Genomic DNA, 128196 nt, shown 5'->3' on the forward strand with positions numbered 1-128196 from the left:
TCAGTGTGTTAAACATGGGGTATATTACAGAGAAATGAGCGACTGCACAGGCCTTTGCGTTATCATGTCATGCTCAAGTGTGATTCTTAGATGAGCTCTTACTGTGTGAGGACTGTTGGTTATGTAATGCTGGAACTCAAATGTAAAGAATCCCGTATCTGTTTATATTGCATCCATATGTGGGGGATGGAGAGTTGATGTTGTAGCGGTGGGACTGGTGTGTTTTGTTTAATTCATCTGTTTTCTATTAGTACAGTGCAGAGTGAGGAATGGGAACAGAGCGTGGAACAAGTCCTCCTCGGGTCTGAACCACAGCACAGGCTCTTAGTCCCTACAAAACCCTTAAGCAGCTTGTCAGCAAGATCTCGACTGAAACAGACTCCAGGTAATAATGTACTACTAATGGAGGTCACAAATGTGCCATAGTTCTCTGAATATGTGAAAAAGCCAAATCAAGGGATGTAGAATTTATTACACAATCAGTGGATTTATTTCTATACATTTGCTTTGGGAATTCGAGTAAATCAGTTTGGATATGTTGGGTTTTGAAGGAAGTAAAATATATGAAATTGTTAAAATGAATTCATATTTTTCTTTGTTTCTAATGTATGGTGACATTTAAGTTATAGAAGTGAAATGTTATTTATTCCACTGATGCCGAGCTAGTTGACTAATCAGCTGCTGAAGAAAAATGTATTATCAATGTTCACAACGTTATTTGATACATTCAAAACAATAGCACATATTGTTTTAATAAAAAAGTATAAAATCATTGAAAAAATTGATAGTGTACATTAATAAGGTCTATTAGTTAACATGAACTAAGCATGAACAATAATTCTACAGCAGTCAATAATCTTAGCTAATTCAGCATTTACTAACATGTTATTAAAATCACAAGTTTGTTGACATTAGTTAATGCACTGTGAGCTAACATGAATAAACAATGACCAACTGTATTTTTAACTAATATTAATAAAGACTGTTCATTTTTGGTTCATGTTAATTAATACATTAACTATTAACAAACAACACCTTTTTAAAATGTGTATTGCTCTGTTTTCTTCTTACTGTTAACACCTTTATTGTAAAGCAGTGACTGGCATCTATTCTTGACACATAAAGGTGCTTGTGAGAGCTATAAATACTCAGACACCACTTTTAGCACATTCTCATTCATATAAGCACCTCTCTCTCTCTCTCTCTCTCTCTCTCTCTCTCTCTCTCTCTCTCTCTCTCTCTCTCTCTCTCTCTCTCTCTCTCTCTCTCTCTCTCTCTCTCTCTCTCTCTCTCTCTCTCTCTCTCTCTCTCTCTCTCTCTCTCTCTCTCTCTCTCTCTCTCTCTCTCTCTCTCTCTCTCTCTCTCTCTCTCTCTCTCTCTCTCTCTCTCTCTCTCTCTCTCTCTCTCTCTCTCTCTCTCTCTCTCTCTCTCTCTCTCTCTCTCTCTCTCTCTCTCTCTCTCTCTCTCTCTCTCTCTCTCTTTCTCTCTCTCTCTCTCTCTCTCTCTCTCTCTCTCTCTCTCTCTGTTCTCTCTCTCTCTCTCTCTCTCTCTCTCTCTCTCTCTCTCTCTCTCTCTCTCTCTCTCTGTCTCTCTCTCTCTCTCTCTCTCTCTCTCTCTCTCTCTCTCTCTCTCTCTCTCTCTCTCTCTCTCTCTCTCTCTCTCTCTCTCTCAGATCCTAGAGTTCTTTTAATCCAGAAAAAAGCAGCATCGATGAGCTAAAGCAGTGTAAGCCCGGCTTGTGCTGGTGATACTTTGGCCTGATAAAACACTTAACACAAGCTCAGTTTAGCAGCTAGGACTTCAGTGGCATATAATCACAGGACATCTAGCAGTGTAAGAGTTTTTGTAGTTAGAAATTTAAATAACATCAAAGTTAGTTTTACGAAAGGTCATTAGTCGAGAGAGAGAGTGTGTGTGTGTTTGATCAGTGTGTCTTTGGTGGGTATCATAAATGTACACAGTGTATTGTTCTGTAAAAGGGAAGCAGGATGAAGTTTTTCCGTGACTGGTTATTAATAGAAAGTGTGCAGGTGTGTAAAGGCCTCAGGCTAGCATTCACTCTGCTGATTTCATTGGAGTGCAGTAACATGCTCGCAGTTCATATCTTTCTTTAATAAAAAATGTAATGCTAGAAAATAATGAAACGAACGGAGCATGAACCTTTTTTTTTCTGTGTGATGAGATACTGTTTAATAATAAACTCATAAGTACATAAGCCAGGCTGTGTCTCCAGGTTAGAAATGCTGATCTTAAATCCGTGAGGAGCTTATTGTTCAGCTTGTTTCTCTGGTTTTAAAGGCCTTGAGCCAGTTCAGGTATTTGATCGTTAAGAAAAATGTGGATGTTGGGGTCTGATTCAAAGGTTTCCATGGAAAGCACAGGTCTAAAGTTTAGCTTGTTTTAGTTCTCTGGGATTAAGATTCTTCTCACAAAATAATTTATTTAGTTTCTTGTCTTACTCTCTTAATTTATTCTAGTCTTTTACCTTAGTGCCCATCCTAACCTATATTTTATGTTTGTATGTATTCCCTCCCCTTTTACGAGGCTAGAAGTCTTTTGATTTGATGTTATTGTTAGTTCAAAGTTCAGTTCCGTTTTTACATTTCCAATATTTTATACCATTTTTTTTATTAAAAAAAAAAAAAAAAAAAAAAAAGGACAAGGCCACCACGATACACGCAGAGATCAGAGGTCAGACAATTCAGATTTCTTATCTGTGTCTCTGATGCTTCTCCAGTACTCGTTGTAGCTCATAATAATCGACAAATCTTTTACATTTCTCCATCTTCTGATTCAGAGATCATTGAGAAATCCCTCCGACTTCCAGCATTTGATGTGCTTCTCTCAGAGGGAGGATGAACGTTCATTATGTGAATGAAAGGTCAGTCAGTTTGTCTCCTCACTCCCACAGACTCACAGTTTGCTCACCGAGTGTCTGAACATATTCCCTGCAGAAATGGCAAGAGCTGATGAAGTTAGAATCAGATATGTTTGGTTTTGTGCAGTTGCTGGGAGCACATATAGGATTCTTGGTTTGGTACAACAGCTGATGCAAGGTAAAGGGGGTGTAAAAAAAAATGAAACGAGGGTGAGATTAAATATTTGATAATTTTTTTTTATTGAAAACTAGAAATGTGCGACTAACCAAAGATAAGGATAAGCTGAAGGTCTAAAATTGCGGACTGGAAATTGACATAAAAATGAAAACAAATAAAAATAAACCCAAATAATCTTTCAAAAGAAAACATTTACGGTAACATGCATTTAAAATATACACATTTTATTCCGTTTATTCTATTTTGAAGTTTATTCTTCAACTTTTAACAGTATACTAGCGCTGGTAACACAGGCTTGCACATCATTTGACTCCAGAATCAGACCATAAAAGACCATCAAATCATGAAGGTTTCTTCCTGTCTGTGCGAGTACACTTGAGAACAGTGGAACAGTTTTAGTTCCCAGTTTAGCGTTTCAGTTTTAGTCTGAAATTATAGTCACGCTCATGAGACAATGAGCCGTATGCACTTAAAATAATACAAGTACATTCATACAACGTCAAACCCCTCGGCGTCTGCTTCTTTTCAGGCCGCAGCATGTGACTACACTGCTTCAGTCAGAAGTGACAGCCGGCACAGATAGATGTTCAGTGCGCATGCATTCGCGCAGATGCGATAAGATACATAAATGTGTGCAAATAAGAAGTTTAGTGACATAATCAGTGTGACCTTCGACCGTTTATTGGTATGATCTCATAGTCAAAAGTCTAACAGAGTTGCATTTTGAGCTGACAAAGTCGTCCAAAGTGTCTGCCGTGTAAAGCATGTGTGCATTTAAAAGCCTGCTGCGTCGTAAAAAGCACAAGCAGAGATACAGTAAACATATGCTTTAATTTTAACGGAGCAGAGTATGATGGGAAGCGTGTGCGGAGGAGCACGTACACTCCACCTGGACAAAGTACACGAGAGCAGAAAACCTGCTGTTCCTGTTTCAGAGCCACAAACATCACGTTACTTTCACTATTTATACAGTACAGTGAATCATGTACGTATCCAACAAACCGTTTAAGGGATTTGTTGTTATGAGATCAAGAGCATATTGAAATATGCGTCTTCTACATGTGCAGCACATGGTTATATCTAATAAGATGACTATTCTGCACATGTTGTTTATAATACAGATATATTTTTGTAGCCATTTTAGTTCTCTATTGGTCAGTGCATCAAATGCATGTATGCGTTTTGAACATGAGCAAAATCTGTGCTCAGATTAAAAGAAAAGTAGCAGAACGTTATTAAAAATGCTAGGTTTTGCCCATAATCGTGCTGCGTAACATTAGATGTATGACTGAAATACCTAGTGTGACTTTCTAGCACAAAGTTGTTAAAATGTCCTGTATTCAGTAGTCTATTTCACTTTATATAGGCTTTACTGTTTGTGGCTTTATTATGCTAAAAACAGTAGTAATACTGTTTTATGGCAGCTTTCCGAAGCGTATGGTGACTTGTAGTATCGGATGAATGTCGCAGTGTCCACAGGCTTGAAGAGGGAGGTGGCTGTAGGCCTGGGCTTTGAATCATGGGTCATTTCACAGTGAGTCATGGGTTAGCGGTAAATAAACTGCTGTGCTTTTCACAACACATTTTTTCCTGTCGGCAGAAATGACTGACTCCCTGTCTGCTTTTATTAGTTTTGTATGAAATATCCAATTTTCATGCTTAAGTAAAAATATTGTTAAATTTAGCTATTTAGAAAAATGAAAGTAAATATAAAAACAGCTCGTAGGTGCAAAAGCTTATAACTAAAGTGCATAAATGATTTGACATAAATAGTTAAATTTTGATTCTTAATGCATAGTTTACATGAACTATAACATCAGTACTTATTTCATTAGGACCATCAACTATGACAAATATCACTTCATGACCGTATGTCTACTTTATGATAATATGGCACTATATATAGTGCTACACAAATATATTATAATCCAGATATAAATTCAGATCATCTCCCCCCCATTCATTTCAGTTAACCTGAATCCATATAAATCCAGTTTAATTTTTGTAATTTTATCACACAAAAAAGACATATTTCAGTAATGGTATGGACAGTAAGACCGTGGAACATGATACTATTATTTATGCCATCATATATACATACTAGATATTAAGTATTTTATTATTCTGTGCTGACATTGAACAGACAATTATAATAAAGCAGAGGGAGTCGTGCACACAGAACATTCTTCAGTGTATATATGTGATGGCTGGACATCGGCCCTTAACCCTGGTCATTATCTGAACTTCTTGTGGTTTGTTGTTCTCTGCTCTTTAGCTGATGATGACTAATAAGCAGCAGTGCGAGACCGACTTCCTTCTGTAGAGCCTGTTTGTCTCGGATTGTCTTGACCTGTGCATGTTCTCTATGCCGCGTGCACTGTGTTGATGTGTATTATAATCGTATTTTCAGTGCAGATCTGAATTAAGCTGGAGGGCGTGCCACAGGGTGTGCCACATTCCTCTCAGCGTTCATCTCACACGTACACACTGGAAAAAGTCCTTGCGCTTTCAAGATGTGTGCTAGACGAGGCTGCTCTCTAATGGATGAACCGGGGAAATAAACCCATGGAAACAAACGCTTGAGAAACTGAAACTGACTATGCTGTTAGATATAGAATTAGAATTAGTTTGGCACTGAAATTGATTTTTCACATTGTTTAAAAGTCAGTTTAGATGTACAGATGTACACTAGCTACCATTCAAAAGTTGGGGTTGGCAGGAGTTTTTATTTATTTCATTATTTATTATATAATAGATGTTTCTGCTAACCAAGGCAAATTATTTGATCAAAATTACTAAGTACTGAGCAGTGATATTGTGAAATGACAACGTTTAATTAAAATATAAATATTTTTGGAAGATTCAAAATGTTAATGCTGAAATTTAGCCGAATAAAAATATATATATTTTTAAAAAAAAACAATGTACTTTTAAACAATGTACACCACGCTCAATTTTTAATGAACATTTTTCCATATATATATATAATAAACAGCCCTGAGTCATTCCAGCAGCAGTGTTATCATCTTTTGAACGTTGCAGGCTTTGTGTTGAATGTGTGAATGCACTCAAAGACCTGTGGGTAATATCCAGCTGTCATGGGGCTGCTGGCCAGATACAGTCCCATTCAATGGCTGACTGAGATAACACAAAACAGATGTGCAGATAAATGTTTGATTGGGCTTTCTTTAATGTCCTTTCAATAGCTGTGTTTTGAAATCATAAGATACGGAACAAAACCGCCTTGCTTTTGGAATTTTTGCGACAAGCTCGTTCTGTGGTTGCGCAATGAACTTGGGCTTGGCAGGATTTCTCACAGAAAGCGTGATAAACGGCAATGGCTTTTGCAGCTGTATGTGACTGTCAGGCTGAAGCTGACGTTTAGGCTGTCATAACCTGCATTTGCTGCGTTCCCGAGGCATTTTTAGCCTCCAGAGGCAAACTTCACTCATGCAAGTCATATCATAATTAGAGTAAGAAACCTTTCAAAGCATGTATTGAAACTGTAATAAAATCCCAATTCCACTAAGAGCTAAGACTGGGATTTTGATGTGGGTAGAAACAACTTTAATCTACGTCTTCCATTTTGCCTATGCCCTGTAGAGTCTGTAGCAGGTTTTGCATTTTAAAACAATGAGAGAGATCATTAAAGTAAGCCCAGAAGCTATAACAAACACACACACACACTATATATATGTGTGTGTGTGAATTGCACTTTTCCTGTTGAAAATCTCCCGTTTAAGATTTTACTGTCAATGTTACACTATTTCACTTACCATTAAACCTTAAAAGACCCTTATGAAGACCACCCTAGACCTTAGCAGGCCAGTAAGCAACCATTTCAGATATACTACAGTGATCTTTATAAAAGAGGACATTGTTGCAAACATGTATGCATGTGTAAGTGTGATCCGAATCAAACAGGAATAGAGTTACGTAACATGTTCACAATGGCTCCCGGTGCTGTTGTTGTACCGTCACCTTTCACTGAACGCTGTGAACTAACTACACTGTTTAACCCTTGCATATTTGACTCCAGAAACTGACATGGAGACTGTGTTTGAGACACAATTACCATTCACGTTAATCACATGCTGCCATCTGGTGGTGGCTGTGATGGCTAACAAGACTCAATTGTCCCAGGTGTAATATGATGCAGTAATAGGAGGCAGCAGTATGTGCCTTGTGCATTATTGCAACATTTTTACGAGCCCCCTGCTTTATAAAAAAACTAAATTATATATTGAAATTAATGTGAAAATGCATTGCTTTGCATCACGAGAATAAATAGCATTTTAAAAGTATTTTAAAAAATTGTGATATTGAGCAGTTTTGCAGATTTGAGCAGGTTTATTGTATTTTTTAATCAAATCAGTGCAGATAAGAAATTGCACCTATTACGTATTTTAGAAAACTGAAATAATATGAAAACCGAAAGTGAGATAGCAAAAATGAATCGTTGAGAACGGTTGAGCCAGGAAGGTCAAAATAAGTGCATGTTATAAGACAATGAAAGTGTTTTTTGGCCTTGCATGAATGTCCGCCTGTTTTTGGAAACTCCCAAAAGCTTGAACCTCGAATAGGGGCACTTTATGAAGGCTTACCCAACCAGAACCTTTGAACTTCATATACATGAAATGAATTTCAGAATGTTTTAGTATTAGGTTTGGATATATTTTTTAATGACCGCAACATTTAGGCATCTTATTGCTCAGCTTCCAGTCTTTGGGCCCACAGCGGTTGTGTTTGTGTGAGTTTCTCCATCTGTCACTCTTCCCTCAGGGCCCGGGATGTCCTTGCTGTCATGGGGTCATGGGCACGCGTCGACTGTCCTCTTCCGTCCCTCATACGCCGCCATGATGTTGGTGGAATCAGAAGTGTACAGATGCATTTTCTGCCAGATCAATACCCTGCTGCAAGGTGAGCGTGCCCCGGGGATGACGGACTGTGAGTCTGTACGAGTGCTAAGGCAGAGGTGGGTTTTTGTCACAGCTGTACAGTGTTTTTAGGTTAGTTTGTTATGTATATATTTACTTCAAAACAAGGGAATATTCGGAACAATGATATGCAATCCAAAATATGAAAAACATTTGCATTAAAGTTACATGAAATCAGATACATTGATTAGTGTGTGGGATAGATAGATAGATAGATAGATGTTTATTAATTTTAAATTTAGGGTCAGTATATACATTTATTAAGTTGCTAGGGTATATTTATAGCAATAGGCAAAAATTCATTGTATGGGTCAGAATGATAGATTTTTCTTTTTCTTTGCCAAAAATCTTTATGATCTCAGATTCCAGATTTCCAAATACCTGTATCTCGGCCAAATATTGTCCTCATCCTTACAAACCACACATCAGTGGAAAGCTTATTTATTCAGCCTGTTGTATAAGCGCTGTCAAGCGGTTATCAACGTGACTAATAGCATCCAAAATGGGTTTTTTTCTTTACATAATATATTTTTGTATACTGTATATTTATTATGTATGCATAAACTCAAACACATGCATGTATAGATTTTAATAAATATATATATTTAAAATATATATAATGTATCAAATATATGAAAATAAATATTAATATAAATATTGTAAATTAATTTAATATTTTCAAAATATATATTGTAATTGTGCATTAATATATACATAAAAATACAGTACAGTACAGTTACATATATTATGTATATATTATTTTGAAAGATTAATAATCTGAGAAACTATATTTACTATAAACTATATTACGTATATATTTATATATATCGTAAAACCCAACACCAAGCCCCCCAAAAAAACAACGTATAACACTCATGTTATTTATACGCTGAGAATTATTTGTATGTTATTATTATTTATTTACCTTTTTGCCGTCAAACCATAGGACACAGTTCAGTTTTTGTCAACTACCAATATAAAAATATTGATATTTCTCAGAATTTGCATTAGAGGCATTATATGGCTACTGCATTAACATCATGTTGTGATATTTGTATTAGGTTAGCAATTACATCAGAAAATGTATATTAATTTGTGCAGTGATGCATTTTTAAATAAGCCAATTATACAGATCAATATATGCAGTCAAAGACTTACAGACTTCTGATGCTGAAATCTGTTGACAGATATGACATTGTTGAATGATAGCTCCATCAGCTTAGGCAGATATATTTAGCCAACGAAGTGTGCCGGGTTATTTTCTGCACTCCGTATTTCAGGCAAAACCAATTCTTTTTTTGAGTACCTATTTTGTGAGCGCAACCAGGGGTTGCCATGGAAACAGGTCGAAAGATCCCAGGCCATAATTGATACCTTGCCACAAACAAAACTTATTTTCAGATCACCATCTTTTATTTAGCAATCTAGACATGTAAAAATCAAACAACCCCGCTGACCAAAGCATTCACACAGCAGTTCGACTTAATGTACTTTTTTCTTTTCTTTTTTTTTTTAAACAAGCATAAAACAGACAATATACACAATGCGTCGGACATCATAAATAGCATGACACATTTAGACAATCTCACAGATCACCACAAAAACACATTCTTCCAGACGGATCGGATCAGATTAGAAAAAAACAAACAAAACAAAAAAAGCAAGAATGGGACGCTTTCGCTTTTCTGGTTACTGAATTTCAGTGATTTAAAAAGATAATGAAAAGTTAAAAACAACTTTGGTATAAAAAAGATGAACATTCTTCACTACATTCTCAATCTTGCGAGCAGAGTAATGGGTTTTATGTCGTTTGCAGCTTGTGTAATGAACTTTAGTATGGTGGCATCCATAAAAATGAGGAGAAGTCCTCTAATGCATCACACTGCAACATCGATTCTGCCGCCTCTCATCTCACACCAGTCACGTCACCACTAATAAAAACTAATTGCCATAAACAAAGTATAAAAAGACAGGCGCAATGCTCGCTCATTACATTAAAGCAGGAATAGAGCCTGAACTTGGTCTCGGTGTCAAATATCTGTTTTTAAAGCTCGTCCTGTAATACAATCAAGGTAACATTAATTCAGCACGTACAAAAGAATCTCTAATATTCCTAGAGGACTCGTTGACCTGTAAAGTGCCGTAATCTGCTATCGAGTGTCGTTCAACTATCAGAACGGATTTGATTTGCGATCGTAACCATGGCGACGGTTCTGCAGAGATCGGTGTGAGTCAGATCTGACAGACTGTGAGGATCTGTGGAGAGACGGGGGCTAATGCAATATGGATGTAGATTTACACTGCATGTCCCAGCATTTTAAGAAAGAGGACTGTGCCTCGTCTGATACCCCAACTCCATCTCACGGCAATTTGTACATATTCGCACGACCGTTGCTACATCTTGCGTATTTTGCAGCTTCCCCAGTTCGTATGAATGCCCTAGGCCTGTTCCTCAACCTACTTGGGTCACTGGGGTCCAGACAAATCGTACAATACCGTACGAGCGAGGTTGTACAAATCTGTACGTATTGACTACCTTGTAAAATATGTACGAATCGGTCATGAAATAGCATTGGATACCCATATCCATAACTTATGAACTGATCTGAAGCTCAGGATTTTCTGTCAGGATCCGCTGATCTTTTTAACAGTGTGATATGTAATTCAAAATACAGGTGGAAACCCTGTAAAAGACTTCCTTCATAATAACATGGTCTTTCTGTGCAAACGTTCTGAGCGTGGCCGTGAAGACATCGACGTTTTGGGAGTGAAAACTACATTCAAATGTGGAAGCGACTCGACTGAGTGTAAAAAAAAAAAAAAAGAAGAAGGGTTGGATACAGTTCGCAGCAAGTATAAATAGCAACAAATAGCATCTTATTTACACTAAGTTCAAAATAGCGATGTTACTGTATTCACAAGAAGGTTAATTAGATGTAAATACACAAACTACACAGAAAAGATCTGAGCAGTTCTGGCCGTTGTATAGTTTGTAATAACCTTTGCAAACGCTCAGTGCAAACAGACGCCACCTTTAAAATGATAAGTGAAATCTGTTAAATGATTTTGGATGCGAACAGAATTTGAGCTGAGATGGTGGACAGCATTTTGTGGATGTGAAGATGAAATACATTGGTTTGTTGTGATCGGCTATTGTTAGGAGAGCGATTGGAAATGTTAAGATCTGGAGGAATGCAGTTTTGTGCCAAATTTTTGGAAGAGGTTTACAGATTTTTTTTTATGCTCTGTTACCCAACCACCTAACCAAAATGAATACATTCACCATTTCTGTCTTAACAAATTTTCTTGCGTCTTAATCATTTTGAAATATTTTACTGTGCTTAAACCAGACTCCTTTCCATTCAGCACATCTGAATCAACTGAAATGCCCCCATCCTACTCTACTCGTCTTTCAATAATCTGTTTCACTGGGATGTACGTCGCTGCTACTCTTTTTGAGAAAAGCAATACATTTTACGTCGTTTTTTTCTTCCGCATTTTTGAAGATGCTGTATCGCGTTCACAGTTCAGCTTTGAAAACCCCGGCATTTTGCCCCATTTTGTTTTCCATCTAGCCGCTTTTGAAAACAAGGATGCATCTCGTGCGAACGGCCCCTCGTTGCTCAAAATCTCTGGTGACCTCAAGGCAGAAAACTGCAGTGGAGAGACAGGTATCAACATTTGCAAACGAGATGCATTCCTGCCATTTTCTAGCACAGTCTGCGTGCATCATTATCAGTTCCACTGCGTTAACAAATAGTTAAATCCCAGAGATTTAATGAGGAGCGTCAAACGTATTTACCCGCAGTGTTGTGCTTAAAAAAAACTAAATAAAATAAAGCATAATCCTTGCAAACAGTAAAAGTCTGGTTGCGCAGAACTGACGTTGCTAATATTAGCTCACATCTTTGCCATCTTTATGTGGGTTTAGAAGAGGTGCACAAAACGACGCCAACGCCTAGTGCAAAGAGCTGCTGGAGCCAGGATTTCACCTTGACTGATGTGGGATCCTCCCCACCGCAGGGACTTCTCCAGACAATGTCTGGATTAATCTGTTCTGACCACAACCTATTGCTTTTCCTTCTTCCTGCAGCTCTTTTCTTTCCCACTTTTGATTTGTAGGCCCTGCGCCTTTGTCAATTTTTTATTTTTTTTTTAACAAGAATGGCCTTTGACAATCCAAGCGCAGCCTGATTTCTTTGATGATAACTGTGGTGTTGCTTCATGGCTGCTGACAGTCGGTTTATCTGGACGTGCCCTTATCTGGAGCAGGACAGAGGGTAGTGACCACACAGTAAGTGGGACACGACCGAAATAAACAGCCAACGGAGGACTGTTAGCGTTCTAGTTCAAAACAAGCCATTGTAACCTACAGACAGCTCAAATGAACAGAGAGAGAAGAACGGCGATTTTTCTTTTTCCAAAATTCGACTTTTCATTAGTGCTGGCAAAGGTTTAAGGCGATCACCTGGCCTCTGTGATTAATTTTTAAACAGTGGTACTGGATACTCCTGCGGTTTTAACCACAGACATGTTACTCCTACATCTTTTTACAGCAGTCACTGAGAGGTTTTAACAGACCATTTCACACGGCAGGCCAAAGGGCCCAATCAATTTTTCTATTTTTTTGGCCATGTTGTTTCCACAAATCAACAAACAATATCGTCAATGTATAATGCATATATTCTTTTTTTTTGTGAACCAAACAAACAAAAAAAAGTAGTGCGTAAATAAATGTTTGTTTAATTTCAGTGTGCTCTTAATCAAGTGCAAAAAATTTCACAGCAGCCTTGGTTCCCGAAATATAAACCTATACAGATTTTTATACATTTTTTAGAAAGTTTGTATCAGTTTTTAATGAGTTTTAATGAGTCCCACGCAGCAATGTGAATGACAGGATCAAATCACTGGTGACGAAAAATTAATTTAAATTTAGTTTCCAAGTGTTGTTCGATATCGTACGGAAATTGAATCATTTGCCGCTGTCCTTCGTGAAAGAAACTCTCTAGCTGGTGGAGATTTCTTTGTAGAATCACGCGTAGTGTAGTTTTCATCAGCATGATTATCTCTTTTTGTGCTGATTAACTGCATCCAAATAAATGTTTTTGCATAATATACGCGTGTGTTCTGTGTATAATTATTATGCATGTATAAATACACACACACAGTATATACTTAGAAAATATTTACTTCTGTATTTATATTTATACAAGTTATATCAAATATGAAAATAATTGTTTTCTGAAATATATACATGCATGTGTGTGTAATAAATATACACGTTATGTAAACAACATTTTATTCTGGATGCAATTAATCGCTTAAAAAAAATAATAATTGTAAGCAATAAAAAAAAAATAATGAAATATGCTTCAAGAAGAGCACATACCATTGATATACACCATGTAGTTCACAGTAGCAAGTTATCTTTAAAATCAATTTCTCTATGGAGAAAATGTATCATGTTTTTACATCTGGAACACCACTGTTGCAGTCTATAGCCTTATTGTATTATCATACATTTCCCATGGGCTATTAGTTATCTGCTCTCTAGGTAACTATTCATGTTGGCCAATAAAAAAAATCCACAGTGGTGCCAAATAATTAGAGTTCAAAGCCAAACTAAGCTCCACAATATTTTGAGAGAAAACAGTAAAAAAGAATAAGAAAATATACCTTTGCACCTTTATGTGTAGTACTTTTATAGATGGTTATAATTCACATTTGTTTGAGACAAACCAACATTAAATCCAATGTGCAAACATGATGAAAACGCTCTAAATTCACACCTAAGCCACGTGGGGACTCAAACTTTTATACCCACATATGAAAGTGAACCAAATCTATATCGGTTTATAGTACCGTCATCCCAAAAACCTATCATCTATCATAGGAAAAAAAAAAAAATCTGATTTGGGTCACAATGATCTGTGTGAATGTAGCCACAGTTTCTGAGTTTGTTTGATAGCTTGCTGTCTTTCCCTGCCGCTCCGATGAAAATGTCCTAGAACGCCCCTGTCCACTTTGATCAGTCTCACCACCAAAATAGCATGCACCACTTTTTTTCTTTTCTTTTTCCTTTTTTTTTTTTAAACAATCACAGACACACACACACTTTTAGTCTCTGCTCGATTCCCTAGTCGCTTGCACAGGCACTTTTTGCCTAATAGCAAAAAAAAACCAATGGAGAAGACAAGAAACCCTGTGAACTAGTTTCTATTCTTTCTCCTCCATAATAAAAAGAAACGTCTCCAAAGACAATACCTCATTGCAATTGGCCACAGTCCTCTATGAAATCAGACAAAACTGCAGGGTGGTTTAGAAATCTGATTGTTTTTTTTTCTTCTTTAAAAGGTGAAGCATGTCATTTCATGTTAAATACCCTAAAAAAAAAAAGTGTAAACACTGTCCATTTGGTGACACAAATGGCACACTTCACCTTTAAACTGATGTTGATTCACGCTCGTCTATTGTAAAATCCAATTTTCTTAACTGTGACATATGTAGAAGATGCAAGGAAATGCTAAAATATTGCCCACTTTGGGTCGGGTGTTGTTTATACGAGGCTAATAACTGTATTAAGAGGACCATGAAAGTGCAATTTAGAGATTAAACCTATGAACACTAAGCTAAGGCCCGCCTTTTCCATTACGCGTGATAAACAGGAAAACGGCACGTTGCACGACCTGTTGTGGTCATAATGTGTTCCTACAGGGCTCTGAATAGGAAGGAAGAGCTGATGTACTCACACTGCGATAAAGACTGAAATGTGCTCCACCAGGGCATGTGGGGGAAAAGCAGGAAGCAGATTTTGGCAGCAGAACAGGGTTTAGCACCACACCACACCAGTCAACAGCACAGATTCAACTAAAAAGATCATGGGTTATTGTCATGAAAACATACTCTTCATGTGCAGTAGAAACAGCATTTCCTTCTGCCAGGAGAAAGGCAGCTTTCAAGGACCAGTAATGGACCAATAAAAGCAGCAGGTGCGGTGCATCATGGGTAACAGTCTCACTGCCCACGGCGATACACACAGTCTTTTATATACAAATTAAAAATTCCGCCCATGGCCTGTATCCTCAGCACGACCGTGTCCTCGTATGTTGTACAAGAGGCAAAAAAAAACCTTTGCCTTTTTCTTTGCAGCATCTTATTCCGTCGGCCTCTCAGTACTCCCACTCATCTGTCTTCATATCCAGGTAACTGAGGATGTTCTGGGCATGTTTAACGGCTTGCTTCCGGGCGGTTTTGGTTCCCTGGTCGCCCTGAGGGTCCACGGCATCGAGAGCCAGAAGCTGTTTGGTCAGTAGTTCTTCCAATACCATGTAGCTCTTGTCAGCTCTCTTGCCGTCAAAGCCCAAAACCTGAGCCTGCAGGTCGCACAGGCTGGCTAAGACGCGCCACACGGCCGCATGGGGCGGAGGCTCGTCCGGTCCGGGGTTACGCCGCCCCAGGGCCTCCCAGAGGTCTAGGAACGTGATGAGCGCCTGAACTTCCAGCACGGCCCTGCGCCGTGCCTCCCGGATGCAGGGATTTCGGCCCGTGTCCACCTGATCCAGGTGAGTGAGGAGACCCTGCAGCTCCGTACCCTGTCCTGCAGCACCGTGCCGGAGCACCTCCTCCCGCAGCACTGAGACACGGCCCCTGATCGCCTCGATTTCACGGATAGAGTCATTCTGCGCTAGATCATACCTGGAGATACAATTGACTTCATTATTATAGGTAAAGCAACTAATAATCCATAACTGAAATTATTCAAACATTAAACATTTATTCAAATTTTATATATATATATATATATATATATATATATATATATATATATATATATATATATATATATATATATATATATATATATGTAAATGTTTGGTGTTACCTGCGTGTGTCCTCTCCTTCTCCCTCCAGGTCGAGATGTTTTAGCAGACCATTGATCTCCTCGACCACTTGTTTCCTGTAGTTCCTCACCGCAGCATTACTAGACACATCCAGGGCGTCCAGTTCAACCAGCAGCTCTGTAAGGATCCTCGCCAGGTGGGCACAGCTATCCCGCCCACTCAGACCCATCAGCAGAGCCACTTCCTGGCACCGGGCACCACTCACCTACACAAGAGGACTTCATGTCAGGTTTTCTTCATTTTACTCTCAACATTAACTTGTTTCATGGCTAAAATCAGATCATAATTTTTCAAAAATTATTAAGTCTCTTATGCTCATTAAGACTGCGTTTATTTGATCATAAAAACAGTCAAATTGTAAAATATTAAAACTTTTTAAAAACTACTATATTTAAGTTTTAAAATGTAATTTATTCCTGTAATGCAAAGCTAAATTTTCGGCATCATTACTCCAGTCTTTAGTGTCACATGATCTTTTAAATCTTACTCCTTACAAACTTTTGAATGGTAGTTAAAATTTTTCTGGTATTTTCTCCTTATGTTTTTGTTAGTCCTGCCAAAATTATATTTGTTTACAATATATGATTCTATGCTGACCATATATATATATATATATATATATATATATATATATATATATATATATATATATATATATATATATATATATATACACACACACACACATACGCATATATAAATAAAAATATCTAAATGTTTATACATGTAAATATTTTCAATATTTATGCATACGTAATAAATATATACAGTACATATATATTATGTGAATTTTTTTGGATGCAATTAATCGTTTGTCAGCACTAGTTATACAAAAACACACTATTAACATTTTAATGGCTATTTTCTACTCTCTCTGACCTTTAATATAAAAAGGTCTGTTTTGTAACTGCTGTAAATATATAATATATAATAAATAATAGTGATATGCTGGATAAGGATTGCTGTATTTTTTCATTTTTTTTTTTAGCAATACCACTCACCTGCGCCATAACTTGATTAATACGCTGCACAGCCTCATGCGTGTCGTCGGACAACGGCAGCGCCAGCATATGAGTGCGCACACGGCCCTCCAGTATTTCCTGTACGGCACAGACCCGCGTCAGGGCCTTGTAACGGGCCTTCCTGAGCGGGACGCTTCCACCCGTCTTAACCTGAGCCATCCGCATGGCCACGTCCTGCACAGCCTCCACCAGCTCCTCGCTGATCTCAAAGGCATCTTGAGCCTGGCCCTGCCGGAACGGCTCCACAACACCTTCATTCAGCAAGTTCTGCACCTCCTGGGTCAGCTCCTCTATGGCCAGCCGAGACGGATGCGTGGCGTTGCCCTCCAGGTAGCGAAGCAGACCCTCGACCTCTCCGGCTGCGCGCTTCCGAGCCTGCTGGAGCTCCGGCCGGCCCTCCGTCTCCACCTGCGTCGGGAAACCAAACATGGTTAAGGACAACGAACTAGCCTGACTTCATACCAGAGGTGTAAAGTACTTTTTCCTTTTTCCGATGTTTTGTAGTTTTACTGAGTATCATTTTACTCCTTTTACTCCTTACTCCACTACTTTTTAAGTCAGTGTTGCAGTTACACGTTACGTTTAGCATGGCATTTAGCTAGTGTAATATTAAAAGTACATTTAATTACAACTTGTTCGAGTGAACCAAGCATCTGTATCCAACTCATCTTGTCATAAGTAGTACATTTCTTAATTTCTTAAATTTAAGCTTTCATTCTTCAGGTCAACCATGTATTTATCAGTTTGAATAAGGAAAGCAATAACTTAGTAATAACTGCCATAGTGTCCTTTTAAATGTTAAAGTTACCACAGTCATTGCATGCTTGGTATGCACCTCTTTGTGAGTTGTTGAATGTAATGGATGTTTGTTTGCCCATCATTCTTTTCTTTGTTGCCTGTGGTTTTTGGCTTGTTTTTCTAGTTTTTTCTAGCCATGAAATATCTGCCCATAGATCCTCTGCCTGTTTTCCCCCAGCATCCCCAAACAAAGACAGTTTTTCATTGGCAAAACGCTTACGTACTGTTAAAATCTCTAGCACTTTTGCTCCAGTAATTTTGAAATTAGTGACTTGCAACTTGCAGTTGAGCAATCACCGTTAGGAATCTGTAGGTTTTCAAGTGCGCTTTACACCTCTGCTTCATACCGAACTATAAAGTTGGGAAGTCCTGACCTTATCGACCTCCAGCAGCAATCGGGTCAGCTCTCGCTCCAGTCGTTTGTACTCTCTGTCGTTCTGCAGGCCGCTGTAAGAGCACACCTGTGGGCCCAGGGAGGCGATCTCCCTTTGCACCTCGTCCAGTCGTGACAGAGATGGGTGCTGCCCAGGGTATGGGCCCTGGGGTCCCGCGTAACTTGCGAAGGGTCCTGGCATCTGCTGCGTCTGTGGCTGCTGACTGCCATGATCCATCGTCCTCTTCCCACCATCAAAGGGTTTCCTAAACAGGCTGAAGGAGAAGAGAAGCTGGTCAGGATACGGAAATAGTCCCATTGCGATGTTGGGAAAACACGGTGGATGAAATGGAATACAAGCGAAAGAGAAGAGTTCACTTTTATAAGTAGCTGGCATGAAATACTTGAGAGAAAAACTACTTCAAACAGTATTTTGTTATTTGCTTCACTGTGCAGGAAGATTTTGGGAATTCATAATAATAGACAATAACAGACTACGTGAGAAATGAGCCATTGAAAGCGATTAGATGCCCAAAAACAGCACCCAAAATACAAGCATTTCTTTAAACAAACGCTAGCATTCAAAAACTAAAATTTTAGGTTTTGAAACAAATCATTTATGCTTAAGGTTACATTTATTTGATCAAAAAGACAGTAAAATAAATATGTCTTTAATGCCAGTTTTAAGCAATTTAAAAAAAAAAATTAAACCAATAAATAAAATGTTTGTTAGTTAGTTTGCCAACATACTGTGCTTCAACTACCCTTATACAGTGCCTTATATAAAGAATTTGGGGACCGAGGTACTTTGAAGAATGTAGGTAAACAAGCTTCTGGTCCCCATTGACTGTAGTATGGTTAAAACCAAATACTATGGATGTAAACTGGACCAGAAACTGTTAGGCTGCCCACATTCTTTGAAGAATTCTTTCATGTTCCACCGAAGAATTATTTCACACAGGTTTGGGATGACATGAGGTTAAAAAATGGTGTCAGAATTTTTATTTTTGGTTAAACTATCCCTTTAAATCACAATAGCAAAACCCCAGGCGTGTGGTGACAAGCAAATGTTTCTTCTTTCTAAATGACTTCACCCAGCAGGCAATATTTTTTGTGGATGTCTATAATGAGAAGTTTAAAAGAAAAAGATATGATCCACAATATGAGACCAAAATGTCAAGTGTATTATTGCGTGGCGAGACAAAATAGGTTTATTCCTTACCCAGGTAAACTATGAAAAACAGAGGAGAGAGGATTTGTGCTCAGGTTGTATGTGTTTCACAGCTGTAGTGACTAAGGCTGACTAAGCCAAATGTTTCCAACTACACCCATCATAAACAAAACACTAACCAAATAGGCTTTGCCGACGCAGGAAACGGGAGCTGCGTGAATGCGTGACACCACAGCCCTCCGTTTGTTAGGTGGAAACAAACAGTTTCCCGAACCCAAATAACTCGCTTAACCTATCCATCTGAACGGGTCCGACTTTCTGCAATAAATCCATTCGTCTGATTTCGACAACAACAGGAAGGTCTTAAAAAGTGCACTCCTTACCTGCCCGTGTCAGGAAATCATGTGGTCCTGTTCATTTCCACAAAAAGATGGCAAGATCTGGCAACTTGCGTGTGTTTTATTATATAAGCGTATTAACCCAATCTCAAGCTGAACAAGACGTTTAGAGAAATAAAATGCAAAGAGCAGATGCCATCCAGGGCTATCTTACCTCTGCAGATTCAAAGTCCTAGAGATTATTATATTGGCAGCAGGCTGCCTCTGCTTTTGCCTAGGGAAGTGTCTGTGATGTCACGGACAGATCATATTCACGGTCCTTAAAGAGACAGTGTCCATTAGCACCCAGACCACAATGCTCATGAAATACATTTGATAAAAAACATGGAAGAGATTTCAGAAGGCTTTAAATATAATATAGAGCTACTGAGCAATTACATTTAAGGTCTTGGTAGATGTTTCCTACTTAAATGTATAATTACACTGTAAGTTATATTAATTAACTACATGTTGGATACTATACGGTTAGAGTTAGGTTTAGGGTTACTGGCATGTAATTATGCATAATTAATTGTTATTATAGTAGTACGTATATGTAATGGGTAACAAGGATACCTTCAAATAAAGTGTTACTGTATTTTCTATGTGGCCGTTTCCAGAGCAAGGATACAATCATGTGGGTAATTTACTGTTATTGTATTGGTTAAAAATGTAGTTCTTTTGATCATCTTCAGATTAGCATTTGCTTGTTAGGAAACGGAGCCGCTTGCAAGACAGCAAAAGAACAGGGTCAAGGTTTTGGGTGAATGTAAATGTTTGAATGTGCACCAGAGCTGCTTCGCTGTAGTCATTCTCCTCAACACTGCTGTGTTTGCATGCAGTGAAGACGAGATGGCATTCGCCATGTAAATAAATGCAGTAATGAGGACCAATTGCAACTCAGATGCAAATATTGCAACGCTACCATCTGTTACATTTAACATTTTATCAATGTAGATAAATGTGTGCTGGGCGATAAATCATTAGCGATAATTATCGATCGATATAAATATCCTCGATAAACGATAACGATAGTGACTGCTCTGTGGCACAAAACCCATTCAATATATTGATGGAGGAGTAATGGAATATAATTACAGTATATCTGTGATTAACCTATAGTGATTAATGCATTATTACTACATGTATTGAGGTGGTATATTGGGGGTTTTAACCCAATGATCTAAGTAAAGAGTAAACTGATTTCCATCTGTATCCCAACTAAAGCTACTATCAAATGTTTATGTATGTCTAAGAGACTAAAAGATGTTATATTATTGATATTTTCAGGCAACACAAACCTGTTTGTGATTTTAAACAATAGTACTCATTAGAACATGCAGAACTAGAATTAAAAAATGAAGAGCTTGCCATGTTCTGACCGTGCTTTAAAACCACAGTAAACTGTCTTGTTGTTCCTTTTCCACAATGAAACAATAATCGGCCTTTAAACTTGAAAGAAAAAACTAAATTTATAAAAATGTCATTTAAAGTTATAATTATCAAAATTAACATATATAAAATTTAAATAAATAAAAATTATATAAATAAATAAATAAATATATATATATATATATATATATATATATATATATAAATAAATATATATAAATAAAATGATCGGTTTTGCCTAGCCCTATGTGGGATTTACTTTTTTCTCGAAAAACTATAACATTTACAAAAATAAAAAAAGACTAAAAAAACGCAAATTAATTGTTTGCCACTAGGTGGCACTTTTGGAGCAGTAAAAATAGGGGTCTCCCTGATAAAGCTGTACACAAAACAGCACTGTGCTCACAACTTTATCTTTTAACTTTATACATCTATAATTATAAGCATGACGAAATGGAAATAAAATTGATCAATCACCGCAGATTAGAATCACGTAGATGAGGGGTTTGGAAAAATTAATCTTTTGGAAGTGCATAATAAATGCATATTGCAAAACAACAGAAGGGTTTTTTTGGCCTTGCATGCATATCAACCCGTTGTTGGTGTCTCCCAAAAACATCAACCTACAGTAGGGACACTTTAACATGAGTTAATATGACTTTGCAATGAGCTCAGCTAGTATGTTGTTCGAGAAAGAAAACTCACGGCAGTGTCCAATAAAAAGATTACAGCAGCCATAAAGAAGTTAAAAAAGGCTCCAAACACAACTAAACCTGTTGCATTCAAAAACCAAATAAATATTCCTTGAACGCTCCCAAGAATCACCAAGGCTCACATGCGATTAGTTACGAACAGCTCCTAGCCCGTTGAAAGGCGTCCTGCTGTGATCGTACGAGGGGAGGGTCAGACGAGGATGAGTCAGAACATCATCTGTCCAGATGCTCCACCTGCTACCCAGCTTCCTGTCTCCCCTCCTTTAGCTTTCTCCGCTATCCGGTAATTTAAGCAACAGAAGACCTCTTATTATGGGTTGCAGAACTTCTCGCAAGTAAATATGGGCACAAACACTTTGGACTATGAAATCTGGGTGGAGCCAAAGAGCCAACATGCCATCCATGCCAGAGCTTATCAGAGGGCGCTGCTAAATACATCACTGCCCTCTCACCATCCATGGCATCCTGACACATCAGAGTCAAGCCATTAATTTCTAATGCTCAAATCTACACGGCCTGGCCGGGAGGATGTTTTTATGGACGGTCCCCAGTGAATAAGCCACAGGTATTTCCTACACGTTCCCTCATCGTTAATGCTCAAGAACTACCTCGCTGACTCACCTCGGGTCACTTTTACACAACAGACAACCAATAACACGACATGCTTGATTCCATAGCACACACACGTTATCTTACCAGCGCACCTCGTTGAATTTATCACGGATTACAACAGGGCTGCAAGGGATGCACACGCGCACAATAGCACAATATACTGTGTTCAGATCATATCATTTTCACCACTCGTAATTATTTTATGAAGCTTTTGTCAGCTGAAGGTTTGTTTCTGAAACATAACATCATCTGAACAGTAAAGTAACAGTACAACCACAATATATATATATATACACACACACACTATATTATTCACAATCACCCTCAACCTGATGTCTAAACTAACTGGTCTCTGTTCACGGAGGCTGAAAACAATGTCTCATCATCGCAATGAATGTGATGCATTTATTATTTTTTTAAATGTACTGCAAAAAAAAAAGAAGAAAATAAAGGACTTGGGCTATAAACTGTCACCTTGTGCGTGCCAGAAATTCACAGTAAAAAACACTGACAACCAACAGGGCAACAGACATGGCACTAAAACATTAACAAGACAAGTAATCCACAAACTACAGCGCGGAAATCGCATTAAAATATGATCTGTACTGTGTAGGCTACCATTTGCACCTTCATAATGTTTTAAGAAGGAACTGATTCTGCATTGAGGTGGTTTTTCCCACGTTTTGAATGAACGCTGTGTTGTTTTAAAGTCTGTCTGTTAACTTAATGGATAATATCCAGGCAGAAAAAGACCATGGTCTTTGACGATGAAATGAAAAAGGAGCAGACTTCTGTTAGGGTCACTGAGACTAATAACAGGGGTCCTCAAACTTCACCACTGAAGGGAGGGAGTCAAGGTTCTGGAACTGTCCACAGCAGCTCCGATGCTCATGTTAAAACTGCTTTCCGTCCATGGAGGCTGGACCTCTTCATCCTCCTCCTCCTCACCCGCGCACCGTGAAGAGTGTCTTACAGCGGTACCCCGACACACGAACCGGGAGCGTAGCGCGTCCCCCAAGACACGGGTTTTGCAATGGCTGGTTCTTGAATTACTCCGGCAGCCGGCTGAACGTACAGCTACATCACTGGCATGAACTACGAAACCAGTAGGAGCAGAGTTGGTATAAAACACCAACCTGAACATACCTCGCCACGGCGCTGCTTTCTGTAATCCGACAGCGCTGCGCCCGGATTAGCATGAATGAAAGCATCGCGGAAGGACATTTTTATCGCTTGTGAACACCAGCCAACCCCATCCGACACCATCCGAGCGCAGCTCACCCCCTCCTCTCAAGATGCGCAGCGTATTTCTCACCTTTTCAACGCGCCGAAAACGTTCGCGCACATGTCTGGCGGACGCCGTTTCCATCAGCCGCGCCGCCGAAACGTTTTGCGCGGTGCGACCCTCCGGTGATGTCTGGATCGCGGGACTTGCGGTGACACTGGCGGAGACGGGCATTCAGAGCAGCATCGCATCGGTATGGACCGCATTCCCGCCCCTCCCCTTCCCTCCCACTGTAAGCGCTGGCGATTCGGCTCAGCGACTCTTTTGAATCAGTTCGCTAAATGAGTCGTTCAGTGACTCGTCGCGCGGTTGCATCATTTCGCCGGTAGGTGGAGCCATTTAAATGTGCGTTCTTTCACATTTAGTCACAACATTCATCTTTTTTTAATTTTTTTGATTGACTAGAAATCTTAAAAAGGTGCTTACTAGTCTATTAGTAGTGCTGTCAAACGATTAATCGCTTTCCAAAATAAGTTTACTGTGTATTACATAATACATACATAATATATATATATATTACAAAAACAGATATAGTGTATCTGTTTACATATGCATCATAAATACACACCTATGTTATATAAATAAGTTAAAAATACCTTTCTCCGTCGTAAGTATAACGAGTGGACTTCCCTAATCTCACAGAGTGAGAAAACTTCACTATATATATTCATTGACCGAGTACAACGGTTGAATGTGAAAATATAGGCATCTAAAAATACTAAACAGATAAAAAAAAAAGAAAAAAAAAAAAAGACTGCATTTATAAGATATAGACCACAAAGACACTGGCACTAAAGTGTCCTTCGCACTACACTAAACATCTAAAGACAGGCGTGCAGTGCGAAGGGAGAAAGTCCAGCAAACGAAAGGCACCGATGGGCGGAGTATAGAAGTTAACGAGAATGATTCACTTAGAAGAGTCGTTCAAAAACAGCGATTCGTTCACAAGCGAAGCACCACACTGGGGAGACCATTCCTCGCACCAGGAGGGATCCCTCTCACTGTAAGGTCTTCAACACGAACACATGTCCCTGATCACTACACAAACCCCCCTCTCCGTGGCCCGAGGCGGGTCATATCGACACGGCACGGGATCTAACGACTCGCCTGCCTCCATCGCGTTTGACTGGCGATGAAGTCCGGAGTGAACTCCCTTCCGCGGCACAGAGTGGTTTCATCTTTTATGCACAACGTCAACGAATCTGCTGTAAACGTAGCAGCCGAGCTGCGCGAAACGATGTAAAACGACACAAACGGCTTGAAATAATCCGCGTGATTAGCATGCGCGTCCCTTTATAGCACACAAAGACACCGATGAGCTCTCATCAGGAGCTCGCAGCAGCGCAAGGTTAGGTGTGGTATGAAATAAACACACAATCATATGAATACATGTCTTATTAAACATGGTTTTTGACGGGCTGTCCATCCTACCTGCATATCCAGCGGACAGCCATTGGCGCGCCTGTGTTTACAGATTAAACACGACGCAATTTTCGTTTACAACCACCGGGCATACATGTCTAATGACATAAACCGCTGGCCGAGCGAAAACGAACGATTTGTGAAGGGTTGAATTCATCAAACGTCGATAACGCGTGTCACCTGTTATCACTCACACACACACTCACACACAACATATATGCATAAATGGGTTATTAAAAAAAGTACCATGCAGAGTAAACTGCCATGTAAACATAAAGTTTTACATTCAAACTTTCGTCACTCATGGAATGTTTTGGTCGTCCACTTTGATTAAATCAGAAGCACGGGAAGCGGAAAGCGCCAGAGAGTTACACAAATCTTTATGCTTGTTGTAAATATAATTCACAAAAAAAACGCAATTCATTTTTTACAGGGCGCGATACATTGCGCTTATTTTCTTCTTTTAAACAACTATATATCCTCTCTTGGATGCAGTACTGACGCACGGGCGAGGGAGGGGACTTTTATTTTAAAATCACCCACCATGTCAAAGATGTGCTAAAGGTCCGTGCTGTCGCTGAGGACAGCGGAGAAACTGTACTCGTCAATACCTCGACGATGAATGTAAAAACAGCTCGTCGCTTAATACTGAGGTCTCTGCGTCCGTGTTATACGCCCGCTCGTCGGGGTCATCGACAAAGCGCGAGCCAACCTCCAAAACATGCCACGCGAGCAGAGGTTCGTCTCTTCAAATAAACCGCAGTGTAACTGTTCTCCACAGCTTGCACTTACATGCACGTATGATATATTACATGCAACTATTATTACTACTTTACTGAATTGCATATATCTCTCTACTTTTTCTTTTAGTTTTTAAAATGATTATTGATGTTTATATATATATATATATATATATATATATATATATATATATATATATATATATATATATATATATATGGCAACACTTCACAATAAGGTTCATTAGTTAAAGTGAACTAAACATGAACAATACTTCTACAGCATGTACTAATCTTAGTCCATGATCATTTCAGCATTTACTAATGCGTTGTTAAAATCACAAGTTAACATGCACTGTGAACTAACACGAATATACAATAAACAACTGTATTTTCATTAATAAGGATTATTAAATGTATTTAAAAGAGTTGATTCTGTAGGTCCAGTTGCCTAATTTAACTAGATGAATAGTTTCAGTCCTGTTTTAACTGTTTTATTATAGAGGACTGGATTCAGTCCAGCATCAACATCAAAATATGACTGGATCGGTCCAGCAGACAGACTGTCAAACCTGAGGCCCATCATCTATCACATCCCCGAGAACGAGACGGCCCTGGAGAGGAGGCTGAGGCGCCTGAGACAGGAGACTGAAGACTGGAACCACGAGTTCTGGGCCGAGCAGAACCTCACATTCAGCCAGGTGTGAACCACACTGACATATGCAGGAAACGCATTCAGCATCATTTACCATGAAGTTCTGTCTTTACCATTATATCACCACTAGGGGGCGGTTTGGCGCCGTGACTTTTTACTAGCTCTTAGCAAACGTTTTCGGTTTTCTCAGGCAAACGCCACTCACCCCATCAAGCCCATGTCGACCCATTCATTTTTTTTTTGTTCTGTTCTAACAGGAAAAGGAGGAATATGTGAGATCGCGACTGTCGTCAAATGGGCTGTCAGAGAGAGATGATGATGGTGAGCTGTCTAAACGTGCAGCGTGTTTATCACACATAACTAAATGTGCATGTGTAAGAGTCAGTGATCACTGAGGAACTTACGTTTTTAAGTTGTTTGGGAAATGCTTCTTTTTTTTTTGTAAACGTGCCATTCGTTATGGTTGCAGGAAGGAAAAGGACTTTAAGCAGTGAGGAGATGGCAGTATTTTACAAACACTTTTTAGACAAAAACGTTACAAGGCATGCCACTTATAACAGGTGAGATAAACACTCAAATACTTACTATAACATAATAAATATTAAATATAATGTTTATTTGTTCATCTGTCAATCATCACTGTATTACACTGTATTATTTGTTTTATCCCCACAATAAAAAAACGCTGAACTTTTGATTTAAATGTCATCTTACTAAAACATTATTTTGAGATATAGAGCGACGATATTATATTAATGTGCATGTTATGTAAATAGTCTGCTATACTGTTAAGATCTCATTGAAGTATATTAATCACACTTTTTTATCAGCAGCTATAAAAAGTCAATATAAAAGCTAACAAAAAACCTTGCAAACTTAATGGCTTAATGTACTCTTCCATCAAAAAACAACAACTTTTTAAATATGCCAGGCTTTGCGGGGTTAATACCGTGTTATTTCTTCTTGTTAATCAGGGAATGGTACAGAAGGAACTTCACCATTACTCTTCTGATGGCAAAAGTAGCTCTCCACAACACATGGAGCACACTGACCGGACAGACCAGAGGACCCGGCCGGGAGAAAGGCAACACTACATGACACGCAAATAAAGACTGTAAAACAGTTAATGATGATTTGGTGTTGTCTCAAGTTCACAGAAAAATCTGGAACTATATGAAATATGAAAGTGTAATTCAGCTCAGCAGGCTCAGACAGTCCGTTTTCATAATCAGTCTCCATCGGAAACACGAAAGTTACTGCAGGAAATGTGTGGAAATGTGTGCGGTTCTGTAGAAGACTGTGATCTTAATAAAAGTTTTTTTTTTTTTATTTACCATCATACCTAAAAGATATTTGAAAGCTAAAACAGTGATAGGGTAAAAGACTGTCTCTGCGAATCAAAAATGTTTGACAAAAAAAAAAAAAAAAGATATTAAAACAAATATTTAATTAAAAAAAAAAAATCTACTTTGTGTAATTAAGAATATATTTTTTTGGATATAAATTAAAATAATACAGAACAAGCACCATATAATTCATGAGTTGCCATATCAAGGTACGTAAAAATACAGTTATGATAGGCTAATAATTAAAATTAGGCTAATCATTTATAATTGTGAATAAAAGCAAAAGGTTTTTTTCTTTTTAGGTTTTTTTTTAGGATGTATCTGGAGTATGGAAACGTAAAACACACTTATGGCTAGCTATTCCTCTCAGCTCCAGACCAGCTTTGGTTTTATATTTGTTTGTGTATTGCTTGTTGACACATAAAGCTTGTCGCGTGGGCTTTTTTTTTTTTTTTTTTTTTTTTTTTTTTTTTGGCAGAAAGTAGACTACGGGTCGACTTTCCCGAGAAGAGTACGACGCTTAACACCATCATAAACAAACGGCTATTGTGGCAAATGCTTGGTTTATGAAATGAGCTAAATAAAACGACAAGGTTCAAATAAAAATGAACAAAAACGACAATTTCGGAAGGCTTGGGTTAACTGGTAATCACCAATAGCGCATACATAAACGAAAAGAGCTTAAGAGACAGAGACAGCACATGGAGTCGATCTGGAGATATTAATAAATGTACCAAAGAAAAAGTGAACAGAAACAATTCATGCATCTAATACATAGAGAGAGAGAGAGAGAGAGAGAGAGAGAGAGAGAGCAAGCAATGTCAAACAATATATCGCTCTCCTTTAATCCTGGGATGACGACATAACGAGGAGGAGGGAACTCGTCTGGAGAAACACAACGCCATTTTCACCGAGAGAAGCCCCAGACAGATGCGTCTGAGCTCGGACCCCGGTGTTCTGGCGAGCCCCGCCGTCGCATGCTACGACCGCGCGATTATGAGACGATCGTGTCTGCGCCACTCTGTGATCTGAGCTCGCGCTGGAGGAACCGGACTGTCACGCGCAGGAACTTCCCCCGTCGAGCGCCGGAAGACCGAAGACGAGCGCGCGCGCGCGGACGGACGACTGCCGCAGACCCTCGCGATCAGCCTGCTGTGCGTTTTACTGAGCGGAGGCACGAGGAGGACACGGACCCCGTTACGGTTGTGCGTGTGACCTGGATGCTCCGCAGAACGGTAAGATGTTGGCCATGCTAACGAGCTAACGGTTAACTCACGCGCTCGGCTCGCGGGGAGTGTCGGAATACCTGTCAGAGGAGTGTTTACGTCGCTTTTAAACGACTCTCGCGTCGCTTTCTCTCTGTTAGACCCGGCGAATCGTTGGGATGCGTGCTTAGGGTGTGATACTGGGAGGCAGACGTGTGATATTAAGTCCGAGAGGGAGTAAGGGGAGGCAAAAGCCCAGTCAGGCCGTGACACACAGTAGATGAGCGTTAGTCACTGCACCAGAGAGCTGTCTGTGATACAGCCCTAAACCGTCCAGGGGATCAGTGTTAAACCAGTAATAGAGCCGTGCTCATTCGTTGTTAGTCACTGCACCAGGGATGTGTTCATGATACAGCCCTAAAACACTGGTGCTCCATCCTGGTTCTCTTATGAGGCTTTATTTATGTCACTTGCACGATTTGTCATAAGTTGCAGATTCCTGGGTCTTGAGGATTACTGCCCTAAACACGAATATCAGCAATAATACCGACGGCCTTATTGTTATATGCATGCTATATGATGGACCGGTCCCCTCAAAGTCCGCACCTCAACCCCATCGAGCAAATTCAGGGCCAGTTGGAAAATATACTGAACAAACCTATTGTACATTCAGAAGAAAGTTGCAGAAGTCATGGCATAACGTTAGTGATTATATAGTTTTTTTTTTATGAAGACTGCTCACAAACGCTGTATTTATCTTATGAAGATAAAATAAACTGAATACTTTTATTCAGCAAGCACACTTTAAATTGACCAAAAGTCACAGTTAAAGGAAAACTCCACAAAAAAATAGGCTCATTCTCCAACTCCCTCCGAGTTAAGTTGAGTTTTACTGTTTTTGAATCCATTCAGCCGTTCTCCGGGTCTGTTGATTTAAAACTGAACTGGAAAATGAAAAGTTGCGGTTTTCTAGACTGATGTGACTCTCATTTCACGTAATAATGAAGCAGCGGACGCAGAGATATCTCCCAGCATACTACACGGTGTAACTACAGAAGAGTCCAGTTTTAAACAGGAAAAATATCGAAACTCTCTGGTCGTTTTTAAACGAGATGCTTGGTCTAATCAGGTTCAACGATCTGTGCTAAGCTGCGCTAAAAGTGCTATCTCCAGACTCAGAGATCGGCTGAATGGATTCAAAAAATGGTGCAACTCAACTTTTTAACTCTGGCGGAGTTGGAGAGTGAGCCTGTTTTCGAAAAAAGTGAAATGTTGCTTTAAGACATCTGTTAAAAAAGATTTCGGATAAAAGGCTGTTCTTTTCGAAATTATATTCACCAAAGAATCCTGATTAATGTATCATGTATCCACGCAAATGTGAAGCATCGTGATGTTTTCAACACTGATCATAGCAAGAACCGATATTAAAATCAGCCAAATCAGCATTTTTAAATAATATCTGAAGGATCATGCGGCAGTGAAAAGTGGTTAATGGCTGCTGAAAAGTCTGCTCTGCTTCACAGGAATATATTTTATTATATTTTAAAATATTACAATTAAAATGATATTGCTAGAACGCATCATAATATTCATGTCTTATTTATGATGAAATAAACGCAGTAGTGAACACGGCAGACTTGTTTCAAAAATTTGTGAACCCCAAACAATCTCAACTATATCCGAAATGCATTTGTTCTTATTCGCAACTGTTTGAAATAATTGCCTATCATGACTCAGCTCTCTATTTAAGTTTTTCTCAGTTAAGAGCTGCCTAAATCTCCAATAAATGTCTTAATGAACTGGTTCTGCTGGTCTCGCATGACGCCTTTTAAATAGGATCTTGTTAGACCAGTTGACAGAGCGATGAATGGTATCAAATGAAAACGTGTGCTCCGAGGAATTAGCTTCAGTTGTTTTTTTCGTAATCTTTGTCTCACTAATACCGGTAAACCCACTGCATCCCAAATATGCGATAAAAAAATGTAACGTATGTTTCACCAAGGGCTCGGACTCATCTGAGCACAAGGTGCTCGATCTTGCTGCATGCTGTGGATGTTTTGTAGTTAGTATGCAGATGGCAGGCTCCGCTCAGTTGACATACAGTCTGTCTTTGCTCACTGAAAAAGCATTTGTGTTTCGGTGAAGGAGATGCAGTCTCTGAGCGGTGTGAATGCGTGGCCAGCTGCGAGCTGCAGTGGCTTCTCGATGAGAAGGTGGCCGGTTCTCCTCTGGGCGATCAATGGGACTGTTATCAATTTGGCTTCACGCAGGAACACAAGTGCAATTTATAGCCACTCATACTCCCGTGTTGCCGCAAAGAGCCCATTCATACTGAACGTGTTCATCTGTGGGATGTGACGTCTGTGTGATGGAAAGGTGACGCTTTTTTGTTTTATTGGCCGTGTGGGTTGTTTTGCTGTTGTGGTGCTGGTGGTTTTATAGCTGATATTCATATCAAGGCTGCAGTTTTCCAATAAAAAGCCAAGGTGTTGTCCTGCAAAGTGCCTTTTGTTTCTGGCAACAGGTAAGATTTACACATTTATTAAAATGAGAATTATTTTACACAACATTCACTCAAAATGTACAGGTGTACACACACACACACACACACAATAAAAATATTTATTATCCGTTGACTCTGCTGTCTGTAGATTTCAAAATTGACATAAGACTGGCGTTCATGAGAGAACCGAAAAAGCTAATAGTTAGTAATTGTATTTACTTATGAATTCAGTTATGTAAATCAATAATTATTAATTAAAATATTTAATAAATAATTACATTTAATGACAAAAAGCATAAAAATGTGCAATTGAAAAGAAATAGTATTAAAACAAAGGATCAGAATAAAATGCTTAATGGTAAATATTTAATATTTTATTATTATTATATTTAATTCACTTGCCTGCGTTAATCAGCATCGGAGAACCATGCAAATGTTTTGTTCAATCACTGAGACATTAACAAAAAATAGAGGTTTATATCCCTCATATATAGATATATAGTTTCCATATTCATATACCATGGTATTTGCATGCAAGTCAAAGAATAAATTCTAAATGTACAAAAACAAACTCAAACCGCTATTTTGTTTTGTGCGTGTGTGTGTTTAATTAGTCTTCACACTAGAAAGGTTTTGGACACCTTTGGACCTAATTTTGTAGGTTCCCCAGTTTTCCATTTTTTTGATTTATTGTTTCCACTGTTTCTCTTCCTCTTTGTTCATGCACTGCTGATACTTAAAAATACAGACATCAAGATGCTTCCTGAAAAAATAAGAGAAAGGAGGTGAAGTTTGAGTGTGACTTTGCTCTAACATGCACCGCAGTGTTGGAGAAGTCCGAGGTGCTGGCGTCTGTGAAGCTGAGTGGGTTGGACTGAAGTGTCAGGGCAATCACACTCTGACGCTGAGTTCATTTAAATGAAGCACCACACTGCAGTTTCTCATGGTGGTCTCTAGCTCTCGGCAAAACGAGGCCATAGAGGACACAGACACCGGCCTTAGATACTCTGTGTTAAAGCTACCTCTTCTTGCCAACAGCATTGTTCTTTAGGTTTCACTTTCACAGTATATACACTACCGATCAAAAGTGTGAAATTAATGCTTTTTTAATTCAGCAAGGGTGCAATAAATGAAGCAAACGTGACAGAATAGACATCTAGAAAGTTATTTCAAATAAAGGCTGCTCTTTTGAACTTTAATCATCAAAGAATGCTCAAATGTATCACGGTTTTCCACAGAAGTATTAAGCAGCACGACTCTTTTCAACGTTGATAATAAGAAACGTTTCTTCAGCATCAAATCAGCACATTAGAATGATTTCTGAAAGATGATTGGAGTAATAATGCTGGTAATAAAAACATTTTTGGTCAGTCTGAAGTGTTATTCAGGTCAAGACGCAGGGAGGAGGGCCGATATTAGAACGCTTACAATATGGATAGAGATAGAGTTTTGACGGTCCTCATTTAGTTTATAGCTTACTGAAATAGTCTTTAGAAATTAATTTTCACAGAAAAGGATACTTGAAATTTCTTTAATATCTCCTGTTTTTCTCCCTCGGTGTGTGACTTTCCTGAATTGTCAGCAGTATCTTTTCGTGTGACTCGACGGCGTGGATGTTGTTATAGTTACGGCATTAGGTTCTCCCTTCCTGCTGAGGTCACAGGAGAGTATTTCCCGATGGACAGGGTTGTGAGGCACGCTAGAGTACTTCTATCGGCTTAACAGCTCTGAGTAATGAGCCTTTCACCCAACCTGCTCAATCTCTTCAGCTCGCCGCTCTCAAACCGTGACTTCCTCTATTTGTTATTGCCTCTCAAGCTCAGTTCTCCAAGCGTTCTCTGTCTCAACCTCTCCAGATTGAGTAATAAAGCACAGATCGTTATCGTTTAGAATCGAGTAGCAGGTGTTCAGGCCTGTTTTTCATTTATCTGATTTCATACTGTTAGGATTTGTTCACATCGCGCTTTTTGTCTTTGGAAAAGTGTGGGTTTTCCCTCTAGTCGTGTGTGATGAAATCTCGCCATGTTGCTGCACAACTGATTCACACAAAACAACATAACCACAAGTGGCATTGCTCAATACGATATGTTTATGCATGTGTTCAAAATGGCTTTCTGGTTCACTATTCAATTAATAGGGAACACTGCATAACTCACAGCTGTGAATTTTGCGTGATGTTACTTAACCATTGGTGGAAAAGCTTTACTTGAAGTCCCTTTTGACTTCCCTTTGATTGTGAAATACCACACGCAGATGGATTTAATATTTTTTTTTGCTGAACACTCAGATTACAAACTACTAAATGGATTTGAGTCAGATTTTCACGCTCTTGCTGCCGGATTTCTGCTGCTTGTCTGAAGAAAACTTTGATTTCTCTGTCCTTTTAAGTCTGTCCAGCTTAAAACGTTCTCATTTTTAATATATTTTTTATTTAATAAACCAAAAACGATGACTTACCAGGGCTACGTTACACAGCCCTTTTTCTTTAGAGAAAGGAAAGAATATGTAAGTTTAAAATGTCTATTTTTGCATATAAATGAAGATACAGGACAGATGTTGATTTCCGCCGCATCTTGACTCATTTATTCGCAACAATGCAACCAATGACAGCTGTTGAGCTCTGAATTGTTCAGACTTGTGAAACACAAACCACTGTTTTTTTTTTTTTTTTTTTTTTGGCCAAAAAATCTGAGGTTTAATTTAAAAATGAATCATTGTAAAACTGATGACGGGCATCCAGTGTAACGTGACTTTAAAAGACGCATTTCTCTTGTGTTGTTTTAAAAAGTGTGTGTTTTTATTTCCTCGGAATTGGGAACTTCTAAAATCTCTACCTCCTTTTTCTGTTATGAACTTTGCCTGTCCTCTGTGTGCCCTTAGTATGTTTAATGCTGATGAGATGATCTTTTACCTTATGATATGTAGTTATATTTAGTGTATTCTGCGCTCTTTGAAGAACAGGAATTGCATAACCCCAGCACAAAGCACTGAAATCACATTTCCACTTCAAACAGCAGCATGAAATCTGCATCTCCATCCCTGCCGTGCTTTTGCTCATCTTTCCTCTGCCCTTCCTCTGTCCTCCTCCTGCCTTTGTTCTTTAATTCATCTGAAAATACAAATCGTTATGCAGAATCAAGACAAGGAGATTGTTAGGGGTTTTTTTGTACATTTTTCATTCTAATATAATGAGTCAGCTTTCATGTAAGGTTACATAACCCCCCCCCATAGCGATGTTAATAAATGGGCTAAAAGTTGGCTAGATATAATATCAGTTATATCTGCCAGTATTAGTTTTTATCCACATCGGCTGATTGCAATTAGATTACATTTGCTACCGTCTTAAACTAACAGTCACAATTAGGGACGTAAAATAGATTAATCAGCAATTTATTGCATACAAAATAAAAGTTCATAATAAATAATACATTTATAAAAATACATTTTATATAATTTTTAAAAATACATTTTAAATCATATCAATATTGATTTTACAACCCTCACCACAGTCTTAATAATTTATATTATATACTAATTTATATATATATTAGTGTTATAAACAGTAATAATTTAATGTAATCATTTAAACATATTATTTAGCTTATCTCAAATTGTATATCCATTTTCATACTCTACATGTAAATTTTCATTTTGTGTTTTATTTTTAATTTACTGTATATTCTTAAAATATTTAAGTGTTTTAATATCCATTGGTTATTGGTTAAATAATTGATTGGTATCCGCTGGAATATTCTGTTGGCAATAACGAAATGTAATCTGTTTGTTATTATTAGAGAAAAATATATTGTTACCAAGAAAATCTAACATTGTTATATATTCAGTGTGTCCGAGTGGGTGGTCCTTGTTGGAAAAGAGCAATGAAAATGTATTTGCTCTGAACAATCTGTGCAGCAGATTCATCAGTACTTTATTTCCCATCATGCACTGGTGTTTCCTGCCCAGTGGTTGTCACATGCCAGACGACGAGTTGCTTTATAGGTCACATGAATCTCTGCCGTCTCACTTCCTCTTTTCCCTCCCACAGGAATACAGCTCAGGAGCAGCACATAGGCCCACCTCTTCTTTACATCAGCATTGCAGGGAGGAGATTGTACGCTTGTTTTCAAAAGAGAAAAGAAAGCTATAGAGACGTGTTTATTTCCAATGAATGGGTTCCCAGCATCTTCACTGTAGTCTGGAGGTATTGCGTTTGAAAGGGCAACGATCTCAGGTTCTCTTTTCTAGCTCTTTGAGTTTTTGCAACTCCCAGTGCGTCACCCACTGCCTAAGCAACTCTGATCTGCCTTACCAGGTGAGTAGTGTCTCGGCAACAACAAAGACAGCTGCTTTGTGTCCTTGAGCGAGGAGCCTTTTAAATTCTTGCATTGTTTTTGCACCTCTAAGTGAAGTTACTTTTTGCCTTTTTAGTTTAGAACTCAATGTTCGTTGTGTTTGCGAAAGCAAGCATTACTTATGACAGAACGATTGAAACATATTTGTACTGGGTTTGTTGTGCGATTCTTGAATGATCCATCAAGTGGTGTAGTCCTGTAGAGATGGGCCTTATGATTTAAACTTGTGGATGATATTAAAACCACACTGATTTGAAAGAACTATGAATGCCTACTCTGGTGCTGCCTTAAATCAAAGCAAATGTGGCCCTGTCCCAAATGGCACCCAAAACCCCCAGGGTCTTTCTCAGAGTCCGCACTTTTTGACGTAGTGCTGCTTTGGGGTAGAAGTCTTTTGCGGGTGTAAGTAAATCGCATTCAAAAATGACCAATGAGTTTCGATTAAATTCATTTTTTCTATTTAAAATTTGACCAACTAGATCAGCTGAATGGATTCAAAAACAGTAAAACTCAACGTTTTAACTCTGAGGGGGGGTTGGAGAATGAGCCTATTTCCAAAAATCTAGTGCCATGTGTGACTCTAGCTGTAGGTATATACAAAGCGTTCACTAAAGTATGCTTTTGGCTCAAGTGATGTGTACTTAAAAACAAACAAAAAAAATCCCTTAGACAAATGAAGATGTGATCTGTGCCTAGGTAACCTAAAATTTAGTCCCTAGCAGGGATGTGCTTCCAGTTTAACACGCTTATTCAGTCAGAAACTATTGACAGGGGTCCGTCTAATGCCAACAGCGCGGAACACACTTACTTTCCACATTACACTCTACTGGCTGCAGGCATACTGAAGTATACTTTGGGCTTAATGTGTTTAGGTGAAGTTTACTTGATGCTTTTAAAACATGTGGAAGATCTGAGTCCAGCTTCAGAGCAGAATATTACAGAGACCACCTAAACCACCTGAATTGCCACATAGCACACATTAATAATGTCTTAGCAACTGCATAGTAATACCTTGGCAGCCACCTACTGCACAATAACGTTTCATCGGGGTGTTTTGCCAATGCAAGCACTTCTCTGTGGATTCTAATTTGATTATCTATGTAGTCCGTCAACTAATTTGGTTAAATCTGACCTAACATTATGCTCTCACTGATGTCCATTTCCTCCTCGTGAAATTTGTTGTTTAAAGCTTTGGAAGTGAGTTAAGCAGATGCATGCAAGACATTATATAGGTTCCTAGTCTTGTTATATTATTTCTTAATGGCTGTGTTGAGGTTTAAATCTGGATTAAAAGCAAATAAAACTCAGTTTGAGGTCCTGTTGGTCATGTAACCTCTACAGTGCATTCTGGGTCCAGTTCCCATGGTGTTTTATGGAAGTTGGTTGGGAATTCATTGTTTTGCCAAGAGATGTTTGTGGAGATTTCTTTGCCACTTCACATTTACAGTGACTTGAGTTATTCTCTAGGGGCTTCAAGGCACAAGAACAAGGAAGAAACGACTCTGATTTAATTGCCTTCAGGGTCTTTTCACGTCTGCTCAATTATACAAACACACTCATCTGAACAGGAACAGTTCCCAGACTTCTGTTCTCATTCTTGTGTTGTGCATATCTCCTCTGTAGGATGCGTGAGGACATGTCGAGCGTGGTGTGCGTGAAGGAGACGGATGGACAGGGGAACCCCGGTGAGAAGCTGTCCCAGGACGAGCTGCTATGTCGGACGCGGGAGGTCATGCAGGGGCTGGAGGCGCTCCGTGCAGAACATCAGGCCATCCTGGAGGGCCTGATGGGGACCTTGCGCTGCCTCAAACAGAGCCAGGAGGGTCGTGCTGTTGAGGAGAAGACAGCCATGATCCAGCGCTCTATGGAGATGCTGGAGCTGGGCCTCAGCGAAGCACAGGTGCAGTGTGGAAATGCTTCCAAAGTGGGATGAAATGGTCATAGTTTTGTTTTTGTTTTTTTTGAATAAAATTTGCTTGTAACCATAGTAACACCATGGCTGTTTTCTCTCTCTCTCTCTTTCTTCGATCGGTGCAGGTGATGATGGCTCTGTCAGGGCACCTGAGTGCAGTGGAGGCAGAGAAACAGAAGCTTCGAGCACAGGTAAAAAAAACTAAACAAAAAGACACATGCACTGGGGCACATCAAAAATTAAACCATGCTCTCAGGTTTATTGGCATGCAGGTACACAGAGGTTTGGTTTCTCTCCACTTCAGTCTGATATATTTTCACATGGTATTCACATAATATTATTGGACTCCAAGTTGTGGAGTATTTATTTCATTGGCATGAGTTCTTAACAGCAGCCTATCACTTCAGAGAGGTAATCAGTCAGGAAGAGAAGGTGCCAAAAATAGTGTGGTCTGCTTTGACTCATTGGCTTTGCCCAAAACACATGATGGCACTTTTGTCTATCAAAATAATGAATTAATAGAGCACAAACTGTCAGGCTCTCGAAATAAGCATTGATGAGTCAATTCTTTCAGAAATTAAATTAAAATCTCATTGTTTAATTAAATTCTTGGCAAAGTACTAGTCAAAACACCTTTTTTTTTGTAGTGCTTTATATACAACATAGATTGTGTCTGCTTCATAGTGCTAAACAGGAAAATAGCCAAATTAATTATGGATACTGAATTATGAGATGAATCAGCATAATGATACAGGTGGTGAAATAGAAAGATTAATGAATTATAAGTTGTTTGTCTATAAAACATGGTTATACACAAAGACAAAAAAAACATTTGTTGAGGCATTAAATGGATAGTTCACCCAAAAATGTATATTTGACTTTATATGGCATTTGAAAGTTATTTAAATGTCCTGGCTCTTTTAAGCTTTATAATGGCAGTGAATGGGAGCAAGATTTTGAAGCCCAAAAAGTGCATCCATCTATCAGAATAAGTTATCGCCACAGCCCCAGGTTTACAACAGTTAACAGAACCTACAGATTATGGTTTATAAAGTTTTAAATGTGTAAATTTTGTTTTACTTCAGAAGGTTTTTATTCCCAGGACCATGTGGAGAACTTTTATGTTGGATATATGCCTTAAAAATCCCAATCCTTCATTTACTGCAATTAAGAAGTTTTTTTTTTTTAAATATAACTTCTTATGAAAGAATAAAATACTCCTAGTGCATCATTATTCCTTGAAACGATTAAACAAATGTAATGCAAACACATCTTGCTGTACATTGTTTCTTTTTTACCACTGTAAATATGATGATTCATAGTCTTTATTTCCAATAAAGAAATAATCATATAGTTGACTGTACTTTTATAATAAAATTGTATCTAATGCAAGTTTTTACTGTAGGCAAGGTAACTGACAGGTTTTTACTAAATCATCTTTTCATTCTATTTCATTACAAACATTTTTTTGATGTTGTACTATATATATATATATATATGGTAATAATATATAAAATAATTATACATTGTACAGTATCTATACATTTTTACCTTTTTGTTTTATGACTTAGAATTAACAGTTGTGTATTTTTTTTGTTGTTGCTCTCAATTATGCCCTGCAATTCATTGTTAATTTCCCCATTAAATAGTTTAAATAATGTTTTTGGTTTATCACAAGTTATTCACCTCTGTGCTGGTTGGTTGGATGGTTTAAGAATTTGAGGATTTTTATTTTAATGGCAATGGGGAAAAATAAAGAAAAAATACTTCCTGTACCAAGGCAGCTGTTGTTGTCGTTGCTATTCATTTCGGCAAATGAGTTTAAAAGCTGTAATGTGACAATGCCCTGAGGCTGCTGCTCCTGTTCTCCAGGTGCGGAGGCTGTGTCAGGAGAACCAGTGGCTGAGAGACGAGCTGGCGGGAACCCAGCAGCGGCTGCAGAAGAGTGAGCAGAGCGTGGCCCAGCTAGAGGAGGAGAAGAAACATCTGGAGTTCATGAACCAGCTCAAGAAATATGACCAGGACCTCAGCCCATCAGTGAGACTCCATTTTATATTCCTGATGAGCCTTTATCTCTGTTTCTCTTTTTTTCCCTCAAGTCTCACTCTGTGTTTCTCTCAACCTCACTTTCATTAGGATGATAAGGACTCTGATTCAAGTAGGGAGACACTGGATGATCTTTTCCCAGACGAGCAAGATGAGCCGGGCCCTGGTAGTAAGTATCCAATTAGCTCTATTAAGTCTAGTAAATCAGTCAGATTCAAAATATAGACCTACCTATAGACCTTAAAACGCTATGATATGAAGTACCGTCACGTAACAAAGTGGTCACAGTCCATGCTCGTGGTATACAAGTCTGCGGCCATTAGTAAAAGTGTGTATATTTAATTTTATATAATAAAAATATATATTTCAATTATAAATATACTGTTCAGAATATCGGAGTCATTAAAGTATATATTGTAACCAACAGGGCACTCAGTATTATGGATAGTTTAGTTGTTTGTGAATGATTTTTTTCAAATGAAGCCAAAGTAAAACTCATGTTATATACGGCACACCGTGAAAATAACATGAACATGAAAGTATCCAAAAACTTAAAGCGCAGCATAAGTTAGTTGATCGCGCGTCTCCAGTGAAGCTGAAAAATATTACATTCATGCTCCTCTCAGTCAGTGTATTTTTCCACAATTGTATTTAGAGTAAAATACTTAAAATGCGCAGTGTGTTGATGGGGCAAGGAAAACAAACAACAGGTCTTTTCCTTATTTTGTACTAGACAGGGGTTCTCGTCTTGTATTTCCTTTCCTCCCCTCCACTTTCTCTGTTCTCCTTCCTGATAATTGGCTCATTGACTGCGGAGCAGGATCAAAGGGCAGAGTGGGTCGTGTTGTGGCACAGAGAAAAGGAGTTTGCAGCATCATATGTCGCAGGCTTGACACTGCCGAGTCCTGAGCGTGCTCAGATTAGCCCTTGTTCTGACACACGAATGCCAGACGGCTGTTTCTCTCTCAGTGATGCATCCCTGCAGCAATTGATCTCCAGCAGGGCTTTCCAAAAAGAACGACATTAATCTGCTCTAAGAAAGATCGCATTAATCTTTTCTTCTCATTTCTGAAGTGCTGGCAATGTAATCCTTTCACTGTCATTTTGCCATGTTTTTGATCATTCGTAGTTTATTTGAGTTGGCTAATTTGAAGTTTGTTTTGGTCTTTTAAATTCAAATTGGGAAATGCATGCTTTTTAGTTCTTGTGCCTAGAAATAACAGTATTAGTGAAAAGTGCTTAGAAAGAAGCTAGTTGCTAAGATAGAGTTTATATTAAGCAAAAAATATATATGCGTTGTATTTGCAATAAGATATTATATTAGAACTATTGAATGAAGTATTTTTCACTGAGCTTGTCACAATTCATTCTGGTATTTCCTAATGCACAATGACTAAAATGAAGGTCTTATTTATTTTTCTGGTTGATCTGTAACATTTAAGGAGCTTGTTCCCTGTATTATACGATTTCTTTTAGCGTATTTAATTCCGTCTTGTCCCTCCAGTCCAGCCTCCTCACAGCAGTGCAGCAGCAGCCGCGCAGCAGGGAGGGTACGAGATCCCCGCTCGTCTCAGGACCCTCCACAACCTGGTGATCCAGTACGCCTCGCAGGGCCGCTATGAGGTGGCCGTTCCTCTCTGCAAACAGGCTCTGGAAGATCTGGAGAAAACATCTGGACACGATCATCCTGATGTAGCCACCATGCTCAACATTCTCGCCCTCGTCTATAGGTCTGCAAAACTCTTCACTGTTACTTTACTTTTACTTTACTTTGCTGTCCGTCTCAGCTTTTACTTTATCGTTTTAAGTATGTTAGCCACAAGCACTGCTGTCATTCGAGTTTTTGAGTTTAAAATGAAGACTTTTATTCAGCAAGTACATCATATTGATCAAAAGTGACAGTTAAGACATTTTAAAATGCTAAAAAAAAGATTTCTGATTTAAATAGACACTGTATTTATTTTTTTACTTTTTATTCATCAAATAATGTAAAAATGTTTTTTATGGTTTTCAAAAAAATATTAAGCGGCACAATTGTTTCTTGCACATCAAATATTAGAATGATTTCTGAACGATTATGTGATACTGAAAACTGGAGTAATTATGCTGAAAATGTAGCTTTGCATCACAGGAATAAATGGCACTTTAAAATACATGAAATGCTTATTTATAATATATAAAACGCTTGTTCAAAACAATGTTACTGTATTTTTGACCTTGGTGAGCATGAGAAACATCTTTCAAAATCTTTTCAAAAGTCTCATTGAAAAGTGGTGTAGATTTTCATGTTGTAATACTCTTATATACAATTTAATACGCACAATCAACATTTTTTCACAAATCACTTGGTTCACCTCTAATACCTTAAACCACATTATCTACAAGTGCTTCAAACAAATGGCCTGAGAACCTTATAGCTTTTCATACCTTCATAGCTTTTGTTAAACTATGGTAATATCTGTTTTGCAAGCCGTTTGGGACATTAGGCTATTGTGCCATCCCTCGGTTTCCATGGAAACAGCTTTTTTTTCAGGAAGACCTTAGCAACAGCCTTTTGTTGCACAATGAAGTAGCAGTAGATTGATTTAAAGTGTTTTCTGCTCTACAGGGACCAGAATAAATACAAAGAGGCAGCAAACCTCCTTAACGATGCACTGGCCATCAGAGAGAAGACCCTGGGCAGAGACCACCCTGCGGTAAGAACCTGTCCTGCTCTTATCAGTGTGTCTGACTCTGATGCTCTCCACGTTACAGAAAAAACATGAATAAACAGCTTGTGTCTGCTGACTCTGTGTGTGTGTGAGAGAGTGTGTGTGTGAGAGAGTGTGTGTGTGAGAGAGTGTGTGTGTGAGAGAGTGTGTGTGAGAGAGTGTGTGTGTGAGAGAGTGTGTGAGAGAGTGTGTGTGTGTGTGTGTGTGTGTGTGTGTGTGTGTGTGTGTGTGTGTGAGAGAGAGTGTGTGTGTGTGTGTGAGAGAGTGTGTGTGTGTGTGTGAGAGTGTGAGAGTGTGTGTGTGTGAGAGTGTGAGAGTGTGTGTGTGAGAGAGAGTGTGTGTGTGTGTGTGTGAGAGAGTGTGTGTGTGTGTGTGAGAGAGTGTGTGTGTGTGAGAGAGTGTGTGTGTGTGTGTGTGAGTGTGTGTGTGTGAGAGAGTGTGTGTGTGTGAGTGTGTGTGAGAGTGTGTGTGTGAGTGTGTGTGTGTGAGTGTGTGTGTGAGAGTGTGTGTGTGAGAGTGTGTGTGTGAGTGTGTGTGAGAGAGTGTGTGTGTGAGAGTGTGTGTGTGAGAGTGTGTGTGTGTGTTGTATGTATATTAAATTAAGCAGCACAGGCTGCTGACTTTTATTGAGTATGTCATGTGAAGCTTATGTCTTGCCTTCTCATCAGGACCAGTGTCCCACAATTCTGTTGCAGAGGTTAGATACTTCAACACCTCTTACAGATCTGTCATCTTTTTCATTCTCTATTTTCTGCCCGGTTGTTTCCTAGAGCTGGATGATATATCAACTTTTTTCACCACATTTATTCATGTTGATTTTTCGGTGTTATTAACATTTAGCAACATTGTGAATCACAATAATCTTAAAGCACTTTTCAAATAGGTACTTTTATATGTGTTTGCAACATCACTGTTTGTTTGTATATAATAATATTTTAATTGTTAAAGAAAAGTTATATAGGTAGATATATTGTTGTTGCTTTACCATTATATAATGTAGATGTAAAAACAATTAAATGTCATTATTCATTTTGTTCATTTAGTGAAAAACAATAGGAGGAAACATGCCTTTATTATTCAATTAATATTACTGTAATAATTATGTAATTAATTAATATTTATTTCTTTTGTCTGAAATTGCTGAAGTATGATTAATTATGGCATTATACTATTAATACAATACTATAAATGAAATTATGGAATAAATACTTAAAAAAAAAAAAAAAAAAAAAAATATATATATATATATATATATATATATATATATATATATATATATTATTATTATTATTATTATTATTATTATTATTATTTATTTTTTTTTTAATAATACTATAAGTATTATATATCATCAAAAGGCCAAAAATACAAATATAAGCAAGCAAGAAAGACATTTGTTTCAGCTGTATTGCCCAGCCCCGCTGTTTCCCTTTTTCTTTTTCTCACTCTCGTCGTCTGTCACACACACATGTATATCACGTGCACTGAGGTATCTCAATCAAAGGTTAATCAGAGCACATCTGAAGCACAGCACAGGGTGTTTGTGTGCGCATCTTAAACAGAGCACACTGGGAAAATTCCTCCTTGATCAGTTTTCCTGTAATAATGATTTTCCTTAAGATGAAATGAGTATGTAAATGATTGCACTAATTCAAAATGACTGATTAAAAATTTACATTTAATAATGTAGTGACAAATCTTCGCTCTTTTAATTTTTATTTGAATTTGCCTTTTTTTAAGCTGTGTGACTGAAATATATCCGTTTCTAAATGTATATTTCTGTTTTCCTGTGTATGCAGGTGGCTGCCACACTGAACAACCTGGCAGTTCTTTATGGCAAACGAGGGAAGTACAAGGAAGCAGAGCCTCTGTGTAAAAGGGCGCTGGAGATCAGGGAGAAGGTGAGTCAGAGGTCAACCTGATGAATAATGCGTAGGACTTTCTAATAACTTAAATATTTATTCCCCATCGGTTTTATGAGCATGCGTTCTGAGTTCTGAGCTCTGCCTTTTATCCCTTTCATTCAAAGACTAAAGAGTAAAGCATTCATCTTCAAAAGCTCTGACTTATTTTAGTCTTAGGAGAGATGTGAAACGACTCTTAAAACATGTTTATCTAAGCAGTGAAGCTCTCTATTTCTTTTCTTAGGGGTTATTACTATTCTGTGCTAAAACTTTGTGAATTTAAAAGACCTAAAATAACACGCAGGCCTCTTTTTAAGTTGTGTTTGCAGAGCTCGGGAAGACCGACACCTATTTTTCCGAAATAGGACGCTCATATTTTTTTCCCTTGGACCTGTTGAGAAGGACTTAATATTTCAGTTTACTATTTAAGACTATCTTCTGCTGCTTGGAGTCTTCTCCTTCTCCATAGTTCACCGTACAACTTTTTTTCTCATTTTTCAAAAATAGCACATTGCAGAATAGACGTGCAGCGGGCACACACTCTAGACTCGGCTCTCTCCTGCTGTGTCACAGATTTATTTCGATCTCTTTATGGAGAGTTTTCTTCTAATCCTGTGCGATAAAGCTCTTACTGGAAGTCTTGAGAGTCTTACTCTGAGTGCTGCGTCTCACACATGCAGAGCTGAGAGAAAGAGCTTAGACAACCTGCTGAATCCAGACTCCCATCGCTTAACTTCTGCAGACATTTCACATTGTCCTTTCTTGGTCGGTATTAACAAACACTTCTGTTCAAAAGTTTGGAGTTGGTAAGGTTGGGTTTTTTTTTTTTTTGCTTTTAAAGAAATTGATACTTTTTTTCAGCAAGGATGCGTTAAATTGAGCAAAGGCGATAGTGACATATAAGACATTTAGTATATTACAAAAGGTTTGTATTTCAAATAAATGCTGCTTTTTTTATCTTCCATGAAAGAATCCTAAAAATGCATCATGATTTTAAGAAAAAGATAAGCAGAATGATATCTGAATACTGAAGGTGCTGAAGATATATTGAAATGGAAAGAAGATATAAAATTGTAACAATGTCAAAATATTACAGTTTTCATTCAAGTAAATACAGTGTTGAAATGCATCTTTTTAAAAAAAATGTATATATAACTTATCAATTCCAATCTTCGTGTGTGTATACATGCACATATATATGCATACAGACATTATAATATATGTATATATGTGTGTATAACAATATAAGATTGTTTTATGTGTTTGCATCACCTCAACAATGACTTATAAGTTGAGTTGAGTCAGAACAGTTTTATAGGATATATTGAGCATTCGTCTTTTGTATTGCTGATGCCACCTTGTTATAGAAGTCTTTTAGGAGCAATGAATCACTGTAATACTCTTTCTGAAACTGATGATGATGATAAGGTGGAGGAGGAAGATGATGATGATGATTTTTATCTAAAGACTAGTGATTGTGTTAGTGGAAGTAGTTGTTTATTAACAAAACATTCAGCCACAACACTAGTAAGCATATGGCCTCAGAGCCCCTGCCTGTGAGCAGTCGGTTTCTCTCCACATGCGTCTGGACACCCACAGAGAGGGAGATGCTCACTGCAAATGATCAGTAAAAGCCCCCCCAAGGCACGTCTGTTCTAGACAGAGAAATACAGCTTAGGAATGAATGCATGTATTTGCTAGAGTCAGGGGCCATTTATACAATGTGTTATGATTTTTAAAAAAGGGAGGTGTGGGGTAGCGGAATGAAAAAGATGTTTTTTCTACTTTAACTTAAGCACCACTATCTTGCCACTAAATGCAGCGATCAAACGCTTCCATCTTCCACATTTTTACGAAAGAAAAGCAGTGCAGGGGAATGCAAAAACGCAAGCGCTTTAACTTGAGCATTTCACTTTTAAAACGCTGTGTCATGCACAAGGTGCAGCAAAAGATGCGAGACACAAGTGCAGTCAAATCTTCTGCACATTTACATAGAATAACCATGCAGAAGTAGTATACTGAATATCTTTACCTGCTGCGTCTTGCACAGCTTTCTAAAAACATGCTACTTTTTACTATGCTGTGTAATGTGCCAGACATTGCAAGAGATGCACTAGATGGATGTTTGACTACGTGTTTGCATAGAAAAACAAGTGAAATGCAAAAAATTACGTGTGAGTGGCTGTTTCAGCTAATAGATCTAACCAGCCGAATAATCTAGTAATAACCTGTCTGTGGATGGGTGTAAACTACTTGAGTCAGTGTAAGGCTTTAGACTTTAGAATAAGTCTAAAGCAGCTGAATAACTTGGGGTGTGTTTGTTTTGGTGTGTCAGGTGCTGGGAAAGGACCACCCTGATGTTGCCAAGCAGCTGAATAATCTGGCCTTGCTGTGTCAGAACCAAGGCAAGTATGAAGAGGTGGAGTACTACTACCAGAGGGCCCTGGAGATCTACCAGACCAAACTGGGCCCCGACGACCCCAACGTGGCCAAGACCAAAAACAACCTGGTACAAACACTCACGCTTCACACTCGACCTGCATTCAAACAGACACACACCAATGTGAATGTGTGAATGTGTGTGTGAATGTGTGTGTGTATGTGTGTGTATTTATGTATTCCTGAGAATGTTTGCAGAAAACAAAACCACCTGCTGATTGTCTTACTTGGCAAAAAAAATCTCATTACAATACAACAGGTTTATTTTCAACTGGTCAGCTTTTGTTTAACGTCCATATGGTGTGGTGTCCGCTGTGCTGTTTGCTGCAGGATTTCTGTAGTGTCAGCAGATTGTACAAATCAGATATGTATCATTCATTCAGCTTTTAGTGTAATGGAAGAAGCTTTTAGAGTAAATGCGCCTGCTCAGATGTCTTTGAGGTTTAGGTTATCTGCCAGTTATGATTAGATGTGCCAATGTATCAGCCATCAGACAATTATTGAGCAAATTAACAGCAGCTGCAATCAAGCACAAGGACTAGTTGATGTGATGTTTGGTTTATTAATGAATTAGTTACATTTATTGTAGTCTCTTGATGGTGCCTATCAACATTTTTCTGCACATAATAGGGTTGCATGATTATGACAAATCATATGTTGATTATTCACTTGCAATTATTAATTACAAGTAAAACTATTCACATTGTGTATACCATTGTTTGAAGGAACTTTGTATTTTTTTATATGAAAATTAATTAAATGAAAAAACTTAAACTGAAATTGTTTTATTGCTTTTCTGTAGTACTAAGCCTCAAATGTCAACTATTCATCCGATTGGTTCAAAAACATGCATGGTATTATAATTTTAAACTAAAACTATAATTAAAACAATGGAAAAACAATTAAGATAACACGTAGAAAGAAAAAAACACAGAAACACTCAGAATAACACGAGTGGACTGAACAATTATTGCCTTTTTGAACAATGAAGTAATTGGGTCTAATTCAGTTTAATAATTAAAAATTAATAAATATACTTACTCAAGTGAAATCTGCAAAATGTGATTTATTTACTAAAATATTCAAGTCCATTCTTATTAATGAGCCATTTGTTCTTGTTCTCAGGCTTCGTGCTATCTGAAGCAGGGGAAGTTCAAGCAGGCAGAGACTCTGTATAAAGAGATCCTCACCCGAGCCCATGAGAGAGAGTTTGGCTCTGTTGATGGTACGTGTGCGTGTTTTTCCAGACCCAAGCATTTTCAGAATATCCTTTTTTCTACGTTGTTCTCTATAGGGTATGTAAATTTGCTATATATTATTCTTCTCAAAACTAAAGCTCACTTTTTAATGCCAACATCAGCAGCTCAGCAAAGCTTATTCACAGATAACATTCACAAATGTAAGGAATACTCTGTAGAGATGTATTATATATGTGTGATAATGTTGCTGGTAGTATGAAGTTAATCATCATTGTAAAAATTGCATTATCTGGCCGTTCCTAAAGATTTAGATACATTTTTACTTAATAACCTGAAAGTAAATAACAGTGTGAACAGTACATTTAATATACAGTATAAATATTAAAATGTATTCATCCCAGAACATTACAAAATATTTAAACATTTCTTACACTTTGAGGCACTTATGCACAATCATATAAACTTTATTTAATATTTATTTATTTATGCTCTTTCTTTCACTTGCTTGCTCGCGCACACACACACACACACACACACACACACACACACACACACACACACACACACGTTGACAGGTAAAGATGTTGATCAGTTGTGAAGCTCTAACAGAGAGCTCAGTTGTAAGCTGAAAGCTCCTGCTGTTTCTGTCGGGGAACTCACTGATCACCTCAGGCACTAGAACACCATCACTCATTATATTGAACCTAATGATCTGGTATGCGTGTCTGTCTCTGAACTGATGCTGTTTTTATGTCCTTGGTTTCCCCCTGCAGATGAAAATAAACCCATCTGGATGCATGCAGAGGAGAGAGAAGAGCAAAGCAAGGTGAGGACGGGTCAAGTGTCACCGGAGAAGATTCATTTAGTAATTTGCTGGTAATCTTTTAATGTCGGACAACTGTCAAATAATTGTGATATTGAGAGTTTGTGCTTTAACTTTTTTTTTTCAGGGCAAGCAAAAGGATGGTTCTCCGTTTGGAGAGTATGGTGGCTGGTACAAGGCCTGTAAAGTCGACAGGTCAGATAATTTCTCATTTGCTGCATACATTGATACAAATACCCAGATTAGTTTGTGCAGTGTTACCACGGCGGCATCACAATGAAGTGTTTTCCTATCTGACCTTTACCGCCTGCAGCCCGACTGTCACGACCACGCTGAAGAATCTCGGAGCTCTCTACAGGAGACAGGGCAAGTTTGAGGCTGCGGATACTCTGGAGGAGGCGGCTCTGCGCTCCAGAAAGCAGGTGTGTGTGTGTGTGTGTGTGTGTGTGTGTGTGTCTATTGGTCGGATATAAACAAGGTGAACCGTGAATTGAAACATGATCCTCAGGATTCAGTAGATCAGTAGATCTTTATTATGGCGTCATAAAGGTTTAGATGTTTAAAGCTTTCTGTAATACTATTACATTTACAAAGCTCTTTTGGTTGCAATTATGTTAATCAGTATTTTCCTTAAACGAAAAAACACTTTTTTTACTTATTGGTGGTCAATTATTAGTAATGGTTCTTATTACGGTGTCAGACTTTTAAAGAATAGAAAGTTCAATGCACAGCTTTAAGATAATTATTTATAACATTAAAAAGCTTTTTACTGCTATATAATATATAATATAATATAATGCATCCTTGCTAAATAAAAGTATTATTTTTTTAACTGTATTTTCCAATGGTGCCATGTCAGTGTTTACACAGAAATATGAAGGTGCACAACTGTAAGCAAATGTTTACTGAGCATCAAAGCAGCATATTTTATTATTCCAAATTTTTTTAGCAGTAGAATATTTTTTTTCATGCATTATTCTTTATTTATTCTAAAATATAATGTGTGAAATATATCACTTTATTCTAAATGTTTAAAATACACTATGCAACAAACATGTATGGTGATATATAGCTTAGAAAATGGACAAGTGTCATGTAAATGTCATAAATGTACTCTTTTAAGATTTACTACAATATAAGCACTGTAGTAATTAGATTCAAAGATTTCCGATCATATTTGAGGATTTTCAGCGTGTTGTTTTGTCTGTTCCTCAAGGGTCTGGACACAGCACATAAGCAGCGTGTGGCGGAGGTGCTGGGAGACCCTGAAGTACGAGAGAAGCAGCGGAGCCGTGAGAGCCTGACCTCTGACACGGTGAAGTACGAAAGCGGCCCTGATGGAGGAGAGGAAGTGAGTATGAGCGTGGAGTGGAACGGGGTAAGTACAGTACACACCGCCCAGCCTCACACACACACACACACACACGGTCCGTGGGTCTCAGAGTCCTGGCAGGCAGAAATATACAGTGTATGGATAGCGGCTTGTAATTCTGACCAGACAGGACACAATGAAGCTCCTCATAGGCCTCAGAATATGTCCACCCCACCTCACATCCAGAATTAGATTACATGAAGAATAATGCATTTGCATCTGTGCCAGTGCATTGATCAAACGCATAATTTGAAACAGGAACATGAATCACTGGAAGCAGATCAAACCTGAAATTAGATGCAGCTCATTATATTGTCTCGTATGATTAGAGGACTATTGATTGGTAGGCTCGTATGGGATTTAGTTTCAAAAGTATGAAAGTAACCAAAGTCGGTTCCGCAAAGTTGCTCTCAACAAACCCTCATTGCTAGGCCTGTGTTTTTGAGGTTCAAACAGTGTTTTAGTGGATTAGGCTTATACTTTATACTCCATACATTGTTGCAGTTATAGCCCTCTTGCTGAATGTTGATCTGTTTGCCTGTAGTGCTTTATAGTAGCCTGACATGAAATCATATTAACCCTTTCAACCCGCAATTAACATATTGTACATACTGTTATATTTAGTACATGCTTTTTATACATTTTCATATATAATACACTACCAGTTAAACATTTGGAGACACTTAACTAAATGTATGATATTAAAAAGTATATATATATTTTTTTATTTTAAATTAATTTTGTAAACAGATTTTATTATAATGTTGATATTATTATTACATTTATTTTACCATTACATTGAATAAATTCTGTTATTAAATATAATTTTGTATAATTGTTATTATAATAGTAATAATAATATTCATAATAAGAGGTGTGTCTAAGCTTTTAAATGGTAGTGTATTCATAAACACACTTTATATATTCAGGAGTATACATGTTTTAAAATTTAAATGACATAAATTACGTAATTGTATTTAATTGAAATGTGTGTGTGTATATGAAAACATTCTAAGTTATTTGTTGATATACCTGCAATTTATGAAAAATTTAAAAAATATGCCATTGCTGTTTTTTAAACACCCTTTCATTAACAGTTAATTTTGTGCCAGATACAATGCATTGTTTAAAAAAATGACACAAGTTTAATGAACACCGAACGATGTGACTAGTCCTAAATCTAAACCAGAATTTATTCGTTAACCTTTTCTTTGCAACAGTTCATTAGATGAATATGAACTCCCCTCCTCTGAGGCAGATGTTTTGTAGCTGCTGTTTCGACCATCACACCTCTGCTGTAGTCTCTCTGCAATTCTGAGTCACAACTTTAATGCTGCTGTAGCAACAGTAACCATAGTGCCAAGACAACCAATCAGCATCGCCCCCCTGGCGAGAACCCATCTTGCTCAGATTGTGGGCGGCTCCCATCAAGCTGGTTTGGCTGTGACCTCATTCACCTGATTTGCCCTTTTCTGTCTTTCTTGCTTACATGTCCTTGTTTCTTTCTCACACACGCGTATAGCTCAGGACCGTATACTGTCTAAATCTTTCGCAAACATGCATTTGTTTTTCTTACATCTACAGGCAGTCACATACACACACAGAGCATACAATCAGCGAAATCTCACGTACATATTGGGGTCACTCACATGTTGGCGTGGGCTGTGTGTTCTGTACTCCTGGTGTGTGTTTTTCTGATTTGTCTCATTGAATGCCTGCTCTTATCCTATTTGTGAATGCGTGTTTGTAAAATCTCCTCTTGCTTTCTACCTCTTGCCTGCCTGTTTTCATGCTATTATCCTCGTCTATTCATATGCCTCTCCCAATCAAATCTGAGGTCCATAATGTATCAGCTTGCACAAATCAATGGGTCCTCAGGGTTGATAGTGTGCCATTTTTAGACCGTGCCCAAGGTTGATGGAATGGGCTCATGGAAAACAGCCTGTGGCTTTAGCCTCTGAAATAAATTCAGCATAGAAGTTTTATTTAGTAAGCCATTTTCCTCAAAACAAGCACATGATCCCATGTGTGGTCATAGCAGCACAAGATTTGCTTTCTCTTTAGGATCGTTGTTTTGTTCCAGCTTTTATTTGCTTTGTTTATGCCTTGTTTATTGTCTAGCATGGGATCTTCTGAGGAGTGTATTCAGGATGAGCTAATTTTAATACTCATTTACATGTTTCCTTCTGACTTAATAACATACTATACGCAAATGCTAACACGAATGCACGAATTTCAAATGGATGGTACTGTAACAATCTTTAAATAAAGAGCAATGCCAAAAACCTGGCAAATACAGTTCAGTATCATTGTCAAAGGCAAATTCATCAGCAGGAAAAAAAAAAGATTTAGTAAAAAGTAAAAAAAAATAATAATAATTTGCCTTAACCCAGCACTGTTCCACCCTTTCCCTGAGCTGTGAGAAAAGTTTTAGAAAGTTGTGACTTGATGTGGTCATTAGACCAAGGCTCCGCAACTCCGTGTTTGCCTGTGACCTACCTTGCTAAACTGCAAAATGTCATCAAACGCTTCCCCATCCCATAATGCACAATGTTTGGTCTGCTTTTTGTGCGCACCCGTGTACAGTTGCTGCATTCACACCTGCCCAAACAAACCACACCAAGAGAGATACCAAACTCTAGTGTGAGTTGATACAAAACCAAACTAAATAAGGCAGGTGTGAAAGCACCCTTAATTTGTGTTTTCCAAAGATGAAAAAGATCTTAAAAGTTTGCAGTGACATGTTTATGGGTTTAAGACTTTTTCCTGCAAAACTCTGTTCGAACTGCTGCTTCTTTTGTGAGAAGTATTCCTCCACATTAAACATCCAACATCCTCAGCAAGAACTGTTCCTTCACCATCACGGTAGTTGACCTAGAAACAGATTATAGGTCAGGAATCATCGGACTCGGTCCTGGAGGGCCGATGTCCTGCAGAGTTAAGCTCCAATCTTAATTAAACACACCTGAGCAGCTAATCAACGTCTTACAGGGTATACTTGAAACTTCTAGGTAAGTGTGTTGAGGTTAGTTGGAGATGAACTCTGCAGGACATTGGCAGAGCTGTCTTAAGATAGGGAGAGGAGAAGGGTCTGTGTTATTTACTATTGGAGAAATGTAACAGCTAAATTGGACCACATGTGCCTTAATAACCAATTACATTACAAGTGGCTAATGGTTGCAGGCTTGCCGCCTTCTAGTAAATTTGAGCATTCGTGTTCATTTGCATGCACTTAGTGTGTTTTAGTCGTTACTGCCATCCCATCTTTTGTTTCACTTCTTATGTCTTCTTATGACTTTCAATTTCAGCCTCCTAATGATATAACATTTTGTCTCATTTGTTCCTCTTTCTCTGTAACCTCTCTCCTCCTTATGAACTTATTCTGCCTACTTTTGCATTGCTCTCTCTCTCTCTCTCTCTCTCTCTCTCTCTCTCTCTCTCTCTCTCTCTCTCTCTCTCTCTCTCTCTCTCACTCTCTCTTTCTCTTTCTCTTTCTCTCTCTCTCTTTCTCGTGTGGTTGGCAGGTGTAACTCCAGATGCCTTGTTGTGGTTGTTGAACTTACCTTCTGCATGATGGACGCCCTCCTCACCCCCCTCTCCAGCTTTGCTGTTTTTCGTCTCCTCTCTCCGAATGGCACCTTTCCTTCTTCTCCTCCTCTTCCTCCTCCTCCTGTGGGCATAACTGGGCTAAAGCATGCCCAACCGGCCAACATCCTTGGCCTTTCGTTCTTGTCAAAGCTGAACTAAACCTCTCTTCTATCTCGCAGCACTATAATAATCTGTCAGTCTGTAATTTGTCAGTAGAGAGATCTCTTCTTGCCTGTCAGTCTCTTTAACCGTTTGTCTGTTCATCTGGGATGTAAGCTGCCACTATGTCTTTGTGTCTCTAATTAACTACAGTAGAGCTCCTGCTGTATAAAGCTATCTCTCCTAGTAAACACTCTCTGTTTTCCTGTTCAATTACTCCTGAGGGACTACCCTCCATTTTCCTTCCCATCTCTAACACCGACTGGAATTTTCATCTCGGTTATTTTGTCTTAATACAGCTGCTTTGGTGTTTAAGCAATAGTTCATCCAGGACTGAAAATTCTGTCGTTATTTGCTCACCCTCATGTTGTTCCAAACCTATTTGCGATTGTTTTTCTCCACTGAACACAAATGGGTTTTTTTTTTTCTTGACATTGACCATATCTGTCAAGCTACCATAAAAAATAGTCCATGACTTGCATTATATTTCAAGTCTGTATAAAAGAGCTGTGCAATGAGAAAACACACACACACACACACACATTTGGAACGACATGAGATGAATCTTTAATGGAAGAAAGAGCCTGAGAGTAAACCTTAGTCAGAGTACATATAAGATTTAATTTGACAAATTAAAACAAAGTCTACTTCACAAAAGCAATGTTCTGGGTTCAATACAAATTAAACTCAACAGCATTTTTGGCATAATTTGAGGAAAAAGATAATTTCATGGTTACAGTAATGCAGAAAATTGTCAAGCTTCCTGACAGTTTGTAAACGTGTTCAGTATAACTTATTTATTAACTTAAAAATACTTTTTAAAACAATAAATATGTATAAATAAGGGTTCACTTGTTTCTCCGGAAGTCTGAAGACAAAACAATAGAAAAATAGCAGAATATAGCTTAATTGACGAAAAAGACTTGTGGGCTATATATAAAAATGTGTTATGTGAAAAAGCATATTGCTGTACTAAATAAAAATGCAAAATAAACTGAGGAATAAGATTTAAATTATATACGGTGAAAATCCCCATCAAACCACAATGCTATGAACAGAGCTTGTCTTGTATTGAAGTCAGCATTGGTTTGTGCTGCAGGGCCCGTGATGCTTAGTTCTCATTGGCTCCCCTCGATGTCTTGCAGTGCCGTGGGCCATTTGAACTCTGACCTGCGCTGTCTGAAAGAGAGCCCTGTAATGCTATGTCTCTCACACACTTCCTGTACAGTGCATTAATGTGGCATGGTTGTGTCGTTCAGCTTCTGTATAGACCAAGTCTTGCATTTCACACACGTTTCACAAACATTTCATATTGACCATTATTGTGAGACCACTTTATATAGTAGAACACTAGAGAGGGTAGATGAGAGGAAAGAGAGGGATGGGATGGGACGAATAGAAGCATGTCTGTAGAAACCGATGCTCTTGTTTTCTTTCTCCTACTAACATGTTCTCTGGTGTGTTGCTGCATCTTGTGTCTTTCATAACTTCTAATAAAACTGACTTTGCTCACCACAGCCTCTGCCTGTGTGCTCTTTCTCTTCATCTGTTTTTGAATGCATGTGTTTTTTTGGTGTAATATTGAAGCCTGATGTTGGTGTTTGTGAGTGTTGTGGCTGACTGCTGTAACAGCTTTTTTATGGAGGTGTTGGTCAGGATTTTTCTGGGTCAGTGTTGCATCTTCTTCAGCCCTCTACTTCCTTTCCCCTCCATCAACCCCTCCTCGTTTTCCTGGATGAATAGTTGGGCACAGGGGTCAAAGGTGAGAGGTCGCAGCAGAAGAGACTGCAGCAGAGCAGACTGTGGTAAAGATATCGGGAACTTATAGGATATTTCAAGAGTCATATGTTCATTGGAAATTAATATATTTTTATAAATAATTTAATTTAATTTGTGAGTGCAGTCTCTACACAATTTGTTTTTTTTAAATAATTTAATTTATATATTGAATTTATAATTTATTTGTAATTATTCTTAGATGCAGTATTTAGGAGAGTGTCATTTAAACTGAATTTCTGTTATTTAATAAAATATTAATAGGTTTGTAAATTTTTTATTTACTAATATTTGTTTAAATATGCTTTTTAATAATTTTTTTACTTTAAAATATATTTTTCAACTTTTAAATTTAAAATGTTCTAAAAAGAAAAAAAATCTAGAAAGAAAAAATACCAAAAACCTAACTGTGGTCATATGTAAGCTATATTTAAAGACATTCAGCATTTTTAGGTCAATTAATTAAGTTAATAAGTTTTATTTGTTTTTAGGTTTTTGGAATTTATCTATTTGTGGTAAAAGGTTAAATGGTTCAACATATTGTTATGGTAATAACCTTAAAGGGACAAAGGGAGTTTTAATTTTTGGGTGAACTGTCCCCTTAAATGGAAGGACCTTATTTACAAAACCAGGTAAGTGGTCACTGAACCTGAGTGTGCTTAATAATGAGCAAGTGTCCATGGACTGTGCCCTCTATCACTAATGTGCACAATGTAAATAAGCATATGTGGTTTGACGCTGTAGCTTTTCTCTTCGCAGGACGGCTCAGGCTCGCTGAAGCGCAGCGGTTCCTTTAGTAAACTGCGGGCCTCTATCCGGCGCAGCAGTGAGAAACTGGTCCGCAAGCTCAAAGGAGGCGGCTTACGAGAAAACGAACCCAAAAACCCTGGGTAACTATCACTATCCCTATTCTCAGACCAAACCTCTCCTTTTCGATATCCCAAACCTTCTCACTACGGACTAAACAATGGCTGATAGGCGTGCGTGACGCTGTGAACATTAAACCTCAAACACAACATACACTGGAGTAGCACACTGACTTCTGCTTTAAAATCTGGGGAAGGGAAATGCTCAGACATTTTTTGATTCGAGTTTTAACTGAACTCTAAAGTAGATGTCAAAGAGCAGGACTGGTTTTAGGGTCCTAGAGGGACAGAATGATCTGTAACACCAGATATCTGTCTGGAATGATGGTCATTTAGACTTTAAAAATAATTGAAAGGGTCACTGGGACTGTAAATACGGAAAGGCTGAAGTTAATTAAGGTGAATTGCTCTTTAACACTGAATGACACCAAAAAAATGATTTTACCCATCTCAGATTTTTAAAAGGGATTTATAGAATTATCTCTTTAATGTGAGGGGAGGTTTACTACATGGAGATGGGATTTTGCACATTGTGATGACCTCTGCCGGTATATATGCAAAGTCTCTTTCTCACTCACCCAGTTTTAAGTGGATGAAGGAGTTTGCTTGCTTTATTAACTGAACTGTATTTTTTGCACACGTACGAACCTGCTTAACCCTGACTTGCCATCTAACGTGACGGGTGGTGTTATGATGGTCCACTCACTCGTGTCTGTTACTGGGGTTCCTGTAGCATCTGATTTGCCAGATGTGACTAACTTTCTCTCCTTACCCTGTAAAATGCAATTTATGTTTTTATTTATTCCTTGCATTTTAACTTTATTTTTTGGCCAGTGTTGTTATGATTTTGTTGTTCATCTTTTATGCCTTTTTTTGCTTGGTGACCTTTTTTTTTGATGCCTTTTTCTTGTCTGCTTGGTTCTGTTTTTTTTTTTATTTGAGGACTTTTATTTCTCTGTGCTGTCTTGTACATTTGTTTCATTTTGAATAAACATTTCCATGCAAATTTGCTGTCTGCTGCATGCCTGTTTCCTCCGTTTTCTGTCTCGTGGTCTCATTTGCTGTGTTACCCAATTTTTTTTCTCATCTCCTCATATCTTCTGTCTACCAGTACCCTGGCAAATGTCTTCTTCTATTGATTGAAATTCCTGTCAAGGTGACCCTTTTAACAGGCTGTGACATGTCTCCACTGTTAGTAAATATAGAGGTTTTTATGCGTTAAAAAAAAAAGGAATGTACTTTTGTAACTCCACTGTTAGTAAATATAGAGGTTTTTATGCGTTAAAAAAAAAAGGAATGTACTTTTGTAACACTTGTTGCATTACCTGAATATCTCAATATTATTTTTATTTCACTATTTGAGCGTTGAACGTTCTGCCATCATATACTCACCCTCATGTCTTTTCAAACAGAAATGGTTTTATTACCTGTCGAAGGGATCTAATCGGCTATATAGATTACATAAGTGACAAATCAGACTGATTTGTAATATCTCAGCCGTCATATTATCAGCTTTAAACTTTTATTTTTGTTCTCTTTAAAAATATTTATTTGTGAGCAATTTGTGGGAGATTTGTCAAAATCTGAACGTCGAATGACTGATGTGACACGCATTATGTCGTTGCATGTGTTTTAATCTCGGTTCACACTGTAAGGTAACATCATGGAGTGAACGTTGCATTAACATGTTTTAACCCACACGTTCCCACCCCACAAACCCCTCACCCCTCTCCTCTCACCTAACTGACGTGCTTGCATGTGGCTCTCTCGGATGCAGCATGAAGAGGGCCAGCTCTCTTGGAGTTCTCAACGATCCGGATAAACCTGTGGGTGAACTCAAAGTAAGACAACTTCCTTCACTTCTCTCCTGACAGCTTTCTGACTCCCGTGTCTCTGTATTGAATACATGGGTTCCTCTCTGTCTCGCACATCACTTCCTGTTCTCTTTGTTTTGTTTTTTCTGGAAAATCTGGAATTTTACGGTCTTTAATTTCGTACTCTTTGTTTTGGGGGGCATCTATTCTCAACACATCCATATTAACACACGTTAATGAAATGAATGTGTGAGCTCTCACAGAAGTCACGGACTAACATGTTTAACTGTGTTTGCTAAAATCCTTCATAACCACTGATGGTCTTTGGTTTTATATATATATATTTTTTTTATTTCTGTCGCCAGCTAGCATTAGCATGTAACAAATCAAGGTTTGCACCTCTGTTGTTAACTAAATGTAAATTCTGAGATGAAGTCCATTGAACTTCTGTATAGTATGAATGAACTCCGGCCGTTCTTCATTCTCTATGTAGTCGTTGTCATGTGATTTTCGCATCGGTGCCGTTTGTCGCGTGGCCTCATGGGGTAGTTACGTGTCAGATGTACACTTCAGGTATCTCAGGTCGCGTACTAGTTTTCACAAGCCCTTTATGTCCCACCCCTAACTTCTGAATAAGAAATGCTGTCAAGAAAACTATGTTTTCAGGGGCTTTGTAAGTATGGACTTTGTTTTTGCAGGCTTCTTTCAGGTCAAACCTTTCACCCAAATATGGCTAAAAATGTCAACTAATGTGAATTTCAATGATAATGATAATGTTGTTAAATGGCATAAAACAAGATGGTATGACAGATTTTACCCTGATCTATCCGGGGTCCATTTATTGTCTCTTCTATTTCATTTCCGTCAGGAACGAAATAATCGTCTGAGGAAGTCGCGGGACCTGAGTTCCAGTCACACTGACCTGGCACATTGAAGGTCTGCTGTCGGACGTCCCGATGAAGAGAGGCACAAAGAGGTCTCATCGGGCTGCAGTGAACTGCGTTTTTGACAGGACTACCCTTTACGGAGGTTACTTTTTGCTCTCGTGTCTCTTTATATGTATTTAATTTCTGGTAGCTGTAAAAATGACGTAATGATGTAAAACCTCAACCAGAACCAAAGTGCACAACAAATTTGAGATTTATTACGTTCTGCAAAGATGAAAATAGATGATGCTATTCAGGCTCAGGTTGAGACTAGACACTCTAATGGCATTTTTGCTGCTTTCATGTGGTTTATTTTCCTTTATTTTGAGATGTACTTTGGCGCTTTTTTTGAAACCAACAACTATAGGACTGTTTTTATTAATGAAGGATTATAGTGACAGAGGTGTGTATATTTGTGTGTTTAAAGACCTAAAATTGCAAAGGGTTTTTTTTTTGTTGTTTTTTTGTACCACTTTTCCTCTTTGTGACTTAATATTCTGCTATTGACGACCTTAATGTTGTTTATACATTGAGTTACATTAGAGGACCATGATGCTAAAGTATGGATGTAATCAAACTTTTTCCCTTGATAAAGAGAGGACTGCACCATGTTTATGAAGGTCTAAGTTTACATGAGTGATGGTTTCTTACTGCGTTTGAGAAGCGAGAAGGGATCTGGTTTATAATGAAATAAATGGGAAATAATGTGGTTTACACTGCTGTGGAGATCTAAACGTTCAGAACGTGGATTAAATCTCAGGACTGAAAGAACAGATTCATTATGCAAAGTAACACTGCACTTTGAACGATCTCAAATGATAATGTTACACTATTAACCCTTTGCATGTTACAGAACTAAACTGAGACGATTACTTCAGTTTTAATTGGTTACCTTTGGTTTCTAGATGCTTTTGTTTGATCTGCAAACTGAATAGTACAGGTTTTCATGAACGATAACAACAGGAAGTCTTTCTGTTATTTGGTAAAGCAACGCTGTTATCTAACATGGAGTTTTAAGTACTGCTACTCCAGATAGAAATGCACTGGAAAATGATTTCTCTCCAGATGTTTAGCTACAGTACCTGATTGAAAGCGGCGTGCCTTGTGAGTGCCTCAGGCAGGTTCTTACTAATGAATGTGGAAGTTACTGATCCTGAGTGTGACGGCAGAACGGTTTGAGCTCCGTAAGGTCAAATGTTGGTCGCAATTTTACGGAGTAAACATTAACTTTTAATGCTGTGGTCAAATAAAAGCCCGTTATGTATCATATTATGGATTTATGCTAATATAGTGCACTGCTCAACTGGCCTTCTTGACTTTGTTTCCGCTTTCTTTGTTCTCTTTATCCATGTAACTCTTTCTGTGGGTGTAATATATTACCGTCCCGTGCAGTAATTTGTTCGTCTTGTGTGTATAAGTGTGTTTTCTCTGTAAAACACACATTAATGCTCTGCATTGTGATGATGTGCAATAGGGTGGCTGCTGTGTGTTGGCTGGTTTTGATCTCACATGCAATGTTTTACTGACAAAAGCTGCAATATCCGCCTGGTTTGCATGTTTCGGTTATCTTTACACTCTAAACGAATAAATATATCATTCGCATTTTTATACATAGAGTATGGAGTTGTTTTATGTCGCTAATTTGAGCTGTTACACACTTGTGGGACTAAATGTGCCCTTCACATGTTCGTATCTGATTTTCAGATGGTTTGTGTTTCACGTTTTTTGACTGTTGATCAGTTTGTGTTATATTTAGTTTTTTTTTTTGAACAGGGTTACTGATGTGGCACTCACTCCCAGAGGTCTTTAATGCTCAATCCATATGCATTTTTTTGTTTATTTTCTTTACATTTTGCAACCCTGGTCACAAAATATACACTCGAAGGTTACAAGTACACTTACCAAGAGGCAATATAGCATTAAAAATTAAGGACAAAACCTGTATGTAGTACGTAACAGCAGGGACTGTTGTGACCTGTATGATATAACCCTGACATATTTATTTTTGTGGTTGATGTTGCATTTCTACTGTCTGTCTCTGTCATTTGTGTTCATGTTTTGTATTATGTTGTACGTCTGTATATTTGTGTGTATTCTGAACTTCGCACTGGACTCATGTATCTTCCACTTTCTCAGGCTGCCGCTGTGCTGGTTACACTTCATTTACTGCCGTGTTTGTGGTGATGTGTGTTGCTCTGAATATCCTATGGTAAAGTGTACATACTTGAATAAAGACAACAGAAGTAATCTGCATCTGTAAGGTTTTGTGGGTTCTGGTTCCCCCTGTTGGCAAGGTATTACAACCTTGTATTTTATGATCCGGGTTATGTGTGCTTTTTTTATGGGGTGTGTGATGAAATGTATTGATTTCTCTTTACCATCTTACCTGGAACACAACAGGGAGGAGAAAATCATTCATAGCACATGGCAGACAGTTACAGATGCCTGTTCAAGATGCATATGAATTTGAGTTGTGAAATGTAGTATTGTAGTAAATGTAGTATTAATTGCAGACCAGTGTATCCTCTGCAGTGAATGGGTGCCGTCAGAATGAGAGTCCTGCTGATGAAAACAAAACAAGGTGCAGGTGCACTGATATTACGCAGCACCTGAAAATAGTCCCCAGCATGCTGGAATGAGAGTACAGATCCTAGTGATATCAGCCTAGAAAATCACAAGTTTTAGTACATGATGCAAGTGTAGAAGTGTCTGGAGAAGTATAAAATATATTTGTTCATTTTTTTGAGCAAGATTCTGAGAATGATCTTTGCTAAGCTGCAGCTAAAAATATGCTGTCGCAAAACCTGAAGGTCGGTTGATTCGAATATGTTTAACTCTAAGCGAGTTGGCAAATGAAACTATTTTTAAAAACAGTGGAGTGTTCCTTTTTAAAGTTAAAATGCCTTAATGATGCATGTTCCTTATAAACAAGCAGGTTTTTACTTCACAAGACATTAAATGCTGGACCGGAGTTGTGTGGATTATGATGTTTTTAATCAGCTGTTTGGACTCTCATTCTGACGGCACCCATTCACTGAAGAGGATCCATTAGTGAGCAAGTGATGGAAAGCTAAAACTGATCCGATGAACACAGAAGCTCTTCTATATCCTGAATGCTCGGAGGATGAGTACATTTATTTTTTTGGGTGAACCATTTCTTCAAGAAACTATTACTATTATAATAGTAAGGTATAAACACAGGGTTTATGTTAATGTTTTAAGGGTAATTGATAAATAAAGTTCAGAACTTGCACTTGCTCTCCAAAACCAACATGACAATGCTGAACATTTAGGAAAGAAATTTATTGCACTTGATGGATGCTTTTATTTGAATAACTTAAATACTTTTAGGCTTTTACCATTTAACATAGTAAAAGTGTATTTTGCTATTTTCAGATGGTCGAACAACGATAACGAATACAGCAAACTAGACTACTAATAACATACATTGCATTGATCTTTCCTCAAACAGGTACAGGAAAAAAACATAAAAACAGCATTCCCAGTTTTCACAACTTAAATCAAACCAATGACGTTCATTTGACAGCAGTGAGGATATTTAATCACACTCATCTTTGGCTAAATAGACACGTTTTCCCTTATTCAGGCTACATACTACTGTCTTCAGTTTTTCTCTTTTAACAAAAAGAGTCAATGCAAAGTCTGTAAAAATGACAAACCTTATGAAAGTAATGCAAAGATACATAAAATTAATGTTCTTAATGTTGCTGACCCTCTAATTGTTTCAAATAGGCAGGTCTTTCCTTCAATACTTTTTCCTTTCAGATTCAACGAGATATAATACTGCTTAAACCCATTTTAAATTAAAATCCTTCTTCTCCTGAATAACAATACTGATATCTTATTACCACACAGATAAAAATCACCTAAATGATGCTTTCTTCTTGTGTCATTTGCACCATAGTCATAACAGTGTACTGGTCAACCGTTCAGAGCTTGCTATCAATGAACCAACTGCACATGCATGCACACTAAGAAATGATGGAGAAATGATATTCAGTGACTCAAAGCCATTCCCATGTTGGGCATTAAAAAAATCAAGGCAAATCTTTATCACTCTGTTATGTAACCATATGAAATGGGTTTAAGTGATGCATTCAACATAAAAACTACCTTTCTGTATAAAGAGCCTTGCTTTTATCATGCTTTGACATGCAACATTTCAGTTTCAACTCGTTTCAGAAATAATTGAACTCTCAACACAGCTGGGAATTAATGGAATAACTACTGTGAACTGAAGGGCCTGGGCAATCATGGATATTTCCATGTATCATTTGTCTACAGAATGCTCATGTGTTTGTCTCCTGAAAACACAAGCAGAACGAAGTGCATCCCCAATTCACAGATCTTCTTGATTGCCTGTCACAAATGTTTTTGTATTAACGGCAACAGAATCGGCGGGAAGACTAAATCTGGTTGCACTGGACAGAATAGCAACAAAACGATGCAAAAACCCCTAAAAATACCCAAATATGTTATCTTCTGCTACTTCTACCAAATACTGTATTGTAGACATCACAACAATGCACACTACGACACTGCAAATCATATATAATATGCGTTGAGAAAGATTCATTCGTGGTTTTAAAATGATTTAGTACACACTGAAGCTAACTGCACAAAAACAACACAACACTCTGATAGATAAGAGTTGATGGGACACATACAGACGTACAAAAAGCTAGATTAGCTTGTTGGGAGTTAGTGAGAAAGTGAGTATGTAAGGCACTAAAGTCTCAAATCTATTCTCCGTTTGATCAAGGTGCCTGGAAAGGTCCTGAGGAGTCTTGTTGACGCAACAGATCTATGGGTAAAGTAGCTACTGTAAACCCTCCTCTTCAGTGGCAACCCCTTCCTCGTTCAAACGTGTGCTTGCAAATTCATGTAAATCACTTTTATGAGTGTTAAAGCCCCAAACAACTGTCGTCTAAAAACAAATCACGTTTCCCGGGGGTTGCAACCCCAGGCTTTCCCTCACCTTTCCTCACGTTCTTTTGGAAACTCGCTCTCTTTCTGTGGACTCTTCTGGTATTGGAGATGATGGATGGAGACAGGAAGAGGAGTTTACAGAGGTGACCTCATTTCCCTTCTGTCCTCTTCAGACAGTGATGAATCCCCCTGTATGCTCAGCCCCAAGATCAGCTGTAGACCCTTATGCCTCCTAGATTGGTAGATGTTTTCGGGCAGGACTATGGGGAGGGGGTTACATGGCAACAGCAGCATCCTGCAGCGACAGCAATTTATAGTTTGATGAATGGGCCGAAGTGATGGGGCGCTCTGATCTTGGGTGAGGAGCAGGAGTTGGAGGATAGAGATGGAGAAGTGGAGAACGGAGGCGAGGACGAGAGGACATCTGCGCTCAGAGAGAACACTGTGGAGATGGCCACATCCACGATGCCTTGACACAGCTCTGGGTAGAGTTTCCTACAACAGAGAAAGATGGTAACCGTGAACTTAACTTGGGAAGCAATTGTAGGGAAAAAAATCTTTAGTAACTGCAACCATAGTTTCCCAAACACCGTTTCATCTAAAACATGCTGTGAATTATACAATTTCTTCTCCCAAACCTCCTTGTAGCGACTCATACGGTAAACAAGGGACAAAACACTGCTGATTTTCAGATGCACAGAGGAAAAGCATTCTAGACATAAAAGAGTGTACTCACTGAGCGCAGGCAGGTGCCCCGTTGATCTCAATTAGCCAGACTTTAAAGCTCTCGTCCAGCATGAAGTCGAAGCCGAAGAGCTGGAAGCTCTGGTAGGACAGGTGTTTCGTGCTGATGGCTGGCTCGATGCATGTGAGACAGCTCCTGTTGAGACAAGATGCAGGATTTCAGACGAACACCACAGGTGTCCAGACATCATCAAATGAAGCAGTTTTGTTACAGATCAGTGAGCCCAGGCTTGTGGAACAATGTTATAATTCAACTCTTATCTACATGTTATGTTCATCTGGTTACTGAAGGTCACACTGCCAGTATAGATCTCGATTGAAAATCAGTTTTATTTCATTATTTAGTACAGTGTGGTGCTAGAAATGTCAAAGTAATGGGTTTGATTTCCAAGGAAAGCAGTAACTGATTAAAAAAAAAGTCTATGTTGTACTCTCTACATAAAATAACGAAAGCCTCTGTTAAATGCAGAAATGTAAATATTAAACAGAAAAGTGACAAATCGTTAGGAAATATTCACCTTTCTGCAATTTTGTGATGTAGTGCACTTGTCCATTTCATGTCAGCTTTTTTCAAATTTCTCAAAACCTTTCACTGTCATTTGCATTTAATTTATTTGCAACAGTGTCCCCAACTAAAACTTAAAAGTCGCTATTGTTCATTGAAATACAGCTAAAACAACATATATATCAACTAACTAAAAAAACATACATTTACACAAATTTAAATTAACAATATAATAATAAAGGTCAATTCAAAATAGGAATAAATACTATAACAACACTGATTTGTAAGAGGGAAAAACTTAAATTTGAATAATGTAATAAAGTCTCAAACTTTTGAAATCCACTGTGCATCTCTAACACAAATCGGGGTTTTTTTTCGACCCATGTAACTCATTTGCAGGCACACATGCAATCTGGCTTGAAAACAAGGCGAAGGAGCACCTGATGATATGCTTGATCTGAGGTAAAATAGATGTTTCCATGGCAACGCCGTGTGTGGCCAACAGGTACTGTCTGAACTCGTCAAAGAACATCTCGTTGCCCTCCTCATAGCGGCCGTAGTTCTGCGAATGCTCCTTCTGGATGCAGTGATTGGTCAGGTGGCTGGTCATGTCCTGCAGGTCCGAGCTGTTGTAGGGCTCCGAAGACGTCCTCAGCACTCCCTCGCGGTACAAGTAGATGTTATACTGATGGTCTACAAGCACCCAGCTCCTACAGACAGAGAGAATATCCACCGTCTTTGACTCCATCGGGAGGGGCCCCTGCCATTCTATGCGTTTCCGTAACCGCATCAGAAACATCGCATCCAGAAAGGATTACACGTCTCATCTTACCTTATATCAAATTTGCGATGCCCCGGCTCCAGCAGCAGTGGTCTCTCCAGATACTTCTGAATGACGTGCACTTGGCCTTGATTATCGATGAACTCGAGCAGCTGGTTCGCATCATGAGATATCAAGATGCCTGCACCTGAGAAAAGTTAGCGACGATCTTATACTACGATAACCACGGAGAGTACACTTCCTTAGCTTGCCATTTTGGACCGATTGGGATTCCTACCTTTAGCACCTGCTGAAGATTTGGCGATCCACACCGTTCCCTCTGCGCTTTCCTTTCTGGAGTTATACGAGGCTAAGAAGACCTCCCGCTCATCCGTCTTTGGGTTGCTCTTCATGTGGCTGATGCCGTTGGTGGCCGGGGCCACCGGGGTGTTGAGGTTGGTCGGGTATATGATGTACGACTCCGGGAACCAGTTACAAGAGTCCTTTAACTCTGGACTCGTCTTGATAATCCTGAACATCAAACATGCTTCTTTAAATATAAAGAGCTCACAGCTTACGAACTGCAGAGTTTCTAACTCATGGTGTAGAGGACATATCGAAGACGTTACTCACTTATGAGTCACGGTTATACAGTAAAACTGAACATGAACTTCATTCATCTGATGAGTTTAAATAAACAGCGTACTTGACCAGTGAAGCTTTGCGGCACAGTTTATCGGCTCCTCTGTAATAATTCACCAGCTGCATCAGTCCCGGTTCATGACCTGTAGAGGACACAGCAGGGAGTTTGACATCGAAATATTGAGCACGTTGACGACGGCGTCCTGCAGCTAAAAATGCAATTTTGCAACTCGACAGCAATTATAATAAAATAACAATAAGAAATGTTTCTTGAGCAGCAAATGACTGGAGCAATGATGCTGAAAATCCAGCTGTGCATTACAGAAATTAAAAAAAAAAAAAATTAAATAGATGACAGTAATAACTTTTCACAATATTACTTATTTACTGTTCGAATAAATGCAACCTTGGTGGGCATTAGAGAATGTTTTAATATCTTTTCATTCTGGCAATAGTGCGTATGCTACCTACACGTGTTTATCTGCATTCTTTTGAGCTTGTATAGAAATATTAATAAAATACTGACATAAAGGCATTTCCGATGTCAAAAAATGTTGATGTCAGCGTAATAACATGTTAATACGCAGCTCTACGTGAATGCGTTATAGAGTTGAATCTTTGTGATCAGCATTGCCGAGTCCTGCTCCGTTATATATAGTCGTTTCATCGTTCATTATCATAAATTGAAGAGCCTGGTTGTGAAAATAAGCGCAGGTCAGGGGTATTATAACAACTTGCTCGTAACTTTCAATGCACACTAAAGCATGTAAACAGCTTGGGATTGTAAAACATATTACGAGTTGGCAATGCGTGTTTAATAAGCGGCTCCTGCTGAAATCATTTACCCAGCCGTCCAAAAGGCAGCCGATTTCTCTCTCCCAACATTAAGTTAAACCGAGGATTGTCCTTCTTCAGTCGTTTCCATTTTCCAGAAGAGGCGAGGATCTTCGCGACCTCGGCATACACCGTACTGTTATCATCCCTCAAAACAAACGTGTACATCGGTAAACTCATATCCCTCGCTCTTCCGCTGAAAGCCCGGGGGAGCGACGATGATCGCACGCTAGCTAGCCGACTAACGTTATCTGTCTCCCAACAAAGTAGACCGAAACCGGACATGCATGACTTTCTGGATGCTCCTCGGTTGTTTTCGCACAGAGATCTTTACGGTAACAAGTCCCGCTGTGATCCAGGCAGAAAGGCAGGGCCGGGCATCTGTAAGTCACCCGCAGTCGCGTGGCCGCTGCGAGGATAGTGAATATTAGGGTGTGACTCTGGAAGGGTTTGCCTTCTGGATTCTCGCAGCTAACAGTCTACGCTAGCTTCCTCTCTTCCCATGGCTGTATATGAACAGAATGTAGATTAAAACACAGCCTAGTAGTGGGCCGGCGCCGTACAGAGTGCAAGAATAAAGGTCGAATATATAACTGTGCATTAAATTCCTCGCTTCCCGTGTAGTCGTCTAGACAGCAGAGAGCAGTTTAAATCCCCAGTTGAAGCCTCTTTATCCCAACACGCTCATGATGTGACGTCCCGCCGCGAGTCAACGCGCGCGCGCCGCACAGACTTGTGGGTACTGTAGTTTTACGGCACATCATCTTGCAGCACGACAGATGTTGCTAGTGATAAAAGTGAACGAAGTAAGTGAATTTGTTCTGAATAAATAAATACGCAATTGCCATTTATTTCTTTGCTGGGACATCGGTGTATAGAAACCGAAAAGCGGTAGTTTTTCAAATGGTACATGTTTGTATCGTAATGATTCATTTCGGTACCTAAAAGGTATATATTAATACATATTTGAACCTAGATATCGTGAGAATTAATTACATTAGAGATCAGTATAATCAAACGGAGACTAAAGCGAACAATTAAAAGACTCACACCTCCTCTAATATGTATAATCTTGTTCATCTATGTATCTTTAGGTATTTATCTTCGCCAAATACAAGGAGAAGCGTGAAGCTGAAGACTGGCAGTGAGTGAGTTTCTCCAGGCGATGGCGCTCGTGAGCTTATTATGCAGCGACCGGAAGCTGCGTAGATCACGCGGGAGGCGCGAGCTTTGGTCGAAGTTGTGTTTGTTTTGTTTCACGTCTCTGTAGACTTACACTATTTTTGTGCTTTACAGCGTTTTTACAAGAAACACATTTAACCCAGAGGTAGGTTTTTACTTTCCTCGCCCAGAAAAAAAAAACGAACACGGGAGAGCGTTAGAGGCTGTATTTGTGATTTGTGTCAGCTCACGTTAAGAGAGAAAACTAAATATTGTCCTTTATATCTTTATGAATGTCCTGCACATGTTTCTTACTGGGACAATCTGTTAAGACACTATTCGTAATTTAATACATAACATATTTAATTAATAATATGAACGTGGGTTTTCGTGGAGGATTTAACAGTCACATAACTTTTGTGTGGGTATGTTTAAAATTATTGCTAGTAAAGTTTACAATGTAAAATAAAAAGCCACCTAAACAATGACACCATGTCTGAATTATGTTCAGACGAATCAAATCTTATCTGATTTCTGCTCACTCCTTTCTTCAGGAGGTCTGTCCAGTGGGATGTTTTTAAACACTGTTGAAGAAGTTCACATTTATTGTTCACTCTTGGCTGTTTTTTCTTCATTGTCAAGCCAAACCCATCCATTATTTAGTTTATTACTATTATTTGTTTTGGAAAGAATGCGATTCATGAATGCGTTTTGCAATTTATATGTATACACGGACATTTAATAATAGTGTACGAACCTTATTGCAAAGTTTTGATCAGTCTTCTGACAGAAATTTTAACTGGTATTTCACTTTATGCTCTCTCTCTCTCTCTCTCTCTCTCTCTCTCTTTCTCTTTCTCTTTCTCCTTCTCCCTCTCTCTCTATATCTCTATATCTCTCTATACATGCATGCATACATATATATCCAGTGCATATCCCAACTTACTGGTTACGTCATTAGATATATATATATATATATATATATATATATATATATGTGTGTGTGTGTGTGTGTGTGTGTGTGTGTGTGTGTATATGTGTGTGTGTGTGTGTATGTGTGTGTGTGTGTGTGTGTGTGTATATATATATATGTGTATATATATATATATATATATATATATATATATATATATATATATATATATATATATATATATATATATGTGTGTGTGTGTGTCATAATGAAAATCAGTTTGGAGGCGATTCACTGAAACAGCTCTCAAAAGTAAACCTAGTGGCCACCTAAGTCTGTTCAAGTTATTATGAAATTCACAGTTGCTTAATTTTTGTATCATCTTTTATACAATTATGAAAACAACATGAGTATTTGCTATATTGCTCAACTCTAGAAGAATTTCCATGCTGTTTGTGTGGTATTAATCTTTTTGTTTGTTTTGTTTATGTATACACATATACATTATTAATTGATCCTGTGCCCACTTCTTATGCAGGCTGGAGCAGGCCAGGCATGAGCAGAGCACACCTGGACGAGTGGCAGAGGAGGTCCTTTGACATTTCGTCTGGCTCCTGTACACCTGAACAGACGGCCGATGCTTACCGGGCACACATCCTGTCCATTCAGTATGCATGGGCGAGTGCTGAGCTCTCTCCGGCCGGAGCTGCCAGCCTGCTCAGGACCTACTCAGAGCGGTACGCCGCAGTCCTGGACTCAGACGACTCACGCACAGGGCTAAACAACTACGCAGAGAGTGCCCTGCACCTGGCCCGCAATCAAAAGAACCATAGCGACAAATGGGAGTCGTCCCTAACGTTCGAAAATGTGTTCAACCTGCCGGGCGTGCAACGGATGATGCAGGCCAGGTCAACAAAAGACACTCTCCTGGTAGATCCGGCAGATGTCAACATAACTGTTGGTGGTGAAGTCAGCAGGGGAGATGTCTCTGCTCCTCCTAGTGTATTAAAACGAGACCCTCTGGCTTGTGGGCCTGCTGCGCCTCCACCTAGAGATGAGTTGGGAAGGGGGGTCAGTAACCCACTCAGCGGTGCTGTAGAGTGGCCCAGAGGACTTGAAGGAGCCCCTCCTCGTATGTCCCAGGCACAGAATGCTCCAACAGGATCAACGCCTATGTTTGGCCATAACGTTTTCCGTTCCACAGGCAACGCTAGTGCGTCTCAGTCTAGTGTGGGTTGCACAAGTGGATCCAGTGTGCATAATCAGACTGTGTTCTTTTCCTCCACAAACCCCTCCAAGAGGAAGAACTTCTACGGCTCAGGAACTGAAAGCAACAGAAGCTCATTCCCATCACAAGGCGAGCAGGAACCGCGAGGGAGGGGACGGAGAGGAGAGGAAAGTGTCAGCACTAATTTTAGATCAGCACGAGAGCAGTTCATCGTTGACCAGCAAAAAAAGCATTCCCATCAGGGTCAGCGGGGATCCGCGCCCAATGTTGCTGCAATCACCAAGAAATGCCTTGGTGCGAATCGGCCTCGTGGGGCGTCCTCCAAATTCGTCTCTCCCATGCCAAGGCAAGAGGAAGAGGGCAGCTCGAAGGAAAATGCACCACAAGACATGCAACCTGTTGATGAGCGACTAAAGAACTTCGAGCCCAAAATCATTGAACTGATCATGAGTGAGATCATGGACCATGGCCCCCCGGTAGCTTGGGAGGATATTGCGGGCCTGGAGTTTGCCAAAGCCACAATCAAAGAGATCGTAGTGTGGCCCATGTTGAGACCTGATATATTTACTGGCCTTAGAGGTCCACCTAAAGGCATTCTTCTCTTTGGTCCCCCAGGCACTGGAAAAACCCTCATAGGGAAGTGCATAGCGTGTCAGTCGGGAGCCACTTTTTTTAGCATCAGTGCTTCGTCACTTACTTCAAAGTGGGTTGGGGAAGGAGAGAAGATGGTACGGGCCCTCTTTGCCATCGCTCGGTGCCACCAGCCTGCCGTCATCTTCATCGATGAGATAGATTCTCTTCTTTCTCAGCGCACGGATGGAGAGCACGACTCTTCCCGTCGGATCAAAACCGAATTTCTTGTCCAGCTGGATGGAGCCACGACGTCAGCAGAAGATCGCATCCTGGTGGTCGGTGCCACCAACCGGCCACAGGAGATTGACGAAGCAGCTCGGCGTCGCCTGGCCAAGCGACTCTACATCCCTCTCCCAGAGGCTGAGGCTCGCCGGCAGATAGTGACTAACCTCATGTCTCATGAGAAAAGCCAGCTGGGAGCAGATGAGATGGAGAAAGTGGTGCAGGGCACAGAGGGCTTTTCAGGAGCAGATATGACACAGCTGTGTCGCGAGGCAGCCCTAGGCCCCATCCGAAGCATTCGCCTGAGTGACATTGCTACCATTTCAGCAGAACAGGTCCGGCCGATACTCTACAGCGACTTCCAGGAGGCTCTCAAAACTGTGCGGCCCAGCGTCTCTTCTAAAGATCTGGAGTTATATGAAGAGTGGAACAAGACATTTGGATGCGGTCGCTAAGCATATGTGTTCTGTATTAATAGAGTTTTATGTAAGTGTGACTATAATGTTAGGTTCCTTCAAATAAATTTGTCAATTTTTCTCAAGTCTTTTTTTTATCTTTATCGTGATCTGTATAACAAAGGAAGACTATCTGTTTTTTTCAGTTGCAAGAAGCGGTGGCATTTTGCAGTTTCATATTAAGGTATTCATGCATTCACAATTGATTTGACTCAAAACAGCACTCAAGATTTTGTAAAACTGAGCTTGCCTTCCCTCAAAATTAGCATACCGCAGTCGTGTCTTCCTGAAAACCATTGCATCACAGAGTGGAGCTGCAACTCTTTTCCTTGTAATATAGAGGAAATGTGCCAAGTTTGCACTAAAAAGGAACATGGGGTCTTGAGTTTGTTGTTTCTTTCTGAATGCACTTATCCAAAAGGGAACTGTCAGCGAGTACAATTTTCTGCCCGCCCTACCTTCTGTGGGTGCAGAATGAAGTCAACGGCTCTTCATGTTTACCTGCTCTCACTCCTGTATAGACAGAGCGCTAGACACCTTAGGGCCAACTCTCCCATTGTGTTGTGCCTTGGTGAATGGATTTGGAGGGGAAGTTGGGCAACACTGCAGGCATTCTGGTCTCATGATAAGAGCTACCCACAGATCAACTCTTGCAGTGCTCTTCCTGTTGCTAAGCCAGTGTGGTCTCGGACCACATCTGGTAAACCAGAGGAATGGCTTTGTGCCTTGGAAGGGGTTTGAAAGATGGACTCCTCCTAGAGGACAGTATTGTTGCTTTAGTTTTTTTTTCAGTTACACATTGTGCCTGTGGAGAAGTGGCCATCCGATCGGTATTCAGTCTTTTTTGTTTGTTTTCTTTCAGAACAGGAGATTTCTATTTTTGTGTTGTTTTCTTAAACTGGTGGGAAACCATCAGAGTTGCTATTTTCATAAATTCTGAGAGACCCCATCGATAGTGACACCAGCCGTAAAAAATATGCATTTTAGCAGCAGAAAACAACTGTGGCTTGATGTGTCTAGGGTTGATAGATGAGAGGAGCATAGTGGAGCTCTAAATGAGTGGCCGCAGATGGCATGAGGAATAAAAGTTGCTGGTCCAGTGGTGAGGAAACTCACCCAGGCCAAATCACAACGTAATGAATGAATGAATTTGAACATGAATGGTTTTGGTCAGGTTACAAAATATGATGCGGTTATGAATTCATTTGTTTGGATTTCTAGTAGTTTTTTTTCAGTAGGCTTTGTATTCCGTCACTACTTTATTCGGATGAGACTGGCTTTCCTGAAATTTCTTTCTGTTTGTTGTTTGTATGCCTATGCATTAGCATAACATCTACATCGTCGAAGTTCAACTGATTTGCGTTGCAGTGAAACGTAAAGTCTGTGTTACGTGAAACCTGATGACTGCAGAAAATTGAAAGTGAGATGACTGATTGATTTGGTTGCTTCTTGCAACTGCAAAAGCACTCTTACAGGAAGCCAGGCTGAACTGTTAATACACCTCAGAAGGCGAGTGGGATTTAACAGTCTAATTCAATTCTAAACTCTGACTCTCGGGTTGTCTTCATCTGCATCCGATTATAGATTGTGCTCACATGAAATGAATCAGTCATGTAATTTTCATGAAACAATCTTAGAAAAACTGGAAGCCCATGAAAAAAGGGTGTCATTTATTTTTCATCTTTTTGTCAAGCGGCTTAATGAATATTTTAGGGTTGTGCCGTTGGCCGGAGTGTTGAAACTTTGTAAAATTAGCCAGCAGTGCAAGTAGTAAGTCCATCCCTGAGGAGCGGTGGAAGGCTGTCAGAACAGCAGGGGTAGCCCGCAGCTGGACTATAGGAGGACAGGCACACACAATTCCTCAACCTTTCCCCACGCTATATATCTACAGCTCATATTAACCTTTGCATCCTTTATTTTCTTGCTTTTCTTTAAGTACACTGTTATGTTTAGACAATTAGATATTTCATATTCGTGGAACAACATCTCAGCAAAAAATAAATAATATCACTAAAACATTTGGAAAAAATTGTGGGTTTCTCTTGTTGCATAGTTTTTATTTTACAAATTATAACTTTATTTTTTATTTCATGTTATGTATTATATACAATTCTTTCTTTTTGTCTTTGCTGTTCTTAAAAATATATACTTTGGTGCTGACATACTGTTGATTTTATGAAATGGCTAAAGCTTTATACTAAATTATATACGACAAAATGTTGATATAATAATTCTATTTCATGAATGTATGTAATATAAATTATTAAATTAAATATGTAAATTATATATTACAATTTTATATATACACACACACACACACCTACATACATGCGTACATACATATATAATTTTAACAATATATTATTCAAATGATAAATCTGGCTAGTTTGAAATACAAGGGGCATTGCTTTATCTGCCTGACCAGTTTATCTTTGATTACATCTCTAAAGTTTCTCTGAATGGGTGGGGTCTATTTGTACTGTATTATCACAAGTCAAAGCGGAAAAGAGAAGTGAGATTAGGGATAGAGGCTGATGTGGATGGATGGGGGGGTGTTGGCCAGATTATCCCTCTCATGCAAATGCACCGTCTCCACGGTTAGGTCCCACTGAAGCGTGGGGGCTCTGCTTTGGCCGCAGCTGCTTCCCGTTTCTACCCAATCACACAACAGCCATCTGGACACGCATGTCGCGGCGAAGAGCTGGTGAGCTCTTGGGTCGGGCTCACTCATGCTCTCTTGACAGATCCGCTCTTCTTGAGTTTGCTCCACCTCCCTTTTGGCCATTGCATACTTTTACAAATATCCATTATTGACTGACTGCAGATAATTTAGAAACATTTAGAAACTATTCCACCTAATTCAATCCCTTCGCTACTTCACAGTCCTGTAAGTGTTGTTTCAGCCCTACAAATAAAATCAGCCTAAAGACTTTTTAGCATAAATTTTGTTATAGAATGCAATTACTCAGTTGTTAGTTGTAACAGATGTATTGGGTGAATGTATGTAAATTTATGCAGAATTGCAAATTGCCTGAAAGGTGACAAATACCTTTTGCTATTGTTCATTTAGCTCAGTTGTTTAGCTAAAAAGTGATTATATCTACATGCTTAGATTTGTGTTCTGTATTATATAAAGATTCATAATTATATGAATATATAATTATATTACAATTATATAATATCAACGTCATTCTATAATTTTGTCACTCAATATCCATTACCAACTTTATTTAAACGTTAAACAAAATAGCTTTTACAAGACTTGACACATCAAACTTGAACAAATGTAAAATCTTTTATTATTTTTTTGCAAGCATATATATATATTCTAGGATGTTAATGTAAATATGTACGAGTAAAATGTTTTCCAATTGTATTTTTAAATACAATATAAAACAAGCAGGAAAAAAAGCTGTGAAATTTATTAAAAAACAAAACAAAAAACAGTTACAATATGTACTGCCATATATTTGGTTCAATATACAGGGGAAGGTTTCAAAAAGGAGTCATGTTACATAAAATGCACAATTTGTGACATTATTGTAATAAATAAAAAAAAAATGATATGAACAACTTTATGCTGCTTAATATAAAAAGTATGTATTTAAAATAAAGAGTAAACTGTTGGAACACAGAAAAGAGAGACACATGAGTTTACATCGCATCTCGCCAATAATATAACGTCATGTAATTATTAGCATTAATTATAATTATAGTTCATCTTAGTAACTTTAGGGCAGAGAAAACTTTGTTTTTATGGGATGATTTAAAAATGTACTTTCAAACACTAAAATTCTGTTTTCAGTTACAGTTTTTTTTTTTAAGTCTACATAAAGTCACACCATTGTAGAAAAATAGACAAGACAGCAAAATATATAGGCAACTGTATGTACAAAAAAATAAAAAATCAACAATGTTACACGAAACTTGAAAAAAAAAAAAAATCCAGGGTATGGACAGTGTCTAAAAAAATCCCGAAATGTTGACTGCGTGAGAGAACGTGTGTTCGAGCGCATGTGCGTCGTCTCTGTGTGTTAACTCAGTAGCGGTGCTCTCCGCGCGTGATGTGCGATGAGAACTCGTAGCGGTCCTGACTGCGGTAACCACACAGGTTGCACTCGAAGGGGTCTCGGAAGCCGTGGCATCCCATGTGGATGGTGTACATGACGTGGTCCAGGAACAAAACTCTGCAGTGGACGCAGCGGTACGCCCTCAATTCTTCCCCCTCTCCGCTCAGCACCTTAAAGCCCTCCGATGACGCCATGCTCAGATCCATCCCCGCTGCCCGCAAGGCCTCGAAATGCCGCTGCTGCTCCTCCTTCACCACCGGCAGACCTCCGTTGCGCATACCTGGAGCCATGTGATTGGTCAGGTAGATGAGCCCCCCGGCGGCCGCCGCCGCGCCTGCCCCGGCCGCCCGCTCCTCGTTGTTGCTCTCGGTGTCGGTGGAGTCCTGGGCGCTGGGGCTGGGCGAGCCGTCCTTTTCCACGGAGGCCGATTTGGACTTGGACAGCAGAAGGAGGTGCTCTGCGGCGCTGTCCTTCGCGGACACGCCGTTGCCTTCGGCCGATTGCGTCTTGTGGAGGTTGTAAATAGGGCTGACCACCATGTCGGAGGAGCCAGGGGAGGTCTGAACCAGAGGCCGCAAGGACTCCGCTCCCAGATAGCTAATCGCGCTGTTGATGGCCTGATCTATGACGTGAGGCTGCATGAGCTCACCCGAGCCGCTCTCGAACGACAGCTCCGACAAACGGTTCTCTCCTGTGGGAGAAAGTCAGAAGAGCAATGGTTTTTAACTCATCCGAGTGCTGTGAAATGTAAAAGGAGAACCGATTTATCTATCAACTATTACTGTTAAGCACAAACTGTGATATTTTTCAAATATGTCTCAAATATCTTGGCATTTTTACAATAATCGGTCCCACTTTATATTAGGCGGCCTTAACTATATGTACTTACATTTTAAGTTAATAATTTGGTACAGTGCACTTGTTGTGTGCATACATTGTTACATTGTACTTAATTACATCTGTAATTAATTTTTGTACTTACATTTACAATTACACTGAACACTTACCCCTTATACCTTAACCCACCCTTAAACTTACCCATACTACCAAACCTGTCCCTAAACTTACCCCTATCCCCCCTCAATTTGAAATACATCAACACAATAAGTACATTGTACTTATTTTCTGATGTTGGTACATAGTAGTTAAGGCCACCTAATATAAAGTGTGACCCAATAATGTTCCAGTATGAAAAGATAAATGGGCTTAGTAACACATAACAGCGAATCAAAATCTATTACTCTCAAAGAAGCAAGGGCAAATTACAAGAATTCAATAAGCAACAGCCAAAGTCAGTTCACGTTGCATGCTATAATAGCATTTCTTTCCCTGCTTTTTTAAAGTCAACTCATCAAAGAGAAAAAAAAGAGAGGGAACTGCCTAGCATTGTTATTTGTCTCTGCGATTTTATTTTTTTAGTCAGAGACATGCATTTTGACAGCGATATCTGGATGATCTACGATATAACTGTACAATGAAAGCAAACTTCAACTCTTACCCACAAACCTCTGTGGCATAGAGCTCTTACGCTTAGCTACATTGTTAGCTATCCTGTCTAGCACCAAGGCTCTCTCAGATGCAGGCATGTCCTCCCTCTGCTCATTCTGGCTGTTCTCTTCCTTCACTATGGAAAGCAAGACAAAGAAACCACGCGTAAGATTCAGATGTCCGTATCTAACCTGAGCTCATCTTTTGACATGATGCTATGGATGATATTCATACGGATGCAGTTAAGATGGTTTTCTATCCCTTGCTCCATGCTATTTCATTTTTATTCGTCTCGAGACACTTTTTTAAGCTTTGGGACTTCTTGCAATTACGAATTATGGCTGCGTCACCAATAAGTACCAGAACATCAATGGTAGCTGTACTTCCACTAATACTATGCATTTTACTTTTCATCATAGTGACAGTAAACCACATTTAGGCCACAGTTACGGGTTATACATTTGCGCCATTTCCATTCACGAGCACAGAAAGCACTTTAAGAGAGAGCTTTGTTCTGTCATTCACACACCTGTATAAATGCTATTTTGAAGGCCCATGCACTGCAGGTAGTTGTGACACCTCTCCTTATGTTCCTCCAGCGAGCTCCGCTGCTTGTAGCTGCGCCCGCAGTACGCACACTTGTGAGGTTTTCCCACTGCAAATTTAAAACAAAGGCAAAATCTGCTCGGTCACACAGTCTTTGTTGTTTTCACCACAATTACAGTTGTTTTCTGAACCGACTGAGGTAAATGAATCAGTTAATGAGGACACGGGCGACAGAGGCATTTACCCGAGTGCGTGCGCAGGTGTCCGGTGAGGGCGTCCCTGCGGCGGCAAGCGTAGTTGCATAGGTGACATTTGAAAGGTTTCTCTCCGGAGTGCAGTTTGATGTGTCGGAGCAGGTTACCCTTCTGAGTGAAGGACGCGCCGCACTGGTTGCACTGGAACGGCCTCTCTCCTAGGAGAACCAAAGATAAAAGCATAACTCATTTCTTGGTATCAGGATATTTTCATGTCATGCACAGTGATTAAGGAAGTAGATTTTTAAGCATGTTCTCCTTTCTAATGGTCCCAAAACAGATGTGACCCTGGACCAGAAAGCCAGTCGTAAAGTCTATATATAGCAATTGGCAAAAATGCATTGTAAGAGTCAAAATGATCATTTTTTCTTTTATGCCAAAAATCATTAGGATATTAAGTAAAGATTGTGTTATTTTTTGTATTTAGATTTTTTTACACCCTTTCAGATTTCAGATTTTCAAACAGCTGGACAAATTTCTTCCAAATATTGTCCTATCCTGACAAACCATGCATCAATGGAAAGCTTAAAATGTACCCTTATGTTTGGTTTTGTGGTCCTGGGTCACGTGTTTGGACACTTAAGCCACACTTAAAAATAGCTTCACTAGCATCATTGCAATCGGAAACGTGTTATGCTGTAAAGGAAATGAATGCACTGTTCAAAATTAAGGCAAAAGAGTATTTAGACACATTCCTGCTATCGAACTTTTAAGTAAGAAACTTTTAAGTGACAAATAATGTTCAGTAATAGCTCTATTATCGATTCAGTTTCTCAATGATGAGAACAAAAATGAACCGAATAAACTTGTGATGAACTTTGAAACTTTTGCTAAACCCCTGATCTGAATCGATAACGCGTATGGTTGCTTTTTAGCTGAAATTAATGATCGAATTCTGCATTTCCTTTTTATTGCAGTAAAAGTGTGTCTTTTCGATGTGGGGCTTTGCGTGATAAAGCAACTCGCGCTCGCGAAGGAGTGACTCGTTGTGCTTTAACCTGTATAGCAGTTATATATACACCTGTACTTCTATCAAACCGCGTTTCTTTCGAGCACGGAACGCCGGCGGAAAACGGCCATGCAAATGGCGAGCGCCTGAGACGCCGGATCGGCTCTCTGAGAGCAAAGCATCCGCCGCTGTAGCGCTATTACGCTGCGAGTACGGGGTCAGTGTCCTACACGGCTCCTGCGCGCTGTTACATCTCCAACAACGCGGCGCCCCGCGCCAGAGCTCAATCAAACACGGCGGCGGAGCCTCGCACGCGAGCGCCGCTCTCCGCTCCGCGCGCGCCGCCCGGCTCCTGATCGAACAAGAGGCTTTCAGGCGCCGCCTGCCAGTTTCGTAATGCACCACTGCCTGGGTCAATTTGATCTGAAAATCTCATTTTTTCCTCTTCTTCGGCTCTAAAATAAGAGCGGCCCATCACAATGCAAATGCAGAGCTCATTTAAATAAAGCGAAGGAAACACTTTGTGTTTGAGAGCCAGTCTTCCTGATCAGCGCCCCTGGAATAAACCAATATCCAGCTCCTCCGAATGTTGTGGCATTCTCCGAGAACGCTATTAATACGGCGCTCTCTTCAAAAGCCCTATAAAATAAGAGTCACCAGTGAAGCAGCAAAAAGACGGAAAAAGAAACTCATTAAAAAGGCATTTCAGGAGCACGGTACCTCCTGCGAATATTTTGATTTAAATAGGAGGCACTTCATTATATCTTTTATTGTACGTCCTTTTCTGAATTTACATTAGCCCACTGTTCCTTTCTTCCATTTTGAGTTTCATTAGTTTGTCGAGTGAGGAAGTTAAGTGCCTTTTTGAAAAATGTTCTCACCCAGTGGTTTGGCTTCGTCGCGGTGGAATATCAATTTGAGAAAGGGAGAAAATAGCTAATACTGAAATAATTGTCGTCTGAGAGAGACTTTTGCTCGGTTAGTTGACGCGCTTGGACCGTTAGCTACGAAGAAATCTAAACAAAATGTCACACGTTTAAACCTCCTTTCGCACACATCCAAAAACAAACACATCTCACAGTGACGGTCTTTAAAATGATATAGTTCATTAAAGTGCTGTCATCATTTACTCACCCTTACTGTTTGTCATTCCAAACCTGTATGACTTTCTGTCGTCTGTGGAGCATAAAAGAAGATGTTTTGAGAAATGCCTCAGTTTTGCTGTCCATACAGTGGAAGTCAGTGGTAACCAAAACAAGTGTGTTTCTTTAAAATATCTTCTTTTGTGTTCCGCGGTAAAAAAGTCATACAGGCTTGGAGCGGCATAAAGGCGAGCGAACGGTTATCCGAAAATGCTACCCTAGTGTTCTGCTGCAACAGTATCGCTCATTTACATCAAACATTCAAGCCATACGCAGTTGCTACTCTGGCTATAGTGGCGTTTAAAACGCATCCGGCGTCTGTCTCTGTCCTGCTCTCTGTGTGTCTCTCTATGTGCGGATCAACCCACCCAGCCCTGTGCCCTGTGAGTGATAGTATAAGGAGGGAAGAGTAGATGGCAGTTGTGCTTACCGGTGTGACTTCGCTTGTGCACCATTAACACATTGGGCCCAATGCAAACCATCCCACAGATATCGCACTTCAGCTTCCCGTTGGGGAGGCGGATGCCCCCGGCCGTGGGGTAGGCGGCCGGCTTGCTGTCGGGGCCTGCGTGGGAGCCGTTCACTTTGGCCCCTGAGCCATCGAGCACACGCAAGTCCTCGGCTGCACATTCCTCCTCCTCTCCATTCATCTCACAGGCCAGCCCGTTTTCCTCGTCACTCCGAGCCTCAACTTTTATATTACAGGCTGGAAAAGAGGGTAGTGGGCCTGTTAAAGGTCAGTGGCAGGCTGGGTGGTTATTTTCTCTAACTAACACTGCCATCTTTTACCATCATATGTTATTGTTCTGCAGCGAAAAGAGCATCTGCAAAGCAATCGTTGTGTGTGTGTGTGTGTGTGTGTGTGTGTGTGTGTGTGTGTGGGCAAAACATCAAGTTTAGTGGCATTAAACACTTTTTTTATGAAACATTCACCTGACATAGAGAACACATGCTTTATTTGTTGAACAGCAATGTATTGTAGATATGACCAACACTATCTCACGACCAATTAGTACGTGTTTTATGAGGTGGCTAATTAGTACGGTTTCGTACGGTTTGTCTAAAACCCAGCGATGGTTAAGTTTAGTGGCTGGGTAATGTGCAGGCAACTCGTAAAATGCATACAATTTAGCAAAAATCATAGGAATTTGTACGAGTACGATTGCACAAATTTGTACAAATTAGCCAGCTCGTAAAATATGCATGAATTGGTGTGAGACCGGGCTGATATGACTAATAAGTACTAATAACATTTTTAACTGCTACAACAAAGGTTTTTATTATTACATTATTATTATATTATTTTGTAAGCACACAGCTTTGTAGCTGAGGAAACTGAGACAGTAATCCAACTTGATTTTTATGTTAAAAGTTAATTTGGATGAATCAGATTGTTCTGATGATTGGTGTATCTGTTAATTAATTAATATAATTACATTTTGTAATATATTTGAAAAACTTGGTCCCCTTTAAATAACTTTTAAATACGTTTTTGAAAGAAGTCTTGAGTGCTCACAAAGGCTGCATTTATTCAATCAGAAATACAGTAAAAACATTGTGAGAGTATTATTACAATATAAAATTAATATTTAATATATTTTAAAGTGAATGAAAAAACTGATCCACGTGATCCTTAAGAAATCCTTCTAATACGCTCATTTTCTGCTTAAGAAACATTTCTCATTTTTATCAAACTGCTGTTTGAAAACTGTTCAATTTTTTTGTTGAAACCATGATATATTTTTTAGCACTTGAAAAAAAAAAAAAGTGCAATGGAAATATTTAGTAAGTTTCCATGCTGAATAACATTTTCAAAAACTAAAACAAAAAACCTTACTGACCCCAAACCTTTGGATAACACTGTAGGTAGCGACTTTTGTTAGTGGTTTGCAATCGAAATGAAAATGAAATATGAACAGCTAGGAATTTGGCAGTTTCAAATGAGCTTGCCCAGCACTATTACCACCGTGTGTTATGGATAAATAAACCCACAAATCTGTATTATAAAGATAAGACATTTACATAAGACTCACGTTGACATAATGACTCTCAACACCCTTTAAGGCAAAAAGACTGATATTTTAGCTATGTAGTGTAAAACTACTGGATTAATATTCCGTTTAAAGCAGCCAGTATTCTTCTATCGAACTGCCTGCTCTCAAACCATCTTACCATCTCATTCATCATCGCACTTCTCTGAAACAAATGACTGATAAACAGGAAACAGAGACACAGGAAGCACTGTGAAACTGAGGACTCTCAGCGGTGTAAACCAGACCAACAAACCGTGGTAAACACATACACACACACACACACACACACACAAGCCTGCAGAAGCATGCAAAAAAGCACACGCCGTGTAATAAAAAAATGAAACTGTCGTAAATATTTCGATAACTCTATGGAATGTCCCGTTAGAAACTATAGATCGTTGCTCAAATGCCCGTTCGGCCTAATGAAGTAAACATCTCGAGTGTTTTAAGGCAGTTAGAGCTCAGGGTAAAGGTCCTGTGGTTAACACACTGTGGTGCCAGGCTGATTTCCCCATGCTTCAGCCTCTGTTTGTACAGACTCAAGAGGAACAAGCAGAAATAATGAAATATGGGAATCCAAGGAAAAAGGGGAAGCTTCAGCGCCTGAGCAGGCCCAACCGAAAAAAAGGACAAGAGTTATGGAGAAGTGACAGAAAGGGAAGCACAGACAGGGAATTGTTAAGCGCAACAAGTGAAACAGTTTTTCTTTTTCATTTTCTGCGTTCAGACTACAGGGATCAGCAGCTGAAGCACGTGATTGAACCGGAGAGTACCGACAGACGAAAGTGCCGTCTGTGTTCGGGTTACTCTCTGATAGTTAGCAGAGCACAGCCCAAATGGACTGGAAATAACTGTCTAGAGCTTTACAGCAAGTGATCCGGTTTCCAGTATGATCGTCTGGCAGTGACTAAAAAAAGGCTAATCGAATAACTAACTACAAAAGATAAAAGCTAGTTGACTAAAATCTGGATTATCTCTAAATTGAACACCATCACGTAATGAAGTCAAGCCAGGCATTTTCATTCTTAATCCACGTTCCTGGTCTTTCATTGGTGGACATTTTTCTTCATAAAAAAACTAAACATTTACCTTCATACCTTGTTTAGCCTTAAAGGGTTCGTATTAGTACCATAATGCTCATTTTATTACCTAGAGTGTACCTAAATGATACATATACATACTTTTTGAAAAGAGGGGCAGCTCTCTTGGTACTTTTTTTTTTAAAAAGCACTTTCAATCCCTTCCCTTTAGTATCTGTATTAGTACTTACACGATCCAGCCAATTCCCAACAGGCCCGCCTGCCTTTGTCCTGCTGAATATTCTGTTTAACTCTAATAGTTTGTCTGGTTAAGTAAAACAGACGGTAAACCGCATTTGACGTTGACTTTAAAAGAAGGTTTATATGGATTTCAGTGTCAATGTGTGAATGAATTACAGCAGTTAATAACGTAAAGTCAATACAGGAATGCAATCTCCCATTAGCACCCATAAAAGGATGCATCTCTTCCTCACACACACACACACACACACACAGATCCACTGACAGCCTTGCTGCTTATATGATATGATGATTTAACCAGTGTGATGTGACCTGAGTTTGGCAGAGGGAACTAGGCTTGTTGTCATGATATGGTCTCTCATGGATCTTTTGGGGAAGTTGTGACTAAACTGGGGATGGGAAGAGGAGCTTTTACTTTGTATAACGTTTGTCACACATCCTAATTTACCCATTTTGGGAAGCAAGTGTCAAAAGCCACAGACAAGGACAAACAAAAGAGCTCTACATAGAACAGAGCGACATAACAGGCAAACATCGATGGCTAATTTTAAACGGGATTAAATTAGATTTTTTTTTTTTCCATTTCCAGAGCGGTTCTCTGGAAGCGCAGTTAGCGACGAGTCAGTCAGTCTCCCTTTAGCGGTATAAACCTGTTTAGTCCCTCTCCTACATCGATTGCTAAGTCATCGCAACATTGCACTTTAGCGAGGGATGTATTCACGGCGGGGGCGATGCAAGTGAACATAAGTCTTTGCTAGTACAATTAATTTATGCTCCAGTCGAGGCGCTGAAGAAAAAAAAACTATGAATAGCTTATGCGGTGCAGGAGAGCTACATGCACATTAACCACGGCTCCACAGCGGGTGGGTGAGAGTACGTTTGAGCATGCATGTGTATGCATATGTGTTTCAGATGTGATAAAAAGAACCCTGCTTTCGCTCACATTTTAGGAACTTGCTAGTGAAATGTTTGCATCTGATATAGCAACAGGTTTAAGGGCAGGCCGTCACCCTCATACATTTAAAAAGAGGAATTACGTGAAAAAATAGGCCATGCACCATGAAAAGCTTCCTGCACTTCACTGGACAGCTTATTATTCCATGCAGCGCTAATAAATAATGCTTTTTTTTAAATCCAATGTTAAATGAAATTATTGTTTCGTGTCTTAACATAAATTATTAATTGATGCACATGGTTTAATGGAATAAATTGCTTATATTCATTATCTTTAATCAATGAATATAAAATCTAAATCTGTAATCAAAATCTAAAATGACTCCTTTCCGCTTCCACTTAGCTTTTCTTTAGGTTAATTAATATCCAAATGGCTATAAATGTATTATTGTAGCATTCAGTTTGAGTCTGTTCTAGTATGTAACGCCGAATTAACAATCCAAACAATTCCTGCTCATTTTTTGTACTTGTCTTGTTTTATTAGAAATATGTGATATTATGGGACCCTTGTGTTACTTAATAAATATGTTTTAATATACATAAATGCTTGTTAATTAATATATAATATTTAATTAAATCTTTCTGGTATAACTATTTTAGGATGTCATTGTTACACATTACTATAATGATAACAATATAAATTAAGCATAATTACATGCAACTAACCCTAAATAAAACCTTCATCCTCACCCTAAACATATAATAAGTGAACATATCTAATTAATATAACTCAGTATTTCAATGTGTAATTACACTGTAATAAGTCCATTGTAAAATAAACTCTTTTTTGACCCAATCACCCATGACCTAAGTACATCTTTATACATAATTTCTTAATTACTTCTACCCTCTTTGAAGTATGGTTGACAAGCAAATATGGCGAACTAAAACACACTTAAATATTATTTCTAATGAAACTTGAACATACTTAAATTTGTTGCAATTTAATACATTTGAAATATATTAACTTTAAATGTAATATGAAAACGCTACACTTTAATACAAACAAAAGATTATTAAAACAAAATGATTTGGAATGTACTTTAAAGTATATCTTTCATTTTGACATTATTACAAAATGCATTATTTAGATAAGTACCTTTCATTTCATTAAAATGTATGTGCACGGTTTTTCAAATATACTTTGAGGGATTAAAATAAGCGTTTAATCTGTAAAGAAAAGTGTCGTTTGACTCTTTGCGCTTCTCGCAGATTTGAGTCCTCAAATGTTTTTATAACCGTAGAGGAGTTTAAAGGCCTTTCGTAGCAGGAAAGCAAAGAAACAGCGCTCTGTAAGAACCATCTCTATATGTTTTGATTTCCTGATATTCTACGCACGTTGCTACGTGTCTGATCGAGCCGCGTACAGCACAGTCTGCACAGATACTCCCTTGATACACTTAATCAGAGAAGCAATGATGCACTGTGAAGATACTGTCTTTACATCCTCTTGCACACTGGCTGATTATATCTTCAGGGACAACATGCAGACAGACAGATGCACGCACAAACACACACACACACATTCACACAATCCTAATGACTTCAGAGCATTTGAAGTTTAGTTCCCTGTTTCTCTCAAACAATCCACCTTTTTTCTTTTTCTAAACCCTAAATGGCAGCGTGCCTTTTTTTCTGTACACCCCAAATACGCGCACATCTCAATCAAAAAAGCATATCTAAAGTGTATCTCAAAGCGTGGCAAAAATGGGTGGTTTTGAGTTAAACGTTGTTTTTGTATACACCTCTAAAGTCACCCTGACTATTCAAACGGACGAATTAAAAGAGCTCTCTTTTCAAGTAATGAAAGCACACTGCAGCCCCTGGCAGCGCGCATGGCCTCTTATTGCTTTATCGATACGACTTTGCTCCTCTTGTACATAATACATGAGCGGGATCTGAAAGTGCTGTTTTGCTGAGAGCGAAGCGTGTCTTTTGGACCTGCATTTGAATGTGGGTGTGTGTGGAAGTGTGTGAATTTCGTGGCAGTTGAAGTGAAAGCATGGCACAAGTGCAGGTGCAGAGCGGTGCGTAAGAGAGCGAACGCTCGCATTCGTTGCGATACTGCGCCTATCTGGTGTTGCTCCTGAACATTTTATCTCCTTGACTGAGTGTTGAAACTGAGTTCTGGCAAGTTCTTCTTAGGAAACTCTTGCACATCCTATTTCAGTTTCCTCTCACATCTTTTTTTTCTTTCTCTCTCTCTCTCTCAGTCTGTTTTTTACTTTCGGTAGCTTCAAAGTGAGCGGGTCACACATTAAGTCCAAGTTAATCTGGAACTTCTGGAGGGGAAAATTCCAAACTAAAATACATCAAGATATTAAACAGGCCATCTGTTAACTTCTGGTTAGCCAAATTTATTCCCACCCATCTTTGCCTTTAGTTAACCCACTTTCTATTCACACTTCTAATACTATTTTTATTAATATAATGACTAACTTACTCATTTTGTTTCCATCTACTGATCAAACATGACAATTTTAATGAGAAGTCATACTGTTGTATTCATTTTGTAAAAACAGCGGTGTTAAATTCTTATATCACTAAAAACCTCGGGGTCATTAAAAAGTTTATTTTTACGAAATAAATACTTTTATTCAATAAGGATGTGTTAAATCATTCAGAATTGACAATAAAGACGTTTATAACATTATTCTTATTTCAAGTAAACTGTTAATCATAAAAATATAATGTTTTCCACACAACTGCTTTCAACATTGATAATAATAAGAAATGCAAATGTTTATATGCATCACAGTATAATTTACATTTTAAAATAGGAGACAGTAATATAAATTCTAATTATACTTCACGTTATTGATGTTCATATTTTACCGTGTGCTGATTCAAATAAATGCAGCCTTGGTGTGCGTAAGAGATGTTCAAAAACATAAAAATAGTTTTTTTTGTTCTTGGAAAACAAATGGTTTAGTAAAGAGTTTTTCAATCTTTTATTTAATCCTTTAGACATTTTTATCAGTTTTTAATACAAAAAGAACTTATAACTGATCAAAATAAAAGAAACTTATAGAATTTCAAGAGTAAATCACAGGAGGAAGGGTAGAAATGTGTACAAATCAAAAAAATCAGTGTATTAAATACAAATTTGCTTTTTAAATATCCCACGGTTTCAGGAAGCGGTAAGCATGTACTATCAGTCTGACAAGAGGAAAATAATTAATTTTGCATACTGCTAGTTTTTACAATGGTTCGGTTTTGATTCGTTTTTGGTTTTTGGTTTTCTTTCTATGCATGCCAATAGAAAAAAAGAGACATGATCTCATTACAAAAGCCGAAGACGCGCATCTTGAGCTAAATTGAATGCTTCAGACCCTGCGATTGCGTTTGAACAATCTGGTGCACTCGCTCTGTGATGTCGAAGGCAGGACGCGAGCTTTCTGTGTGGGGCTGACCTTAAAAGTGGGCTTTAGTGGAAGTTATATCAAACTGAGTATTGCATGAATGTGTATATGAGGTAGTTTTGTGGTTGTGTCCCAGCTTAGACTGCTCTGACTCACCCAGTGGTTTGTCTGTGCGGTTGTTGTGTTGGAGGCCGGTGCTGGCTGACAAGTCTTCAGGAACGGGCATGGCCTCGTCTTGGTCCTCTGCCCCCTCGTTAGCAGTCGGGCTGTCCCTTCCTGAGCAGAGAGTAGAAAAGTTAGCAATGTTGATGCAGAGCCATCCCTAATACATACTTTAACATTTAAAATTGATACATGATACGTTTTTAAGTTTAATATGCTAGGACGCTGCAGATGAATTCAGTCGTCAGTTCACCTTTTAGAGCTTATGTCTGTTCTCTTCACACACAGCGACAACTGCATTCTACAGCTGAACTGATTCTTGACAAAATTCTACAGTTCTACAATTCTGGAACCGAACCGATCGACTAGTTGTTAATGATGCAGTTAAAACAGTTTAGTCTTTACTGTATGTGCGGTGCAAAAAACGCAGGGCAAACAGTAGAAGAAAAAACTAAAAATAAGTAAACTCGCATCTAAAATTGGAAATAATCCCCATTGCAAAATATCAGCCTATTTTATTAACTATATATACTGGATTGCCTTATGAGCCGATCACAGATAACAAGTCCAAAAGATGTTTAATTAGCTTTGCTTATAATAAGTGGACGTGGCAACCCTTCGGTGCGCTCTGAAAAGTAGCCTTGCAAACTTTTACAAAACACGATGGCAGAATGTCACCATGGTTACCATGGTGTCAGTCGTTACGGTTCCAAGAGTAAGTTCTGTTTTGTACAAACATGAAATGTTTGAATGCAGCTGTCACTCCTGACACTTCACTGTGGGTGTGTGGCCGTTTACGTGTAAGCCCTTTGCAGACTGATTCCTTATCATTGCTTCAACCAATGGCGTGAGTTGGGGGTGGGGCTATTTATGTGTTTGAGCAATCATGGGTGGTCGGAGTGTTCAGCAGAACAGTAAAAACGTAATCTTGAAGTTTTACTGTTTCATGCTTCTCAAATTAAATCATCTCAAAAAATAGACCCCGCTTTACTGGTTTTGAATAGAATGGCCTCTGTCTCTGTGCATACAGGAGCTAAATTAAGCAGTGCATAAAATATAGAATAAAAAGTGTTTCTGTTGCTACATAAAAACATCCGAAATGTCTGTGTATCTGACAAATATTGCACGTAATCTACTTAATGTGTGATAAAGTATTCAAACAAGCTTCATCATGGAAGCAGAAAGTGTCCAACTACATGTCTTCTCCTCTTCCGAATCAATAAATCTCACCGATTGGTAAAATCCAAGTCAAACACACGTATTATTTTTTCATTACTAGTGTAACATTTACACACTTCCCCTTAAAGTAAAAGAGTTGTATTGTGGTTGCTCCAGGATGTATTGCATCCCAGCGCTGACAGTCAAGGCATTAAATATATAATTCTCGCTAATGCAACAAGTTTGGACCTCGCTATAATGAGTCTTGTGTAAGTTTTGTATCTTAATTTAGATAGGAAAATGTCGACAGAGAGCAAATGTTGACCCTTTTCTTGCATTCAGACTGTGTTCCCTTTTCCCATTTATCTGTTTTCCTTGAAAATTGTGTGCATTAACTCCTCGGCCGATTTAAGATGTCGTTCTTGAGGTGGTGTGGCAAAGGGGAACATTTCTTGCTCTGCGTGCAATTCACAAGTTTAAATCTTGCTGAATATACGACTTAAAATCGAATCCGTTATGTCAGTAGATGTATATCAGTAATGGGGCCACTACTTGACTTGTCACAGTGAGAGATAGATGCCATTCACGTCATTCCAAACCAGACCCTTGTTCTTCTGCAGAACTCAGTTATTTTGAATAATGTTTTTCTTCATTCATTAATGAAGTCGAAATTAGGCTGGGGATAACACAGTGGCGAGTTAATTATTTAATTTGTTGGGTAAACTATCATTTTATGTAGTCAATTTTTGTTCCTTTTAACCGTGGACTGGACTGGAGTTTATTATTTTTTCAGAGATTATATATATATATATATATATATATATATATCACGTTTTAAGAGCTATTCTAGACCTCCAAAATTTGGTTTAGAAAAAGGGGTCACGAACAGTGCTTTTTTCACAATTCTGTGGTAAAATGAAGTAAATAAAGGACCAATTTCTTACTTAAAAACAAAAGTGTGTTTTGGTTTCTGCGGGACTGAACAGGCAGCGATGTAGAAGCAGGCGTTGATCATCGCTATTACGTTATCCACAACCTGTTATTTTAGCAGACTGGCTACAATATAAGCTGTGTTTTAGACTAATGAGAAAGTTCTGATGTTTTTATAGCACAATGACCTCTTAAGAGGTTTAGATTTTTTCAGTTTATGACCCCTCTGACATATATCTGCTGAGACAGAACTTCTTGTAGCCTGAGCGGTCAAAAAACGGTTATCGTTGCTCGACTGTTTTGATCGCCCAGACCTCACTGTGGCTTTGAGCGTATGAGAGGCGGCTCTTACCTGTTATCTGGGACATTTCCTGTGCCTCCTCAGTCTCCATCCTGTGCAGGTACTCTAACAGGAGTAAAAGCAAATGAGAAATAGTTTCGTCAGCGCTCGCCGCCTCAAAAATCAGCCTGTGTAAGAGAAGTGGTTGGTGATTAAAGGAGAACGGCCTTTCTTTGTGTATCTCCATCACCCTGGCAAGAACAGCCCTATTCCAGCCACACACACCACTGTCTTCCACATTACATTACAATGAACTACAGACATTTTCATTACCGCTCTGACAGACGGGGTGAACTAAGAGAATAGGTTTGGTGGACTACAAGGCCCACGATGGGGTGGGGAGTCTCGAAAGGGACAGGCTTTCAGACCACATTTGTTATTTATTGTTAATTTCCTACCACATAATCATCCAAAAATGCAAACTGACTGCCGCAAAATTAAGCAGAAAATTAGATGGCCCGGGGTCATGGAGGATGCGGGTGTTTGGCATCGCCAGCTGATTGGCGCTCGTGTTCACTCTAATTTACTGAGCATGCATGGGTGAGCCCGGCAGACCAACTCTTTCCCCGCTTCTCTTTAACACACACACACACACACACACACACACATAGGAACACAGGGACGTACGAACAACGCAGACAAGAAGAAACGTAGACAAGAGAGTAAATTGACAATGAGTAAAGTGACAGAAAGAAGAAGGTACAAATTAAGCAAAGCAGGTTTATCAGAGACAAGTCACGAATAGATTAAGAAATAAGGCAAATGTTATTGAAAATAAGTCAGAGCGAGAATTCTGCTTATTTTGAAACATGAAAGTGAGCTGTTTTCTGTGACTGTGCGAGACTTCTGATTCATTAGTCACTATATGTGTAAATAACTGGAAGATTTCCAGATAACATATTTAGATCATTAAAAAAACATTGTGAAAGCATTGTTTTAAATGTTTCTAAAACGTTGTAACATCCGGTTTTCTTGTTGCGATTAGAAAGTAAAAAATATGCTATACTAACCTTTTCTCTTTAAAATGCATTATTTCGTTATTCATTTGTAATGGTCTGAGAATGTTAAAATGTAGCATTGTTGATATTGGCTTGATAAAATGCTTCTACAAGCTTTATTTTTTCCTTCATTTTTTCTTTACTGCATTTTTTAAATTCTATTAAAATATCCAGTTTTCTTCTCATGATTATAATCTTATGATTTCATTCGATTTAATTAAGAACAAATAACATCATAGGACACTCCAAAAAATGTTGAGTGTTTTCTCTTAAATACTCTCAAAACGTTGTAAAACACTGTAAGAATGTTCCAATAGCTGGGTTAATTGACTTCAGAAAACTACTTGCGCTACAAACCAGAGTGTTTATGATTATGATTAGTATGGAAACAAATAGCAGTTTGCCATATCAAGCTGCTGTTTTGTGTATAATACTTGGAAGCAATGACACCAAAAGCCTTGCAAATTCAAGTTACAGATGCCTGCACCCAACCAAGATGGACAGGACGAGACGAAAATGGAGAAAAGAACAAGAGCGGAGGGTCAGAACGAGTGTTTTCTGACTCAGAAGGAGTCAGTGGTGAGCGCTTCCTCAGGCCAGGCCTGCATATCTGAGAAGTCACCAGCGCTCGTGGCCCCATTAATAATGTAGCGGCCACTTGGGCCCGCAGCAGATGGGCACAACAGCCTCGGCCTCGCTGCTACTTCAAGACGCTCCCGCTAGGGCCCCACGCCCGGCCCCGCCAGCCACACAGGGAGAAGTGAAGTTCCTGAAAATAGCCAAGCAAGCCGAAGAGAGCTCCTGGGAGAAGGGGGACGTAGGCCTTCCTGTTTTTAATGACAGATGGCTCCATGCACTTGGAACAAATAGTGGGAAACCGGCGCTCTACCGTCTGTCGCAATGTCCCAGTCTTCCTGGGGATCGCGCTGCTCAGAAGACTTACGACCGGCTCGCACACCCAAAACCCCGCTGGGGGCTTGCTGCGACCGCTGCGCGATACCGGCGCGCATGTGACCGGGCGTTATTGTGCGTGAGAGGGTTAAAGGTCATTGGTGCGGAAAGAATAGCAGGTGGACATGAAGGTAGACGCAATTACATTCTATTTAGCTGAAAAAATGATATGTTTTCCTTTGTTTAATATGTTTTGAATGTGCAAAACCACATTTTCAGAACAAACATATACAGCATATATATATATATATATATATATATATATATATATATATATATATATATATATATATATATATATATATAGTGATGTAAGGTAATTTCTTCCCTTAATAATAATAATTTTGTTAAATTTTGTGTCTCTTATTAGCTAATTGGCAAAATTCTTAAATGACTCCATTTGCTGATTCTTATTCTGTTAGAGTTATTTAAATATATAAATATATTTTCCACATAATATACAGTATTATTTGTGGTCGTAGAACGTCACTAGCAAGTAATATTAGTGATATTTTACAAGCAAATTGCAGATCAGATCAGCTGTTATAAAGACCAAGGAGCAGCTCGTGGATCTTCACAGACCTCTTTGACTGTCTAAATGGGACATCAACAGTTTTCTCAACACTTCACAGATTTGGCCGGTGTGAGATAGCCATGTTTCTTGCCACTGGTCTGGCTTTGATTTCACCAGGAGGCGCTTGTTGCCATCAAATGCAACAGTGGATGGGTAAATACAGGCAAATTCTTGATGAAGCCTGTTTTCGTAAATATTCTTCAACTCTATTCACTCAAGTATGACTGAAATCTGTGACTGGAGCTGAGAAATACAACATTCAGGTTGACATCCTGTGGAACATTTGCAAAAAAAAAACAAAAAAAAGTCAGAGTGAAATTTTGACTCATTGATGAATATTTTTATAAATTAAACATCAGATGTTCCTTTCTGAGTAAATGTTTTTTCTGAAGGTTTTTTTTGCATTGAGGAAGAAAATCATTTTTTAAATGATTAATAGGATTTTTCTAAATTATTTTATTCATCCAGATTTTAGCAAGTGTATCATTTAAAAAACTAAACAGTAATAGCACAGGGGAAGAAAAAATACGATAATTAACTTAAAATTTTTAATATATATTTTTATTAAATAATGGCATTTTTAGTCATTAAGCATGGCTAATTTTGGAGCTTGACAGTGAACACATCACATATACGGCATAGCTCAAAACACTGTGAACAAATAAATGAAGAAACACATTGGGAAAAACACTCCACACACAGCTCTCACCACACAAGACAAAACAAATACACAAGCCAGTAAGAGCGCTTTAACTTTCCTGATTTTTTTTCTTCTGAACATTCAGGTCCTCTCTCTCTCTCTCTCTCTCTCACTTTTTTTATTTATAGTTTCTCAAAAGAAATAGAGTTTGATATGTGAACTGCATCATACAATAACAGGTTGGAGATTAAAATAACGGCGTATACGTATAGTTTTTAAAACACAAAAAAGGACACCCTAAATTGACTTTTGCTACGGCTAAATGTTCAGTGATATCTTCTAAAGATTCTTGAATTCTGGCACGTTTTCTCTTGATATGGCAAGTTTGGTCGTGAGTGTTACAGCTCCGCACTCCCACAGATAAACCCGGCACTTTTTCAAAAGCTGGTTAGAGTCAGGTCAGGTTTAGCTTTGGGTTAGGTGCAATAAAATGTATCTCATGTGACGCATTCCTCATACCACAAACTAACCATGATTTTGAATGCACTTATTTTTTATAACCGAGGCTCTATGGAGTGGAGAAGTAGTGTGTGTGTGTGTGTGTGTGTGTGTGTGTATCGGGTGGGTGGTGGTGTATGGTATTCCCCTGCGCCCCCTTTTCTGAGCAGATGTGAGAGGGGAAATAGTGATGGTGTAGACAAAGAGGGCGAAGAAAATGTAAAAAATACCCCACGAGCTTCTTTAAACCGGCGCTTTATTCTCCTACTCCGCTCTCGGATGACGACTTTATATACATACAGGTAGCTAAAGTAAAACGGTTCCTAGGCTAAACGTTATCTCAGTGCAAGCATTCGGTCGCCTCTTTGTTTTTTTCAGCAGTTTTTGCTTGTGTTGTCAAACCTTAGCGTTCGTGCAGGACACTGGTCTCAGTCAAGACAGGAGATGAGCACAGTCAAGCACATTATCATACCGACAGGAAGAGCTCTGCGGGTTTTAAAACACCCTTAGTGTGCGTGTGCGAAGAAAAAGGGAGTGTAAAGGGTAGGAAAACAGATCTAAGTGCGAAAGAAAGTTGAAGAGATGGGTGGAGACTCTGCACTGCAAAACCGTTTAACAGACAAAATGTCATTGCTGTGTTTAGAGCCATTCAAAGGTGAGTGTGACTTAACTAAAGAACTGCTTGCAACAAGTGCCGTTTCAACATTTCACTCAGGGACGGTTACATGAACGACTTCTGCATGTAATGAGTCAAGAAGAGCTGCAGAGGGACAAATGATGGAATTTTTTCCTTTGCATAAATCAGCAATATTCTAAAAGGATGCAAAACGATTCTGGGAATTTTATTTTTTTTTTTCTCGATTTGTCTGTTTCAGTAGGAACAAACCGACTGAAGTCACGCACTTTGAATACGATGCGATTTGAGTCACACACAGATACTACACTCACATGAATATCTGACGTTAGCACAGACGCAGCTGCTGCTTTTTTAATTCATTAATAACATGATTCATTTGTTCAGTGAGATTTTAATCTTCAAGCTAGTATTTTAACTTAGTATTACTCGAGGACGCCCGAAGAATGTTTAATATATACAGGCAGGACTAATTCTGTACCAGTCCCCCCAAAAAAACTGCTTCACCTCTTATCGTAAACAATATTAATTCTCTTCAGTTTTAACTTACAGAACTTTCTTTTATTCTTGTTGCAACTAATATTAGAAATACTGAAAAGCATGCATTTCACAATAAAAAAATATATATCATACGTTTATATGCATTATATTCATCTAACCTCAAATAATCTTGGCCCTTTTGGAAAGTTAGTACGCACAACTTTAATTAAATAATCAAACAATGCGAATGTAATGATTTCTAATGAGCTGAGCCTCTAAACGCTGTTTAGTCTGATGGGATATCCATTGACTGGCCTGTCTTGCATCAGTGGGGATTTCATCACATTTGAGGGCGTAAGATCGAGTGATTGCTATCTGTCAGAGATGATACGCAGGAACTGCTATCTGAGGCTTTCACAGAAATAAAAGAAGCTGACTTCAGAAGCCTCATTTACACCGGCCACACTTCACTACCCCGCCATTGAGAAGCGCTCATTTTATTCGCTTCATCGTTTCATCGCCCTCTTCTTTCTCCGCGCACGCTTTTAACGCGCCCCATTAACGTGTACAATAAGCCCCGCGCGTTAAAAGTGCCCGAAACAAAGCGCAACGGGTGTTATGGTATACGGGGACACCGCGCGCCAAACTTACAGACACTTACAATACACCCTGAAACTGTTATTTCGAGATCGAGGATGTGAAAACCTTTCTCCCACCCCCCTTTTAAAAGACACCGAAATGCAGCGACAAACTGCAGGATGCTGAAATATAAAGCGGTTATTCATTTTTAATAATCTCACGTTCAAAAGTGGGCCCGCGTTATAGGTTCGATCGTTGCGTTTTTAAAGGTGGTTATTAAAATCTTAGTAAAACCAACTTCGCGTCTATTAATTTTGCGTTCGTTCGTTTCTCGGTGTCTCTTAAAATACATGTGAGAAGTGTGTTTTTTGTCTGTCGCGCATGGTGTATTTTTACACAATCGCTCAATAGGTTTCTCATGTGTTGCACATATGACCTGTGCCTTGAGCACTAACGAGTGTGCATGAAACCAAACAAGGGCACGAAAGAGAAGCTGGAGGCACACATGCATCACCGGAGAAAAAAAAATGACCCAAGAATTCGTGTAAGTCATTTTCACCTGTCTTACAAGTACCTACGCTGGAAAAAAAAAAGAAAAAGAAGAAATCTCACCGGAAATAACTGTATTTTGCTTTTTTGAGGATTATGACGTTAAACCAACTTGCTTTGATCGCTTCGTTGTACTTTTTAACCACTTTGAATTTCCTTTAAAATGAAGAAAATCGAGCGAAAATGAAAGCGAAATGAATCGAAGTAAAGATTCGGTTCTAACGTAAAACTCCAGCGTAAAACTTCCTAAAAATGTTTTTGAAGAGCGCATCCATGGCTAGAGGAAGAAAACCGCGTTTTCGATTTCGTACATTTGATCAGACATGTTACTTATCAAATGCGTGTGTAAAAAAACTGCCTTTTTTGTTTTTCGGGAATAAATGCGATCTCTAAAGCCCGTATTGCTGAAAATAGGAATTTGAGCGCTGAGCAACAGGTGCGCATCGAAAGATAGTGAAAGTAGCGTTCAATTGCGTTTAAACAAAGCGCGCATAATTAAGGGATGCGTTACGCGTAATTCAATTTAATTATGAATGAAAAAAAATTGGAAAAAAAAAAATTCCCCCGGTTCCACGCGTGGGACATCGGGAAACTTTTTCCATAGGGAAAACTGGAAAAAAGATGATAACCCAAACACGAAACGAAAAGAGAAAGAACGGGAAAACACATAAACTACATTTAAAACGTGCCGTGAAGAAGCCCAGGCGCGAAATAAAGCGCTTACGCGCAGAGCGCGGCGAACACGCCTTCGCCGTGTCGAGAGGATTGAAGCGCTTGCACCTGCTACAGAGTTCAGGACGAAAACTTCCATTTACGACACTTCTCCTCGCTCTCGCTCGCTTCGACTGCGCGTTCCGATCAACTCTTCGACGCTAAAGCGGCGATGCGCGTGACTCGCAGCGGCCTCGTGAGAGTTATTTACCTGCTATTCCTTGAGTTTGCAGTATGAAGCTCTTCCAGCTGTCCCCCGCCGCTCCATGCGCGCAAGTTCTCAGCGCCGCGGCAGCAGTCTGGAACTCCGCGCGCGGTCCCTCCCCTCTCCACTGCACTTCCTCCTTCCAGCCCAGCATTGCTATGTCTCTGTGCTCGGGCGAGACATTTTGCAAGCTTTTATTCCAGAGGCCGAGTCTGCTCGGGGATTCGAGGCAGCAGAGCTTGGCACTTCGCTTTGTATCGTGCCAATAAAAGCTGACACCCAGTAGACCATCACTGGCAGCCATGCATGAGATGGGATGAGGCGGGTTAGGACAGTGGACCGATCGTTTCTTATTTATTTATTTCTCTCAGAGGGACAGGGGTCTCTTGATCTCATGTCACCTGCTTTAGAACACTTTTCTTAAATGAGAAGTGAATTGATGTCTATTTAAATGAGAAAGGGATAAGGCTGCGTTAATTAATTGAAGCAGGGGAGGGGCTGGAGCCCACTAGAGGGCCTTATCAAACTTACAGGGGCACCAGGTGATTTAAATGACTTCCAGTAAGATATAGCGAGAGAGATTGTTCTTTGAATATATACACGTTTGCATTCAAACCACGCATGTAGCGATTAGTGATGTCTCTTATGCGAATTAATAATTCTGGAAATAAGTCAGGAAATGGATAAGATGGTACAAGCAGTGAAAAGTCCCAGTGCTGTTATACTGAATATAGGCACGGACCGGATATAACTGTTATATAAAACGTGCATAAAGCTACTTATTCTTTTTTTTTAATATCATATACTAATCTCTATACAGGCTACATTTTTAATAGTTTTTTCTATTCTATTCCTTTACATAAATCCTCGTTGAGGTGTCATGACAGAGGAGTGGTGGTGGAGTTCTTTGAATACTGTCTGCGGGGAGTTTTAGAGTTAAAAAGGTGAAGACCAATGTAAAGCCTATGCATGCATATGTATGCGGTTAATGCGAAATACTATATGATACACATGTCTAATTGTTTGTAAACATAACACCTGGGCATGATGAGAACTGGAAATCATATCATCTAGGATTAGGTTTAAGAAAACACAACTTATGGCATTAAACCGATGTTGTTTTAGATGAAAGCTGTGCATCCTGTCAGTTTCTAGTTAGGAATAAAGGGTATTCTCAGAGCCACAGAGACTGGGTGGATCACTTTCTGGTTCCTCTCCCAAGTCTATTAATTGCATAATTTGGTGAACAGAGTTTTAATTTATTTTATTTGTTTTTTAACTAACAATGCAATTGTCCCTGTGACTGTACAGAGGATAAGAGGTTTGGAGAAAGGATGGAATAAAAATTGAATTCTTTTGACGTTATATTAAGATTGTTACAGTGCAATCTGACCTGTTCAGCATTACTTTATTAAATATATCATTAGACTCAGAAAGGATGGATGTACTAACAGTACTGCTACCAATCATCCAAAAAGGTATAATTTTTGCATTAATATTTATAGAAATATTCAATAAATAATGAGTTAGAAAGCAATTTTGGCTTAAACAAATAGGGTCATTTAATTCCCATGGTTGGCCTTATATTTTAAATGATCTTTCCGGTACGCTGCCTCGTGGCCGTGTGGCTTCCAGTGATCCACACGTTTGACCCTTCCAGGTAGCCATATCTCAGGAGCTGCTGGTGCTGAGTCACGTTCAGAAGGAGGCCGCTCTTATCTCCTCTCTCCAGGAGGACTTTTTCAGGCAGTTGGGTGTGGGCTGAAACGGGAACACTGGATGTTGTGGGCTTGTTTTTTTTTTTTCAGGACAACTTGTTGTTGGTGTAATTTATTGACCCTCTGGAGAGACAGAAAAGAAAGTTTTCTTCTAACATCATAATAAATGGAGTAAAAACTGGCTGTGACATTACAGTGGGACGGTGTAACCTCCAGAGACGGCGCGGAGGGAATGCTTTTGGTGTAGGGTGACTCAGCAAACTGTGTTTTAGCTCCAGTCATTAGAGCAGAGAGAAGTCTTGCAGAGCCGAGGAGGCACACGATGACTCTGCACAAACCAGAACGGCTGAGGACATTACTGTAGCCTGTAGTTTATGGGGGAAATGATTATGAATGTGTTTGTTTTCAGCTTAACAAGAGACAGACTGTTACGTGTTAAACCTTTAAAGTAATTCATATTTTTTATGAACAATTATTGTTATTAATATTTCACTTTAGAAAGTATTATATATAAATATATATATATTCGAATTAGTACATTTTGAAGCAGATGAATCAAAATGTTTTTTTCTTATAAAACACAATGAATTCATCTGTAAAATAAATTGTATAATTCCAATACTTGTGTGTGTGTGTGTGTGTGTGTGTGTTTTTCCCCTGATGTTATTAAATGAATACATTTAGAAATATCACACCACTTGACCTATAGGGTTACGGGCTGAATTTGATCTAAAACAAATGATTCTAATGCATCTAACTGAAATTGCTGAAGTATTTGCTGTGATAACGTTTCGCATGGAAGCCTGAGTTTTCAATTTACATTTTTTAAACGCAGTAAAACATAACGGCTGTACAATGTGTCCAGCATTTCGATTGTTAATACTAAATAATAACCGATAAAATACATCTCTACATCAATTAAGTTCTATATATACACATCAGTTGTGTATTATCAACAAATATAATTTAATAATGAACAATAATATAAATATTATCCATAGATGCTGTAAAACAATTATTATTTCACGAGGCCTAACGCTTTATATCTCTATGCAGTTCAGACTGGATGGGATGAAAATTCTCAACAAGCGCTAATGAACATATTATCTTAAGATATCCAGCAAAGTGCTGGTGTGAAGAACAGAGACGTCCTCTTGCTGCTTATTTCATGGATCTTTAAGCAGCTTTCGCACCCTCTAATTTATAACTTTAACAACATGTAATCCATAATTGGTTTAACTACCTAAATAAGTGAGAGATGTTCAAGATTGGTAATCACGTTAATAGTCTGCTGTATTTAAATTCTTAATCTGGGGCTGAAAAAAATCTCACTTTCTTTGGGAATGCATTATGCAGGGGGATGTCAGAGTAAATTAAATTCCCCTCTGCACACTAAAGCATCAATTTCCTTATGGTAATTATCTGCGGGAATGGATGTGTCACTGGAGGGAGTCAGGCATGCTTGACATTTAGCCTCTTTATGTGGAAATAACACAAAAAAACTAAGCGGGCGGGAGGGAAATTAATCTCTCGGCCGAGCGAGTATGGTGAAGACCCTAAAGGACTGTCGCTGAATCAGTCATTATGTTTGTGACCCCATCTTGAAAATTGAGCCAATGATACGATGTAGACAAGAAAAAGACTAAGCTTAAGGAGCTGAGAAGTGTGGAGAAAAGTATAGTTTGAAATGATCGTGCCTATAAATTTTGGGGAAGCTTTCTGAACGGTGGAGTTAGCTTGGCTGAAATAGACGCTAATACTTTGGGTTTAATGTCACAGGAGGTCAAAGGTGACTCTATAGCCCGTGTTAATTGCGATTTTCCCTTCACGTTTACCTGAAAAAAGCAATCTTAGGTTTCTGAATCCATTTATTCAAACGCTCGCCTGAATCGCTGTCTTTTGCAAAACTCCAGGTGCAGTGAACAATGGCTGTAAATAATGTTTATTCCTTTTTAAACTGCTTCATATTTCAGGGGATGTTAATTGAATAGTAAATAAATGCACAATACTCTGTTATGGTTTTAAAACATTTTCACCAAAGTAAACATTTTTTGCACCACATAACCACGTGTTCGGGGTAAACTTGCTCGGGGGCTCACCTGGTAAAGCATTGGTTTTTGCGAAGCAGAATGCAAACAACACTTGATAAATTACTCAAATACTTCTCAAGGCAAGCTAAAATGGTAGGCTGTGATAGCTTTTCTCTTATTTTCAAATGCAATCAAGCACATTAACCTTTTAACGACACTCATCTGACATTTTGCTTCCGAACTGTTGTGATACATATGAAAACGTTGCCATATTCACATTCGTCTTTTTAAGAGAAAACTAGACATATATTTTAGCTACACTCACTGGACATGTCGCTTTGAAAGTGTCACAAAAAATTTAAATAAATAAATAATTTGTGCAGAAATGTCACCACAGTCACTTTTTTCCAATGATGCTGTAAACATGGGTTACATTAAAGCCAACAAGGAATCAAAACTGACCATATTTACCTATTTAATCCTACAATGTTTACTTTTTCCCCTCAAAGTAAGATATGAGCATATAGTGAGACGTAATTGTTTTGTCTTTATTTGGTGTCAGAAATGAGCAATTCTGGTACTCCTGTGCCAATGTTAAATCAATGAACTGGATTTTAAACTAACAAAACAATTAAAAACAATAATAACATGTTAGAGTTGTGATAAGTACTTTATAAGCAATTGATAAATGACTTTTAATTAACTGTTTTTTGGTTTGAATAACTGGATTTTGATTAAATCGCAGAAAACAGTCAAGGTCCAGTCACAATTAGAATTGTTCAGGGAATTTTCATGTGAGAAATGAAGTCATTTTAATAGAAATACACAGCTGAAAATGTGAGTTCACAACCGGTTCAAGTGGGCTACATTGGCTTCGCTGGCCAACAGAAAGTGGCTTGGTTCGAAATGTCTAGATTACAGACAAAAGACAACGGACTGCAAAGTTTTGCACCTTTATGATGTCAAACCTGGCAAACGTATTACCCTTTCCGCTTCACATCACACTCTACAGATGAACAGACTCGGGGATGAGGCGACCCCTGAAATCCTCAGACATTACACCTGCCTGTTTGTAGAGGAAGAACTATGAAAAGCTCATTAGGAAAATCTCTGTAACATTAGAAGTTGCTTCAGCAACTTACATCAATTGTGTTGAGCCTGTCTTACCTTAAAAATGCTTTCACTTAGTTTTTTTTTTATGTGGGCTCATAGTGATGGGCTGAAGGTCACCTCAGAGAAAGCTCTCCAGACCCTCGAACAAAAGTCTAGTCTGATCCCTTTCATTGGCCCCAAGATGGACATTAGTTATCAGTTAACCACATCTCCATCTCTGGAAATACCACAGAGAGGGCTTTATTCCCACCATGGTTTAGCTGTCAAACCAACTAAAAAAAAAAAACAGAATGTCTTCCCATAATGCAAAACATAACTTAGAATCGCATCTTATTTCCTCAACTGCAAGGTTCAGAACTTGAACACCGTTCAGGACTTCAGTCCTGATTCTTCCAGTCGGTGTTTTCTAGGTGTTTTCTGCTGGATTCAAGTGCGCCGCTTCCAGAGCGGACCGTTTTCAACATAGCGCAAAGACGACAAAGGGGGAAACAGGAAACCAGCACGTTCCTATTTCCTGTAAGCAGGTGAAGCTGCACTGGTGTTCTTTCTTTTATTCTCCAAACCACAGTTCTTGGGGTGCAAAACTAGAGCATTTCAGAAACGTGTGTCTTTTGTTTTCTTTTAAGATAACAGCCTATGTTTTATTTGCATTGCTATTGCTGCATAACCACAATGTAGTTCCACAAGCAGTTTGTGCGTGCCATTTGGATGAACCAAAGTAATAAAAAGCGCGCAAAAGAGGATCTGTGAAGAAATGATTCACTCGTTTATCCGCATGGACAGACATGTAGTCAAATACGAAAAGCCCACACGCACCCACAGCGAATGTTTAAGACAATGGCATAACCTCCACATTTTCAGAAGCACTCATCTAAATCAAGGGAAATTATGCTAATAAAGCATCTCATTATTCAGAGCTCAGAGAATCAGTCATTGACATTGCATCATTATAGATCTATTCACAAACACAGATTGGATTTCGTGAAAAAGGATACTTTCATTTCCCACGCTTCTTCATCATTTATTCTTCCCTTCAAGGGACATGCCGTGCTTTTAGAGTTATTTTATGGAAAGCACCGGGGCTTTGGGATGAAGGTAAGGGTTTCCCGGTGGGACAGTAGTGATCATTCCTGACAGAGGAGCCTTGTGTCCGTACTCAGGGGTGCTCCAGGTACCAGGACGACCCCTGGAAACAAAACACTGGTCAAACTGGATTCTGGATTCAATCATCAGCTTAATCCTAATACCACAAAACTCACTTAAAATACTCACTTTTTTATGTTTTCATCACGAAACACAATCGGTGTAAGCGACAAAAACTGACAAAAACGTTGCAAATAATACTAAAGATTCTAAAATCACGTTTATGTCATTGTTTTATTTCGTTAGTTAGTTGTATTTTTTTAGGAAAATGACCCAACTGCAGTGTGTTTGAATTTTAATAGACTATGTCATATGTTGACAGTGTTTATTTAAGAGCTGCATTTTACCTTTCAACATGTGTGTGTGAGGCTAATTTTGGGGCTAATGTGAGCTAGCTATTACTTTCAACCGAATAAAAAATGCTATATTTAATATATAAACCTAAAAGTATTAGTAAATTACTAGGAAGGTACACTATATCGTTTACATACTTCAAAGTATCCTATACTCAGTATCTCTGTTGAGGAACCACCAAAAAAAAAAAAAAAAGTGTTAGCATATATTTAGCAGTTTAGTAGATTCAGAGTTACTTATCAACAGCTGGCTAAAGGGTACCAGCAAAATAATCTAACTGATATTTTAAAAAAAATATTACTCATCCATCTGATTGGATATCTGATCGTATGGCTTTGGGGAAAAAGTGTTGTTATTATTAGAAGTGCTTTAGTAAAGTAAAATAAGTAAGATGACAAGATGTGAAACATGCATGAGTAATATAATCCATTATAATCCTCAAAAGCTATAGCCACAAATAAGTAAATATTATAACACAATAAAACTGTTCTTATGAGTATTCATTAGATGATTTAACAAATTATACATGTATTTGTAATTCATTATGCATTAATTATAATGCCTTAAGAATACCACTATAATGTATATAATGTATATAAATACAAGCTTCATAGAAAGTGTTGCCTTGTTTTAAATGTGTTGGGTTTTGTATGAGTACTGATGTCACACCTTTCAAAGACATGAAATAAGTTGTTGATTTATCGTCATGCTTAATGCTAAACATTTATGCTAATAATAGTTCACTTACAAAGTCAGGCTATTGTCTTATTTCATATTCTTGTCATCATTTTTGTTTGTCACACTCCTGACACGACTAGATCAGAATTATGTGTGGACTGTGTCTATTAATGCTTTGAAAAGAGGAGTTTCATTCGCTTGTGTCTGATCTTCCATAAAGCAAACAATGACACATTCTGTGTCTTATGACGCTCTCAAGTGATTGAGTGCTGCCAAAGCTGCGGAGGAATGGAAACGGTTTGGAGACATTGACTTATCACCAAATAAGGAGTAGGAGAGAGTTAGAGGAAGTTGTAAAGGTGCTGACTTTCTGCTGTAAGGAAAAGAGATGGGAGGTCTGTTTTATCGGCAAAGGAAACAGATTTTACAGCACCGGTGACTCCAGGAAAATGGAGTAAAAACCACGATTACCACCGGCAACAAGAGCAGTTCAGCTTTGGATAGGGCCATCTGGAGAGGTTTGCTCCAAAAAGACGGTAAACCAGCTCTTCTGGGGCCCAGCTAGGAAACACGTTTTCAAAAAAACCACCCGGTCCCTGGGTGAGGAGTTTGGTTTTCCTCCAGTGCTTCTCTCAAACACCTCCTCCTCCTTCTTCCTCTTTATTTCAGCTGCAGATGCCTCATTCCTACTCATTCTGAAAGCCGAGGACGTTTTGCCGTTGCAGACAGAGGGTGGAAGAGCGCCGCTAGGCTGGTTTTGTTCCCGGTAGTGTCTGTCTGATTTGACTCTTCAGAAACCCACAGAAAATATCAATGCCTCGCGATTTTTCTTGCCTTTGTAACTTCAGCAATTGAGAATTAAAGCATATCTGTCCACTTTCTGGTCTTTATTCATTCGTTTGCTTTCTGAGAGGACCTGAACGTTCTTTCAGCCTTACACACCACGCTGGGGTCTACTCAGTGATGCTGTAAGACATGCTTCACACACCTCCAGCCAGAGCCCATGCTGCAGAGCGCTGAAGAGCTGTAAATCTAGGGCAGGCACTGACAGAAGGGGAACGTGCAGGAGCTCGAAAAAAAATACGTTTGACATTGCACATACTAAGGCAGAAACGGAGAAAGAGATCAGAAGATAAATGAATGCAATAGTTGTGGGAAACACCTCTTCAGAGTGATTCTGTGATGTGTTTACTGCTACAGCAAGGCATGCATGCTTACTGCTGCAGTGGGTATAAAAAATAACCTGACACAAATGTATGCAAAGACACAGACTAGGCTTAATGTATTTCCTATATCACCATCATGTGTTTTTATATATGTACATATGATGCTCCTATATATATCCTATATATATATATATATATATATATATATATATATATATATATATATATATATATATATATATATATATATATATATATATATTAGGCTGCACAAATAATCGATTTTCTAATCAAAATTGCTGGCTTTTTTATTTTTAATTAAAGAATAAATCTGGTGTATAATTAACATTATAGAAAAGTAAAAATATTTTTTTTGTTCAGTTAGAGTGTTTTCAGCTTGTTTATGTTAATGTAAAAATATGGTCTGGAGTTGCTGTAAACAATGATAGAAACATCATTCAGTATAAATTGTGATAATATGTATATAATTCAATAATTTTGAAAATTAGAAACAAAAATTAGAAACGTATTGTTAGAGAGTTTGTGTAGCGGTGTTGAGCACAAAAGTTAACCCGCAGAAGAACTTTCTAAATTCAAAGCACTGCTGCCACCTACTGAGGAAAAAATGGTCTTACAAGTAGGTGTAATGTAAGTAATCCGATGCAATAATAATCTAAAATAATATAAAAAACATGTGACGGTAAAAAACAACAACATATATTGTCACATGTGGACTCACATGTCACATGTTGTTGTTTTCATGTGCCACGTGTTCAGTGTGACCCACTTTTAGTTAATTATCTTATCGTCTTCAGCTGTGTCTCGTTTATTAAGGATTTGCCTTGTGTATTTAAGTCCTGTTGTTTGTCCGGCTTCATCTTTAATTTGTGTGGTTTCTGTTCTGTCTGTCTGCCTGCCTCTATATTATTATTATATATATATATATATATTATATATATATATATATATATATATATATATATATATATATATATATATATATGACATATATATGACTCTTTGAATGATATATATATATATATATATATATATATATATATATATATATATATATATATATATATATATAATGGATTATTTTTAGGACTACTAAGGCAGTACTAGACAGTTCTATCTGTCTATCTATCATTATGGTTCATGTGAAAACAGTGATTGTCGAGATAAACTTGTAACAAAGCAAAATATGTATCTGCCCATTTCCCTGCGCTTACATTAAAGTCAAAGAGATGCTGGAGTCTGTGGCAGTGTCTCATGCAAGGAAACGTCCTGAACACATGGCCAGTCCATACCAGGCAAAGTAAAATATCTTAATCTGAACTGCTGAGATGACTTACCCCGCTGTTTGTGGAGTATATGGTAAAGAAGGCAGACTGACACCTGAGGTCTGTGGTCTGTCAAACCGGGCTTTTCCGGTGTAACCAGGAATGGTAGTTCGGCTACAGAAAAAACAAAGCACCTTCCTTATAACAAGTACTATAGAATTGTGAAGATGTATATAGAAACGCACAGATCAGAGTCATACTAGCTGGCAGGGGTGGGAGGAGGTACTGTGGTGCGCAGAACAGTCAGAGGAATGAAGTCCTCTCCTGGGACGTCCACGCTGTCCATGTTCTCAGAGCCCACCGTACCGCTGCACAGTCCAGACAGATCACAAATATCATTCAAGGCCTTTTTAAAATATACCTTACTGAAAAATAACCGTCGGCAACAATACACTGGAATGTATGCAAGCTATTTGAGTTAATTATAATACATACAGAACGTTCATTAGATTGCTAAGATCTCTGCATCTTCTTACCAGTATAAAGGTATGTGGCCTGATTTTTTACATGGACTGGTGCTGTTAATTGAAAACAATAGTTAGCAGCAACACAAGTATGTAAATATAAAGCAAAACTCGCACTTTAAGAATTGCTTCAATCAGTATATACATACAAGCTGATGGGTTTCCTTGCATTAAATGTGGAACGTAACTGATGTCTGTTCCAATGGGATCCAATGGCCTGAAAGCAATGAAATCTCTCTTAAAGGAATAGTTCCTCCTCAGGCCATCTAAAATGTATGTGCGTTTGTTTCTTCAAAGCAACATATTTGGAGAAATTCAGCATTGCTTGCTCATCAGTGGATCCTTCTGAAGTGAATGGGTGCCGTCAGAATGAGAGTCCAAACGGCTGATAAAAACATAATACTTCACAAGTTGTCCACACCACTCCAGTCCATCTGCGTTGTGAAGCAAAAAGCTGTGTGTTTTGTCAAAGCCAAAAAAGACCGTCCCCCTTTTACATCAAAACCCATCAACATAAATGTTAAAAAATGTTTTGGAATGCTTTTACGTGCAATTGTCTCCTGTTTTCGCAAGACATTACCGAAGGACTGGCGTCACATGGTTTACTTGTGGATGAATGTGGTGTTTTTATTAGCTGTTTGGACTCTCATTCTGACGGCACCCATTCACTGCAGGGGATCCGTCGGTGGGCAAATGATTTAATGCCAAATTTGATCAAATCAGTTCTCATGAAGAAAAAACTCACTGACAGCCCGCATGACGTGAAGTTTTTTTTTTGTGCAAACTAGTCCTTTAATGTCTCAGCCGTTTACATGCAGTGCAGCAGACTCACCTGCCACAGCTCAGCTCTGCTGTGGTATCGCTTCAACACAAAACGTTGACTCACAGGGTCAGCCATTTTCTCCAGAGTAGTCGTGGGTGGTTTGTGGCGAGGAGGTAACTTTGAGTCCCAGTCTACATCCTCATACGCTCTAAAGCACAGCATATTCACGCAATCCTTTGTATAATGAACACTCAGCTTGCACATTAGCTACTTATGCAACACATAAATGCATGGACTTGAAATACAGATTTTAGTCAAAATTACAACTGAAGCACAGCCTACATTTAATGCACTGTACGTTTGGATACAGTGCCTATAAGATGCATGAATAGACAAGTAATACAGAAAAGTACCAGTTGGTCAAGTTGAGAAAGTCTTGGAACATAAAAGGTGGTAGCGGTGCTGTTAAGAGAGCTTTTAGAGCAACTAATCAGACCTTTGGGCTGCAGAGGTGTAGATGTATTGTCGAGCTGCCGTTGCTATGCTATCAAAAAGAGCAGGTGGTTCTGCACCCTATAAAGGGATAGTGCAAAGACACAGAAGAAAGATGGGAATATTTTAGCAAATGTCCCATATAAAGGGTGACAAAATAGGAAAATACAAAACAGTTCTTTCTTGCTTTCAATGCTTGCTTTCTTCCAAAGAACACAAAATAGGACATTTCGAAGAATATAGAATAATTTTAGCTCTTTTGACAATGAATGCTGACCGGACCCTGTATGTTTAAAAAAAAGGATTCAAAAGCATCACCAAAGTAAGCTATCATAATGGCCCCAACCTTACAGAACAGAAATCTACTACTAAATATAATGGGATGTATTACATAATGCATTTCCATATAGTGCTAATATTTTTCAATATACAACTACATATGCATTGACAATATATGGCTGTATATCGATGCATACAAATATAATCAATACTGAGTATATATTTCACACAGACAATGTCAATGTATGTACACCCATTCAAACGAGTTCCCAACATGCATTGCTTCAGACTGTTAAGAATTAAAAATTAAATTAGGTGTTATTTCCGTTTTTTTCTCAATGTTAATGTACAGGAGATCTAATGTGTTTAATGTGTTATGTTGAAATTTGAAGGTTTCTGGTATGTGTAAGTTTGGAGAGTAGAGCCTGTGGTTAGGACAAAACCATTATTAGATTCTGTATTTCTTCACTTATAAAGTAAAGGCTATGCGCCTTTCAGCACAGCGATAGCCTGTTCATATAAAAAATATATATTTAGATAATAATATTTCATATATACGCTGTTTTTGTCATTTTTGTAACTTAATATATACTCTGTTAATGTAAATTGAAGAAGTAAACAGGGTCATCGTGTCACTTACTTAGTTAAATAACAGTTCTGTCATCGTTTACTCGTCCTCGAGTCGTTCCACACCTGTATGAAATGATTTGTTCTGCTGACCACAAAGGAAGATATTTTGAAGAAAGTTCGTAACCAGGCTGTTTTGGGTCTCCATTTACTTCCATAATAGGAAGAAAAAATACAGCCTGGTTACAAAATCTTTTCAGATATCTTTCTTTGTGTTCGGCAGAACACAGAAATTCATCCAGCTTTGGAACTACCTGAAGGAGAGTAAATGATTACCGATTTTTCAGTTTTGGGTGAACTATTCCTTTAAGTGGCAGATCAGTCCCGTTCATGAACAAGCTAATCAGATCTTATTAAATGAATTAACTAATGAACTCGAGAACTGCTACTACTCATAGATGTAGCCTGTGCCAAGGAGAGTTCATAAGACAACAACCGAATAACAAGGTCTGTTCCTCGCACAAAACAGTGTCTGTTCCTCAGAACAGTTTAGATTCTCAGGATGCTGAAACACACAAACAAACAATTTTTTGATACCTTCACGGTGCTCTTGTTTTTGAAGATTAAAAGCTGCAGCTACGTTCAAGGAACCCGCATGTATAAAAGCGACCAGTAAACTCTTCTCCTATTCCCTTTTTATGTTCCAGGGAAGACAGAAAAATCATACGGGTTTGGAACAGCGTGAGTAAATGATGACAGAATGTTCCTTTTCGAGTGAACTATTTCTTTAAAGCTCATTTCACATAAATAGTTAATGTTTAGCGCTGCAAAAGTGCTAAAGCTTCAAACAAACAGCTTACAAGAGTATTATTACAGTAGCAGGGATGAATAATTGAGCGTGTCTATGACTGACCGCGTTCATTTCATGGCTGTCCTGAGAGGGGTGTTTAATACTCGGTGCACTCGTCCGGCCTGATAACAAAGCAGATGGAATATAATAAATATGTACGAATCGGATGCTGATGAACTGTTTTTAGTTGCAGTCCAAACTTGTAAAACAAAAAAGATTGCAGTTACCGCCGAGGTGTGCCTTAAGTGCTGCCTCTGGTTTGATCCTGGAGTTCCACCTCTTGTGCTCGGACGTGTCATGCATGAGAGCTGAAGGCCTGGATGGAGGCGTCTGAGGCCTGTCTCGCGCTCCCGCTGGAACCCATAGATCGGACGCAGCGTAAACCTTATCGATGAATGGGCCTCTGCTCTCCTCCTCCAGACGCACTCGTGCCCCTGCGCTCAGCTGACCGGAGCACGGATCTATTAGAGTCACATCTTCACGCAGCGGAGCCAGAGGAGCCCTTTCATCAGGCGGCTGGGCTCCACGATTGAATTTGTAGAAAGCGCGTCTGTCTGTCTCAATCAAGCTCTCAAAGTCATGCCTTCCCTCTGGACCCTTCCCACAGGGCAGATTCATACATCTGCACAGCCACCTGCTCGCTTCTTCTGAGCCCTCGCAGGGCGCCTTGAGAAGTCTCACACGATAAGGTTCCCGTTCCTCCTCCATTAACGATTCATACAAGCAAACAATTAAGCAATGAATAGAATGTATTTCCACAGACGCCGCATCCCTCTTCTGGATGTGGGATTATGCAGATGGAAGCCACAGGTGTAATCATCGGCGTCCGCTGTTGCCAGGAGACCGTGTCATTAGTTTGTCATTAGATTGCCTCCTGTGTCACCGCAGTCAGCGGGAGGTCAAATTACTGGCATGTGTCTGTAAACTGACGCTGGGACTCCAAGCGAAGCTAAAACTCATTACTGAGCGATGCAGCGACTTCTGGTTTTTAATCTAATTTGAGCAGTAAAATGGGAATAAGCTGAAGGAATGATGATTAGTAGTAATTAGTGGATTTGAGTAGGCTGCTCATGCATATAGGTATGCGTTTTAAAAAGGCAATATCAAGTAATGGTCACCAGGTGGAGACCTAGATCAGATAATTTGAGCTGAGATGGTGATTCACTTTGTGATGGTGGCTCTTAAATGAAGTCAAATATCATTCTTACACCCTAAGCATAACAGACACCTTTTGGCAGTTTCACATGTCAAATTTAATATCTTTGTGCATATCTCTACTGTATGAACAACAAAGTCACTCAAAATGTAGGCTGTGTGGTCATCAATGATCATAGGCTTAAAAACCAATAGCCTGTTATTTTATATTATCTATCTATCTATCTATCTATCTATCTATCTATCTATCTATCTATCTATCTATCTATCTATCTATCTATCTATCTATCTATCTATCTATCTATCTATCTATCTATCTATCTATCTATCCGTAGGACATCCACATACTTTCACTATGAGAATGTAGACCAAGTAAATGTTGATGTTTATTATTATATTTTTTATTAATGTAGTTTGTTATACTATCAGCGCTGAGAAAACACGAAGTAGCCACACAGAGAGGCGGCGGTTGCTTTATTGTGATTAATAATCAAAAGCTCTGACGCATGATTAAAATTAATTTCACACGGTAAATCAAATAATATGCACACTGCCTACAAATATGAATACAATATTTTGGTCACACGGCCTTCATCGGGCATTGTTTAAACATGAATAAAATTAGCAGCGTGTAAGATTCATAGTTTTTGCTAGATCTTTTGCTTTTATTTTCCCGTGCACCTGCTTGTATGATCAATCAGTGGCATTCATTTTTAGATAAAAAATAAATAAAGTTAGTTCTAGACTACAATAAGCATACCAAAAAATATTTGTTTATTGTATAATCTTGAGTCTACAGGGTTTTGGTCTCCATGGTCTGTATGTTCACTGAAGCAAAATGCATCTCATACAGTCTGCATCAGTGGCCAAAGATTAGAAGATGGTTGGCTTGATAAAAGTGGTCAAATGCAATATTCTTCTTTAAACTTGTTTATAAAGACAGCTCTGTCATTAATATGACTGTGTGTGCTCGCGCTCTTGATGAGAATGCCCTTGTATATCTGGGTGTCACAACGCGGCACTGATGACGGTGATAAGCGCTGATAGCTGCTGTTAAACTCGGGCCTTCGTTAACATAAACACCCAACAAACATGCAGGAAACTGTATGGACTGGAAACGGCGGGTTAAAAATAGTCCAATTAGAATTATTTGACAATGTTGCTCTGCATGTATAACGCCCCCACCCTCCTGTTTAATTATGTCGAAAAAATATCTCAGTTCCGGTTCAAGAGAGAGAGGAAAACCCAAAAACAGTAAGTCAGCACAGTTTTCAGTGGAGGTTCAAATTCAGACTCCCCCTTTAATAATTCACACCCTTTTATAGTGCTTGCTTTGTTTCAAAAGAAATGAAAGCTGGATACTGTGTCTCAAGCTTTATGTTCTTTACTGCAGAAAACAGACCGTAGGTCCTGCTCGACTCAGTGTAACCTTAAATATAAAGCTTCAAGGCTGAATATTAATCATTTTCTTTCTCAAGCTTTCTAAAAAAAAAAAAAAAAAAAAAGCATAGCGGCCTTTATGATTTGCACTGCTCAGCTGAAACACACCAGTTAAAGGAAAATCACATGTGACACAATCAAAGGCTTCCCAGCTAGCAGTGTCCAGCAAAACCAGAAACCAGTGTATATGTGTTAAGATGTGAAAGCAGATCACCAGGTTCCTGATGGTTAATTGAGTTAATCAAGGCCATTTGACAGTCATTTAACAGTCATTTATGTTATTTATGCTTCGATTTGCATTTTCGTTCGGGAATGCACAACCCGTGTGTCTGAAGACACACAAACAACCGCAGTGGTGTTTGCAGAGACGTAAACAAATTCCTCTGTAAACAATTAAGAATTAATGCTTCACTCTAAGCCTAGAAACGCCGTAGAGTGCTGCTCACTTCTACAAAACATTGCACTCCTGAATGAACTCCAGCCAAAACACGACCTACAGTTTGTGTTTTTTTATCTTCCTGGGTCTGCGTGCACACTAATTGGCCATATTATCCCTGACAAGAACAGTGTGATGACATTTTTGCAACACCATTGGTAAAAGACTCCTCAGGCATTTGGATAAACTAGTGTTACATGATCCGTGAGAGCGGCGCCCCGGGGCAAAACGAGAATTCACCAGGAATGTGCAATATAGATGCTCCTTCACGTTCCCAAATAATACGCTAAAAACATGTGACATGCTTTGCGTTAACGTCAGCGTGGCTATTCCGTTTAATTAATGCCCGATCCTTAATTTATTTGTTCTCGCGCTCTTTCGCTTGGGGTTCATTCAGTGGGAGAGCTCTTAATGAATTAGAACATCTTTGGTGCTTGGAGATGAAAGTATTTTTGGCAGGGATATGGGTATTTTTAGTCCAAGAAATAATTTTCTTCAGAGAGAGAGAGAGAGGGGAAAGGGGGAGAGAAAGACAGAGTGAGAGTGCCATGTTGCTGAAATCTGGTTATTAGTCTGCTTGTCTGCTCCCTCCTTTCCTTCGCAGGCCCTGACATTATTTAAATAGCCGCACACCCATCCCATGGTGCCCAGCCGTGCACCAGAGTGGCTAATTTGGGTAAGCCTCATTCATCTAGAAAAAGAAATGCAACTGTATATTTAGAAGATGACATGAGAGAAGGGAAAATAAAGGGGAAAAGAAAGGGATGAAAAAGGAGAGAGAGAAGCGTGAGCAGCTGCTGTGGAGTTTGTTAGTCATGCCTACATACTGTCAATGTATAAACCTGGGTTATGGTTTCTTCAAAATTATAATTGGTTTTCAGAGCTTGCAAGCCCCATCCACCTCACTCCAAACCTGAATGACTTTCTTTCTTCTGTGGGAAATTAAAGTAGACGTTGGGGTTAAAGAATGTTGGGGTCCGAAACAGAAATAAACTTTAGATTTGATTGTGCGAATTTGAAGGCTTTTACAGTTGTGTAAGCCTTCAGACACGACTTCAGAGTTTGTCTTGATGAACTTGCTAGTTATCACTTGCAAGTATTTTTCCATTTCTGATGATCTATTTCTGAGCTGTGTGTGTTGATTTTCTTTCTGGCCAGGGTTCTTTTTGGCTGTGTCCTGTTAATTAGACAACAGACCCAGGATGGACCCTGACCTGCAATGACGCCTGGGACTGTGAAAAAGAAAGTGGGAGACTGTGAGTGCAAGTGTGAAAAAGAAAAAGAGAAACAGAAAGAGGGAGAGACAGCAATGGTTGCTCAGATGATGCTTATTTATTTAATCTCTAATAAGGTGCCCACTTACAGGCCATAAAAGGCCTTTTACTGTCTGGTAAATTGAAGTATTACAGGGTTTAAAATCAAGATGGAATTTCATTTATTTTGTAAACAAAATGCACTGGCGTTTATCTTGATGTCTCCCAGCAGTATGCCAGCATTATTAAAGGTTTTCAAAAGAAAATGTTGGGATGTCAAACCTTTCCTTCTGAAATGCAGATTATTCCTACAGTCCTAAAAGTGAAGGTCTCAAACTGAGATGTTCATATTCTCAATGCCACAGAATCATTTTCCCCAAAGAATGCTTTTTTTTGTGAACAATTTCAAGAAGAACCATTTTTTTATTGTGTAAAGAACATTTTAATAGACTATGAAGAACTTGACGTTCCAAACCTGTAAGACCTTCGATCATCTTCTGAACAAAAATTAGGATTTATTTGATGAAACCCGAAAGCTTTGTGACCCTCCGTAGTGAGCAATGCAACTGAAATATTCCTAGGCCCGAAAAGTTAGGAAGGACATTGCACAGCTTTAAGAATATATACTTTTGTTTTCCTTGTGAAAAAAAGTACTTGTAACTTTGTGGTTTTTGTAATTATGGTTGAACCACTGATGCCACATTGACTACGTTACAGCCAGCAAGATATGTGCTCACGCTTGGACTTGTGTGCACATAACATACAAGACAAGACTGAGCGTGACTAATGGTTATTATCTTTTCTTTTCTTTTTTTTTTTGCTTATGTAGTAAGTTGGGAATACTTAGTTAATGAACAGTTAAGTAGCATTAACATCCCATTGCCATCCAAAAACATCCTGAATCCAAAAAAGACAGGGGTCATATGATGCGAGTTCCCCTTTCTCTTTGGAGCGTTACAAGCTGTTACAATCTGCATAGAGAAGATCCCTAAAGTTGCAAAGACTAAAGTTTTAAAACCTGAATTTAAAAAAGAGATATTCTTTATTAAAGTTATGACTTGTCCACACGCACGTTTAAACACGCCCCCACTTCTCTACATCACAAAGTGGGTTTATTTTCAAACACTGGTGAAATGTTTACGCATAGAACAAAGACTATTATTCTTTCTGTAGTGTTTGGTGCGATTATGGAGGACTGATTCCTGAAGCCTGAGAGCAGCATATGCTGGCTGTGCACATAGAACCTGGACATGTTCCTGGATCAACATTTTTGTTGACCCTGGAACAACAATGTGATTAAGCAATCGGGTTTGATTTGCTTGTGCATCGGTGTCATTCATCTATTATTTCCGAACATTACTTTCCAAAAATATAGATTTATCCCAATCCCTACCACTAAATCGAACCCTACCCAAAATTGGTTCCTAAAATTAGTGGGAAATGATAGCTCATTAACAAGGCTGTAGATCATAAGCCTAAAACATATATTTCCTGAAAAAAAAAAAATCTGATTGGTCGATTGGATTAACAAGGATCAGCCTGCTTACTATTCAAATGCGGGTTTTGAGCAACGAAGGGTAGTGCTTATGTATTGTTTCTCTGATCACAAATGCAGTCATGAGAATCAGTAATTATGTACCCACTGGATGCAACAAATGCCACGTTTGTAATGTGCTTTATTGTATTTGCATCATCATGCTTAACGTTATGGTAAGGGGCTTGAGGTATTCAGCCAATCACAATGCACTGATTGGCCTCACCTCTTAGAACAATGTTAGAACAACTTTGTACAAATTAACCCGTTTCTGGAAGCGGGGGAAACAATAATGTACAGTATGTGGAAAATAATGTGTTTTTATGATCCCCATAAACCCCATAAAAACATAGAATTACGCCAAATACACAAAATAGTGTTCTTTTTAGCAACATCAAATGAACCCTCTAAAAAATGACAAAATTGGCTTCATATTAGAAGTAACCTGCTTTGTCTCGTCTTTCAGTTTCCTCTTTGCTCTGTGTGTTTTTACTGTGTGAGAACGTGATGTGTAGCGTGAGAGTGGCATGGCTTGTCACGCATAGCAACAGTAACCAAGGAGGTTTTTGCGAATTGTCGTCTCATGGAACATGTCTGCGTGAAGATTCCATAAAATATCTTTTTCTGAATCTTCGTTTTTTGCTATCCTATCCTTTTAACATCTGCATAATGTTTGCCAAAACAATCTGATTTCTTTAGTAACAGAATGCATGCCGCTCCAAATGCACGCTCATTTAATGAAAGTGAATATTTAGCCATGTTTATGTCACATTGCCGTGGGTTTCGGCCCCAAGCAGTAGCCGTAAGTCTGAGTGATCATTGGCCTTTCTTCCTCTCCGGTCTCCCGTCTTCCCATGCCCTGCTGGCCTCAGCAGCATCACTGCTCATCCAAACACTAGTCATCCTATGAAACCCCCATGAGCACCTGGGGTGAGCTTGTCCTGCCAGTGTGGCCTTTGGCAGCTTCTGTGTGCTGCTTTATCACCCTCCCTCTTCCTTGCTCTTTGCCTGTCACACTCAATTAGCCCAATGAAGTAACAAATCTGCCGCTCTATATTTTTCATTAGGGACCGAGGGAGCGGACAGATATCAGCGAGCCGTCATTTCCCTCAGTATAGAGAAGTTTATAATCAGCGTATGTATTTCCTCAGATGACAGTGTTTACTCAGCTCTCTCATTAGAAATCAATGCCGTGTTGGGAGTAGACAGCTCAAATGAAAATCAGTCAGAGCCAATTGACATTTTTGAGATAGAATGGTATGGCTTGTCACACACGCATAATCAGAAGCAACAATTTAAAAAGATCTGAACCAACAGCTGAGAAGCTGTCACAAAACGTGGGAATAGGAAATGGAAAAACAAAAGGGCTCAGAGGCGCAGAGTGAAACGTGTGGGGGGTTCGTATTCACAGACCCTTTTACTGGAAGTGGTTTGTACGGGCAAGGAATCAGGCAATAGCAGTAGCCTGTCAGGAAGCTGAAGGGTCTCTTAGAGATTACAGCCAAATGATGTTCCCACCTTGAGGCGAATGCATAATAGACATTAATCTGATTTTTTGAATTAGTCGCCTCTGTCATGATGGAAGGAAAATGAACCCGATGTGTTTTTAAACACCATCACTGCACTTTCACATTGAACAATATAAGATCTGATTAATCGCCAGAGAGAAGTTCAGCTCCAGAGCACTTTAAATGCATAGCAGCAGCAAACTTATGAATAAATAAAATGGGCAAAACAATAAAACAATGAGAAATAATCGCAGCAGACAAAAACACTATTAGATGTCAATGAAAATAAAATGTATTTTAAACAACTAAAAAAATTATAGCCTATTACTTGGAAAACATGCAATGGCACAAATCTGTCTGTCACTTTAAATTAAAGCATTTGTATTCTCTTATACATACTGTGAACAAAACATCTTAACAGTTATTATTTAGTTATGCACATTTTTGCATCTTTATATGTGTTATTGTTGCTATTTTAGCTATATATATATATATATATATATATATATATATATATATATATATATATATATATATATATATATATATATATAGATGGATATTTTTCAGATAGATAAAATATAAGACATACATCTTATTTTACCCAATCTGAAAGTTATAGTTTCATAAGCAACAAACTTTTATTTTAGTGGCATCATCATATTTTCTTGATTCATAACTCTTCAACGATAACTCCTCTTTTCAATAGAAATGTTAGGAATCTTACATATTATGAGGTTGGTAGGTTTTTCATGATTGTCACCTTGTAGTTTCATAGCTCAGGGTGGTTAATGATGCTAAATGAAATGGTTACCTTTCCGAAGCCATTATTGTGTCCCGACGTTTATTAAAAATGACTAATTTGCCTTCAAATCGCAAATGCAATTATTAACAGCTAAAAACGTTCTTTAAAAACCGAGATCACCTAATCAGACTTGAAAAATTACCCGTTTCATAGTATGACCCCTGCATAACTTGCTCCGTGGAGCTGCTACCAATTAAAATTCAATGTCACGGTGCAACTTAAAGCGCAATCTACCAACTGTTTGGGCACAATAACAAGCACCACGTTATTGCAGTATGTTTACTCATCAATGATTGATCCGTCGTAGTTATTAACAGTTTGACAATTTGCAAATCATTTGAGTGTTTGCATTGCAGTCACTGGTTATTAGTTCCCTCGCCGCTGTGAGATGAGTGGGGATGGTGATAGTGTCCTCACTGGAAAGATCATGCTCATTGAAGCTCGTAGATATTTTTAGACCCGTCATTGCCGAAGGTGGCAAAGAAGAGAGGGCTTCTGGATCTGGCTGTCTGCTGTCTCTCCCCTCTCCTGCAGCCCCTGTTTCTCTGTGTTTCTGTCTATGCTATACCACAGCCAAGAGTTTCAATTAAGAAATAAAAGGCTCCATAAGGTAGGCAACACAGAGGGTAATGGACTTTCTCTGTTGCTTTGTAAAAATGAGCCTGTCCCTTGTGACTTACGAGATTCCATTATTAGACTGGCACACAATTGCGGAGCCAACCTGTTTTCATTCCCTAAGACTGGTTCGAAATTACCTGGGCCGAAGAAACTGACTGCAACAGAAAGAGACGATTGAGTAAATGCCTTTCTCTAAGCACCTTAATTGCTGTCAGCTGTCTCGACATTTAATAGAGTCTCGTTTAAAAATGGGCCAACGTTGGGCCTTAACTGCTGCTCGGAGCTGCTTGTGTCCTCTCAGGTACAAGCAACAACTGCTGCCTTTTAAGATATGATTTGGAGTCATGTTAAAGAAAAATTATAGACGTAGTTCATCCAAAAATGAAAATTACATCATCGTTTATCCACCATCATTCCAGTCCCGTATGACTGTATTATGCGGGACACAGAAGGAGAAATGTGATGAATATCCTGGTCGCTTTCTTCAGTATAACCTGCAAAAAGGTAAAAAAAGCATCTTACAAGTACCATAATAGAAATCCATACATGTTCTGCACTACAATTTGTCTTCTCAAGTCACAGGAAAATTTCTTGTGAGGAACAGGATTATGAATGAGTCTTTTAAAACCAGTGTAAAATTCCCTTACATGAAATTCATGATCCTGTAGATTTCAACTGAAAAAAAAGAAATCACCAAACAGTAGTAAATGTGATGCACATTAAATGATTTGGTTAATAATAGAAATGTTGAACTCAAACCAATCTGGCTGTTTGCTCATGGTCTGAACTGTTTCAATACCACGTCCAACTCACTGTAAAAAATTCAGCCCTTAAATGAAATCCCCAATTCCACGGTTTGCTATTGAAATTGCGAGAACATGTCCATAAACATGTATAAAAAAAACAGCAAATGTGACCAATTTGTTTGCCTGTCTGACTGATCCTGTAGTTGAATTTATTTAATTGATGATCTGGTCACAACAGGTGAGATTTTAAGAGAGGAGGTTAAATTATTGCTAAATTATTGAATGAATAATTTTTTGAAATGCATTCTTTTTAGCACTTTTTACTGTCCTAAAGCATAAAATACCATGATATGTTAGTAGATATTTAGGCAACGTGGTAAGGTAGGATATTTGTTTCTCTGAAAACAATGTTACAGCCATTAATTCTATATTGAAATATGTATCAGAATGTCTGTATTTGTTTTAGTCTGCGTGATTCTGCCCACCCCCAATTTACCCAATAGCATTTTGACACTCTGGGTTGCCATTTGGCAGAAAATGCAGTGTATTGCAGCCTTGGAAACCGGTAAACAAACAAGGGTCAAAGATCATAGAGAAGCATCACGTCTGAGGAGGAGAGGTCGTGGAGAACATTTCTCTCCAATATGTTGGACTGGAGAACTTTTGTAAAACACTATTTGTCAATATTACACACAGCAGTTTTCTTATATCAGACTCAGATTCATTAAGGACCTTACAAACCACTGGTGGGATGACAATTAATGAATAATGCAATTTTTTACCCTCATGTGAAATTCCCAATCACATTGAGTCCTATTAAAATGACTGTATGTGGCCTCGAAAAGTCACCAAACAACAGCAAATGTGAATGAACTTTAAATGATTTGTTCAGTAATAAAAAAAATAGTGAACGAATCATTCTTTTGAGTAGAAACTTTTCCATGAATGGTTGACCACTCTTACAAAACCACTCTGAATGATTCATGGGACTGATTCAAGTTAAATAGCGAAAAATGACTTTTCAGAAAAATGACTTTTAGCTATCTTATGGCTTTAGATAACTTTGAAAGAAGCACGCCAGCCTATTATAAATCACTTTTAGTCTTCATTATCATTATTAGGGTAGAAAAGAACAACCAGCGCGATACTTAAATCTCTCCACAGATAAAAGTAAGTCATACGACTTTGGAAGGACACAAAGGTGAGTAAATGGTGACTGAATGATTATTTAGGACCAAGTTAATCGCTTAAGTTTCACGAAGAGAACAGAATCTCTCTGTTTTCAGTGGCTTGCATCAGATAACCTTACAGGGTCCCTGTTAGCAAGAATTTAACAATCCCGAGGATGAAACAAGATACCCAAATACCTGGATTTTTACATTCCTTGAAGCAAAGAGAACAGAGTGGTTTTTCTTTATGTTAACATGACCTCACGCTCAGACAGCTTGACATCTAGTTATGCAGACATCCGTATCAAAACAATGCTCTTCCAGGCTGAACCGAGACACGCTCTGTATTCAGGTCACAGCGGTGAAGAGAGGAGACGAGGCATCTCCCCCAGCAGGCTAACTCCGGCGAAAAAGAGGATGAGCAGGATTAGCCTTCTCCCCCAATCACTCGCATCGCCTCCAACCACACGCGAGCCAATCAATAACACACTCACAGGGAGACGCAACAGGTGGTTGGCACAACTTAGGAAAACAGATAGCCAATATTCATCTGTTCCCCCCCCTCCCTTCTTTTAATCGAGGGACTGGCGTGTCTTCTCTTGTATCTCTCTGGGCGTGAGCTGTGAAGTGGAGGATGATTGAGGTAGAGGTGTTTTTTGGAGGGTGTTAGGCATATCACCTCGTCTCGGACCACATCACACCTTCTTAATGCAGCGTTTCCATCTGCCGCTTGTGCTGCAGGCTGCCGACGACAAGCACAGACACACAGCTGGCGCTACTGGACCAGAGAAAATCGGATTCTCTGTTGAAATCAGGCATATCGATTTCACTGGTGAATTTCCAGTACAGTATAACGTCTCTACAGTATAACGTTTTTTTTTTTTTTTTTTTTTCCCCGGTCCCCTGTTCCCGGCTGCTGTTATCCACAGAAACGGCCCTATTTTTTTCCACTGTGCGACGTGAAATAATACCTCATGTGTCAAGACAGACCAGCAGGTCGTCGCCTCAATCGCATGGTGTTTGTTTTGACAAACAGAGGGGTCTGCTTGCTATTCTTGTGTTATCGTTCATCTTCCTCTGCTAATTACTTGCTTGCACTAGTTTTGCTGTCGAAAAAACTGGACCAGAGTAAACAAGCCTGAGGAGGGACCGAGAGAGCAGCAGCGTCGTGTCATCGCAGATGAGCTTTAGTTTGAGGGGAACGAGGGTGCCGTGAGTTAATCTGATGACTAAATGTGGAGTAGTGTGACAGAATGTTATACAATAGCTTGTCTCGTGGTTACTATGGACCAAATACACAGACCTGGAATTTACTGGGAACACTGGAAATGCATATCGAGCACTGAACTAGAACTGTCTGAGGAAATCTGGTCACCTGCGCGGTTAAATGAGATTAGAAAGTCGTAAAGTAATAAAGTGATTAAATACAGTGCAGTGGTGACTTTGCACAAATGGTATTCTTAGGGGGTTCAGAGAAAAACATTTACAAAATGGCAAAAATAAATCATTACGCATTTACACTTTTATCCAAAGCCGCTTGCAAGACGTGATGCATCATAAAGAGGCAAATAAACACAGGGAGTGCTCTTGGTGAAAAGTATCAGGCATTGATTTTGGGCTACGTTTCCCAAAAGTGTCAAAAACTTAAGGCCGGTGGAACTGCAATTAACTTAGGCTTTCGAGAAACGCAGCCCAGATTAGTAGAAGATTTGGAGGAGTTAAGGAAGGGAAATCATATTTTTTATTATTATTTAGGATGAAGTCGAATGATGAGTAAAGGAGATGAGTTTCAATATGTTTGGTCTTCATGTTGCCATCTGAAGGGGTTAAATACTGTAAAATACAAAGATAGATGGCAAACATACAACGAACAAAACGTAAAAAACAAATAGATCATAGTTAATTGATTAATACAAATAAAATACACTTTTATTTGGATGGCCCCTTTAACACACTCTTTAAATAGTTGACTTTAAGTAACACTGCACCTGTTAGCTAGTAATAGAGTTAATGTTGGTAGAGTATTAGTAGATAGATGGGGCAGGGTTAGAGTTGAAATGTACTTGCAAAGATACTGATAGTCAGTAGAATGTGTATTAGGCAACAAAAAATGAGTTAGCAGATATTATTCAGACAATCTACTAATACTCTAATGAAAGATAGTTGGCATGTAGCCGCAACTTTATGTCAATAGAAGGTTCAAAAGCACTAAAATAACGTGGTACCGTACAGTGTATAAAAATTTTAAATATTTTCCTTCTACTTTCTAAAAAAAATAATTATTGTTGTTCAGGCAGCAGTTAACTTATTTTTTATAAATCGTAGTTGTTTTCAATGATCAATTCTTTACTTGGTTGACTTAGCTTTATTCAAATGCTCTTCATACATAAATGTAGTTTGGCAAAAAAAAGTAAAAATGTATTAAATTAATATAAATACATAAATATATAAATAAGTAAAACACCCAAATTAATTAAACAGATAGTTTACCAAAATAAGAAAATTATGTCATTATTTACTCACTTCACAAAAAGACCTTTGTTTATCTTTAGAACACAAACTAAGATATTTTTTTTATAAAACCTGAGAATTTTCTGACCTCTCATAAACAGTAACATACTACACCATTCAAAGACCAGAAATAGAAACAGACCCTTTGATCTCATGGTTTAACCTTACTTTTATAGGCTATGATGTTACTTTTTGTGTGCACAGAAAACAAAAATAACAACTTAATTCAACAATGTCTTCCTTTTTGTTTTCTTTGAGAACCGAAAGCATCCTCGTAGCTTGATCGTGTCAGCTCCTTGCTCTCTGCACAGAAAGTACTTGCATTTCATCATTTGTGTTAATGACAATTTTCATTTTTGGGTGAACCACCCCTTTAAGTTGAAACACTGTGCAAAAAATCATATGAATGTTATGAAATAATATATATATTTAATCGAAACCACAATCGAGGTCTGTACGAAAACCTTCCAGCTTGTGAAACTCCTTAAATATTAGACTTATTCCCGATAAGACATTTATTCTTTGAGCAGGAACATTATTCTGCTCATGAGCTGGTGGTTTGTATTTACATTTCTGCATGTTTCTCTTTCATAATGAACAATCACGTAGCCTAATAAATTGGGTGCTGTGTTTAATTTTGAGACGCTGCTATCATTTAATTGTCATTTGTAGTGCTGTGTGTAGAGGCCATAAGAAGGCCAGAAATCAGAGTGTGAAATTTCCTCTTTATCCGTTTCGAAGCGATGTGGACATCTTTCTAATGGAACACAGCCAAACGCTTATTGTTCATTTTATACCTTACACAAACACAATTACTGGCAAAATCACTCAATTAATCATTTTACACGGCAGTTTGTGTTTTCTGTGTCAGAAACTCCTCCAGATTTGAGCCAGCGGGAATGCAGCTCGGTCCTGAGGAAATCGGCACAGATTGACAGACATGTTTAATGGGGCATTAGCCATGTATGAAGTAATCTGGCTACAAGCCAGAAATGAATGTCATTGCTTGTTAAGGGAGAAGCATTTACTATCATTTGAATGACCAGGGGACGTTCAGTATTAGGGGAAATTTTAGATGCAGCGCGGGGTAATAGGTTTTAGTTTGTGTAACAGATTCCCTCATTAAAAGTTCCCTTTGAAGACAGACGGAGTTGCTGGTATTAAGACACTTTGGGAATTCCATTTCAAAGGGGCAAACTAATTCAGGCTACCCTCGACTGTGTAGTCATTAGAGTTAGTTTTAATAATTGAGCTCAACTAGTAAGACCAAATAGAGCCGGAAGTATCAAAAAAGGCTGTTTTACTTAAAAAAAAAATGAAATAAAAATGTGCGTGGGATACATAAAACAGCCGAGCATCCAGATCTTTTGGGCCATGATGAGAGCTCGTTTTAAGGTCAAAGCTAAAGAGCCGAACGGGGAAATATAAAAGAAAGTGCTCGCATCTAATACACGGCTAGATTGATGTAAGAAAAGCCGAAGAGGGGTTAAGCGATACTGTGGGAAAGAGACACTTTAATGGCAATTGTGTACAGCCAGCAGGGTGTCAGACTTTACAAAAGGATGCATGAAGAAATCCATGATTCCAAATCCATTGAGCCCCACGGCTGAGACGACGAGAGGGAGAAAGACACATCGGAGGTGATCAGAGATAAAGAAAGAAATAGATTGAAGCGCAGGGAGATGCCGGGGGGTGATCAGCTCTTCTGTCATGTACTGTATGTGCACGCATCTGGCTTCATTTTCCCACAATCCCCCAGTCTTGCCCGAAGGCACGTTTTGCTACAGGAGGGATGCACTGGTTGTCTGGCAACCCTGGATTTTAAAGACAGGGAGCATGCAAACAGACACTCGAAACAACTTTTTGAACGAACGCTCGTTTCCGTATGATCCAGTAACTGTTTCTTTTAAGAGCCATAATTCTGCTCCGTTATTCATAATCTGCCTGTAATTACGTTGTGTAATTTTATGCCCTTTTAATTGATTGGACACATTATTAACCGCTGATAAAACATCACGAGGGAAATATAAACCTCTCTATATAAACCCTCATCTTTAATCCTAAAAACTAATTGCCGTTTGTGTGCGTAAATGAGGCTGCCGGAGAAAATCCTGGAGATAGCCTTGCCGTTTGTTTGCTGAGAGCCTCCACGCACTGAAAAAAAGTGGCAACGGAATAAAATTTAGTACTGTATAATCTACTCAGCTAACCCGTGTTACGCTCTTTGTAGCTTTCAGTTAGCGGCAGAGCTCTTGAGATCAAACCCAACTGCATTTAAGAGCTGCCATATGGCAGGAGGGATCACATCCAATTACTTTGATGCAAGATTCAGCATGTGCATCTTTGATATCGCACCTGATGTTGCGGCATATTTTCCTGTCACATGAAATTGTCAACTTCATTTTACGTCTCTCACGTTAAATTAATGATTAGCATTTTCGACACCGATTTGTTTTGTTTGGATCAAATCACAGCAGTCATTGTGCGTTAACACTCGAACTGTCCCTACAGAAATTACCAGAGATAAACGCCTTCTAAAAACATTCGTCATTTGTGCGCTTGTTTTTAATCCTGACCTTTAATGAAAAATATTGACCTTAATCAGATGGTTGACATGCGCATTAAAGGTCAATTTTTAAAAACATGGTGCATACTAATGAACAAATGCCTTGTAGTGTCTAAGACAATGCTATTGTTTGCTAAAACTAAAGGTATGAAAAAATGCATTTGATAATTTAAATAATGATTTTGGTAATTGAAATATGCTGAAATAAAAAAATATAAATATTAAATATTAAGTACAAAAAAATTGAAATGTTTTATTGACAACTAAAAGATATAAAATAAATACAAGCTTAAGCATTAAAATTACTACACATAAATAAAACTAAGCTAAATAGTATTTAGTGTATTACAACTAATTGGCAAAAAATGACAAACATACAGTTAGCTTATTAAATCTAAGATTTAAATGGAAACTGTAAAAAGAAATGAAAGAAAAACACTGCTAATTAAAATGATGAAAAAATACTATGAATAAATTACCACTGATCTAAAACCTAAATCATGTTTATTTTTCATTTAAAGCTGCAGTCCGTAACTTTTGGTGCACTATAGCTGTTATTTAACAGAACTGCGTGCATCCTGCGGAGGAACTCTGTGTGTGTCTATGTCTACCTGAACCAGTCTAAATAGTGCCACTTTTAATAGGTGTACCGTAGTAATTCAGGACAAGCCAAAAAAACTGTCTGGAAAATGGATTCACGGTGCACTCGCTTATTATATACGTTTTGAAAAGTTCGAAAATGTTGCTCTTTTAATTCGACAGCATTCGTGTCAACAATGGCAGTATGCGAAACAAGGCACTGTCGTTTTTGTTCAGGCAGAGACACATCTTCCATGTATCTCACATCTCCATCAGTGGGAGGTGTTTGAGCCGACTGAATCATCCAGATCAGTGTTTCTCAGTCCAGTGGTCTTGGAGTAGCCCAGAACTGCGCATTTTGACATTTCCACTCATTATTTGATGCTCCAAGACCTGAACTGGGAAGACATACTGAATGGGATTAGTTAGTGCATAGTGTACATTAGCTGTGATCATTATCCTACATGACCGTAACATACAAACAGGTTTATAAAAAATAGTCAAATCTGTTGTTGATTTAAAAAAAAAAGAGAAATGCTGCAGTGCAGTTGATATCTCTTCCCATTTCCTAACTTGCACATCAGAACTGTGAGGATCTTTTTAGCTTCTGTTCTTTCTTCAGTGTGATGAAGTTCAACAAGACAGTTTCCCCAGGGTGGGAGTTTGATTAAAATAAGCAAATCAGAGCTGGTATTTTTACACCTCTGCTCTCACTGTAAAACATACTCTGTCAGGTAACCTAAAAATGTGCTTTGTGTGGTAACATCTAAACGAACCGGCTTTAATCAAGTCAAAACTATGTTTTTGTATGCATTTCAGATCAATCTAGGTCATACCAACTAAACTTATTTTAAAGGGTTAGATCGTGAAGACATTGCTGCTGCTAGTTTCACATTCCCCAGTGCTTCTCTGGTCATAATTAGATATTGCAAAGTGTTAATTATTTTATGTGCCTTGAGTTATTATAGGTAGCTAATTCTAAATCCA

General features: G+C 38.7%; 7 protein-coding genes across 25 annotated transcripts; 3 read left to right on the plus strand and 4 right to left on the minus strand.

Annotated features, from left to right (window-relative positions):
- Nucleotides 1-13238: 13238 nt before the first annotated feature.
- On the minus strand, nucleotides 13239-25190 carry bag5 (BCL2 associated athanogene 5). Of its 5 annotated transcripts, none has more exons than XM_043255984.1 (5): nucleotides 25069-25190; nucleotides 18089-18362; nucleotides 16896-17324; nucleotides 15876-16099; nucleotides 13239-15688 (listed from the first exon to the last, which is right to left on the minus strand). In XM_043255984.1, the coding sequence occupies exons 1-5, from the start codon at nucleotides 25089-25091 to the stop codon at nucleotides 15163-15165; spliced, it is 1476 nt and encodes a 491-aa protein (XP_043111919.1). In that variant the 5' UTR covers nucleotides 25092-25190; the 3' UTR covers nucleotides 13239-15162. The 5 variants fall into 5 exon arrangements, with proteins under 5 accessions (XP_043111919.1, XP_043111920.1, XP_043111917.1 ...); XM_043255985.1 differs by lacking the exon at nucleotides 25069-25190 and adding an exon at nucleotides 24234-24558; XM_043255982.1 differs by lacking the exon at nucleotides 25069-25190 and adding an exon at nucleotides 23668-23853.
- Nucleotides 25191-25357: 167 nt separating this feature from the next.
- On the plus strand, nucleotides 25358-27581 carry LOC122356894 (cytochrome c oxidase assembly factor 8). The gene is made up of 6 exons (XM_043255988.1): nucleotides 25358-25450; nucleotides 25555-25797; nucleotides 26303-26500; nucleotides 26712-26775; nucleotides 26924-27014; nucleotides 27429-27581. Exons 2-6 carry the CDS (start codon nucleotides 25678-25680, stop codon nucleotides 27550-27552), a joined length of 597 nt encoding a protein of 198 aa, XP_043111923.1. The 5' UTR covers nucleotides 25358-25450; nucleotides 25555-25677; the 3' UTR covers nucleotides 27553-27581.
- Nucleotides 27582-28642: 1061 nt separating this feature from the next.
- On the plus strand, nucleotides 28643-61642 carry klc1a (kinesin light chain 1a). Of its 7 annotated transcripts, none has more exons than XM_043255646.1 (17): nucleotides 28643-29035; nucleotides 37484-37760; nucleotides 37898-37963; nucleotides 39645-39809; nucleotides 39909-39987; nucleotides 41323-41548; nucleotides 42427-42514; nucleotides 44329-44430; nucleotides 46769-46942; nucleotides 47998-48097; nucleotides 48845-48897; nucleotides 49022-49089; nucleotides 49208-49316; nucleotides 50111-50245; nucleotides 56549-56679; nucleotides 58433-58496; nucleotides 59338-61642. In XM_043255646.1, the coding sequence occupies exons 2-17, from the start codon at nucleotides 37485-37487 to the stop codon at nucleotides 59401-59403; spliced, it is 1902 nt and encodes a 633-aa protein (XP_043111581.1). In that variant the 5' UTR covers nucleotides 28643-29035; nucleotide 37484; the 3' UTR covers nucleotides 59404-61642. The 7 variants fall into 7 exon arrangements, 5 of the variants coding, with proteins under 5 accessions (XP_043111581.1, XP_043111580.1, XP_043111583.1 ...); XM_043255645.1 differs by having other exon boundaries at nucleotides 28644-29035; nucleotides 50111-50272; XM_043255648.1 differs by lacking the exon at nucleotides 58433-58496 and having other exon boundaries at nucleotides 28644-29035.
- Nucleotides 61643-62679: 1037 nt separating this feature from the next.
- On the minus strand, nucleotides 62680-68543 carry ttl (tubulin tyrosine ligase). Its single transcript, XM_043255650.1, has 7 exons — nucleotides 67842-68543; nucleotides 67061-67139; nucleotides 66653-66885; nucleotides 66427-66562; nucleotides 66035-66304; nucleotides 65082-65225; nucleotides 62680-64840 (listed from the first exon to the last, which is right to left on the minus strand). Exons 1-7 carry the CDS (start codon nucleotides 68113-68115, stop codon nucleotides 64657-64659), a joined length of 1320 nt encoding a protein of 439 aa, XP_043111585.1. The 5' UTR covers nucleotides 68116-68543; the 3' UTR covers nucleotides 62680-64656.
- A 457-nt stretch (nucleotides 68544-69000) lies between these two features.
- On the plus strand, nucleotides 69001-115097 carry fignl1 (fidgetin-like 1). Of its 4 annotated transcripts, none has more exons than XR_006252308.1 (4): nucleotides 69001-69157; nucleotides 70443-72473; nucleotides 72589-72626; nucleotides 115079-115097. XR_006252308.1 is itself a non-coding variant. In XM_043254823.1 (3 exons), exon 2 carries the CDS (start codon nucleotides 70460-70462, stop codon nucleotides 72440-72442), a length of 1983 nt encoding a protein of 660 aa, XP_043110758.1. In that variant the 5' UTR covers nucleotides 69001-69157; nucleotides 70443-70459; the 3' UTR covers nucleotides 72443-72473; nucleotides 72589-75718. The 4 variants fall into 4 exon arrangements, 2 of the variants coding, with proteins under 2 accessions (XP_043110758.1, XP_043110759.1); XR_006252307.1 differs by lacking the exon at nucleotides 115079-115097 and adding an exon at nucleotides 105635-105860; XM_043254823.1 differs by lacking the exon at nucleotides 115079-115097 and having other exon boundaries at nucleotides 72589-75718.
- On the minus strand, nucleotides 75849-100083 carry ikzf1 (IKAROS family zinc finger 1 (Ikaros)). Of its 6 annotated transcripts, XM_043254825.1 has the most exons (9): nucleotides 97936-100081; nucleotides 91123-91176; nucleotides 88677-88796; nucleotides 81322-81597; nucleotides 80884-80925; nucleotides 78791-78958; nucleotides 78530-78655; nucleotides 78011-78136; nucleotides 75849-77203 (listed from the first exon to the last, which is right to left on the minus strand). In XM_043254825.1, exons 1-9 carry the CDS (start codon nucleotides 98231-98233, stop codon nucleotides 76482-76484), a joined length of 1932 nt encoding a protein of 643 aa, XP_043110760.1. In that variant the 5' UTR covers nucleotides 98234-100081; the 3' UTR covers nucleotides 75849-76481. The 6 variants fall into 6 exon arrangements, with proteins under 6 accessions (XP_043110760.1, XP_043110762.1, XP_043110764.1 ...); XM_043254827.1 differs by lacking the exon at nucleotides 78011-78136 and having other exon boundaries at nucleotides 97936-100083; XM_043254829.1 differs by lacking the exon at nucleotides 81322-81597 and having other exon boundaries at nucleotides 97936-100078.
- LOC122356753 (spermatogenesis-associated protein 48) lies at nucleotides 102162-117563 on the minus strand. The gene is made up of 10 exons (XM_043255812.1): nucleotides 117483-117563; nucleotides 111117-111666; nucleotides 110953-111011; nucleotides 109198-109274; nucleotides 108771-108909; nucleotides 108088-108155; nucleotides 107951-107992; nucleotides 107675-107782; nucleotides 107487-107588; nucleotides 102162-103976 (listed from the first exon to the last, which is right to left on the minus strand). The coding sequence occupies exons 1-10, from the start codon at nucleotides 117561-117563 to the stop codon at nucleotides 103850-103852; spliced, it is 1353 nt and encodes a 450-aa protein (XP_043111747.1). The 3' UTR covers nucleotides 102162-103849.
- Nucleotides 117564-128196: the final 10633 nt, after the last annotated feature.

Source organism: Puntigrus tetrazona, chromosome 13 (assembly GCF_018831695.1).
Source record: "Puntigrus tetrazona isolate hp1 chromosome 13, ASM1883169v1, whole genome shotgun sequence".
NCBI classification, from domain to species: domain Eukaryota; kingdom Metazoa; phylum Chordata; class Actinopteri; order Cypriniformes; family Cyprinidae; genus Puntigrus; species Puntigrus tetrazona.

Coding starts and splice junctions, on each gene's coding strand:
- bag5 (XM_043255982.1), bottom strand. CDS start 23,699: ATGTGCGCGAACGTTTTCGGCGCGTTGAAAAG. Junction 17,325..18,088: donor TGCTGCTGGAGGTCGATAAG/GTCAGGACTTCC, acceptor TTCCCGACGCAG/GTGGAGACGGAGGGCCGGCC. Junction 16,100..16,895: donor TTAATCAAGTTATGGCGCAG/GTGAGTGGTATT, acceptor CCTCTTGTGTAG/GTGAGTGGTGCCCGGTGCCA.
- LOC122356894 (XM_043255988.1), top strand. CDS start 25,678: ATGAATGTAAAAACAGCTCGTCGCTTAATACTGAGGTCTCTGCGTCCG. Junction 26,501..26,711: donor AGAACCTCACATTCAGCCAG/GTGTGAACCACA, acceptor CTGTTCTAACAG/GAAAAGGAGGAATATGTGAG. Junction 27,015..27,428: donor AGGCATGCCACTTATAACAG/GTGAGATAAACA, acceptor CTTGTTAATCAG/GGAATGGTACAGAAGGAACT.
- klc1a (XM_043255645.1), top strand. CDS start 37,485: ATGCGTGAGGACATGTCGAGCGTGGTGTGCGTGAAGGAGACGGATGGA. Junction 39,810..39,908: donor ACCAGGACCTCAGCCCATCA/GTGAGACTCCAT, acceptor CACTTTCATTAG/GATGATAAGGACTCTGATTC. Junction 44,431..46,768: donor CGCTGGAGATCAGGGAGAAG/GTGAGTCAGAGG, acceptor TTGGTGTGTCAG/GTGCTGGGAAAGGACCACCC.
- ttl (XM_043255650.1), bottom strand. CDS start 68,115: ATGTCCGGTTTCGGTCTACTTTGTTGGGAGACAGATAACGTTAGTCGG. Junction 66,305..66,426: donor CATCGCAAATTTGATATAAG/GTAAGATGAGAC, acceptor CTCTGTCTGTAG/GAGCTGGGTGCTTGTAGACC. Junction 64,841..65,081: donor GGGGCACCTGCCTGCGCTCA/GTGAGTACACTC, acceptor TCTCTGTTGTAG/GAAACTCTACCCAGAGCTGT.
- fignl1 (XM_043254823.1), top strand. CDS start 70,460: ATGAGCAGAGCACACCTGGACGAGTGGCAGAGGAGGTCCTTTGACATT.
- ikzf1 (XM_043254825.1), bottom strand. CDS start 98,233: ATGGCTGCCAGTGATGGTCTACTGGGTGTCAGCTTTTATTGGCACGAT. Junction 78,656..78,790: donor ACACCTGCGCACGCACTCGG/GTAAATGCCTCT, acceptor TTAAATTTGCAG/TGGGAAAACCTCACAAGTGT. Junction 78,137..78,529: donor TCAAAATAGCATTTATACAG/GTGTGTGAATGA, acceptor TGCTTTCCATAG/TGAAGGAAGAGAACAGCCAG.
- LOC122356753 (XM_043255812.1), bottom strand. CDS start 117,563: ATGGGAAGACGGGAGACCGGAGAGGAAGAAAGGCCAATGATCACTCAG. Junction 111,667..117,482: donor GCTTGGGGCCGAAACCCACG/GCAATGTGACAT, acceptor TCCCACATCCAG/AAGAGGGATGCGGCGTCTGT. Junction 107,993..108,087: donor GCAAGGAAACCCATCAGCTT/GTATGTATATAC, acceptor TTCAATTAACAG/CACCAGTCCATGTAAAAAAT.